The sequence below is a fragment of the Sarcophilus harrisii genome, chromosome 3 (genome assembly GCF_902635505.1).
Source record: "Sarcophilus harrisii chromosome 3, mSarHar1.11, whole genome shotgun sequence".
In the NCBI taxonomy this organism is placed as follows: Eukaryota; Metazoa; Chordata; class Mammalia; order Dasyuromorphia; family Dasyuridae; genus Sarcophilus; species Sarcophilus harrisii.
This window is the reverse complement of record NC_045428.1, coordinates 594,624,458-594,764,880: the sequence shown is the minus strand read 5'-3', so window position 1 is coordinate 594,764,880 and position 140,423 is coordinate 594,624,458. Positions and strand designations below refer to the sequence as shown.

Genomic DNA, 140,423 nt, shown 5'->3' with positions numbered 1-140,423 from the left:
GGGGAAAGATCATGGGGGTAAGTGGTCGGGGGTCAGAGGCAAGAAAAGTTCGGAATGTAGAGTTCAGGGTCAGAGGTTAGGACTCGGGGATGGAAGAGGTCAGAATTGGGGGGTCAGTGTACTAGTTTGGGGGAGGGTCAGAGGTGAGGGGCCACGGGCAGGGGAGGTGGGAGTTTGGAGGTTAGGGGGAGGGTGACAGGGAGCCCAAGGGGAAAAAGGGAGGGGCCTTGGGCCACCCCCTCCCCCACAGGCGGCCCTTCCCCCCCCCTCCCTCCCGGACCCAAGAGGGGAGGGTCCCCCCCCGCCACGCCGCCCCCACCCTTGCCCGGCCCGCCCCACTTCCTCTCCCGGTCCAGCAGTGCCCCGCGGGGCGGGCCTTGAGCGGGGCAGTTAGGGGGCAAGCCGGCGCAAAACAGGTCCAGGCCCCAGGCACGATGCCGCCCCCACCTGTTCCACCCCCATCTCCCTTGGGGGTGGGGCCTCGGCTAAGTTACGCCGTTCTTTCTTTCCCGACTCTTGGCCTTCTTCCTTTTGCACTGATTGGCCCAGAGGGAGGCCCTCCCCCCTCCTGAGAAAGAGGGGAGGGAGGGGCCTGACCCAGCAGTGGAGACGAGGGCGGAGGCCCCCCCTGGGGTCCCAAGGGACCTTTTCGAGGGAGCGGCCCTGGGGAGGGCACAGAGCACGGAGCCTCTGCTTCCTACTCCTGAAACGGGCCTTGGAGACCACCCTCGCCCCCCAGGCTGGGGTTTATTGCACACGCCAGGCCTCCGCTTGAAGGACCCCCGGAAAGGGCAGAACACCGGGTGTCAAATGAGCCACGCCCGCCCCGCCCCCCCGGACCGCCCGGTGAGCCGGCCAAGAAACCTGTAACCTTGGCACCTCAGCCTTTGCCAATGAGGGGGGCTGTAACACTTGCCGCACCTCAGCCTTTGCCAATGAGGGGGGCTGTAACACTTGCGGTGCACCTCAGCCTTTGCCAATGAGGGAGCCTGTAACTCTTGCCGCACCTCAGCCTTTGCCAATGAGGGGGGCTGTAACTCTTGCCGCACCTCAGCCTTTGCCAATGAGGGAGCCTGTAACACTTGCGGCGCCTCAGCCTTTGCCAATGAGGGAGGCGCTAACACTTGCGGCGCCTCAGCCTTTGCCAATGAGGGAGCCTGTAACACTTGCGGCGCCTCGGCGAAGGCTGACACGTGCTCTGGGGCAAGGCCTTCCTGCCCCAGCCTCGGATCACACTGGGGTCCTCACTATCTGCGCCTTCTGTCCGAAGCGCGGGAAGCCGAGGGTACCCGCCGGGCAGGGCTGCCTGGGAGGGTGTGGCGCTGGGCATCTCACAGAAGGTGGCGGGGGTTGGGCTTGGCATCTGCCAAATCGCGGCCCAGTGGTTTCTTTCTTTAACTAAAGTCTTTTATTTTCCACGCAAAACCTCGTGTTCCAGATTTTTCGCCTCCCTTCCCCCTCCTCCCTCCCCTGGACCGCAAGTCATTCAATATTTATTGAACATGTGCCGTTCTATGCGTATTTCCACAGTTATGCTGCGCAAGGAAAATCAGATCAAAAAGGGAAAAAATGAGAAGAAAACAAAAGGCAAGCAAAAGCAACAAATAGAGTGAACTAGCACGTTGTGATGCACGTTCAGCCCCATAATCCTCTCTGAGTGCGGGTGCTCTCTCCACCACAAGTCTACTGGAATTGACCCGAATCCTATGTTGTTGAAGAGTCCCGCCCATCGGAATTGATCATCACGTAATCTTGCCCTTGTCCTGTACAATGATCTCCCGGTTCTGCTCGCTTCCCTCAGCATTAGTTCATGTCAGTCTCTCCAGCCTCCCTGAAATCATCCTGTTAATTGTTTCTTATGCAACAATATTCCATAGCATTCATAGGCCGTAACTTATTTGGCCATTCTCCAGCTGATGGGCATCCGCTCAGTTCCCAGTTTCTCGCCACCATAAAAGGGCTGCCACAGACATTTGTGCACACGTGGGTCCTTTCCCTCCTTTAAGATCTCTTTGGGATACAAGCCCAGTAGAGACACTGCTTGTCCAAATATCCAGATGCCATCTAGCCAGCTGTCATCTTCTTTATCCATGAGAGCATGGATATGCTTTTCCTTTATATCCCAAGGTTTGGTACAGTGCCCAGCACATAGTGGGTGCTTAATAGAGTCTAGTTGACTGACTTAGTTTTAGCTCATTGTTCACTTTCAGAATCTGTCCCAGATTCTGGGCATTGAGGAACCTGCTCTACGGGTCATCTGGGTACACTCTCTTCTTCTTCACCCTCTTAATTTTTCTTGTGTGAATAAGGAGGCTGAACTTCCCGAGTGAAAATGAATCTTGAGTAGAAATCATTGGGCTGTTGGCCGGGCTGGACGCAATTAGCACAAATGGATTCTAATACTCATTGAGGAAGCCCCTCTGTGCCAGGTGCTGTCCAAGGTGCTGAGATACAAAGACAAACATTGTTCAGTCTTTGCCCTCATAGAGCTTCCAGTCTATCGGGGATTATCCTCTCGCCTCTAAGCTCTGACCAAGAATGAAGTTGGCTGCAAATACCTTTGGAATACTTTGCAAATACTTCCCCATTCTATACTGTGTTTCACATTAATCATCAAAAGGTCATAGAACAGAATTATCTAAGTGCTTGGGTCTTACCCACAATCATGTGTGATTTGAACATTTGGGCATGGAAAGCCATGAACGCAGCATTTTGCTCTACCATTTTTATTGTTCAGTTCCATTAGTCATGTCTGACTCTCTGTGACCTCAATTGGGGGAAGGGAAGGGAAGGCCAAAGATACTGGAATGATTTGCCATTTCCTTCTCTAGGTTATTTTACAGAAGAGGAAACTGAGGCAAACAAGGTGAAGTGACTTACCCAGGATCACACAGCTAGGAAGTATCTGAGGCCAGTTTTGAACTCAGGTTCTCCTGACTCCTATCCTCTGTGCCACCCGGATGTCTCTTGCTCTTCTATATCCAGTGTTTTTCCTTAGTCAACAAACAGTATATAGAACAGCAGTCTTTACAGCTTTCAGAGTGTCATATGATCATAATTATGTGGGTCCGCTATAGAGTAGTTTGTGAAAACCTGCCTGTTCCCTTTTCATGCCCTATCAGTACACGTAGATTATTCTCCTACAGAAGTGAGGAAGGAGCAACGTGGGCCATCAATTCCTGAGATTTTCTCAGTGACCTTTCTGGGAGAAACAACATTTGTAATCTGGGGGGGGGGGGGATCCTTCTGTTTCCGATAGCTTCAGATTTAATCCTTCAACACTCTCAAAATTGTGCTGCCTCCAGGGTGGAGTTTGTGTGGTTTGTTCCAGCTGTCCTTGCTGGCAGGGGACCACTGCCCATCCCCCTCTCCAATGCATGACATCCCTCCTCCAGTATCACAGTTGAAGGAATAGACCCAGGCCCCGTCTATAACGAGACTTTGTGGCTAAGAAGTGTTTTAACGGTGAGAACTGTATTTCAGTGTAATTGGTTTCCTATATAATTCAATGTACTTAACATATTTTAAAATATGATTGTGGTGTAGTGAGTATGTTCACTCAAGGTTTTCAGACCATCTCTTCTCTAATGCCATTCCTGGAGGCCCCATCAGTCTTGTCTCCTTCCTTCACCTCCCCCCCCCCCCCCCCGTTTGGGGACCCCCCCCCCCCCACTTTTAGGAGCCAGTGAGTAGTATGTTATCTCTTCTTACCTGTAGATTTATGTGAATGTCTTCAAGTATTTGAAGGTCTATATATGAGATTAGATTATCTATTATTATGAATAATAACATAAATGAAATATTAATTAGTATCAAATGAGATCATTTATGTACAGTACTTTGCTCCTGTTCATTTCTAGGTTGGACTTAAGATAAGAGAGTCTGGAGACTGTGATATAGGAACAGGATGGAAGGAGATCTGGTTATTTCCTCCCAGGAGTGAGAGTGGGCAGGGAGAACACTTCAGAGGAGCATCCTGGGAGAGGGACTGGCTCAATCCTGAGGTGGGTTGGGTGGTCGTTGGGAGGACGGCAGATGTAGGAGGAGGTATAGAAGAGGGACAGCAGTTCCAGAACACAGTCCCTTTTTGACTGTGGCCTCAGAGCCAAGTTGCTCAAGGGGAAGGCAGAATTGAATGATAGAGGCTAGCTAGTTGAGTAGCTTCCGGGACAGACGCCAAGGCCTGAGGTGAGAGAGCCAGAAGACCTGGGCACATGTCATTCTCCCTTCTTCCCCTCCTCCATTCTCTGTCCACCTTTGCAGGTCAGGCCATCGAAGCATTGAGTATTCTCCTCTGTCACAACTCAGGGGTATCATGGTCAGCGGAGGGGTCAAAGGATCTTACTCTGGCCTTCTACTCCACTCTCTGAATGCTTCTGCCTTTTCCCTACCTATTTATGTCCTCTCTATCCTTCAGGGCCTGCCAGAAGGTGAGCCACTTCCTACGGGCAACTCCCTTGGATGTTCCAATCTCCAGGGCAGTTTCCACTCTGACCCTAGATGCCCCTTCCTTGAGATCTGAGCACACGACTGGTCAGTCAGCATTTTTCCCTACCTTCCCAATCAAACTTGGGACTCCCGGAGAGCAGCGTTCAGCTCATTCTAAAAAAAAAAAAAAAAAAACATGCCCTGTTGTGTACTATGTGTTGGATCCTGTGTTTGGGGGTACAGGAGGTTACAGCTGTGGATGACATTGGTTTCTGCCTTTCCTGGTAATAATCTACTTACAGGGCTGCTTGTGTTACAGTGGATTGAGTGCTGACTTGAGTTCAAATTCTGCCTCAGACACTCACTGTTGAGTCACCCATAGCTTAATCTGTAAAGTGTGGATAATCACAGCACCTACCTCCCAGGGCTATTGTGAGAATCAAATGAGATAGGATATGGAAAGCTCTGTGTAAATCCCAGCCATTTTTATTGTTTCTGTTGTTCAGATGTTGACTAACATCACGACCCCTATGGGGTTTTCTTGGCAGAGATACTGGAGTGGTTGGCCATTTCCTTCTCTAGCTTATTTTACAGATGAAGAAACTGAAGTTCACATATTTGTCTGGTCACACAGCCAGTAAGGGTCTGAGGCTGGACTGGAAGGCAGGCCTTCCTGCCTTCAGGCCCACGATGTTCTTCACTGTACCACCTAACTGCTCTGCTTTTATTAGATGAAGGAATAAGAACCGGAACCAGAGAACCCCAATATTAGGCATGATGGGAGAACCTGCTGTGGTTCCGAGGAACAAAAGGTCAAGTGTATTTGAGTGAAAAGAGGACTTAACTGGAGGTTGAGGGGTCTGGATCCTAGTCCTATTTTTGCCAAGTCAAACCTTGGCTAAGACCTGTCTCCATGCAATGGTTTCCTCAGCTGTGAAATGAGGGGAGCAGGGTTAAATGAGATTGTCCGTATGGACCCTGACAATTGTCTCCTCATCACCCTTACCCCCACCCTTTTTAGGGGTCAAGGAAAGTCCCATCCAGGAGGCAGACTTTGAACTGGGCCTTGGATGACGGGTGGTATTTGGACAGTTGACTGTGGAGGGGAGATGGAAACGAGGGGAATCCCAGGTTGGGAGAATCTCTCAGAGCAAAGATATGGAGGTAGGAAACCACTTTTACACACAGAGATCAAGGAGTCGGAGCCCCCAGATACCCTTTCCCTTCCTTCTCCTCTCTCCCGTGTGTACGATGGCCTCCATTGATCTTAATCAATGGTGTCCAGTGCCCAGAGGAGGAAGAGCAGCGCTTGAAACAGTTATTATCTCTTCCTTTCAGTGTTCTTCCCGATAGACATGGGTGGGTTGGGTCCTCCTGCTATGAAACTATAAATATCAGGTATATTATATATTATGCCATTCAAATATACCCATATATACATATAGATGTGTATGTGGGATGCATTACATATATGTGAGTGTACATGTGTGTAATATATTCGCTGATCAACCACTGTGTATCTACCTACCCTGCTAGCCAAGGGGAGGTGGAAAAAGAAGAGAAGAAATGCTGATCATGTAAATGGAATCACAGGCTTTTTTTTTTTTTTTTTTTAGCTATAATTTCACCGGTGTGACTCCCAGTGGAAACGTGCCTTTTCCCTTTGTAGAATAGCTCTCCCTCTGCCTGGCAGTCCTGGAGTACCATGATTGTCTCAGCCGATGTGTGCCAGAATTGGGATTTCCAGCCAGGTCTCCCTGACTCTGAGGCTGCATCTCCACTTGTTTTGCTGTTCTTGGTTGGTAACGTCCAGAGCCTAGTGTCTTGGACCAAGCTCTGCCACTGACTCTTCTGTCTTGATCCCAGGCAAATCTCTGCCCTTCCTTCAGCATGCTCCTCTATAAAATGAGGGGATGGGGGGCATGAGAGGGGAGTTTTAGCAAATGGAGAGAATCTTGGGATTCCCAGTCTTGTCATGGGTTCCCTTCTTCCTGTATGTTATAATGTGTCTATATCACTGACACTTTGTAGCTGTGTAAAGGTAAATCATTGAATTGAAGCAGCTAGGGGGTACCCAGATAGAGTGCTGGGTCTGGAAGTTGGGGAGAACCACTAAACATTTATTATTAAATATCTATAACGTGCCAAGCACTGTGTTAAGCACAAGATACAATTTTCCTGCCCTCAACAAGCTTATACTCTAAATGTTCCAAGTTCAAATCTAGCTTCAGATCTTACCACACAAAGTCATCTAAGCTCTGCATGCCTCCATTTTCTCATCTATAAAATAGGTATATTAATAAGTTGTCTAATATTTAACATATTTTAGATTACTTGCCACTTAGGGACGGGGTTGGGGGGAAGCAGGGGGAAATTTGGAACACAAGGTTTTGTAAGGGTCATCGTTGAACAATTATCCATTTATATGTTTTGAAAATAAAAAATTTTAATAATAATAACAATAAAAAAACAAGCTGTCTACCTCATCAGGCTGTTTCTAGAAAAGTGTTTTGTAATGATAAGAGATATAATAGGACTCCGACATTGATCTGATTGCAGGTGTGAAATTCCCTTGCCCACGGAATTGAAAAGGATTGAGCAACAGAGGAAGGAAAGCTGCTACAGAGAAATGCTGAGGGAAGAAGGGCTACCTACAAGAAGGGCTTTGGGGCCTTCATGGGGTGCTGCCGTGGATTTGTACTAGCACACCACCCAATCCCCCAGGGCCTTCCCAGTCCCAGAAATAGCAGCTTTGGGCCGGTGTGTTTCTGGATCAAGCAAAGTTCTTGGATCATGTGGGAGCTAATTACAACTCTACAAGCCTCTGTCAACATTGAGTCTGTGCCAGGGATTGTGCTACATAATGGGGAAGGAAAACAAGAATGGAGTAATCCCTGCTCTCCAGGAGCTTATATGTTGTTGGGAGAAACAACAGACCCATAGATAAGTAAATAGCATGTTTTTGCACTCAGGGCTCCTCCCTACCATATAGAGAGATATGATTCACTGAGTGAATAATCCAGCCAAGAGGTTTGAATTAAAGGAGATAATCTCTGCCGCTCCTGAGCCAGGACTCCCCTTTCCTTACTGCAGTGCTCTCACCGACCACTAGGTGGGGACCAATTTTACAAACGCATGTGCTGCCATTTCAGTGCTCCCGAGTTTTTATGTGAACCTCTTGCTATCTGGGGTCTCCCTGGTTCTACATGAAATGAGCTCTCCTATGTAGCAGTCTCAGAGCCCTCCCCCCCGCACTGCAGATCTTCCACTCTCTCAGGTCCCTTCTTACTGCATCCAGATCATTGATAATACAGATGGCTATTTATAGAATAAAGTAGAAAGAAGCTAGGCACATTTGTCCCGACTAGAAATAGTTGTCACAGAGGAGCTCCCTCTCCTAATCCTTCCCCTTGTCCTCTCCCAGATATTTGGATGAGGATGGGAGGAAGAGGGAAGTTCCGATTGCCCCTTCACCTTGGAATAGTACAGGACTTCTTAAACTTTTCCCACTTCTCAACCTCTTTTCAACCAAGAAATTTTGTATGACTCTGGATATATAGGAACATAAAATAGGAATACGAATCAAACATTTGCTGATAATCATAATTTTGTGATCACTGCATTTACTACATGACCCTATGTTGAGTCTCAGCCTGTAGTTTAAGAAGTTTTGGGCTAGTGGAGAAGGACATTCACTCCCTACTTCATGGGTTAAAAAGGAGAAGCAGGGAATTTAGTTCACCTGCCAGCTCACCAGGCTTCGGGAAACAGGAATCCTACTGGCACCTTGTTGACAGCAGACACTGGGTAGCACATTGTTTGGGGTTCCGATCCTTGTTGCCCCTGTTGGCTGGGCCCTGCCTGCATCCGTCTTGCTCACAACATCCAAAGTTCTGAGCCTTCCGTCCTGGCCTCCACTGATGCTATCCAGAAGTTCCAGTTGCAAAATCCAAGAAGAAAGAAGTAAAAATCAGCACAAAGTACAGGAGTATCCTCTCTATGGCTCTCTGCCCCAGAAAGTACTTGAAGAAGAGCCCTTTCAGGGTCCTCTCTATTTTGGAAAAGGTAGAAGTAATTTCATTTCCTGTAGAAAGTCTCATGATTTCTATTCTATTTAGATAAAGAGTTCTGATGTCTTTATGATTTGTAGAAAAAAGTCATCGAGTAATGAACATAGATAGGTAAAATGGCCGAGGATAAGCATTGAACTGTAAATTCAAAGACAGAGACTAGTTATCTCTTTTTACCAGTGTCGTAAATTGAAGCCAAATGTTGAGGCACTTAGCCAATGATCTCCCTCCATGGGCTATTTCAGGATCTCTACAGAGATAAAGTATTGAGGGAGGCAGTAGGCCGTGCTTATATGGTGTAATTTTGAAATAGGTAGACACTAATACTCAGTTATTACTAATAACTACTAATAATTACTATTGCTAATAACTCACTTAGATGTGAACTTTTTTGTAACAGAAAATTCCCACTCTTGTACCATTTTAATATCCACAACAGCAATAATAATGATCATTACTAGCTGTGCCTACCTGTCTGATTTTCAATGAATCTTCTGAGATTATGCTCGTACAGTTGCCTTCTCGGTATTTTGGGGTGTTATTCTTCTAACAATTAACTTTTTTTCTTTGCAGAAATGTTTCTTTTTTATTCTGATTTTAATAGGCATCTATAAACATGCATATTTCAATATGCAAAGAGAAGCATAAAAAGGTGTAGTTCATAATTATGAACTTCTCTTATCTACAGTTTTCAACAATTAATTTTGACATATAAGGTAGTGTTACGGTGGAGGATTGGAGGCAGTAAGACCTGAATCGGAACACTAATTCAGACACTTATAGCTGTGTGACCTTGGATAAGCCACTTTATTGCTGTCTGCTTCAGGTTTTTCATCTGTAAAATGGGGATAATAATAGCATCTGTTTCCTAGAGTCGTTGTGAGGATCAATTAAAGTGCTTTGCAAGCCGTAAAGTGCTATGTAATTGCTAGTTATTATTATTTTTATAAATAATGGAAGACCTAAGGTGCAAGCCTGGAGAGGCAACTTAATTCTGTCTTTAACTCTACCACAGGCTTTTCAACGTAACTTTCTGAAAATCGTTCAATCATTTCGATGGTCTCCTTATCTGCCAAATGAGGATAATGTTGCTATTGTCTCTCCTCATCCCTATATTGAGGATTGGGAGAAACATACATTTATTTTATTCTATAGAGAAAGGCTATTTCCCAAATACAATGTTCAAATGTTTTAAAATATTTTTTAAGATGAAGAATAGGGATTTTGTGGCTAGGAAGGCCCTGTGGGAAAGGGTTAACCACCTGGACTAAGCCTTGAAGGGAGCCAGGACTACCAAAGATGTGAATGAGGAGTAAGAACATTTTGAGGATGGGGATGGCTTGGATCCACAGGCAAGAAAGCAAAGATCCTTTATGGGGAATAGTCCTACTTGTGGGGAAGAGGCTAGCTTGACCAGGATGCAGAATATGACACAGAGAATAATAGAAAATATGCTTGGAAAGATTGATTGGAAGCAGACCGGGAAGGGTTTTAAGTGCTGAATGAGCATTCGTTTATTTTCATTTTATTATTTGTTTATATTATATGTCATTATATTAATAAGTAATCATTGACATATAATTAAGAAAATGAAATATGCTTTATGTATTCATATTTGTTATTACTTTAATATTAGATTGTTTCATAGGAGACAGTAAGGAGCCACTGAAACTTCTTTAGAGGGGAAAGCCAAAGGATGAGATCTGTTTTTAGAAATGTCACTTGGATACCTCTATGGAGGATGGAGCAGAGAGGGGACTAGGAAGCTATTGCAATGATCCAGGTGAGAGGTGATGAAGGCCTGAATTGTGGGATAAGTAGGTTGGAGGGAAGGGTAGGTCATCAGCATTTATAATACAGAACCTGCCGCATGCGAGGCACTATACTGTGTTTTTTACAAATATCTCATTTGATCCTCACAACAATCCTGGGAGGTGGGTGCTATTATTACCCCCATTTTACAGAGGAGAAAACTGAGGTAGACTTGAGTCAAGTGAGTGGAATCACCCAGCTATTAAGTGTCTTCTTGATTCCAGGCCCACCAGCTGCCTAAAAGGAAACAGATGTGAGATGTTAGAAATTGGTTAGAATTTATTAACTATCTAGTATGTGCCAGGCACGGTGCTAAGTGCTTAGGGATAGAAAGAAAGGCCAAAAATTAAAAAGTCACCACTCCCAAGGACTGGTGTTCCAAAGTGGGAGATGACATACAAATATTTATGTGTAAACAAGATCTACCTCGTCTTCATTGGAGATAATCAACAGAGGGAAACTACTAGCACTAGGAGATCAGTAAAGGAGAGAGAACAGTGTTATGGAAACTACTGTTATGGAGCAGCAGAAGGTATCCCCAGGAAGGGTGGTCACTAAGTTGTATCAGAGGCTTCAAGAGGCTCAAGGATGAGGGCTGAAAAAAGCTGTGACAACCAAGAGACTGTTGAGGTGGAAGCAGATCTCCCTCGCCTCCCACCACTTCTTTACCAAAGGTAAAGAAAGCATTGAAAAATCCTAGTCTGAAGTCTTTGGACTGATCTGAAAGAAAAGGTTTACTGCTCTTTTATCAGTTCCAAAACAATGTCATGCTCTCCTTATCAGCCCAGGAAAAGGCTCCTCCCAGAAGCAATTAGAGAGATTGGACAAGGGCAAAGGGCTTTGCATGGATCCACCAAGGAGCAGTACCTTCTTTCCCCAATCCCTGAAGGGATTAGGTTAAGGAATTCCCTGATTCCTTCAGTTAATGGAAGTATCTCTTGCGTTCACCTTTGACCATCTAGAAAGGAAAATCCATATGAGTGGTGATTAAAGATGCACTGAATGATTTTAGGAAAATGATTCTCCAAGGGTGTGCCCAAAGTTCTATTGTTCTCTATGTTAAAGCTGGTAAAGCAAATGGTTACTTTTACTAATCGGAGGGCATTGACTAAGTGAGAATTTTATCTCGTTGTGGATTTTGTCTATTGTCTGGGAAGGCCCTGAAATGGCTTGGGGCAGAGAGAGATTGGAGTGCTGGAGTAAATTTGCCTTTGATTCCCTCATTCTCTCTGGATAAATGTTCACATTTGAACATGTCTCTCTCTCCTGGTTCTACTGTCACTTTCTATCAGTTCACCTAAGTCTTTCCACTCTGTTGTGGTTCTATTTACTTCAATCCAGATCGTTTTGGATAAACTTTAAAATTCTTCATATTAGTCATTTCCTACAGCACAGTAATGTTCTACAATAATATTATAACTTCTCCTCCCAATTCCCAGATCAAAGAGCATGTATTTTGTCTCTAGTTCTCCGGTAGCACCAAAGTGCTGCTATGAATATTTTGATGTACTTGAGACTGTTGAGGTCTAGATTTGGGGACCTAAATGAAATTAGGATTTAGTTGAGGTCTAGTGGCAGGTTTGGGGTACAGGAAGTCAAGCAAAGATCCCCTGCAACCCCCTTGGATTCGGCGCAAGGATAAGGCGGTAAATGAGGTCTAGTAGCTGCGTGAATTCCCAATAAAAGCATTTATTGGTCCAAGAGCTAGATAAAGAGGTTTATTATTGTATTTGAAAGTAAGGAGATAGGTGAAGGTAGAGATAAGGAGGGCATTGGACAGAGGGTCCAGTGGACAGAGGGTCCTCACATGGCTAGCATGTTTGGAATCTCTGCCAAGAGGGGTTCCTGGCGTGGCCCTTTTATAACAGGAGACTTAGCTTGAGGGGCTTTTGGGTGTAGCCCCAAAGTTGGCTCAGATCTGGATGGGGCTGGGACAGGTCTGGATCTTCTATTGGAATTCAAAGGAACTAGGATTTGTGAGTTAAAGGGTAATTTATATTATTAACTACTAGGGGATGGGAATCTAGAAAGGAATCTTTCCCACTTCAAGACTTTAATTCTGTTGTAAGCTTCTGTCTGTGTGGGGTCTTTGAATCTGTGGATCAATTACTGTACTCTTCTTAAAGTAAGCCATAAGATGCCTGGCTCTAATACCTTATACAGGATAAGAATATGTATCAATCAATCAATGACTTTAGACTAATTGCAAAAAGTCTTTGAAAACCATCAGATGGATTGGAGTAACAAAGTATGTTCAGACTGGCTAGAGAAAAATGGTCATAATCTGTGAGTTATTTATAAATACTGAGGAATCCCTTGGGAAGTGGGGCTGAGAAAGAGTCTTGCCCTGAGCCAAAGGTTCCCCCCACCTTGGTCAGAGGAAGACCTTGTGAGACTGGAAAGCCCTGAAGAATGTTAGACTTTTCATCTTCCCACAGTGGACCTGGCACTGTCTTTTTAGAACAGATGACTCGAAGCAATCTTTCATATGATTGTTGATAGTTTGAATTTCTTCTTTTGAGAATTGATTTTGCATATCCTTTGAACATTTATTCAGTGGAAATTATTATTGTATGTTTATGTTAATTTCCTATATATAAATATATGATATATAGAGATAGATATGAGATGCTCATTTGAGATACTTGAAGAAAAGGGGGGGACCTCCACTGCCTCAATATACAATTTACCTTTTTAATTCCATTTTTAATGGAATTTAATTTAATTTTTTCAGGCATATACATTTTAGTAAATATATTTGAAATTATATGTGTCTTTTGTGATCTCCTTTACTTTTTGTTTGCCTAAGAATTCTCTCCCTAGTCATAAGTGTGAAATATAGCTGATCTCCTTCTCTTCAAATAGTTCATTTTGAAGTTACATATTCGTTTTGAGCTTATTCTGTCATATAGTTTAAGATGATGGTTATAGCATTCCTGAATGCAAATAGAAAACTGAAAACACGGAGGCTTATTCCTTTCAACATGGTGAGTCAACAAAGTACAAAAAAGGAGGCATCAGTTGCTGGCTGGGTTCTGATTTAATCTAGAGATGAAGTGGAATATTGCTCAATATCAAAACATGAAATTTGCTATCTATATACAACTCATAGTCCCCATCCCACAGGAATCTTCTGCTCTCTCGGGTCATTTCCTACTTTGTTCATAGATTCACAGTCTTAAAATATTATGATCACATTGCTTATTGTATATAGAGCAAAATACAAGAGGAAACTAGATCAAACACTTCTATAAGAAGATAGTTACCATCAACTACCTACCTTCCCTAGGAGATCGCTGATAGTACAGTGGATAGAGCCTGGAGTTGAGAAGATCTGAAATCTGAAAGAAGATGTAGGAATCTGACTACATGAGTGACCCAGAGAAAAGTCCATGGAAATACCAAAACCTTGGGCTTCCAGATTTGTCAACCACCTTAGGAGGAACCTTGAAAAAGGAAGCTGATTGTACAGATTTTGGTACCCTTGGGGAGGGATGGGGCAGCCTGAAGAGTGCCAGGGAGTCTTCTGGAATGTTGAGCTGGGCTACAGATGCACCCGGTGTTTCACTAGGAATTGACTTCAAGTTCCGGCTGACAAGTGAGCTTAGGGGACATGGATGATGGGAAGAGAAGTTTCCTTTGTTCTGTAACTCTGATCTCAAAGGGGATACTGGGAAGTACTTCTCAACAAAAGTCTTTAGATCTTCTCTTTTATGCATTTCAGAGCCAAGGATTAAAATATAGAAAAGGTGTGGGAGGGGACTTTTGGCTGTGGTCACCCTCCCTTCTCAGATCTAGTGCAATCACATCTGTCATCATTTTCCAATTACAATTAGAATGTTTTAGTCTAAATGATAATTGAGTGGATTTGGGGGTGAGGGTAAGATGAGGAGGAAGAAGTTAGCATCTGATAAAGGGGGATGCAGTTAGCTCACTCTGTGATTTGTGAGTTATTACTGGAGTAAATATAGTCCTGGAAAAGGACTCAAAAAGAACATTTCGAATCACTAGAGCAGTCTTATACATGAAAAAGAATGAAGAACTCTGTAGCCCAAGGAGGATATAAGTATTCCCATATGCCCAGTTGTATGAAATCAACAAAGCTTAAGTTTTGAGTGCCACCTGGTGGCTTGACCAGTTATAGGGCCTCCAGCCCATTTTTCTCTTGTGTACAACTTCATTTTTGTTCTAGTTAGAAGAAACTTATTATTATTATTATTATTTTGGAGGTGGGTGATATGGTATGTCAGAAGTTTCCCACAGGATTAGAGCAACTCTGTATGAATAAGGGAAGAATTTAGAACCAAAGAAAATATAGACAGCATGACAAAATAGAAACTAGATAAATTTAATTACATAAAATTAAGAAGTTTTTACATAAACAAAATCAATGCGATCAAAGTTCAAAGGAAAGAAGAAAACTGCAAAAAAAAAAAATTTGCAATGAGTATCTCTGATAAAGGCCTAATGTATCAAACATATAGAAAACTGGGTTGAATTTATAAAAAAAAAATATATTCCCCAATTGATAAATGATTAAAGGATATAAACAGAAAGTTTTTAGATGAACAAATCAAACTTATCTATCATTATATGAAAAAATACTCTTAATCACTATTGAGTAGAAAAGCACAAATTAAAACAACTTTGAAGTACCATCCCATACCTATCAGAGTAACTAATATTAAAAAAAAAAAAAAAAGGAAAAATGTTGAAAGAATGTGGGAAAAGTGGGACACTAATGCATTGTTGATGGAGTTGTGAACCATTCTGAAGAGCATTTTGGAATTATGTCCAAAGTGATGTGCATATCCTTTGATCCACCAATATCACTTCTAAGTCTATATCCCAAGGATATTAAAAAAAAAAGGGGAGAAATGACTTATTTGTATAAAAATATTTACAGCAGCTCTTTTTTTTTGTGATGGCCAAGGATTGGAAATCAAAGGGCTATCCATCAATTGGGATACAATTTGTTTAGTTGTGGTATATGACTGTGATGAGATATTATTGTTCTATAAGAAATGACAAGCAAGATTCTTTCAGAAAAACCTGGAAAGACTTCCAAGAACTGATGCAAAGTGAACAGAACCAGAAGAATATTATACACGGTAACTGTGATATTGTACGATGAAGAATTGTGAATGACAACTATTTTCAGTAGTACAATGATCGAAGACAATCCCAAAGGAGCTCCAGAGCAAAAGCTGATATTGTTTGAATACAAACTGAAGCATACTAACTGTACCCCCTCCTCCCAAAAACCCAACTGGTTGGTGAGTTGCTTGGGCGTCCACACTGTTCTGTTTGGACAACATTCCCTTTTCTTTCTTATCAGTTTTGGAGTTAGTAGATTATTTAAATTGGTCAGTTTAGAACTATTGGGATTGTGTTAAGAGTTTTTTTCTTTCTTTTTTTTTGTTTTAATGTTTTATTGATTTTTAAAAAATTGTCTTTTTCTTCCCAAGAACTCCTGTTGAAACAAAGAAAAAAAACAATTGAACACAACTTAGCATAGTAGTATGTCTGAGTACACACCCAAATTTCCATGCCCCGGTCTTAGGTCTTTCTACAAAGAGGAAGGAAGCATGTTCTGTCATTCTTGATAGTAGTTTGGTGTTTCCATGCCCATGGTCCTGTGTCTCTCTACCAAGAGAAAGGACGCGTGTTCCATCATTCCCAGTCAGAAAGTGGTCATTCAGGTAATTCAGCTGGGAGGGTATGTCTCAGGGAAAGAGCTCTGTCCTGGAGTCAGAGGATCTGAATTCAAATCCCACCTCTGACACTTAATATCGGAGGGACCAATGGGCAAGTCACCTGACCAATTGGCGCCTCAGTTTCTTTACCTGTAAAATGAAGGAACCAGACTGTCTGTCAGTGGTCTGTGATGTCTCTCCCAGCTTTCGGGCAATGAGCTATCTTATTTTCTGGTGGTCACTTAAAAGAGTTAGGGTCACTCCCCCATGCAGAGGAGTTTTGCTGCTTCCACCCAGGGAGTTTTCCTGTTTTCAGGAGCCCCTGGCTGTTACCTGGGCACTGGAGGGGGATAAACAGGTGGCCATCAATTCAAAGCAAGTGCCAGAAGCGTGGTCCAGGGCATTACTCAGGGTGTGATCCCAGCACTGGCCACAAGGTGGTGCTCTAAGCTGCTCTTCCAAACCAGACTTCTTCCAAAGTCAGGATCCCACAGAGGGGGCAATTCTGAACTTGGCCTGAGAAGTGCTCCCTGACCCCCATCCCCACCCCCTCCCCCGCACCCGCTTGGGTTCTCCCAGAAGCACCTTGGGGCGTAACATTTAAAACCACCACAATGGCAGACATTTAGAGAGGATTCCATGTTTTTTCCCGGGGTCTCCTGACATGGTAGTGGAGAGAGGGCAGGACTAAGTCTGGAAGACACAGGCCCAAAGCTACCTCTGACACTTATTTATCAGCTATGGGACCATGGGCTAGACTTCAAGCCTCAGTTTTCTTATCTGTAAAAATCTGAAGTTGGCCCCAATAGGGGCCCCCCCAAAGGGCTTTCCAGCTCTAAATCCAAGATCTTATAATCCTCACAGTAGTCTCGTAAGGGCTGTTATTATCTCCATTTTATGGCGGAGGAAACAAGCCTGAGAGAGAGATGAGGTAACTGGCCCACGATTCTCCGTGCTACATTTTAGGGAAGCTTTATTGACAAACTGGAATGAGATCAGATAAGGGTGAGTCAGTGAATCAACATTTGCTAAGCTCTTATTATGTGCCAAGCAAGCACTGGCTAATGGGGAAGGCAGCATGCGAAGGGCTGTGTACAAGCAAGCCAGAAACAGGATGAATTGGAAACAATCAGCCAGAGGCCTGGAAGCTGAGCCACACAAGAAGCCATTGTTCGCCCTGGGGAGTTGGAGAAACTCCTGTACGTTCTGGTATCACCTTAGAAAGGAGAGAAAAAAACAAAACAAAACAAAACGAAAAAACTATCATTTTGTTAAGGTTTGTAGCAAGGAAGCAGACCTGGGAGCAACGGGGGACGTTTTTGTTGTTGACGAGTTGTTTCGGTCGTGTCATGATGACCCCATCCGGGGTTTTCTTGGCAGAGACACTAGAGGCCGGTTTTGAGCTCAGGGACATGGGATTTCCTTGACTCTAGTCCTAGTACTCTATGCATCATGGTGCCACCTAGTGGCCGTGGCTGTAAGTTGCAGAGAGGTGACTTTTAGATTGGTTGGTGGGAGAAACTTCCTAAACCTGGTTGCTGCCCACAAAGAAAACTGGGATGACCCAGGGGCCCGAGGAAAAGGGGCGTCCCCACCATCGGAGGTTTTAAATCACAGGGTGAATAGGTACTTCTCAGGATGGTAGAAGGGACTTTTAATCAGATTTGGCCGCCCTCGATGGTCCTTCTCATCTCTGAAAATCCATTTTAAAGTATGGTAGCTCTGACATCTTTTGTTCTAAGGTTCCTCCCAGTTCTGACATCCTCTGTTCTAAAGGCCCTCTCAGATCTGACATCCCCTGTTCTTTTTTATTTTTTTATTATAATAACTTTTTATTGACAGAATCCATGCCAGGGTAATTTTTTTTACAACATTATCCCTTGTACTCACTTCTGTTCCGATTTTTCCCTCCCACCCTCCACCCCCTTCCCTAGATGGCAAGCAGTCCTATACGTGTTGAATATGTCGTAGTATATCCTAGATACACTATATGTGTGCAGAACCAAACAGTTCTCTTGTTGCACAGGGAGAATTGGATTCAGAAAGTAAAAATAACCGGGGAAGGAAAACAAAAATGCAAACAGTTTGCATGCATTTCCCAGTGTTCTTTCTTTGGGTGTAGCTGCTTCTGTCCATCATTGATCAATTGAAACTGAATTAGGTCTCTTTGTCAAAGAAATCTACTTCCATCAGATTACATCTTCATACAGTATCGTTGTTGAAGTATATAATGATCTCCTGGTTCTGCTCATTTCACTCAGCATCAGTTCATGTAAGTTTCTCCAAGCCTCTCTGTATTCATACTGCTGGTCAAACAGAACAATAATATTCCATAACATTCATATACCACAATTTACCCAACCATTCTCCAATTGATGGGCATCCACTCAGTTTCCAGTTTCTGGCCACTACAAACACGGCTGCCACAAACATTTTGGCACATACAGGTCCCTTTCCCTTCTTTAGTATCTCCTTGGGATATAAGCCCAGTAGAGACACTGCTGGGTCAAAGGGTATGCACAGTTTGATAACTTTTTGGGCATAATTCCAGACTGCTCTCCAGAATGGTTGGATTCGTTCACAACTCCACTAACAATGCATCAATGTCCCAGTTTTCCCGCATCCCCTCCAACAATCATCATTATTTTTTCCTGTCATCTTAGCCAATCTGACAGGTGTGTAGTGGTATCTCAGAGTTCTCTTAATTTGCATTTCTCTGATTAATAATGATTTGGAACACTCTTTCATGTGAGTGGTAATAGTTTCAATTTCATCATCTGAAAATTGTCTGTTCATATCCTTTGACCATTTGACATTCCCTGTTCTAAGGCCCCTCCCACCTCTGACACCCCCTGTTCTAAGGCCCCTCCCAGCTCTGACATTCCCTGTTCTAAGGTTCCTCCCAGCTCTGATATTCTTTGTTTTCTCCATTTTACAGAGAAGGAAAATGAGAATGATCTTAATGATTTCCTTTAAAGAGATGAAGGACTTTCGGGGTAGAAGGATCGGTGTGGGCTAGTGGGAGGAGACTTGTAGAATAAGTGAGGAGGCTCTGGTTTGGTTCCCTTGCCTGGCAGAATGAGCCAGGGTTTTGCTGGGTGAATCAGCGGGTCACATGACCTGTAAGAACCCTTGCAGCTGAGACACAGAGCAATTAAAACATGGACCTGGAGGTTTTGAGAAGAATCTTTTTTTTTTTTTTTTTTTTTTTTTTTTTAATAGCTTTTTATTTACAAGACACATGCATGGGTAATTTTTCAGCATTGACAATTGCAAGACCTTTTGTTCCAATTTTTCCCCTCCTTCCCCCCACCCCCTCCCCCAGATGGCAGGTTGACCAATACATGTTAAAAATGTTAGAGTATAAGTTAAATACAATATATGTATACATGTCCACACAGTTATTTTGAGAATCTAACTTTAAAAAAAAGGTAATTTGTCATTTGAATTTGATGAACTATCATTTATCATTTGTACCAGTGCAAATTTGTGCCTTACAGATCTATAAGGGGCTAATGTAAGCATTAAATAATGCATGTAGAAGCACACTATCTGTATCTATATTTAGATCTTTTATATCTCCCCAAATCCACTCTTGCCATCTTGATGGCCCCCTCTTCCAGACACTTCCAAAGGCCCTTTTCTAGGGACTTAATCCATGTAGCTTCAGAACTCCCACCCTGGGACAAAGCTGTCCCGATTGGGGAGGGAGTTCCCATAACCCACTAGACCTGTCCAACTCATCCCAGACCAGGTCATGCTCAGTTATACATTCAGCTATCTACCCTGGCCATATTTTTTTTTTTTTTCATATTTCAAGAAATCTTTAAGAGATGCCACTATTTCTTTTCTTTCCTTTTTACAATTTTTAAAGCTTTTTATTTTCAAAACATCTGCATGGATAATTTTTCAACTTTGATCCTTGCTTAACCTTGTGTTTTAGATTTTCTTCTCCTTCCCCTCCCCCCTCCACTAGATGGCAAACAATCCAATATGTTATACATGTTAAAATATATGTTACATCCAAACATATAAACATATTTGTACAATTCTCTCGCTGCACAAGAAAAATCAGATTAAAAAAAAAGACAGTAAATTAGTAAGAAAACAAAATGCAAGTGAACTACAACAAAAAAGTGAGAATGTTGGGTTGTGATCCACACTCATTTCCCACAGGCCTCTTTCTGGGGTAGATGGCTCTCTTCCTCACTAAACAATTGGAACTGGTTTGAATCACCTCATTATTGAAGATCCACGTCTGTCAGAATTGATTATTGTATAATCTTGTTGTTACCTTGTACAATGATTTCCTGGTTCTGTTCATTTCACTCAGCATTGGTTCCTGTAAGTCTCTCCTGGATTCTCTGAAATCATCTGCTGGTTGTTTATAGATTTTATATTCTATAGAACAATAATATTCCATAGCATTCATAGACCATAACTTATTCAGCCCTTCCCTAACTGATGGGCATCCACTCATTTTCCAGTTTCTGGCCACTACAAACAGGGCTGCCACAAACATTTTTGCATATATGGATCCCCTTTCCCGCCTTTAAGATATCTTTGGGATATAAGCCCAGTAGTATCACTGCTGGGCCAAAGGATATGCACAGTTTGATAACTTTTAAAACATAGTTCCAAATCACTCTCCAGAATGGCTGGATCCCTTCACAGTTCCACCAACAATGTATCAGTGTCCCACTTTTCCCACATCCCCTCCAACATTTGTCATTATTTTTTCCTGTCATCTTAGTCAATCTGACAGGTATGTAGTGGTATCTCAGAGTTTTCTTACTTTGCATTTCTCTGATCAATAGTGATTTAGAGCATCTTTTCATGTGATTAGAAATGGTTTTAATTTCTTGGTCTAAAAATTCTTCATATCTTTTGACTATCAATTGGAGAATGGCTTGAATTCTTATAAATTTGAGACAATGTACCATAAATGAATCCTTAAATATAAAGTTGATTTCCCATTTTATTCCTTCCCTTCTGATCTTGGCTGCAGTAGTTTTGTTTGTACAATGACTTTTTCATTTAATATAATCAAAATTATCTATTTGGCATTCAATAAGGTACTCAAGTTTCTTTGGCCACAAATTCCTTCCTTCTCCACAGATCTGACAGATAGACTATCCTTTGTTCATCTAATTTGTTTATAATCTCATTCTTTATGTCTAAATCATGAACCCATTTAGATCTTATCTTGGTATGTGGTATTAGGTGTGGGTCTGTGCTTTATTTTCTGCCATACTAGTTTCCAATTTTCCCAGCAGTTTTTGTCAAATAGTGAATTCTTATCCCCCAAACTGGGGTCTTTGGGTTTGTCAAACACTAGATTGCTATAGTCATTGACTATTTTGTCCTGTGAACCTAACCTATTCCACTGATTGACTAGTCTATTTCTTAGGCTGGCCATATTTGTGCCAGCTATTCTGTGATCTCCCTTTCATGCCACACCAGCCCTCTCTTCTTCTGGGAACCATCACCAAATCAAAGTTGATGGCATTAATAAGACTCATCCTCATCAACTACTTATTAGCTGTACTACAGTGGGCAAATCACTTAACATTGTTCATCTCAATTTCTTCATTTATAAAATGAGCAGGAGGAAATGACAAACCACATTAGTATCTTTGCCAAGAAAACTCCAAATGGGGGCAGGAAGGATTGGGCAGCACATTATGCCAGGCCCTTTATAAATATTGTTGCATTTGATCGTCAAAACAATTCTGTTGTCATTGCTCTAATATTACAGTTGAAGAAATTGAGGCAAATAGAAATAAAGTGAATTGACTGGGATCACATAGCAAATATGTTTTTTTTTAATAATAGCTTTTTCTTTTCAAAATACATGCAAAGACAGTTTTCAACATTCACTTTTGCAAAATCTTGTGTTCCAATTTTTTCTCCCTCCCTTGCCCCATCCCCTTTACCAAAACAGCAAGTGATCCAATACATGTTAAACATGTGCAGTTGTTCTGTATGCATTTCCATAAGACCATGCTGTACAAGAAAGACCAGATCAAATAGGGAAAAAAAAGTTAAAAAGAAAAAAAAAAACAAGCAAACAACAACAAAGATGAAAATACTATGTTGTGAACCACACTCAGTCCCCACAGTCTCTCTCTGGAGGCAGATGGCTCTCTCCATCCCAAGTCCACTGGAACTGGCCTGACTCACCCCATTATGAAAAGAGCCACATCCATCACAGTTGATCATCACATAATCTTCTGGGTTGCCGTGTGCAATGTTCTTTTGGTTTTACTTGCTTCACTCGGCATCAGTTCATGTAAGTCTCTTCAGGTCTCTTTGAAATCCTCCTGCTGGTCATTTCTTACAGAAAAATAATATTCCATAACATTCACGTACCATAATTTATTCATCCATTCCCCAATTGATAGGCATCTACTCAATTTCCAGTTCCTTGCCACTACAAAAAGGGCTACTGCAAATATTTTTGCACATATGGATCCTTTCCTCTCCTTTATGCTTTCTTTGGGATACAAGCTCAATAGAGACACTGCTGGATCAAAGGGTATGCACAGTTTGATAGCCCTTTGGGCATAGTTCCAAATTACTCTCCAGAATGGTTGGATCAGTTCACAACTCCCCCAATAATGTATTAGTATCCCAGGTTTCCCACATACTCTCCAATATTTATCATTATCTTTTCCTATCATCTTAGCCAATCTGGGGGTATGTAGTGGTACCTCAGAGTTGTCTTACTTTGTATTTTTCTAATCAATAGCTGTAAAGGGTTGAAACTCTAAATAGTGCACTGGAATCAGACAACCGTGCACTTAAGGCTAATTACTGATTGGACAATACTCTATTAGCATATGCTTGGAAAAATGGCCCTTCCCACTATTCTGTGCTGGCTCGATCTTTTAGTGTATACAATAATCATAGGAGGCATTAGAGGGTGGAGTGTGACAAGCCAGACTCACTTTGCAGCAGGACCAGGAGAAGGGACATTGACGGAGAGCTTTTGGCAGTTTCATCCATCTCCTTCACTTCTCCCCCTTAAAGACCAAGGATTTTTGTCTATTCTGACTCTGGCTGACCCCAAAGCCTCCAGGGAGCTAGCCCACACTTTACAAATAGTGATTTAGAGCATTTTTTTCATATAACTAGAAATGCCTTAAATTTCTTCTTCTGAAAATTGTCTGTCCAGATTCTTTGAATATACATTTCTCAAGGATAGGTTTGAACTGAAATCTTGCTGATCCCAGGCTCAATCCCCTAAGCCACCAGAGGTCTCCAACTCAAAGAGACTTTGTACTATGGGTATCTGAGCCATCTTAGGGAACCACACTAAGAAAGCTGTGTTGTTTTTAGTACATGGCGTGAGTGAACCTTCTTTGTGTTTGTGCAATGTGCTGTATGTCCATAAGCATCATGCTTTTTGCTCCCGCCGTTCCCCAGATGTGGTAGTCTCTGTTTTGTGGATCTTTTTGTTCTGCCTATTCTACTTCTCTTTTAGGATGGTCCAGCTTGATTCTAGTCTTTTCCTTGACTATTTTAGCCTACCTCAGGCTCTTCTTTCTGTTTTAGCTATGATTTTTTTCCAGTCATTTTTGAACTTAGTCTCTCCCACTAAGTGCCTAATAAAAATTTTGTCTTGTCTTCCAAACTGGCACAGTCTTATCCCAATAAATTTCTTTTGGAACAAAGTTAAACTCTTACTTCATATTATAGACTAGATTTTGCAAAATTACAGAACAAAAGCAGATGAGTCCCAGACAACAGTATTGTGCCCAAACATTGTCTAGTTCCTATAAAAGACTTATATTTGTATTTCTGAGTAATCTTTATTTCTTATATTTCCATAATATTTAATGTATTCCTCCCCCTCCCTGAGAGTCACTCCATATAATAAATGATATTTTTTTGAAAAGGAAAAACAAAGTCAACACGATTGATATATTGAAAAGGTCCCAAAATATACAATGAGTTACTCTTATAGATCTCTGAGCTTCACGAAGCTGACATATATTGGGCAGTGTCTTTTTTATATTCTTTCATTTAAATCCCAATGAATCTTTATCAATTTGTTACATTTGATTTTTTTTTTGTTTGTTTTTACTAGAAACTTAAATTGTAAATGCCAAAAGTAAACCAGAGAATTTAATACCTGGGATAGAAGGTGATCCATGGAGGAAGAAGCTTCAAAAAGGACAAGAACCATGAGGATGGCCTTTGGAGAACATCGGTAACATTGGAGAGAGCCTTTTCTCCTATATGATGGGGTTCTCGGATAAGTACCGAGAAAATGGAGACATCTTTCTCAAAGAACTTAGCCACAAGGGAAAGAGAGATGATAGGATGATCGTCAGTAGAAACGATAATGTCAAGTGAGGGATTTTTAGGATTGGGGGAGGCTCCAGTGTGTCTCTACGCGGTAGGGAAGGGCCAGTGGATTGGAAGAAATAGATGAGGGAAAGTGTGGAGTCCATTGGCTGGGGAGATGGGACGAAGGATGAATGTCAAGGAGTTGCCCTTAGCCAGGAGTGGGGCTCACTTCTTTGCTTGAGACCAGAGTGAAGGTGGAGGTGGAAGGGGATGATGTCTCCCAGGAAGCCAGAGGGGATAAGGGACTTGTTCAGAGTGATAAGTAATTACCAGGAGGTCACCCCATGAGAAAGGAGAGGCCCTCAGGAGGTCAAGGGATTGTCCAGGTCACCATTGAGAGCAGAGCTCGGGTGAGTGTGTCTTGTTATTCTAAGCCCAGTGTTCCTTCTACCATCCCATGAACAAGTGTTTATCATATGCTATTGTGGGCATACATGGTGCTAGATTGGCTGAGGAAGATGCAGAAAATGAAGATTTTGATTAAGTCTCCTGACCTCTGAAAGTGCTCATAGTCTCACAGGGAAGCTAGCTGATAGTCAACAAGTCTTTGATTATGTGATGATCAACTGTGAGAGACTTGGGTCTTTTCTGTTTTTTGATTTTTTTTTCCCCCTGGGAAACAATTGGGGTTAAGTGACTTGCCCAAGGTCACACAGCCAGGAAGTGTTAAATGTCTGAGGCCAAATCTGAACTCAGGTCCTCCTGATCCATTTTTGCTTTTTATGTTTTTTGTTTGTCTATTTGTTTGTTTGTTCTTTTTTGACTTGGCTCTTTTCAACAACAAAACAATTCCAATAGACTTATGATGGACTCCAGAGAGAGAACTATGGAGACTGAATAGTATTTTCACCAATTTTTTTTTGGCTGTTCCCCCCCCCCCCCCCCCCCCGCCACACACACACACACACATACACACATTTTGATCTGATTTTTTTTCTTGCACAGCCTGATGATGGAAACATGTTTAGAAAGACTGCCCTTGTTCCACCTATATCAGATTGCTGGCTAGGGTGGAAGGAGGAAGGAGGGAGGGGACATTTGGAACACAAGGTTTTGCAAAGGTGAATGCGGAAGATGATCTTTGCATGTATTTGGAAAAGAAGCTATTACAAAAAAAAAAAAAAAAAAAAAAAAAGGCTTTAGATAACTGGATGAGTCACTTTTTGTAAGAGGCTTATTTCCAGGGCTTACCTGAGCCATTGCCAGTAGAGGGAGATGGGAAAGAGGTGGCCGGGGAAGAGTGCTTTGGCCTGGAAAGTAATAAGCCACAGGGGAGTCAACTGACACATGCCCCTTCCAGAATGCCGTTGTTTTTGTTCGGTTGTTTTTTATTTGTTTATGATTCTTTCATGATCCCATTTGGGGTTTTCTTGGCAGAGATACTGTAGAAGGCTTTGAAATTTCCTTCTCCAGCTCATTTTACAGATGAGGAAACTGAGGCAAACAGGGTGAAATGACTTGTTCAGGGTCACGCAGCTAGGAAGAATCTCAGCTGCATTGAACTCAGGACTTCCTGACTCCACCACATTTGCTCAATATCCTAGGGCATCCACTAGCTTTCTTCCTTGTACATTATGGAAGGTTGGGAGACAATGCATTGGAAGTAAGAACTTTCACGATCAGGAACAGCTTTCTAAGCCGCCAGTCTGTTCTCTGCCTGCGTGACCTTCCTGCCATCCATCTCCTGTGGCAAACTCCTAATAACAGTTAATAACAAAAGCCAGCATTTATGTAGCACCTAAGGTTTGTAGCGCTTCACAAATAGGAGCTCTGCTGGCTTCCAAGTGCCCCGGAGTTTGCGTGGTGGGCTCCCAGCGCTCCCTTTCCAGGTAGCCTCGGCCCATGATCTGTGGGCAGGCAGGCTCTGCGGTGCCCGGACTGCGGTCCCTCTGCTCTGAGGTGCCACTGCTCCGCCATTCTCCTCCGCTGGTTACCTGAGGACTTCTCTCCTCTTCTCAGGGTCTTCATCCTTGTCGTGCCCACTGTGGTTCCGTCCTGGCACTCGCTCCCTCTGTCTCTGTCTTCCTCCCCTTTTCTCTAATTCGTTCTCTCTCTTTTCTCTTTCTCTTCTTTCTCTCATTCCGTCTCTCCGACTCCTCTCCTATTTCCTCTTTCTCTTACTGTTTCTCTCTCTCTCTCTCTCTCTCTCTCTCTCTCTCTCTCTCTCTCTCTGTGTGTGTGTGTGTGTCTCTGTCTCTCTCACTCTCTCCTTTATTATCTTACTTGATGATCTCATCAGCTCCCATGAGTTTAGCCAAATTATGATCTCTATGGAGATAGTTCCCAGATCTATAATCTAGCCATCCCTGGACTCTCCCCTAAGATAGCCCCGAATCAGCAACTGCCGACTTTGGACGACTCACACTGGCTGCCGCCTGGGTATTTCAAACTCTTCATGTCCAAAAGGGAACTTAATATCTTTGTTCCATCCCGACTGCCATCTTCTATCTCCCCTATCATTGCTAAGGAAGGCGCCATCCTCCAATAGCCTTGCCACTTAGGCACCCTTAAGCCACATATCTAACCCATCAACACCATTTCCCTTTCCCGGTACATTTCATCTAGGTCCCCTTGACTCTGTTCTCATGGCCACCTCCCAGTTCGGGTCCTTACCACCTTACTTCTAGATTATAACTCTAGACTTCAGATTGCTGGTCTCCCTGCCTCAAGTCTCTCCACCTCAATCCATCATTTTCCTAAAAGGTCAATCCATGTTACCTCTCCCACTCAGAACATCTTCAGGACCAAATATAAAGTCCTCCATTAGGTTCTGATAGCCTTCCCGACCAGGTCCCTTCTACCTTTCCCATGTCCTTAGATTTTACACCTCTCCAAGCCTTCTATGATCTAGCTATCTGACCAACTGGCCATTCTTCCCATGTGACCTTCATCTCCCACCTCCTTGACTTTGCACTGCCTGTGCTCCCACGGTTGATAGGCTTTCCATCCTTCTTGCTGCCTCTTGGTTTCCATGGATTCCCTCAGGACTCAGTTCCAATTCCATCTCCAGCAGGAGGTCTTTCCACTCTGTGTCTCTATACATGTGACACACTCTCCACTGATTAACACTTGTGTCCCTGGCTATGCTCCCTAGTGCTGACCGTGCCTTCTCTCACACCTCCCGTCCCCCACTGCCCACACCATATTCTGATCAATACAGAAAGAGTCCAGATACTCCTCTCCCCACTCATTCCCAGTCTCTCTCTTTACCTCCTTCCCTCAGTGAAGATTCCTCCTTTAAAAGTCACGTCAACAGTTCCTAAGCAATCCAAATCACGGTGGCTACTTTCTACTGGCCCCCAGGTTGTTCTTCTTTTCTCCAGGACTTCTGCACTGGCTCATCATCTCCCTTCCTCAACTCTTACCCTTAGAATCCACACAGACCCTCCCTCAAAATCCTCGGCCTCACAATTGCTTGGGCTTCTCATGTTCCATGCTCTATTCTGTCATTCCAGGTCAGTCCCACACACGAGTCCGACATGCAAGGGTTACACACAAAAGAGTCACACACACAAGGGTCACATGCTAGATCTTATCTAAGTTTCATTCATCTTCAATGGGACCCCCGATCCTTCTGCTCCTTAGGACCGGGGTGGGGAATCATTTGCTCAGGAGATAATGAGCTGAAAGCTACATATAACAACCTCCCACTGAGTTCCATAAGTTCATGATTTGATGTGGTCCTTGAACCATGTTCTAGATTTCCAAATGGCCCTTGGCAGAAAAAAATTTCCAACTCTGCCTTAGGACTGCCCTCAAGCTGTTACTTCTGTTTCTACTCCTCTGTACTTTGCTAAGTGGTATAATGAATGGAGTTCCAGGCTTCAAATCAGGAGGACCTAAGTTCTAATAACAATCTCAGACATTTGCTACTACTCCTGGGCAAGTTACCTGACCTCAGTTTTCCCAGTTTTAAAATGGGAATCATAATATCACCTCTCTCACAGGGTGGTGAAGAGGTTCCAATGAGATGATGCTTGTAAAGTGCTTACCACAGTGCCATGCACACAGTAGGTACTAAATAAATGCTTGTTTCCTTACCAGTCACATAGTAGGCACTAAATAAATGCTTTTTTCCTTCTTAATTTTCTCTTATCCATTGATTCTTTCCCTCCTATATTCAAACATAATCAAGTTTTCTCCATCCTTAAAAACCTTCACTGGGTCCTACTATTGCCTTAGATTTCGCTTCCCTTTCTCAGCCACATTTCTTGTTCACACCTGCTTTCTACTTTCTATACCTTTCTACACCTACACTCTTTTCTCTAACTCTTAGTCTATTTTCTGACCTCATCACTCGACTGAAATAGTTCTAAAATTATCAATGGCCTCTGGGTTCTCATCCAACGTGTCTGCTGTGGTGATCACTCTCTCCTGGACAGTCTCAACTCTTCTTTTCTTGACAGTTCCTTCTCTTTTAACTGTACTTTTCATCCTTTCTCTTCCTTATCATCTGTATCAAGTGCCCGAACAGCGGCTGTTTCCCAGGGTTCTAGGCTCTGTTTTTCTTTCTGTGCATTCCCTCTCTTGGTGACCTTGTCTGTTTTCCATGGGTTTAACGATCAGCTCTATTAAGCTGGCATATTTATTGGACATTTCAAACTGGGTGTCCCAGAGACATCTCAAACTCTCATTATTTCCCCTTCCTCCTCCCAAATGCACCACGGTCCCCTAAGTCTCCAGTCTTATTCTCTCTCTACGCGGTCAATCAGTAGCCTAATCTTGCTGTTTCTGCCTCCATAAAAATCTCTCTCATCCACGCCGGAATTAGTTCTACCAACTCCCAGAGCCCATTGTTAAATTTTCCGTGTGAGCCTTTACAGCTTGGGAATCAGCTAATCCTACAAATTAGAATTTGACTTGTTCTTTTGGTGATGGAACAGTGTTTTTTTTTTCTTTTCTTTTTTTAAGTGAGGAGGAAGCCATAAAAGTGTAGACAAAATCAGAAATTTATCTTGCTTATTTTTTTGGAAGAGGCGAGCTGGTTGTTAAATAGCAGCGCATCCCTGTAGCCAGCCCCTCCCCCCCCCGCCCCCCCCCCCCGGCCTCACCCCCCTCGAGTTCCCCTCTTTTGCTAAGGCGCAGCTCAAGGCGCCATCTTTTGCCCGGAGCCTTTCCCGCCCGGCTTCCACACCCTCCTTCCCAAGCGTTGTATCTGTCCGTTAGCCACATGCCCACGTTGGCAAGCATTTCTTGTTCCAGCTGCTCGCACTTTCGCCCGCTTTTGTCCATCGGAAGGAAAGCTTCTTGGTGGTTGTTTTGTTGTTGGCAGTTGTATCCAGGCGCCCAGGTCAGTGCCTGGCACACAGCAAGCGCCTAATAAATGTTTGTTGCCCGTGTGCTAGAATAAAGTCGCCAGTCCTCTAAGAACGAAAACACCGACACTATCAGAGACACCGACTCGCGTCCCGCACACACTGACACAGACACTTCCAGTTCTACGCATGTGCGAAGGAGGGGGCGGAGCTGCAGCGCTCGGGAGGCGGGGCCGGCGCGGTCCTCCAGGGCCCCTCTGGCCGCCCCGCTCTCGCTGCTTCCCCGGCTCCGGGGCCGTTCTGTCCCGCTCCTCCGGCGTCTCGCTGGTCGTCGTCGGGTCGGTTTGGCTCCGGGAGGAGGCGGTGAGTGCGCGCGCCGGCTACGGGGGCCCGCGGGGGACCTGCCCCCGCCCTGCCCCCACCCGGCCCGGCCCGATCGCCCGGCAGCTTCTAGAGGGCTCCGGGGCCTGCGGGGCTCGAGGCCGCCCCCTTTTCTGCAGGGGACCTTTCCTCCGCTCCGGGGGACCCTCCCCACTCTGTGGGAGACCCTTCCCCATTTAGGGGCCCCCTCACGTACTGGGCATTCTTTCCATCCACAAGGGACCTTCCTGCATCTGCAGGAGACCCTCCCCCTTTCAGAGGTGTCCCGGACCCTCCATGGGAGATCCCCAGGAGCCTCCCCCCTCCCCAGGAGAGGCCCCTCTCGGAGAAGTCCCTGTCCCCCAGCTTCGGGGGCTGCCCTGGTTCCCAGGGGACGTAAGAAGTCCCCCATAGCTCTGGGGTCCCTTTCCCGTTTCTGGGAGTGCTTCCCGTCCGGCCTGCGCCTCCCCAGTAAGGGACCCTCGCTGTCCCCTCCCCCGGGGTCCCAGGGACGGCTGGACACTTGGGAGAGAGGAGGCTCCCCAAGCTGGGGGGGGAGGAGACCCCCTGCTCTTGGGGCCCCCCTTCCATAAAGGGGCCACTGAGCACCCCAAAGGGGGCCGGATCTCAGGAAGCTGGCGCTGGCTGGGGGGAGGGTCCTTCAGCAGAGGGGAACGACCATGGGGGAGGTTATAGAAGGGACTTCTTGGCATGGAGCCAGCATTTATAGAGCCCCTACTGGGTGCTGGGCACCATGGGAGCAAACTGAGGCTCCCAGAGTCCCCCAGGTAACATCTGTCTGCGGCTGGACCAGAACTCGGGTCCTCTTGGCTCCCGGCACAGAGGGGTGAAGGGTGAGGCAGCTCCGGGGCCGCTGGGCAGGGCTGCTGCTTTGGGGGTGCGCAGGGGGTCAGCCCTCTCCACAGTCCCTCCATCCCCCCACGTGGAAAGCGGCCTCTGCTGTGGAGCCCTTCAGTGGCGTCCAGCTCACCGGGACCCCTTACGGAGGCCGGCAGGGTCACTCCCCCAGGGAGTGTCCGAGGCCGCGCTGAGACTGGCCAGAGAAGGCTCCGCAGCTCCGGGCCCTGCCGAGGCAGCCATTGTAGGGGCCCTTCTGGCCAGTGTTGGCCACCATCTTGTCCCCCCCTGGGAAATCTTCCTCCCCCCCTCCCCCCCCCTCCCCCGTGGGGTGGCCTCTGGTAACAGACTCCCCGAAGACCCGGTACCTCCCAGAGGGCCGTCCTTTGTACTCTGCCCTGGGCACACAATGGGCACTTAACAAGTGCCCTCCCTGCAGAGTGCTGAGAGTGAGGAGTGGGCCCCTCCCTCTCTGGGGTAGCCCTGTGCCTCAGGGAGATTTTCTGGACACTCCCACCCCAAATAGACCTGTTTAAGACTCCTCCTCCGGTCCCGCTCTTGGGGTCGGTCCGAAGGCGCTCCTGGGAGGAGGACCTCACGATGTTTTTACAGTTGGGGAAACTGAGGCAAGCGGATGCTCTACTGGTCAGCCAGTAGAGGTGTCCGAGGCCGCATCGGTCTCAGCTCCACACTCCGGCGCCCCGGCTGCTCCCAAAGGCTCCAGCGGCCCGTTATTTGGGGGCAGGCTAACGTGGCCTCGGGGCCTGCCTGGGCTCCTCCTGCTGTGGTCTCCTTGCTCAGGCTGGAGGAGGAGGAAGGGCTGGTAGAAGGGGGCTCCCGGGGGGGTGGGGGCCGGACGGAGAGCCAGCGCGGAGGGGTCCCGCCCCCGGGAGGCTCAGAGAGGGGCCCTGCTGCCGCCGGGGCTCACCCGTCCTGTCTCCCCACCCAGGCCTGATGCTCGCGGGGCCCCTCCTCTGAGTGCCCACCGCCCTCAGGGCCCGGCCATGGCCTCCGCCCGGGGCCATGGCCCCCCGGCGCTGCTGGTGCTGGTGGCGGCCCTGCTGGGGCCCCGGGCCCCCCAGGCGCAGGCCGGTGACTGCAAGGGCCAGAGGCAGGTGCTGCGGGAGGCCCCGGGCTACGTGTCCGACGGGGCGGGAAATTACAGCGTCAATGGCAACTGCGAGTGGCTCATCGAGGGTGAGGAAGGGCTGAGGCTGGGCGGAGGGGGCCCGGGTCTGGGGGGGAGGGGGAAAGACGGGTTCTGGGGGGCCGAGAGTGAGCCCCGCCTGTGCTCCCAGCCCCCAGCCCCCAACACCGCATCCTCCTGGACTTCCTGTTCCTGGACACCGAGTGCACCTACGACTACCTCTTTGTGTACGACGGGGACTCGCCCCGGGGCCCCCTGCTAGCCAGCCTCAGCGGCAGCACCCGGCCCCCGCGCATCGAGGCCGCCTCAGGCAAGGTGGGGCTCCGCCCTTCTCCCCGCCCCCGGCCGGCCTCTTCTCCTCCCGGGCCCGCCCCCGCCGCCTCTTCTCCCATGCCGAGCCCCCTCCCTCACCTGGACCCCCTCCCCTCCCTGGTCCCCCTCCCTGCCCTGTCCTCCTCCCTCACCCTGTTCCCCTCCCCTGCCAGCCTCTCCCGTGCACTCTGGCTCTTCTCCCCGCAGATGCTGCTCCATCTCTTCTCCGATGCCAACTACAACCTGCTGGGCTTCAATGCCTCGTTCTCCTTCTCTCTGTGCCCCGGTGGCTGTTCGGGCCGGGGCCTGTGCGAGCCCTCGGGCCAGTGCGCCTGCGAGCCGGGCTGGGGAGGCCCTGGCTGCACCCGCCAGGACTGCTCCTCGTACTGCCGCGAGCACGGCACCTGTGCCTCGGTGAGGAGCTTCCCGTCTCTCTGGCCTCCGGCCGCGGAGTCGGACCCGGGCCCGGCTGTGCCGTTTGACCCTCAGCTGCCGTGGCCTCTGACTTGGCGTCTCTCCACAGGAGGCGGGCCCCTGCCGCTGTGAGCCCGGCTTCCTGGGCCGCGCCTGCGACCTGCGGCTGTGGGAGAACCAGGGGGCAGGCTGGTGGCACAACGTGAGCGCCGAGGATGCCGCCTTCCCGGCCCGCATCGGGGCGGCCGGCGCCTTCCTCTCGCCTCCGGGGCTGCTCGCGGTCTTTGGAGGTGCGGCGGGGTTTGGGGAGCGCGGTCGGTCGGGGGCAGGGGAGGGGGGTGCTCGGCCTGCCCCCAACCCGGCCTCCTGCCCATGTCCCCTCCAGGTCAGGACCTGAACTCGGCCCTGGGCGACCTCGTTCTGTACAACTTCTCCGCCAACGCCTGGGAGCGGTGGGACCTCAGCCCCGGCCCGGTGAGGATCCCGAGGGGTGCCCCCTGCCCAAGTCCACCAAGCTGGCATGGGTCCCCCCCCATGTGATGGGGGGTGCCCCCACTCTCTCCTGCAGTCTGTCTCTGTGCCAACTTGCCTCTGCCCCTGTGGTCTCTCTTCCCCTCTGCCCTACCCCCCATTTCTGAGGCTGGCCCTTGTCTCTCCCCAGGCTGCCCGTCATTCCCACGTGGCCGTGGCCTGGGCTGGCTCCCTAGTGCTCATGGGGGGAGAGCTGGCCGACGGCTCTCTGACCAGTGACGTGTGGGCCTTCAGCCCCCGGGCTGGGGGCCACTGGGAGCTGCTGGCCCCCCCTTCCTCAGGGCCCCCAGGGCCCCCAGGCCTGGCTGGACATGCTGCCGCCCTGGTGGACGACTCCTGGCTCTACGTCTTTGGGGGCCGTACCCAGCACGACCTCTTCTCTTCGGGCCTCTTCCGCTTCCGCCTAGAGGGCCCTGGGGGGGGCCGGGGCCACTGGGAAGAAGTGTGGCCGGCAGGCGGCCGGCCCCCCGCCGCCACAGGCCATTCCATGATCTTCCACCCGCCATCCCGGGCCCTGCTCGTCTATGGGGGCCACAGGCCTTCCACGGCCAGGTGAGTGCTCGGGGCAGCGCCCCTTCTCCCACCTTCTCAGCCCTTTGGACGTCTGCTGGAGACCCCCGCTTGTCCTGTCTTCCCCCTCTAGGTTCTCCGTACGAGTGAACTCCACCGAGCTCTTCCACGTGGACCTGCGGGTGTGGACCTCCCTGCGCGGCCGGGACGGTCAGCGGGGGCCCCGGGAGCGGGCCTTCCACACAGCCAGTGTCCTTGGCAACTACATGGTGGTCTATGGTGAGGGCATCCCCAGCTCCCAGCTTCTGGCCCTGTGGCTGGCCTGGGTGCTTCCCCGTGACTGTCCCCCTCACTTCTCCAGCCTAGTCCCCTCCAGGTGTGCCTGCCCCTCCCCTACCTCCTCCAGGTGTGCCTGCCCCCCTTCCAGGTGTGCCTGCCCCTGGGGGGGGCAGGTGTGCTTCCCTCCAGGTGTGCCGCCCCCCCTTCCTCCTAGGAGTACCTCATCCCTCCTTCATTTGCAGGTGGCAACGTGCACACTCACTACCAGGAGGAGAAGTGCTACGAGGACGGCATCTTCTTCTACCATCTTGGCTGCCACCAGTGGGTGTCTGGAGCTGAGCTGGCCCCTCCTGGGACCCCCGAAGGTAGCAGGTTCTGCCCGCGGCCTCTCCATGCTCAGGCCCTCGTGTTCCCGAGAAGCCCCTGCTCCGCCCAGCGCTTGGGGCCTGCCCTTAGAGAGCCCTGGGGCTCAGAGACGCCCCAGGCCCGAGGGGCAGCCCCTGACTCCACCCTCCTCCCCTGTTCCCCCAGGCCGGGCGGCACCCCCAGGGGGCCGGTACTCCCACGTGGCGGCTGTGCTGGGGGGCAGCGTCCTGCTGGTGGCCGGTGGGTACAGCGGGCGGCCCCGAGGGGATCTCATGGCCTACAAGGTGCCCCCCTTCGTGTTCCAGGCGCCAGCCCCTGATGTGAGCTCCTGTGGGGGAGGGAGAAGGGGTCGGGGAGGGGGAGATGGTCGTAGAAACTAGTGCTGGGGCATCTTAGGTTGGTCGGGGGAGGGAAGCCTTGGCCAGGAAAGAGCCAGAGCCCGGCCAAGTCATGGGTGGTTGGAGCCCCAGGGAGGGGGGCCTGTGGGGTGGGACAGAGGTCAGGTTCAAGGTCACAGGGAATGGTAGGGGCTGTGGCTAAGTCATGGGACTGGGGCTGTGGGGCAATGTTGGGGGTGCAGGCCCAAGGCTTAGCCCTGCGCTTCGCTCCCTCTCCGACCCCCACCCTCAGTACCACCTGGACTACTGCTCCATGTATACGGAACACAGCGTCTGTGCCAGGGACCCGGAGTGCAGCTGGTGCCAAGGAGCCTGCCAGGCCGCCCCGCCCCCGGGGAGCCCCCCTGGAGCCGTGAGTGACCCTGACGCCCCGTTCTGTGACCCCTGTCTTGTGTGCCCAGAGCCCCGCGCCTCCCCTGACACGCCCCCCTTTCCTTCTCTGCAGTGCCCAGCAGCTGGCTGCCTGGGTCTGGCCCGCCTTCTGGGTGACTGCCAGGCCTGCCTGGCCTTCAGCGCCGCCGTCCCTCCGCCTCGTGGGCCTGGCGCCCTGGGCTGGTGCGTCCACAACGAGAGCTGCCTCCCCCGGCCTGGTGAGTGGCGAGTGCAGCCGTCACGGCTCTGGAGAGCTCGCCCTCTGCTGGGCCGCAGTGTCCTGGGCTCTGAGAGGTGGAGTGAGGGGAGGAAGGCAGGCCAGGGTCAGGGGGGCTGGGGTCAGGGGGGCTGGGGTCAGGTCAGATAGAGGGAGGGAGTGGGAGGACCCGCTGACCGTCTACCCCTGGTTTGTCTTCTTCTTCCCTTAGAGCAGGCCCGATGCCGAGGGGAGCAGATTTCGGGCACCGTGGGCTGGTGGGGGGCAGCCCCCGTCTTTGTCACGACTCTCGACGCCTGTGTTACCCAGAGTTTCCTGCCCGGCCTGCACCTGCTCACCTTCCAGCAGCCCCCCAACGCCTCCCAGCCCGACAAGGTCAGGGGCCCCAGTGGGGGTGGGGGGCTGGCTCTGTGCAGCCCAGGACCTTGAGGCTGCTTCCTGCCAGGGATAAGGGAGCAGATCCCCTGGGGCCTGCTGAGGGCCTCTGGGCTTGGGGGGGAGAGGGCACCGGGGGGGGGGGGGGGGGGGGGGCCCTTTGGGGTGGGAGGGGAAAACCCCCCTTGGGCCCCCCCCCCCCCTGGGCCCCGGGGGGGGGGGGCCCCCGGGGGCCGGGGGCCGGGGCAGGGGGGGGGGCCGAAGGGGGGGGGGGCCCCGGGCCGGGCCCCCCGGGTTTTTTCCCCTTTTTCCCCGGGGCCCCCCGGGGAAGGGCCCCCCCCTTTTTCCCCCCGGCCTTTTCCCCCCCCTTTGGGCCCGGGCCCCCCCGGCCCCCCCCCCCCCCCCCCGGGCCCCCCCCCCGGGGGGGCCCCGGGGGGGCCCCGGCCGGTGGGGCCCAGGCCCCCGGGGGCTTTAAGGGGGGGCCCCCCGGGGGCTTGGGGGGGGTTGGGGGGGAAGGGGGGGGGGCCCCCCCCCCCGGGGTTTTTGGGGGGGGGCCCCCCAACCGCCCCCGGGGCCTTTTCCCCCGGGGCCCATCCCCCTTTTTGGGGGGGGCCGGGGGGGGGGGCCCCCCCCCCGGGGGTTTTCCCAGGCCCACCCCCCCCCCCTTGGGGGCCCCCCCGGGGGGCCCCCGGCAGGGGCCCCGGGGGGGGGGGGGGGGGGGGGGGGTTTGGCCCCCCTTTGGGGTCCCCGGGGGGGGGGGCCCAGGGGGGGGGGGCCCTTTCCCCCCCCCGGGCCCCAAGGGCCCTCCCCCCCCCCCCGGGCCCTCCCAAACCCGGGAAACCCTTTTTTTAAGGGGGTTTCCGGGGGGGGGGGGGGCTTGTTTGGGGGGGGGGCCCCGGGTTTGGGCCGGCCCGGAACCCGGGCCCAAAGCCCCTTTGGGGGGGGGGAAAAGGGCCCGGGGGGGGCCGGGGGGGGGCTTGGGGGGAGGGGGGGGGGGGGGCCGGGGGCCCCCTTTTCCCGCCCCGGCCCCGGGGGGGGGGGGCCGGGGGTTTTGGGGGGGAAAATCCCCCTTCCAAGGGGCCCCCCCCCCCCGGGCCCCCCCCGGGGGTGGGGGCCCCCCCCCCGGGTTTTTGGGGGAAAGGGGGGGGGGGGGGGGGGCCCGGGGGTTTGGAGGGGGGGGCCCCCCCCGGGGGGCCCAAGCCCCCCCGGGGGGGCCCGGGGGGGCCCCGGGGGCCCCCCCCGGGGGGATTTTGGGGGGGGCCCCCCCGGGGTTTGGGGGGGGGGCCGGGGGGGGGCCCCCCCTTCCCGACCCCCGGGGGGGGGGGGGGGCCCGGGGGGCCCCCCCCCCGGGGCCCCCCCGGGCCTTCCCCGGGGTTTCCCCCCCCCCGGGGGGGCCCCTCCGGGGGGCCCCGGGGGGAAAACCCGGGGTTGGGGAAAGGAAAGGGGGGGGGGAAAGGGGGGAAAATGGGGGGGGCCCCCGGGGAAAACCCCCGGGGGTCCCCCGGGGGTTTTTTTCCCCTTTCCCCAACCCGGGGGGTGGGGGGGGGGCCTGGGGAAAAGGGGTTTTCCCCCCAAAACCGGAAGGGGGCCGGAAAAAAAACCCCTTCCCCCCCCCCCTTCCCTTCCCAAATTTTCCCTTTCCCCAGGAAAGGCCCCAAAAAAAAAAAAACCCCCAAAACCCCCAAAAAAAAAACCCCCCCCCCCCAAAAAAAACCCGGGAAAAAAAAACCCCCCTCCCGAAAAAAATTTTAAAAAAACCCCAAAAAAGGGCCCCCAAACCCGGCCCCTTTTAAAAAATTAACCCCCCCAAACCCCCCAAAAAAACCCCAAAAAACCCCCCTTTTAAAAACCCCCCCCAAACCCCCTTTCCCCCAAAAAAAACCCCCCCCCCCCCTTTTAAAAAAAAAGGGAAAAGGTGGGCCCCCTTTCCCCCCCCCCCCCCAAAACCCCACCCCCCCCCCCACGGGCCCCCAAAATTTCCCCTTTTCCCCCCCCCTTTCCCCAAAACCCCGGGGAAACCCAAAAGGGGGAAAAAAACCCCCACCCTTTTGGGGGGGGCCCCCCTTTGGGTAAAAAGGGGGAAAAAACCCCCCCGGGTTCCTTTGGGGGGGCCAGGAAAGGAAAAAAAAGGGGGGGGAAAAAAACCCCCAAACCCCCTATTTCCTCCCCCCCCTTTTTTCCCCTTCCCCTTCTCCCCCCCCCCCCCCCGGCCCCCTTTGGGCCCAAAACCCCCCCCAAAATTCCCCGGGAAAAAAACCCCCTAAAAGGGCCCCCCCCAAAAAAGGGCCCCAAAAAAAAGGGGGGGAACCCCCCCCCCCCCCACCCCCCAACCCCTCACCCCCCCCCTTTTTTTCCCCCCCAAAACCCAAAGAACCCCCCCAAAAAAAAGGGCCCCCCCCCTTTTTTCCCCCCCAAAACCCCCCCCTTTTAAAAAGGGAAATAAAAAAGCCCCAAACCCGGGGGCCCCCCCCCCCGGGGGGGGCCCCCTTTAAAATTGGGGGGGTTTTGGGGCCCCCCCCCCTCCCCAAAAACCCCAAAAGGGGGAAAAACCCCCCAAAAAAACCCCCCCAAACCCCCCCAAAAAAAAAAACCCCCCCCCCCCCTCCCCCTCCCCCCAAAAAAAACCCCCCTTAAAGGAAAACCAACCCGGCCCCCCCGGCCCCCTTTTCCCCCCAAACCCCCCGGGGGCCCTGGGGCCCCCAAACCAAACCCCCCAATTTTTGAAAAAAACCCCCCCCCGGGCCCAAAACCCCCCCCCCCCAAAACCTTTAAACCCCCTCTTCCCCCCAAAAACCGGGGAAAAAAAACCCCAAAAAAAGGTAAATTTCCCCAAACCCCCCCGGGGGGGGGAAAAAAAAAACCCCCCAAAAAAAAAAAAAAAAAAAAAAGGCCCCAAATTTTGGAAAAAAAAAACCCCCCCCAAAAAACCCCCCCAAAACCCCCAAAAAAAATTTTTGGCCCCCTTTTAAAAAAAAGGGGGAAAAACCCCATTTCCCCCCCCCACCCCCCGCCCCCCCCCCCCCCCCCCCCTCATTTCCCCCGGGGGGGTCCCCCCCCCAATTTTAAAAAACCCCCCCCCAAATTTAAAGTGGAAAAAACCCCCCCCCGGCCAAACCCCCCCCCACCTCCCAAACCCCTTTAAAATTTAAAAAACCCCCCCAAAAAGGGGGCCCCCCCCCCACCCCTCCAACCCCGGGCCCCTAAAACCGCCCCAAATCCCCCCCACAAGGGCCCACCCTTTTTCCCCCCCCCCCCCAAAACCCCAAGCAAAACCCTTAAAAAAAAAAACCCCCTTTTTTTAAAAAAAAGGGGCCCAAAAAAAGAAAAAAAAAAAAAAAAAAAAAACAAAAAAGAAACCAAAAAAAAGGGGGGGGAAAAAATTTAAAAAAAAAAAAAAAAGGTTTAAAAAAAAAAAAAGGGGGGGGGAAAAAAAAAAAGGAAAATTCCCAAAAAATTAAAAAAAAAACCCGGGAAAAAGGGGGGGAAAAAAACCCCCCCCCCCCCCTTTTTCCAAAGGGGAAAAACCCCACCAACCCCTGGGGTCCCCCCAAAACCCCCCAAAAACCCCCCCCCCCCCCAAAAAAAAATTTTTTTTCCCCCCCCCCCCCCTTCCCCCCCCCACCCCCCCAATTTCCCCAAACCCCCACCCAAACCCCAAACCCCAAAAAAATAAAAACCCCCAAAAACCCCCCCCCCCCCCCCAATCCCCAAAAATTTTTTTGGGGTAAAAACCCCCCTTGGGAAACCCCCCCCCCGGGGCCTTTAAAACCCCCCCAAAGGCCCAACCAAAATTTAAACCCCCCCAGGGAAACCCCCAAAGGGCCCCCCGGGCCCCCCCCCCCCCCAAAAAACCCCCCCCCTTTTTTTTTTTTCCCTGCCCCCCCCCTTTCCCACCCCTTTTTTGGGGGCCAAGGGGAACCCCCCCCAAAACCCCCCGGGGCCCTGGGGGGGAAGGGCCCGGGCCCCGGCCCCCCTTTCCCCCCCCGGGGCCCCTTTAAAGGGGCCCCCTTTTTCCGGGTTTCCCGGGGTCCCCCCGGAGATGGGGGCCCGGGGGCCGGGAGCTGCCCGGCTCCCCAGGAATGTGTCCCAGAGGAAGCCGGAGGGGCCGGGGTCGGCCGCTGCCGCTGCCCCCCAGGCTGGGCCGGCCCCGCCTGCACCCTCGCCCTGTGCCCCGGGAACTGCTCGGCCCACATCGCAGGGGGCATCTGCAACCAGGTAGGAGCGGGCCGGGCCCCGGGCGCTCAGGGAGGGGGCTGTCTGCTGCTGACCCTCGATTTCTTCTTCGTGTCCTCAGAGCCTGGGATTGTGCGTGTGCTTTGAAGGCTTCGGGGGAGCGGACTGCGCCACGCATCTGGATGGGGGGCGGCTGGTCTGGGAGACGCTCCTGGATAGCCGGCTCTCTGCTGTGAGTCCCGTCCTGGGGACCGGCCCTGACCTGAGGGGAGACCTCAGCACCCCCTTCTCTCTTCCAGGGGGTCCCAGGGCCTCTCCCCCCCAGATCCCATCCCACTGTCTCTAGGGAAGGCTCTTACTCCCCGTGGAATAAGGCTGCAAGCGTAGACTGACCCTTCCTGCCCGGAGGGCTCGGACGTATCGGTGTGGGGATGCTCACTGGTGGCTCCTGCTGAAGATGAGACAGAGATAGTCAGAGACAGGGGGTGAGAGAGACAGAGACAGAGAGAGAGAGACAGAGACAGAGAGAAAAACAGAGAGACAGAGACAGACAGAGACACAGGAGAGAGAGACAGAGACAGAGAGAGACAGAGACAGAGAGAGAAAAACAGAGAGACAGAGAGACAGCCAGAGACAGAGAGAGAGAGAGACATCAGACAGAGGTGGAGACACAGACGGACAGGGAGATGGACCACTGCCCGCCCCCGGGGAGAACTCTGTCTTCCTTTCCTGAGGGCCTGGCTTCTGAGGCCCTGCCAGGTCAGGAGGGCCAAGCTTGGCCTTTCCCCCATCTCTGCCCTCCCTTCCTCCCCCTCCCCACACCCGTACAGGTCGAGCACGGTCATATTCCCCTCCACATGCTTGCACACACATGTGCACTCCCCCCCAGGCCCACCCTGAGCCCTCTTGTCTCCCTGTAGGATACGGCGAGTCGCTTCCTGCACCGTCTGGGCCACACCATGGTGGAGGGGCCTGACTCTACCCTGTGGATGTTCGGGGGTCTGGGCCTGCCCCAGGGGCTGTTGGGAAACCTGTACAGGTGAGGGTGGTCTGGCGGGGGGGAGGGGGAGTTTGCTCCCGTCCGGCTGAGGGCTGACCGGGGCTGCGGCTTCCACAGGTACTCGGTGGGGGAACGGCGCTGGACCCAGATGCTGGCTGGTTTCGGGAGGGATGGGGGGCCCGGGCCTGCTCCCCCTTTCCCACGGCCCGGGCCCCCGGCCCCGCTGGCCGGGGCCATGCCCGCGGGGGCTCACGGCAGCGGGGGTTGCCCGGGACTTCTGGGTCCTCAACCTCACCACCTTGCAGTGGCGCCAGGAGGAATTGGAAGGCCACCCCCCCTTGGTCCCTGATGTGCCCCCTTTTCCCGACCCTTTCTTGTCCCCCCCAGAAGGGGTCCTCCCATCCCCAACTCCTCCCCACTCTCCCGTTCCCGACTCCTCCCCGCTCTCTCGTCCCCAGTCTCTACCCCGGGTCTCCCCGAGCCATGGGGCTCCCTCCCTCGTGCTCCCGACTGCAGCCCCTCCCCTGCAGCCCGTCTCTGTGCTCTTACCAGACCCCTGAGGCCCCGCTTCTCCGGTGGCTGGCCCAGCTGACCCTCCCGGGCAGGCCTTTCTCTGCTGCCTGGGGGGGATTTGGCCCGAGAATGGTTTCAACCAGCAGCTCCTGGAGGTTCAGCCCAGCGGGCCGGGCTGGCCAGCCCCGGGGACGCCCACTGGTGAGGACGGGGAGCCTGGGGCCGGGACCCCTCGGCCCCTAGGGCCCCTCCACAGCCCCCTCCGGGTTCCTCCTCTTCCCCCCAGGCCTTTACGGTCCACCGGGGTTCATCACGAGGGCCACAGACTCACTGTATGTTTGGCGGCCTTCCATTCCGCCGAACTGGCTGCCCCATCCCCGGAGCTTTACTCCCTGCACTGCCCTGACCGCACCTGGAGCCTGCTGGCCCCTTCCCAGGGGGCAAAGGTCAGGGTCACTGGGCCCCCCTGGGAGGCAGAGGATGGGGGGAGGGTCAGAATAAGGTAGCTGAGCCCCCCAGGGAGGTAGAAGCTGCCTTGGGCCAGCCAGGTGAGCTCAGGGGCTTCTGGGAAGAGGAAGGGACTCATAGCTTGGCTCTTAGAGGCAGGGGAGGCTTGATGGGGGGCATCCAGATATGGGCCTGTCAGCTGGTGTTGGGGGGCAATCAGGTTGCTTCAGCGAGCAGGTGGGGAGCCTCCTAAGGGAAGGGTTTGGAGGAAGGAGGGCTTGGCCAGAAGCCTTCCTAAGCCTTGAGTAAGGGGGACGTCCGGGGCCTGGGCTGTGGGGCCCCTTCCGGCTGTGACTCTGCCCTTCCCCAGCCCAGGCCCCGACTCTTCCATGCGGCCGCCCTGCTTGGGGACACCATGGTGGTCCTGGGGGGTCGCTCAGAGCCAGACGAGTTCAGCAGTGACGTCCTGTTGTACCAGGTCAACTGCAACGCGTGGCTGCTGCCCAACCTGACCCGTGAGTGGCAGAGCCTGTGGGGGAGGGGGCGGAGGGCCCCCATCCCTGTTTGCTTCTGGGCCCCCCCATCCCTGTCTGCCTCTGGGCTCCCCCCGTCCCTGTCTGCCTCTGGCCCCTTGTCTGTGTCTCTGGCCCCCCTTCCCCACCCCGTCCCTGTCTGCCTCTGGGCCCCTTGTCTGTATCTCTGGGCCCCCTCCCCCCCCGTCCCTGTCTGCCTCCGGGCCCCCTCTCTGTGTCTCTGGTCTCCCCCCTGTCCCTTTCTGCCTCCAGGCTCCCTGTGTCCCCGGGCCCCCCCATCCCTGTTTGCCTCCAGGGCCCCCATCCCTGTCTGCCTCTGGGCTCCCCCCATCCCTGTCTGCCTCTGGCCCCCTCTCTGTGTCTCTGGTCTCCCCCCTGTCCCTTTCTGCCTCCAGGCTCCCTGTGTTCCCCCTCCCCCAATCCCTGTCTGCCTCTGGGCCTCTCCATGTGCCCCTCGGTCTTTGCTTCTTGCCTTAGCCCTGGACAGCGTCCCCATGGTTCCCTGTCCCCAGGCCTTGCTAGCTCTTGGTTTCCCTTTGGCCCTGGCCCATAGGTCCCCGGTTCTGTCTCGGTCCCTTTCCCTGGCTCCAGTTTCTCCTTCTGTTCCATGAGCCTCTTTCTCTGTCTTGGCCCCTGCAGGTCCGGCCTCCGTGGGCCCCCCGATGGAGGGAGTCAGTGGCCCACGCTGTGGCGGCCGTGGGGGGCCGAGTCTACATCTCTGGGGGTTTTGGGGGGGTGGCCCTTGGGCGGCTGCTGTCCCTGAGCTTGCCCTCGGACCCCTGCCACCTGGTGCACTCCCCCGAGGCCTGCAATGGCTCAGGTGCCTGCAGCTGGTGCCACGGAGCGTGCCTGTCAGGAGACCAGGCTCACAGGTGCCCGGGGAGCTGGGCTGGGGCTGGAGGGGCGCTGATGGGTTGGCTTCCTCCCTTTGCCCTCTCTGTGCCCTCCCTGTGCCCTCTCTGTGCCCTCCCAGCAGCTCTGGCATAGAGGGGGGAGGATGTGCTGCGTGGGGTCCCGGGTCCCCTGGCCTCACACGCTGTCTGCCCCTCGCCCCCAGGCTGGGCTGTAGCAGCCCCTCGTGCTCCCCCATGCCCCGTACGTCTGAGGAGTGTCGTCGCCTGCGCACCTGCAGCGAGTGCCTCGCCCGCCACCCCCGCACCCTGAGGCTGGGGGAAGGGGAGGAGGTGAGCTGTGGGGGGGGGCAAGGGAGGTTCCCTCCCCTGCTCTGAGCCCTCCACGCCATGGGCCGGGGTCCCGGGGCCCCAAGTCTGGTTCTTAGGTCTCCCGGGGTGGGGCCCCATGTCCCCCTGAGGGCTGGAGAACCCGTGACCCAGAGCCCCAGACTTGACCCTTGGAGGGTCCGCAGCAGGGGCCACAAAGTCAAAGGGGCCCGGGTCCATCCTCCCGCCAGGCCGCCCCGCCACGCTGTAAGTGGTGCACCAACTGTCCCGAGGGCGCCTGCATCGGCCGCAACGGCTCCTGCACCTCGGAGAACGACTGCCGCATCAACCAGCGCGAGGTGTTCTGGGCCGGCAACTGCTCTGAGGCCGCGTGCGGGGCGGCCGACTGCGAGCAATGCACGCAGGAGGGCAAGTGCATGTGGACGCGGCAGTTCAAGCGCACTGGTGAGTGCCCGGGGACCCCCGTGGGGGCCGCCCCAGGGGCCGGCCGGGGAGCCGGGCCGGCCTCCCAGCTCTGGCCCTCCTTTCCCAGGGGAGACCCGCCGCATCCTCTCGGTGCAGCCCACCTACGACTGGACCTGCTTCAGCCACTCCCTGCTCAACGTGTCGCCCATGCCTGTGGAGTCCTCGCCCCCCATGCCCTGCCCAACGCCCTGCCACCGGCTCCCCAACTGCTCCTCCTGCCTCGACTCCAAGGGAGCGGACGGGGGCTGGCAGCACTGTGTCTGGAGCAGCAGCCTCCAGCAGGTGTGGGCCGGGGACCGCAGAGGGGGTGGGCAGTGCAGGAGAGAAGGTTGTGGGTCCCAGAGGGGAGTGGGCAGTGCAGGACAGAAGGGCGGGGATCCCAGAGGGGGTGGGCAGTGCAGGAGAGAGGGGTGGGGGTCCCAGAGGGGAGTGGTTAGTGCAGGACGGGGGGGTGGGGGTCCCAGAGGGGGTGGGCAGTGCAGGAGAGGGGGGTGGGGGTCTTGGGTGGGCAGGAGCTTTTTTGAACGCTCCAGCTCTGACTCCTCTCTGCCACCCCCTCTCTTCCTCCATGTCTCTGTGGCTGCCCCTCTGCCTCCCACCACTCTGGCCTTCCCACCCCCTGCAGTGTCTGAGCCCGTCTTTTCTACCTCTGCGCTGCCTGGCAGGGGGCTGTGGGCGTCTGCTGCGAGGGGCAGAGAGCTGCTCCCTGGGCTGCGGCAATGCCCCTCAATGCGCCCTCTGCCTTCGACGCCCGCACTGCGGCTGGTGTGCCAGGGGAGACCCCGGCCAAGACGGGGCAGGCCTGTGTATGGAGGGGGGCCTCAGCGGGCCCCGGAATGGTGAGAGCAGGGGCGTCGGGCGGGGCTGGCGGCGGTGGTGAGAGCCGGGGGAGGGGGAGCAAGTTCTGGGTTCTAATGCGGGCCCCACTTACTTCTGGGCCCGTGAACAAGTGTCTGCCCCTCTTGGAGCTCCCAGGTCTGTGGGCCGGGCACGGGGGCCTTGGGGGGTTGGGCTCGGTCTCCAAGCACCCTTGGCTCGGACTTGGCGAGGGCAGCGGTCAGGATGGGTCAGGACAGGAAAGGAGAGGAGGCCAGGAGCAGAGAGGGAGGGCGGCGAGGGAGGAGTGAGGGAGGAGCAAGGGAGGAGCGAGGGAGGAGGGCCGGCATCATCTCCTTCCCCTGCCCCTTCGCCTACAGGCCTGACGTGTGGGCACGGAGATCCCGGGGCTACCTGGGCCTTCCTGTCTTGTCCTCCCGAGAACGAGTGTGTCAATGGGCACCACGACTGTAACGAGACCCAGAACTGTCACGACCGGCCTCATGGCTATGAGTGCACCTGCAAGACCGGATACACCATGGACCAGTGCGGATGGGGGGGCGATACATGGGCCGGGGTGGGGGGTACAGGGGACCGAGGGATACCCCAGATCAGCGAGAAGGGGAAGGGGATGGGGGGACACAGGCATACTGTGGGCGGAAGGTACACCATGAATCGTGGGGGGCGGGGGCTGGGAGGCGGGCCGGGCTGGGCTTTTGACCCTCGGCCCTTTCTCTCTGGGCAGCGTGCGGGGCCAGTGCCGCCCAGTCTGCGCCCAGGGCTGCGTGAACGGCTCCTGCGTGGAGCCCGACCACTGCCTCTGCCACTTCGGGTTCGTCGGCCGTAACTGTTCGACTGAGTGTCGTTGCAACAGGCACAGCAACTGCGACGGTGTGGGGGCCCGGGACCGCTGCCTCGAGTGTCACAACAACACTGCGGTGAGGACCCCCAGCCTTGTTCCTGCTCCTGGCTCTCATCCCCAGCCTTTATCCCGAGCGGCCTGTGTCCTGGGCCTTCGCCGCCCTGGGCCTTCGCCGTCCTGGGCCTTTGGGCCTTCGCCGTCCTGGGCCTTCGCCGTACGGGGCCGTCCCTTGCCCCCATCGCTGCCTTTCCTGACTTCTTCATCCCCCCTCCCTTCCTGTCTTCTCGGTAGTCCTTCCCCCCTCCCCCCAGCCCGTGGCCTGTATGTTAGCCTGTGCGCAACACTGGGCTAGGATATGGATACATTGTAACAGTTGTCACCACATGGTTATGCTACAATGTTACACACAGTCAGGTAACACACAGTCATGTAACATTGTAACAGCAGGAGCCCTTTCTGTAGCTCTGTAGGGCTTGCGGTGGCAAGAAGAGCAGAAGGCGTCTGGGAGGTGTGTCAGGAGGAGTTCATGGGAAATGAGACCGCTCTCAGCTGAGAGATTTGAGGGATGGGGGAGCCATGGAGGTTTGGAAGAGCCGCTGGGGCGAGTGGGAGAGGGAGGGATTGCCACTGTGGGCCGTTTCTCTGGTTTCTTCAGCTTGGTTCAGTAGCCCGTGAGTAGGAGTGAGGCAGTGATGGATAGTGGGAGGTGTCCAAGACTGGGGCTTGGCAAAGCATGATGGCGTATGGAAACGAAGTGTCGACTTCAGCTGGTTCACCCGGGGCAAGATGAGGAAGGAGGAAAGCTAGCTCCTAGTTGGTGCGTGGGAAAGAACGGAGGACTGGAGAGATTGGACATCAGAGGACCAAGAACAGTTTAGGGGACATGAGGCAAGGGAAAGGCGAAATGATAAATGGCTGGGATCAGATAAGGGAACTTCAGAATTAACAGCGCTGGAATAGAACACTTGGGGTGGAACATGAGCTCGAGACCGTGTGTGCAGTTGGGGTGGATTGTCCAACAGAGGGAGTCATGGGACGGGACGTAAAAAGGGGACTTTAAGTGTCAGAAAAACTGACAGAGCATGTAGTGGGAGACGAAAGTCAACAGTGGAGCAGTTAAGTCAAAAAGAAGAGGGCAGAGAAAAGGCTGCCAGATTGCTTCTGGGATTTAAAATGGTTTTCTGTGTCCTCCCCTTGGGATAAAATCAATGGCCCCCTAGACCAAATGTGCCGGGTCAAGCCCATTCCCCAAACCTCGGCCTCGTTCTGCATTCGAGTGTGAGCCACTTGGCGGCCCCTGTCATCGTGCCGAAGACCGCCAGGTTTGGCCACTAGGAGGCTATGATTGCAGATGGTTGGAAAGTGAGAAGGGGAAAGGAAGGGAATAAGTGTAGACAGCTTTTTCTGGGCGTTTGAGACATTGAAATGACTTACAGGACAATAGCTCAAATATGGTAGTGAGGGCTTGGGCATGTGTAAGTGGCCAGAAGCTAGGGAGAAGTTGAAGGTTATGGAGAAAGGGAAGGCAGGTATGTTGAAGGATTCAGTGTGATGGAGAAGATGGCAGGGGATCTAGTGAAAGTAGGGGGTGCCAGAGCAGCTGGAGCTGACCCTCAAAAGCCGTTGTTAACTTGTCAGGATGAGCCTTTGGATCTTGGAAACCGGCAAATGCTGTGTTGTCGATTGTCTGGGACAGGAGTGCCACGGGTCGCCCAGGGCCCACGAAACCTTTGACCCTGCCCCGGCAGCCACAGGCGAGGCTGAGCCTAAGCTCGGTACAAGCCGCCCCGGCTTTGCGTGGCCTGTGAATGATGTCATAAATACTCACGTGGCTCTTGCAGGAAAAAGGTTCCCCAGCCTGCTCTGGATGTGAGAGGTGACGGGAAAAGTGCGAATGGCGCAGATTGTATTTATGTCTATCTGTCAGAGACACAGTTTGCTTTTTGTGGAAAGGCACTTGTTAGTCATTTACCAGCAGGCCCTGGGATGAAAGGCACATGTGGAGGATTGTTCTGGGCCAGGAGAAGGGGGAAAGGAGGAGAGCGTGGGAGATGATTGAAAAGGGAAAGGTGTCTGTAGCCTCCAGAGGGCTTTTAGCCAGGAGGGAGGGGAGAAATGTGGGTGCTTGAGGAGGTGAGGGAGGAGATGTGGGTGCCTGAGGAGGTGAAGGGAGAGGAGGTGAGGGGAGAGGAGGTGAGGGAAGAGGAGGTGAGGGGAGAGGCGATGTGGGTGCCAGAGGAGGGGAAAGGAGGTGTGGGATAGTTTGTGGGAAGCACTAATAAGGACTTGGGGAGGGAGGAATGAAGGGACCTGCCTTTGGTGGGGGCCCAGGTGATGCAGGAGTTGTGAATTTAGACAGCACATTTGGTCCTAAGGCCATTGTCCCTCACCATGGAGGACAAAGATCCGGGAGTGACACGACCCATCAAGAGGCCACCCAGAGCTGGGATTTGAACCCAGACCCAGGTGCTGCCCACCTCTGACTTGCTTTTGAACTTGTTCCTCTTGGCCCCAGAAGGCAGGCCTGAGGAGAGGGGAGTCCTGGGAGGCAGAATTAGCCTCGATGGAAAATCAGAGCTGCTTAGGGTTCATCAGGTAGTGATCTCCCTGTCCCTGGAGGTCTTCAAGCAGAGGCTTCGTGACCACTTTGGCATGTCATAGAATCAGAGGGTGTCAGAGTTGGGGGTCCTCAGTCTCCACATGGTCCAGCCCAGACCCTGAAGAAAGTCCTCTGCAATGTCCCCAAGCAGCACTCTGAAGACTTCCAATGGGGATGGATCCAGGCAGGGAACAGTGCGTCAGGCTGCCTGAGTTCAAATCCAGCCTCAGACACTGAGAGCTGTGTGACCCTGGGCAAGTCACTTGACCCCTGTTTGCCTCAGTCTCCTCATCTGTAAAACAGGAATAATAATAGCTCCTGTTTCCCTGGGTGGTGGTGACATAAACGCTCGTTGTCGTTGCTGCCCCTCAGAGCGGCACGTTCCACTTAGGGGCCACTCCTGTCATTCGGGTGGTTTTTCCCTGATGCTGTCTCCCAGTCTCTGTGCCCCTCCTCACTTGGTGCCCTCCCTTTTGTCTCAAACCATCCAAGAGAGCCGTGTCTCGCTCCCTGCCCACAGCCTGGGCTCTAGAAGCTGCGGCCCCCGCTTACCTCTCCCGGACACGCTCCCCCCACCCCTCCCGATTCAGCCTGAGACACCGGGAGCATGTGGCCGCTGTTCTGTTGTCCAGCCCACTCAGAGAGAGCGGGAAAACACCCACCCTTATTTCGGGGGGGGGGGGTCTTTGAAACAAACCGTCGACAGCTCTTGTCCTATATTTTGAAGATGATTTTAAACAAAAACCAGCCCAAGTTTAGAACTTGAGTCTGACATTGTTCCCTTGTCTTGTATCTCACGTGGCCCATTCTTGTGGCCAGGGAAGATGCAGCTCCCTCTGCCTCGCTGCCCCGCCACATGCCGTGATTTCTGCCGATTTGAGAAGCGTGCACGTCCTGGCAGCCCCCAGGGCCTGAACAGCTCCCTCCCATCTCCCCCATGTGGCTCCTCAGGTGTCTCAGTCCTGATTGTTCCGTTTCAGACCCACTTGTTTAAAAGTAAGACTGCCCCGTAGCGCGGAGACCTTGGGCGGCTGCTCTCCTGCAGCGGGAGCCGGTATCGTGCCCCCGTTTGTTCCCCTGGTGACCCGGGAAACAGAGGAAATGGCATCAGCCTGGCTTGACCTGTTCTCGATGCCGCCGTGATGACTCGCAGCGATCGCTGCTCACAAACCGCCCCTTTGCCAGCGGGGCCCGGGATTGCATCAGAAGTCGGACACGCTAACCTGTTGTTGGCAGACTTGGCTTCCCCATTGGGATTGCCCTTATTGGTTTTGTGGGACCCCTCCCGTCCATTATCTGGGATCTGGCAGATCTCACCGAGAGCAGCTTAGCAATCTTCTCTGCCAGTTCTTTAATAGTAAATAATAATTATGATGCCGGTTTGCAATCAGCTCGCAGAGCACCCTGTGATAACATTATCTCGTAGAGGTGTGGACGCTTGGCTGTCCAGACGCAGAAACGTGAAGCCCCGGAGGCAGCCGTCTGCCAGGATGGGAGTTCCCCCTCCCCCTGACCACATCATCCCGGCTGATGCTCCTATGGGATGTTCTTCCACTCCCTGGCCGTCCTGGTTCCTGTCTGCTGCCTGTTTTCCCCTTTCTAGGTGTTTTCTAAATTGCGGCACTTAGGAAAGAACACCGAACCCTAAGCATGGTCTGACCAGGGCCTAAGGGAGGGACATCCTTGCCTCCCTGCTCCTGGCCGCCATTCTTCACGCCCCCCGCCTTTTCTCTTTTTCCTGTTGCGTCACCGAGTCAGGGTCTGAGTCCTCCCCTAGCACAATTGCCTGGGCCCCATCTGGCAGCGGCTGGAGGCCCTGACAGCGACCCCTGCCCACAGGGTCCCCACTGCGAACGTTGTCGGCCACTATTCGTGGGCTCCGCCTTGGGAGGTGGGACCTGCCGCCCCTGCCGAGCTTTCTGCAGAGGGAACAGTGACATCTGCGTCTCAGAAAAGGAGCTGGAAATGGCCCGGGATGACCCGGAGACCTATTCCCTGGATCCTGAGGAGGTAAGTGGCCTGGGCAGGGAGGTTGGGCTAAGGGAGGAGGCAGAGGCTCCTGAGAGGGAGTGGGGGGAGGCAGAGGCTCCTGAGGTTCCTGATGTGGGGGGAAGCAGAGGCTCCTGAGAGGGAGTCGGGGGAGGCAGTGGGCTCTGGAGTCTGGGTCTCAGAGTCTCTGTCTGTCACCAGATTGAGAAATGGGTGTCCGAGGGGCCGAGCGAGGACGAGGCCGTGTGCGTGAACTGTCAGAACAACAGCTACGGGGACAAGTGCCAGCGCTGCCTGGAAGGGTATTTTCTCCTGGATGGCCGGTGCACCAAGTGAGTGCCGCCCTCTGGCCGCAGCCTTCCGGGGGGCCCAGTCCTGGGCTGCTGGGGCGACGGATGGCTCCCGTGGGGCGGCATCTCCCTCATGGGCCTGTCTGTGCCCCCAGGTGCCAGTGTAACGGCCACGCGGATACCTGTAATGAGGATGGCACGGGCTGCCCCTGCCAGAATAACACGGAGACAGGCACCTGCCAAGGGAGCTCCCCCAACGACCGCCGGGACTGCTACAAGTACCAGGTGGGGATGGGGGAGCCCGGAGGCAGCTGCACACGGGGGGTGGAGTGGAGGGTGGAGGCTGATCTGTGCCGGGGGGCTTAGGCCGAAGGGAGGAGAGGTGGCAAGAACCTCCCGGGAGCTGGGCCATCTGAAGTGGGGGCCCGAGATGGACAGAGTTGGGGAGCAGAAGGTGTTGGGTTGACAGCGCCTCTGATTGTGAGAAGGAAGAGCTCTCTGAGGTGGGGGTGGGGCTGGGGGCAGGGGGAGGTCCAGCCGGCCGAGGCCTTGGATGCCGGGCACGGGGGGACGTTTGCCTCTCCGGCCCCACAGTGCGCCAAGTGCCGCGAGTCATTCCATGGGAGCCCCCTCGGGGGCCAGCAGTGTTACCGACTGATCTCGGTGGAGCAGGAGTGCTGCCTGGACCCCACCTCACAGACCAACTGTTTCCACGAGCCCAAGCGCCGGGCCCTGGGCCCCGGGCGGACCGTGCTTTTCGGGGTCCAGCCGAAATTCACCAATGTGGACATCCGCCTGACGCTGGACGTGACCTTTGGCGCCGTCGACCTCTATGTCTCCACGTCCTACGACACCTTTGTGGTGCGTGTGGATCCGGACACCGGGGTCCACTCTGTACACATCCAGCCCCCTCCGCCGGCCCCTCCGCCCGTGGCCGCGGAGGCCGGGCTGCGGGCAGGAGAAGCAGGCGCTGGGGGGCCGGGGCCGCCCCCCGAGCCCCGGGTGCGGGAGGTGCGTCCCCGGGGGCTCATCACCTATGTGACGGTGATGGAGCCTGCGGCGGTGCTGGTGGTGCGCGGGGTGCGGGACCGGCTGGTCATCACCTACCCCCACGAGCAGCACGCCCTCAAGTCGAGCCGCTTCTACTTGCTCCTACTGGGCGTCGGGGACCCCTCGGCGCCCGGCGCCAACGGCTCCGCGGACTCCCAGGGCCTGCTCTTCTTCCGCCAAGACCAGGCGCACATCGACCTCTTCGTCTTCTTCTCTGTCTTCTTCTCCTGCTTCTTCCTCTTCCTGTCCCTCTGCGTTCTGCTCTGGAAGGCCAAGCAGGCCCTGGATCAGCGGCGGGAGCAGCGGCGGCACCTGCAGGAGATGACCAAGATGGCCAGCCGTCCTTTCGCCAAGGTCACGGTCTGCTTCCCGCCCGAGCCGGCCGTCACCGTCCCCTGGAAGACGAGCGGCATGGGCCTCCCCGCCCCCGCCTTCCGCCGTTCGGAGCCTTTCCTGGCCCCGCTGCTGCTGACCGGGGGCGGGGGGCCGTGGGGCGCCGGCAGTGGGGGCTGCTGCCCTGTGGCGCTGCGGGCCGGGCCCATCACCCTGGAGCCCACCGAGGACGGCATGGCCGGCGTGGCCACGCTCCTGCTGCAGCTGCCCGGTGGCATCTACACCCCTAACCGGGCTTGCCTGGGCTCGGCCCTGGTCACCCTGCGGCACCGGCTGCAGGAGTACTGTGGAGGGGGCGCCGGCCCCGGGGCCAGCGGGCACGGCGCAGGGGGTGGCAGGAAGGGACTGCTGACTCACGACAACCTCACCAGCATGTCGCTCTGAGGGCCTGGGGGTGGAGAGGGCCGCCCATTCCTGGTCCCTGCCCCTCCGCCCCCCACACTCCCAAGCCACCCCTCGCCTCAGAGTCCCCCATGGGGCCAGGCTCTCAGACTCTGCCTTTTCCGGACCCCCAGCGGGCTCATCTGGTTGGGAGATGCCCTCCCCGTGGCCCCTCTTTTGGGCCTTGGACCGTGCCCGTATTTGGCCTCTCCGTGGAATTGTTCCCCCTGGGCTCTGGGCCAGGTTTCTTCTCTCAAGGCAGCCCCCCTCCTGTCCCCTCCCCTCAAGCCCCTCCCCTCTGGGCCTGGAGCCCCTCGTCCACAGATAGTGTGGACTCCAGAGCCGTGGTCTCCCCAGAGACCCCCCGGGCGACCGCTTCCTGACACTGGACTGCCTCGACTTTCTTAGGAGTCCCTTGGCTTCCTGGATGTCGCAGTATTTCAGGTGTGGACACGTAGTCCAGCTTGTACCCGAAGCCCCCGTGCCCCGCGGTGCGGGGAACCTCACTACCTCCTGAGGCAGGCCGTTCCAGGTGGAGGCTGCCCTCGCCGCTGGCAGGATTTTCCTGAAGTCAGGCCTCAGTTCACCCCTTTGTGTCTCCACCCGTTGCTCCCAGCCTGCTCTGGTTCAGAGGGACCAGTCTTGTCCTCCTCTTGCATGGCAGCCCTTCAGCTACATCAGCACTCGTGTGTGTCCCCTGCACTGTGGTCATCTCCAAGGCAGCCCCACGCCACCCGCTCGGCCCCCGAGTCCCACATCCCGGGCGGTCTCCCGGAGCTCTTCCCTTTAGGGCTGGAAAAGCCGGGGGGCCCCTGGTCACAGTGCCGACTCCCACTGGGCTTGGCGGCCCAATGCCCTCCACTCACTTGCGGTGTCTCTGAAACCCAAGGTCAGCCACCTGAAGCCTTTGGGGCTGCCTCCGTCAGCAGTGAAAGATCCCTCCCTCTTGCTCTCGGGGTTCCATGAGGGTCGACCATGCTTTTACCCAAGTCATCACTGAGAATTCAGCCCGGGACTGCAGCTCTCCGGGGTCAGAAGCCCACATCTCTGGGGGGAAGCAGCTTCTTCGGCCGCCACTCCTGGCTGGATTCCCAGCCAGCCAACCCGCTTCTTCCCCAGGGGGACCTTCTGATCTGGGGATGGGTCAGCGACAGGAATCCCCTGTCCCCAGTGGTTTTGGCTCAGAGGCCAGATGGCTGATTATTGGCAATGTGAGAGGGAATTGCTTGATAGCCTTGGAAGCCCCTTCCATGATCAATAACCCTTTCAGCCTGCCCCCACCCCCTCAGCGGCCCAAGTAGCAGCCAAGGTGGCGCTTGTAAAGCACTTAGCTCAGTGCCTGGCACGTAGTAGGTGCTGCAGAAATGCTGCCGCCGTCTCTTTCCAACCAATGACATCGATGAAATCCAGACCCTCTCCCGATCGGTAGCGAAGCATCTCGGTCCCTGGTTCTTTAACTCGGGACTCTACTTTTCTCCCCCAAGTCCCCCTGGGGTTTTCCTTCCTATTCATCCCCCCTCCTGTTTCAGAACCCCTCAGCCTTCCCCTCCAGGGCTTTGGAGGCCGTTTCCTCTAGCTTGCTGCCTGCTCCTGTTCCTCCCGAGTCAGAGGACCTGGGCGGCCTCTTGTGGGTAGGGAGGTGGTCGCTGCCTGTTGTGTATGGGAGGAGGAAACCTAAAATTGCCAAATAAAACATTGCCAGGGGACTCAGTTGTCCGGTTGCTGCATGGAGAAATGGGAAAGAATCCGGCTGCTGTGGTGGGCGGTCTGGCCCCAAGCTAACCCCCTGTGAGGGCTTCTCCCGCAGCCCTTCCAGGGGTCCCATGATGACCCTGGGGTCCCCAGTCCCTCAGACCCCACCGTTGTCTTTCGGATTCGCGCTCGTGGTTTTCTGTCTATAATATGGGGTGTGGGGAAGGGAGGGCCGGGACCCGTCTGCCAACCGCTCTGGCGGCCCATTGGCCAAGTTTGTGTGTGTCTCTGGGAGAGAAGGGCCTTCCCTCGGTCCCTTCGAGAACAAAGGACTGATGACAACAGCGTAAGGGGGTAGGGCACAGTTCCAGCATCCAAGGGTGTCCCCACCTTTCCTAATCGGAACACAGAACTTCCCTCCCTGCCTCTGAGGGCATATGAGACATAGGTTTGGGCCCTTCAATTACAGACTGGGCTGGGTCCAGAAGGAGAGGGTGGGGGAACCAGTCAGATCAGAGTCAGACCCAGGGTCTCCCTCCCAGGAGCCCTTAAACACCCAACGGAGGGACCTTCAAACTTGGCCCCGGTGAAACCCAGACTAGGGAGAGAGGGGCACTAGGACTGAGCCCGGGCATCTGGGCGAGTGGGGTGCCCAGGGCTCCTCCCTCCTGTTACTCAAGTGTCTTCCTGCATCACTGAATGAGGAAATAAGCAAACATTAAGCGCCTGCTGAGTCCCCTATGTGAATTACATTTTCAATTTATATTTGGGGAGACTGAGGCAGGCAGTAGTACAGTGATGCTGGGTTTGAGCTCTGTCTGCTTCCCAATGAGTGTGCACTCTCCACCCAGTCACCCTGCTGCTGTTACCTGATACTGTCAGGGAGCTTCAAAAAGACTTGTAGGAGCATAGATTTGAGACCTGGAAGGTGCTGAGGGACTAGTCTAGTCCAACTCCCTCCTTTTAGCAATGAGGAAACAGCCCATTAAGGAAGAGACTCCAACCCCCCAAAAAAAGTCCCCACTGGTTATCTGATCCATACAGTGAGAGCGGTTTTGTGGTGGAAGCTCCACTGGTGTCTGATTTCCCAGCATCCTCGTGGAGTGCAGGTATGGCGGCCCTACTTTACAGCGCAGGAGGTTGAGACTCAGAGGGGTGGGTGTCCGCCTGTTGCTGCTGGGAGCCGGACCGGCTTTCCCAACTCCCCTCTGGAGCTCCGGCACCCTCTGCCAGTGGCTCCTTTCTGCTCAGAGGGGCTTTCTTACGCTCAGATTGGGGGGGGGGGCAGGGCTGAATGTCCAGTAGTGTTCCAGCAGGGACCTGGGAGGCATCCCTTGTGACGCCCCTGCCCTCACGCTCACGCACAATCCTGCCTGGGTGGGATGGCTCAGTCCTCTCCGCCATCCCTCCCTCAGAAAGCACTTGGGAGTGGACCGGGCCACAAGAACACGTGAGGGGCCAAATACAAGGTGCCCCCTTGGGCTGAGGGTCTAGATCCTGGAACCACAACTGCACCAGGTGTCACCCGTGGCTCAGAGGGTCCCCACTGAGAGTGGGTGTCCCGCTTGACTCAAGCCCCGTTAGAGCATCACAGCAAGGGCTCCCCTGACATCCTCCTACACGAACTATCTGGGTACATGGGGAGCCTTCCATGCTTTAAAAACTCATTCCATGGGGCAGCTAGGTGGGGAAGTGGCTAGAGCCCAGTCCCTGAGTCAGGAGTTCAAATCTGGCCTCAGACACTTAACACTTCCTGGCTGCGTGGCCCTGGGCAAGTCACTTAACCCCAAGTGCTTAGGGAAAAAAAAATCATTTAACCATTCCCTATGGGTCTCATTTAACATCCCAGCAACCCTCAGGCTACACCTGAGAAAATGGCAGCGAACAGAGGTTGTGGCAACCCTTAAGTGTGAGTATGAGTGAGTTAGAACTCGAACCCAGATCTCCCAGACTTTAATTGGCTGGGGAGGGTCCGAGCCCCAGTAGTACAAGGACAGGGGAAGGTACCGGAGATGATTTAGCCTGGAGAAGAGAAGGCTCAGGGAGACAGCGTATTCAAGTATTGCAAGGCTGTGCTTTGCGGGGGTAAGGGGGAGGGGGTTGGGGGGGGGGCGCAAGCTTGTTCTCCGGTCACTGAGAGCAGGAGAGAGCTGTTCCAAATAGTAGAACGGGCGTCCGCAGCTGGGGCGCCGGCCGCTCTTGAGGGTCCTCGAGCCAAAGCCCGCGTCACCCAGCGCGCAGGGGCCGGAGGGAGTTCTTGCGGACGCCGAGGCCGGCCCGGCCCGCGGGGTCCGAGCCCTGCCCTCGGAGCCCGGCGTCCTCTCGGAGGGGGGCAGAAACCTGCTCTCCCTCCCCCCCCCCCCCCAGCCTCGGCCCCCGGCCTCGCTTCCAGGCTTAGCCCGGCCCCGCCCCGCCTGCCACGTGCGGCCCCTCCCATTTCCCAGACCACTCGGACTCGCTTTGGTTTTCCGATTTTATTGGGGGAGGGGCGGGGGGGGGGGGAGCGGGGGTCGGAAGGCCCGAGTGGGCGAGCTGGGGCGGGCGCTCACTGTCTGATCTTCAGCTCCCGGGCCATCTGGCAGAGCGCGCAGGGCAGGCAGAAAGTGAGCGAAGCCCAGTCGTTTCCAACGGAGCCCTGCGGACGGAAGGGAGAGGGGTTAGGGGGGATGGAGGGCGGTAACGGCCCCCTTCCTTTGGGGTCCGGGCCCCCCTCCCTGGGGCCCCCCCTCCCCCCCCTCCAGGTCCCCCACCCCCTTTGGAGCGCCCCCATGCCGGTGCAAGGGGTGGGGGCCCCCCCCCGGGTTGGGTCGGAGGCCCCCCGGGTCCCCCCCTCTCCCCCTCCCCCCACCCTCTCCCCCCCTCCCTCCTTTCCTTCCTTTTCCCCCCCGTTTTTGGCGAAAGCCCGGAAAAAAAGCCCCTGACCGGAAAACCCTGAATTTTGAGATCCTTCCCGGGAAAGGGAAAATTTGGTTGACTTGGGCTTAGGGGAGGGCTGCAGGTGGGGCTGCGGGCGCTGGGGGTCCCCAGGGCTTCAGGGGCAGGGCCAGGGCTGCTGGGGCTTGCGGGGCGGCTGGGGCGCCTCACCAGGGGGCTGCTGAGAGCAAGGGGAGACCAGCTGGGGGTGTTGGCTTTGGGGCTGGCTTCCTCCCTCCCCCCCCTTTTCCCCCCTCTGGAAGGGAAAGAAGGAAGGGCCGGAGGAGTCGCAGGAGCCGCGCCTCCTCGGGAGCCGGGGCCCTCCGATTTGGGCCACCCGGCGGGGCTGGGGTGTCTGGGACGCACGGGGGTCTCCCTCCCCCTCCCAGGCTCCGGCTTTCTGCAGCTGGGGAGCGCGGGTGCACATCTGGACAGCCGGCGCCTCTTTCACAGCCGCATCCCATCTGCCGGCCTTCCCCGCGGGCGGGCTCCGGGGGACCTCTCCCTCCCAGTAGGCAGGACGGGAGTGGGGGGAGTGGGGGCTTCCTCTTGCACATCTGGGGTCAGGGGGCGTCTTGCGCATCGGGGCCGAGGGCCACATCTGGGACAGGGAGGGAGCGGGCGTTCCTCCTCCACATCTGGGGGCGGGCTGCACGTCTGGGGGGCCCGGGCCGGCTTCTCGGCTGTGTCCGCGCGACCCCGGGGAGGGGGAGGGGAGGGGAAGCCGAGCGGCCGGGGCTCTCTCAGCGGAGCGCACCTTTGCCCTTCACGTTGTCGTGCATCTCGAACTGCATCCTCGCGGACTGGGCGCGGGTCAAGGCGGAGAAGAGGCCGGTTCCGGAGGCGCCTGGAGCCTAGGAGGAGTGGGGGTGGGGAGGGGCGGGGGGCTCTGGAGTGAGGGGCGGCGGAGTGTGGCGAGCGAGGGGGACGCTGGGGAGGGAGAGAGATCCCGGCTCAGCGCCCCCGCCGCCCTCGCCCGCTTCCTCCGGGAAGCTCTCGGTAGCGAGATTCATCCCTCGGGGCCGAGAATCTCCATCCCCGTCCCCGCGCCTCCAGATCGAGAGGACAGATTCGGAGGCGGAGGAAGCGCAGAGGGCAGAGCCATCCGAATGGCCGGCGCCGGGGAGAAGCGCGGGCGCTCGGCAAGAAAAAGCCCGAGACAAGCCCGGTTCGGCCCGAGACCCGGAGAGCTGCGATTTCGCAGCCTTCGGAGCTCCAGGTCGGGAGGCTGCAGGTGGCCCGAGGTGGAGGCCAGCCTCCCCAGGAGGCCTCCTTGGACTAGCCGGAGACTGAGCCCTTTGCCACACCCACGTGGCCTCGGGGCCTCCACCGGTACATCGAGGCAGAGTAGCAGAAAGACCCCGGAGAGCAAAAGGAAAGAAGGTACCTGGAGATGAGGGAGAGACAGAGACACCGAGACAGGGAGAGACAGAGACACCGAGACAGGGAGAGACAGAGACACCGAGACAGGGAGAGACAGAGACACCAAGACAGAGAGAGAGCGAGCCAGAAAGCCCACGAGCCGGGCAGCCGAGAGATGGGAGCCTTCAGAGCCAAGGGGGGCGCAAAGCTGCCCCTGGAAAGCCCGGATGGCCCGGACAGCCGGGGCTCACTGAGGGAGGGAGCCGACAGAAAGTGGGGGAGAGAGCAGAGGAGCCGGGGCTGCCCGGCCTGGGGGGCTTCCTTCCTACCTGGGCAGCAGTGGGCGGCGGGGCTCTCGGCTTTCTTCTGATCTCCTCACTGGTACCTGGTCTGGCTGGGCGAGCCTCCCGAGCGTCTTTAATGGGAGGCCACAGGGGGGGCGGGCTGGGCAAAGGGCCAGAGGGGAGTCCCTTCCCCCCCCTCCGGGCCCCCAAGCCAGCTCATGGGGGGAGCCCCAGCGCAGGGATGGGGATCCCTGGGCTGAGGGACAGAGACTGGCTTTGGAAGCAAGCCAGGATCCGTGCAGAGATGGGGAGACTGAGGCACACAAGGACAGGAGATGGGGGAGGAGAGGAGGGAGGACAGAACCTGACAGAGGAACCCTTAGATGCAAAAGGGTTTTCCTTTCCACAGTCAAGTCTGTGGTGGACATCATATTAGCTCCATTTTACAGATGAGGCAGATGGAGGTTTTTAGAACTCATAGGTAGCTGACCAGGGTCGTGAATCCTGTTCTTCTGAGGCTCAGTTCTGTCCCCACTGATTCTCCAAAGAGATGCAAGGACAGATACAAGGGAGGAGAGGACACAGCTTGAAACTGAACCTGAAATTTGCTGTGTGACAGAGAGAGAGAGCATGTCCTTTTTTCTCCTCGGGCCTCAGTTTCCCCATATGAAAATGAGGGACTTGAACACAATGATTTCCCAGGTCCCCTCGACTGAAATCTTATGGTTCTAAGAGGCAATGAAATGTACAGAGACTGAGATGGAGGAAGATACAGAAGAGAGAAAAACAGACACACAGAGAGATGTCAGAAAGAAAAAGAGAAAGAGCAAAAAGAGAGAGGAGGAGGATGAAGAGAAGAAGAAGAAAAGGAAGGAGAAGAAGAAGGAGGAGGAGGAGGAGGAGAGAAAAGAAGAAAGAAGAAAAAGAAAAGAAGAAAAGAAAGAACAAAAAGAGAAGAAAGAATAAAAAGAAAAGGAAGAAGAGAAAAGAAGGAAGAAAAAAGAAAGAAGAAAAAGAAAAGAAGAAAAGAAAAGAAGGAAGAAGAAAAGAAAGAAGAAAAAGAAAAGAAAAGAAGGAAGAAGAAAAGAAAGAAGAAAAAGAAAAGAAGGAAGAAGAAAAGAAAGGAAAAAGAAAAGAAGGAAGAGAAAGAAAGGAAGAAAAGAAAGAAGAAAAAGAAAAGAAAGAAAGAAAAGAAAAGTGTGGGACGGGCAAGGAGAAACAGAAACAAGAAGGGGAGGGATGGAATAAACATTTATATGTGCTGGGCGCTGTGCTAAGCTATTTGACAAGTATTATTTCATTTGACCTGCAACACTTCTAGGAAGTGAATGTTATTATTATCCCCATTTTACAGTTAAGGAAACTGAGGCAGAGAGAAGGTGAGTGCTTGGCTTAGGGTCACACGACTCCTAAGTGCCTGAGGTTGACTCTGGCCTCAGGCCTCCTGGATTCCATGCCCAGAGCTCTGTGGCTGCCGGGGCCAGACTTTTCGAGTTTCTGACCGAGAAGAGGAGAAGCAGGGACAGTAAGAGGGAGGAGGGGGGCCGGGGCCAGGGGTGGGGGCTGGGTTTTTGCCCCCCTGGCCCCTCCCACCCACGGCTGGGGGACAGTGGCGGTGGCCGGGGGTCACCCCCGGGCGGGCTGAGGGGACGACCCCAAAGACGCACTGGCCCCCCAGGGCAAACCCAAGGCGGAGCCGGAGAGCGGCAGCAGGCCCGAGGGCCACCCCCACCTCCGCCGGGAGGGACGGGGGGTGACTCAGTGGGGAAGCAGGCAGGGCTGGGGAGGCCCTGGGGGCCACCCCTTGGCTGGACCACCGGAAAGTGGGGAGTCGCCCGTTGGGGAGAAGGTGCTGTCACCCGGCAGGCGGGCTCGGGCAGGGATGGGGTGATGTCCCGGGCTTAGGTGGGGCAGGCTCTTCTCAGGAACCCAGGCATCCAGAACCTCCGGCCCCACCCCTTCGGCCCAGCATCCTGATCTCCACATCTCTGGGTAACTTTGAGCCGCCCATCGCTTCCCAGAGTTGTGAGCATCAGGTGAGATAATTATAAATGGCTTAGCCCGGTGCTTGGCACACAGTAGGTGCTTAATAAATGCACCTTCCTCCCTGTATGTGTCCCTTAAGTGTTAATCCGAGATGTGAATCTATGAGTTTCTCTGTCTCTTGGAGATCAAAAGACTTAGTTTAACACCCTCGTATAGAAAGGGAAACTGAGGTACGAGCCTCCCAGCCTCTGGACTTTTGCTCTCCCACCCATCCCCCTCTAGGCCTGCCTTTGGGATCACGTCTTCTGGGCAGCCGGGATGGGGAAAGAGCCGGGAGTGAGGCAACCGGAGCCTGGCCCCTGCTTGGTCCCCCCACCCCACGTACCCCCGGGGCACCAATTAGCTGGCTCAGGCTGGTGAGGAAACTGAGACTGCCCCAGCGTTGAGGTGGCCGGGGGAAGGCGAAAACTCGGGCCGGAAGGGGTCCGGGGCTGGGGTCCCAGGCTGGGGGGGGCTCCCCAGTCACCCCCTCCCACACTCATCCAAAGACCCAAAGGGCTCCAATGGGACGGGAGGCCAGGCCCGGAGCCCTGGTCCCTGTTTGCCGGGGACGGGAGGCTGGCTGCCTGGGTTGCCCAATGCAGGTTACTTCAGGATGGCTCTCCCCGGAAAACCGGTCGAGCCAAGCAGACAGGCTGGGGACAGGCAGGGTGGCTCAGTAGCCCCTTCCCAAACCGGCTGCCGCTTCCTGGCTCCACCCAGGACAGGGAATGGGAGACATCCGGGTGTGCCCCAAGGCCGTGCTGGGCCTTGGGTGTGGGGTCTGTGTGTGTCATCGTGAGCCTCTGCGGCAGGGTGGGTGCACAGTGCACAGTGGGGCGGCACACGGTGGGGAGGCGCACAGTGGGGCTGCGCCTCCCGGAGCTGGGACTATTTCTGCCCCGTCTCCACCTCCTGTGGCTCACACAGGCACCCAGCAGGTGGCCCATGAGTGCTCATCCGTTAATCGATGGTTATAGATGGGATGTCTCGGGTTTCTGCAACCTGTGCGTGAGTGTCTCACTGTGAAGATCTGCTGCATCCACGGGTCGCCGCGAGTGGATTTTTGCCTCCGGGATCCCGGGTCTCAGATCCTTGCTCTGCAAGTTATCACTGAGTGCTCTTGAACAGGTCACTTCCCGATGGGCCTCAGTTTCCCATTGGTGCAAATGAAGAGATCGCCTCGGGCCTTTCACCAGATCCTTTCTAGCTCTGATATTGGCTTGGGGAGGGGGGGAGGGGCAGTTGCGGAGTGGCAGGGGGCCCCTCTCAGTGCACGGATTTCCCATGGTGACTCTTGTGTGTCTCTGGGTGGGGGGTTAGTGACCTCTATATTCTGCGGTAACAAGGGCAGTGTGCTGCAACTGGGAGTGGCGTTGGAGGCCCCTTCTAATTCTACTAAAACCCCTTCTCATCCAATAGAATAAGCATTTATTAAGCTCCCACTAGGTGACAGATTCGGTTCTGGGCTGTCGTCAGTCTTTTGGGAACATCCAATTTGCAAACCCATTTGGGTTTTCTTGGCAAAGATACTGGGGGGAGGGATTTGTCATTTCCTTCTCCAGCTCATTTTCCCAGCGGGGTGTCGGTGACTTGTGCAGGGTCACATGCTAGTAAATTCAGAGGTTGGATTTGAACTCCTCTCCCTGACTCTGTGTGCTGTGCTAGGATAGGGGGCTGTAAAACCCAGATTTCCCTCCTCTCAGGAAGCTAATCTTCTCCTGGGGGGCGGGGGAGAAGGTCCACAGCATAATGACATGTGGGGAGGGCACAGCTCCTGGAGAAGGGGGCCTGGGCTGAGCCTTGAAGGAAAGGAAGGGTTAGTAGAGACAGAAGCGAGGAGGGAAGGCGTCGGGTACCGAGTCGTTGTCTTTCTCCCTCCCTCTGTTTCTGTCTCTCTCTTTTCTCCCTCCCTCCCCTTCATTCTGTCTCTGTGAGTGTGAAGGACTCCTCCTCCCTTGTCCTGGAGATGGCCCCTGGGAGTCACTCTTTCTTAGCCTCAGTTTCTCCCTAATGAGGATGACTGGATGGGTGGAGTTGGGAAGGAGGGAGGCACCCAGAGAAACCACGATGGGGGTGAAAGGGAGGCCAGATGAGGGAATTGTAGAGCAGAACACGCCCATCACACACACACACACACACACACACACACACACACACCCCATCATACACAACCACACACACACAGCATCATACACAATCACACACACACACACACACACACACACACACACACACACACACAATCTGTCTCAGGCTCAGAAAGGGAGACCCCCATGCAGTGCAAAAGAGCCCGGGGTTGGCATTCGGCCCAATGCATCTGCCCCTGGCCCGCTGGGGTGCGCTTCTGGATCCTCGGTTTCCCACCTCTAAAATAGGAGCTGAACTTAGACCCTGAATTGTCCCTGACCATACAGAAAGAGGAGGAGGCTGAGACAGAAATGGAGGGATCAAAACAGGCAGACACAGGGCAGATACAGGAAGGGATAGGAAAGCCCCCAAGTCTATCCCCCACTTTTGTTTATGCCCCCACTCCCTAACACTACTCCCCACTTTTATTTATGCCCCTCTATCCCCCACCTTTATTTGTCCCCCACTCCTAACTCTATCCCCCCACTTTTATTTATCTCCCCCACCCCTAACTCTATCCCCCACTTTTACTTATGCCCCACCCCTAACTATTTCCCAATTTTATTTATCTCCCCCACCCCTATTCCCCACTTTTATTTATCTCCCTCACCCCTAACTCTATCTCCCACTTTTATTTATGTCCCCACCCCTAACTATCCCTTTTTATCTCCCCCCCTAACTCTATCCCTTTTTTTCCCCCCCCAATCACCCCCCCCCCCCTTTCCCCCAAAACTTAAAGGGGAAGGGGAGGTGGAAAAATTAAAACCCCAAAAATTTTCCCCCACACCCCTTACCACCCACACCAAAAACCACCCCCCTTTACACCCCCACCCCCTAAAATCAACCCAAACCCACACCCCCCCCCCCATTGGGAAGGGGCGAAAAACCCAAGGGGCGCCCAAGGGCCCCCCCCTTCCCCTGGGGTGGGCTCAAACCCCGGTCCCCTCAAAAAACCAAAAATTAAATCCCGGCCCCAAAAAGCCCTCGTTTGGTGACGGCCCGGGCCCAAAAACCATCCCAAAATGGGAGTTTCCCCTTCCCCAAATTGCCCCTTAAATCCCCCTTTGGCCCTAATTTTGGGAACCCAACCCTTCCCTTTTTTTCCCCAAAACCCTTTTAAACCCCCACCTTATTCCCCTTTTTCCCCTTTTTCCCCCTTTTTTCCCCCCCCACTTTTTCCTCCTTCCCCAAATTCCCCACCTTCCCCGGGGGGCCCCTCCTCCCTTCCTCCCTCCACCAACCCCCACCCCCCCCCCATTCCCTCCCCCCCAGCCCCCCAAAGGCAGCCCCAAAGAAGGGGGTAACCCCGGGTTTAATGCGGGGATTTTTGACCTGGGGCCCCCCGGGCCTTAAAAGTGTGGGCCGGGCCCGGCGGTTTCAGGGGGGCTGGGTGTTTCCCGTTTTTTAAAAAACGGGGGCCAGGGAAAGGGAGGGTTTGGGGTTTTCCCTTCGGGGTGTGAAGGGGGTGGGGGCCGGACCCAAATGGCCCCTTTTTTTCCCCCCGGGTGGAATTTTGGGAATTTTTTCCCGTGGAAAGGAAGGGGTTTTGGGGTTTCGGTGTTTTTCTCCCCTTTATTTAAATGATTTCCCAAATTTTGGGTTGGGGAACCCCTTTGGAAAGGTGGGGGAAAGGGGTTTAAGAAGGTGGGGTTTTTGGAGTTTGGCCCCCCCTTTTTAGGGGGTGCCCGCCCCCCCCCCTTTTTTTGGGGAATTGGGGCGGGAAAGGTTCCCGGGGGGGGGAACCCTTTTATTTGGGTTTTTTCGGGTTTCCGCCAAAGGTGGGGGGGGGGGGAAATTTGGTTTTGGGGGGGGGGCAAATGGGGGGCGGGAGGGGGGGGCTAAGGAAAACAAAGGGGGGGGGGGGGGGCCCTTTTTAGGGGGGGGGCCAGGGAGTGGGGGGGTGGGGTAGGGGGGGGAAAAAAGGGGGGAGGGGGGGGGGGAGGTGGGGGGGGGAGGGTTTGGGGCGGGGGGAGGGGGGGAGGGGGGGGGGTTTTTGGGGGTGGGGTGGGCCCGGGCCGGCCGAGGCTGGAAGGTGGGGAGGTTAAGGGGGGGGCCCCCGGCCCGGGGGGGGCCCTTGGGAAGGGTTTGGGGTGGGGAGGGGCGGGAGACAGGGGTGGGAAGAGGGGGAGAGGGGCGGGGGGGGGGAGGGGGAAGTGAAGAGGGGAAGGGGAATGGGGGAAAAGGGAGGGGGGGGGGGAGGGGGGGGGGGGTGGGGAGCAGAATGGTGGAAAAAGGAGGAGAAGGGAAGGGAAAACCAAGGGAGGGGAAGAGAGGGGGAGTTGTTTTATTTCCCCAGTTAATCTTTATAAAGGGGGATTTTTTTTTTAAGCCCCGCCCTAATGGATGTCCCCCCTGGGGCCCCGGGCCAGATTTGACGGGGAGGGTTGGAAATGGGTGTGGGTGGGAGGGGAAGGGGTTTTGATAGGGGAGGTTGAGGGGGAAGGTTGGCCCGGCTGAGGGGGGAAGGCCGGGAAGGGGGAGGCCAGGCGGGTCCCGCTTTCCCCGGCCTTCTAGTTCCTTCCGGTTTCTTGTCCGGGGGGAGGGGGAAAAACCATCCCGGGGGGAGTTAGGGGTGTGCCTAGGAGGAAAGGGGGTGGGAACCCCCCCTAGGGTCCCGGAGGGCGTTTTTTGGGATTCCTTGGAGAGTGGGTCCCCAGGGCGGGCCGCCCGGCGCATGGTCTCTGGAAGGAAGGAGGGAGGGAGTGAGCTCCTGCTCTGATCCTCCTCCTCCACGGCCCGCGGACCCCCACTCATTGGCGGACCTGATGGTGCCGCTCAAAGCTGCAGCTCAGGCCAGGGCACAGCCACCTGCCACTGCACAGGACTCCCGGCTCAGGGGCCGTGGAACTCTGGCCCACCCAGTGACTTCAGGCCGGCCGTTTCTCTCTGTTCTCTCATCTCCAACCGAGGGGCTGGCCTCTAGGCCATCTGGGTCCTCTGAGTGCTGGGGTGCAGCCACCGGCTTCGGCCAGCCCCTCCTCTTGCCTTGCTGGGTGCTGTCCTCCTCTTTCCAGCCCCAGTGGCCCCTGGTCCCACTGTCCTCTCCATCAGACCCCCAGGCTCGGACCCGGGACCTCTCCTTCCCCATCCAACCCACCCCTTCTCTCTGCACCACCAGTCCCAGTCCCTTCCCTCCCCTCTCTGACTTCTTGCTCATCATCTCCACCACCTTCTTGGGCTGCCAGATCCCCAACTCCTCACAGCTGTCTCGGAAGACCTGAATTCAAATTCAGGCTCTGACGACTTTCTAGTTTTCTGTGCATGTCATTTAGCCACAAACCTTGAAATACTAGAAACTAGAACTTTGGATCCCCCCTTCCCCCACCTCCAGGGCTCCCCCTGCCATCTTGGAGGAAGGATAGGTTTGAGACCTTCCTCCCCCTCCTGGGCCACAGGGAATCCCAGGATTGAAGCAGTGGAAAGTTTCTCTTGGCCATCGAGCCCAGAATCCTCTGGGGTTCCCCACATGTCATCCAGCCAGTGCGCGGGAGGCTCACTCCTGCTGTCCCCCCTCCCCCATTTCACTTTGGGACAGCTTTCTCCTCACACCACATCACACGTGACTAGTTCTACCCCCACTGCCCAGCCATGAACAGTTCTCATCCTACTTCCACTGGGCGGGTGGTCCTGCAAATACGGGGATTCTGCCAGAGCACTCCCCAAGCACCCTGGGAAGTTTATGCGCTGCCCCATTTTCCAGGTGAGGAAACTGAGCCTGATGTGTATGTGTGGGAAAGGAGTCACCTGGGTGACCAGAACCCAGGCTTACTTGGCCCAACACTCAAGGACTCCAGCTCCCGGGGGAGCTTTTAACCTCTCCCTTCATCAGGGACCCCTCCCCATCCAGGCCTAAGAAACATGAAGATCAGAACTCCTAGTGCCCAGTGTCCCAGCAGGGGACGCCCACGTTCTCTCGGGAGGACTAGACAGGGCGCCCACTGTGGCCTCGCAAATACGGAGCGGATCCCAGAGTCCTGCCCCAGGCTCCCGGGGACCCCGGCCCGCCGAGCCCCGGCCTCACCTGTCACTGACGGGGGGCCGTCGATGCCCCGCCGGCCCCCGAGCTCCAGGAAGGTGTTGAGCCAGGAAGAGGCCCCCAGGCGCAGGTCGCGGAGCAGCAAGGCCGTGTCCCTCTTCACCAGCCCCATCACGCCCAGGGCCTGCTGCTCTTGGTCTTCCTGGGCCTCGGGCTCTACGCCTGTGGTTAGTGGGGAGGAAGAAGGGTTCCTTCGGTCCTCCTCCTTCCCCTCTGGGTGGTCCCGTACTCATCCTGCGGAGGTCGTGCCCTCCATCCGCCCACAGCTATGCTCTCCTCGGGGGTCCTGTCCACCAGCCCCCACCCTTCTGGCCCCCCGGGCCCCAGCCTCACCGGCGTAAGCACTGAGGCACTTGGAGAGGACGCTGAGCGGCAGCAGGGGGTCCATGAGACTCATGAGGCGCGAAGGCGAGGCCGAGGCCTGCAGCATGGTGGCTGGGTAGGCAGCCATGATGCCGTCAGGCAGCCTCACACCGTAGGCCGCTGCCCGCAGGGATACAGTGAAGCAGAGGTTGCCGCCGGCGCTGTCCCCAGCCAGGCACACCCGCTCCCCTGTCGAGCCTGGGAGAGGCAAGAGCCTGCCATCACCGCCCTGCCCGGGAAGCCGAGGGAGGGGCCGGGGCATTCTGGGGGGAGCCGAGAGCCCTTGGGAAACCTGGATCCACACCCTGTCCCTTCTGTCCTCTCAACTCTACAGTGAGAGGCCTGGGCCAGCGGCAGCCAGTCTGAACCGGGGAGACCCTGAAAGAGGTGGCCAGTGCCCAGAGGCTGAATTTTGGGGGTGTCAGAGTCAGGGCAGAAGGTGGATGAAGTTCAGAGGTCAGAGGTGGCACTTCTTCACGAGGGTAGTGGGGTCGGGAGGTGGGCGTCCTGGGGGACACTGGCTGGGCGGGACAGCCTCCGGGGAGGGCAGGGTTGGGGCAGCTCACCCAGGAGGCGACAGTTTTTGAGAGCCCAGCAGTAGGCGTAGAAGCACTCCTCCAGGGCCCGGGGGAAGGGGGCTTCGGGGGCCAGGGAGTAGTCGATGGAGAGGATGGGGACCCCCAGCTCCTGGGCCCAGCTCTTGAGGTAGGGCTCATGGGACTTGGAGGTCTGTGCCACGAAGCCACCGCCGTGAATGTGAATGACCAGGGACTTGGAGCGCGGCGCGTGGTGGGTGCGGGGCCGCAGCTCCAGGTTCCGGGGGCCCTCGGCCCGAGCCAGGATGTTCAGTTCCTCGCTGTCCTTGGGGGAGGGGGGACAAAGGGAAGGTGGATCTTTCTTTCACCCTCGCTCCCACCGTCCCCATTGAGATCTTGGCCTCAGGCCTGCCCCTGCCCCTGCGTCCCCCAGGCACCGCCCCCTGCCCCAGCTTAGCCTCCCCCCATCTCTGGGGGGGGCATTAGAGAGGGAAGAGAAAGGGGCCCTTGGGGGGAAACACAGGAAAGGGGGGCTGAGGGATGAGGCCGAAGGACAAGGGCGGGCAGGGAAGGAACACAGAAGCCCAGGGCTCCCTGGGAGAAGAGACCGAGGGGGCTGGAGGAGGACATGGATGGGCCTGGAGCCAGGTGGGGGGGGCGGGGTGGGAGGGCGGCCAAGGGCCGGGGGTGCCCGCACCTGGCCCTCGCGGAGATCGTAAGAGATGAGCCGCACCAGCACCGGACCCGGGCCCGTGTGGGCCACCGGGGGTGAGATGGTGACGTTGAGCTGGGGGTTGCTGGCCAAGGGTATCTCGAAGGGGTGCGGGGGCAAGCTGAGGGCCCGGCACACCCGCACCGTGGCCGACACCATGTTGGCCAGAGACTGCGGAGACAGGGAGGAGGGTGGGGGGGGGGGGGATGAGTCAGGAGCAGAGCTGGCCGCCCCCCCCCCCCCCCCCCCCCCCACCTCCTGGACTTTGACGACAGGGATGGCGTCCAGAGGTCCGGGTTCTAGGCCGCACTCTGCTGCCAGTCACTGTCCCAGTCCCTCCTCATAACGAAAAAAGAAGAAAAGTCCCTGAACGTGGGGGTGGGGAGGGAAGGTCTGAGGCGGAGGGGTGAAAAGTCACCCAAGCTTTGGGGCGAGGGAGGGGCCGGAGACTGCTGGGGGAGAGCCCGAGGTTCCGCCCCATTGGGGGCCCGGAGAGTTCTCGCCCGATGGTCTGAACAAAAGCTTCTGGGGACAGGGACAGAGGCTGAAGGATAAGGGGAGCAAAGGGGAGTTAATATTAGAACATCAGCTGGGAGGGGCCTTAGAACCTGACGTCAGGGCTGAAGGGACTTTAGAAGAGAGACCTTAGATTATCTTGTTCCCACCTCTCATGTTTCCATATTACACATGGGGGAGAAATGCCCAAGGCCCCAGGGCCCCCTCCCCACTGGGGCCTGCCTCACCCTCCCCTCCCCACTGTGGTCCTCCTCCCCCTCTCTTCCCCCTCCCCCCTCCCCCCAGCCCGGCTGCACTCACCGACAGGACCTCGATTTCTGTCACGTTCCAGAAGGCCTTCCAGAAGTGCACGTCCAGATTCTGTGTGATCCGCTCAAACTCCGCCCCCCGCAGCTCCGGGTCGATGGCAAAGCGGCCCCCGGTGAAGAGGGAGCTGGCGGCCACACCTGGGAAAGGTGGGGGGGGGGCTCAGGGAGGGCCCCAGGGGCCCGGCCCCTGCCCTCTAGTGCCCAGCACTTACCATGGGTGGGCCCGGCTCCCTCAGTGCAGCTTAGGTTGGGGGGAGGGGAGGGGACAAGAGGGGAGAGAGCGGTGAGCAGAGGGAGACGAGGGGGCCTGGGTGGGGGCCACGGGAGCTCTGGGGGCACTCACCGATCCCTGACTCGTTGCGTTTGTAGTGTTCCCCAAAGGAGACCAGCCCGATGGAGATGGTCTGCAGGAAAGGCCGGATGGCCGGAGTGAACTGGGGGGAGATAGACAAAGGGAGTTACAGCTGACCATGGGGGGGGGGGGGGCGAGGAGGCACTGAGGGCCCGAGGGAGCCAGGGGGCTCCAGGCCCTGAGAGCCAGTCCTGCCCCCCGAGGCGCATCCCCGGTGCCGGCCCAGGGAAAGCGAAGGCGGGGGGAAGGTGGCTCCGTGGATCCGGGGACCCGCGATGGGAGCCCCGGCCACGATCCTGTTTGGTCCCAGAGGGAATAGGGAGCCATGGAGTTATGGAGAGTCGGAGCCGACATCTGACAACAGTGTGGAAGATGTCTTTGACAACAGCAGGGGAAGTGACCCTGATCGGGGTGGGGAGGTGAGGGCCGGGATCCCCGAATTTGAATGCTGCCCTTGACAGACCCTGGCTGGCCCAAGTCCCCAGCTTTGAGCGTGCCGGCCTTGTGTCCTCTGAGGCCGGCTGAGGCGGGGCTGCCCCCGGGACCCGAAGCTGGTGTGAGGGGGACAGGGGACTGCCCCAGAAGACCCCGTGCTTGGGAGAGGGCAGCGCCCACTGCTGATGAATACCTTTGGTTCGAGTCTCACCTTGGGCCCTGACTAGCTGAGCCAATCACTGACCCCTCTGTGCCTCAGTTTCTTCATCTGTAAAATGGGGATCATAATAGCGCCCAGCACCCAGGGTTATGAGGATGAAATGCGGTCCTAGTTGTAGAAAGTACCTAGCACACGCCTGGCACTCGGTGCTTTACAAAGTCCCATGGCCAAGAAAGCCCCCCCCCCCCCCAGGCTGAAGGTCACTCCTGGCTGTTGGGGCTCCAGGGGAGAGTGCCCGCCCCCTGCCCAGACATTGGGCAGCTCTGTCCGCTGGGGAGGAGCAAGCTTTGGGGAGCAGCGAGCTTTGGCAGCCGCTTTGGGCACCCCGGGGGGGGGGGTGCGCATCCAGCTTCTCCATAATTATCCTTCTGGGAAAAGCTAACGCTCGCTGGCGAACCACACTCCTGAGACTGGGAGAAACTGTCAGGATGGGGTGCGAGCTGCGATCCCTGTCAGGGAGGCCCCACTCTCCAGGACCCCCGGGGGCGTCCGGCTCATTCCACAGAGGACGACACCGAGACCAGCATGGTGAGGTGTCCTGCCCATGGTCCCGCGGCTGTCAGTCTGAGGCTCTCTGACCTCGGGTCGTCCTGCCTGGCACGCCCTGCACTGTGCCCCCCGCCCCCTCGGGGACCGGGCCCTCGTCCTGGCTGTTGCCCAGGCGGGCACCGGCTTCAGTCGCTGGGAGAAGCCCCATGGGCTCCTGGAGCCGGTCCTGCTTCGGGGCCTCTCGGGTGCCCCGCCATGCCTCGGTCTCCCTGGCGTTCGTGCCGGGGCCGCTTTGTTCCCTGCTGAGGCCGGCAGGCCCATGAGGAGTGCAGCTGTTGCTCAGGGGCCTCCTGTGTCCTGTAGGGGGGTCGGTCTGGCAGTGGCTTCTCTGGCCAGGTGCCCCCCGTACCCCAGAAAGCTCTTCCTCCAGGCCTCTGAGGACCCTCCATCCCCCCTTCCCCCCGGTCTGGCAGTGGCTTCTCTGGCCAGGTGCCCCCCGTACCCCAGAAAGCTCTTCCTCCAGGCCTCTGAGGACCCTCCATCCCCCCTTCCTCCCGGGCCCCCAGGCCCCTTCTCCAACTTCTCATTTCACATATTGTCTGTTTCAACACTGGGTGCACGTGATAACACCTCGATGCAGGCCCCTTGAGGCCCCGGAACCGGGGTTTGCACACACAACCCGCAGCACGGGGGGGAGGGAGCCTCCTGCATTCAGGGCTGCCCCCTCTGAGAGGCCTGTTTCCTCATGGACGAGGGGGCTGCACACAACAGGCTCAGGCCTGGAGGGGGAACTTGGTCCAGAGGACTCCTGCAGGAGGAAATTCCTTCTCCCAGAGCAGGTCGGCACCTCCCTGGGAGAGCCTCTGGGCTGGTGTGGGACAGGGCGGGACCTTAACCAGGGTCCTCGGGCACAGTGCCAGTTGCTGCTGTGGGTGGGGCTCTCATCTCTCCAGAGAGCCGGGGCGGGGGGAGGGCGAGAGCGAGGAGGGACTTAGAGGCGGAGAGATGGGGAGACCCAGAGCCGGTGGCTGCAGGCCCAGGGGCCAGTGGGGCTGGTGGGGCCAGGGGCTTGTCTCCTTGTGCTGACCCTCCTCCCCCCGGGCTGCTACAGGCCCAGACGAGCCACCCACTCAGAGGTTCTGGCCCAGTGGGAGAAAGGTCAGCGGGCCTGCCAGGGGATTCCTGGGGAGGGGGGCTGGCGCTCTGAAGAAGGCCTGGACCCCAAGGTCAGAGCTGGGTGTTTATGGGCTCAGGGGCCGTTCTGTGCATGTGCAGAGCGCTCGGTAAACATCTGCTGATTTATGATGATTCTCGGTGGGGGGAGGACGGAGGACAAGGACCTGCCCCAGAGCCCACAGAACGGGCTGGCACCTCCTCCTCCGAAGGCCCCACGGGTAAGCGTGCTCCTCCTGGGACATCCCCGGAGGTCGTGGCCATGGGCACTGGCCCCAAGGGGCCGAGGGCGCCGGAGAGATTCCCAAGGGGCAGGGCAGTGTGGGAAACAGCTTCAAGGTTTTTCCCTGCCTAGCCGTGTGCCCACAGGGAGGCCGGGCCCCTCCCCCAGCCTCCGCTGCCTCCTATATGTGGATTCTTGCACTTCCCCTTCTGAGGCCCCCATTCTCTGGTCTGGGTCCCGGGGTCCCCCGCACTGAGCGTCTCCCATCGGCCCCACGGGGAGAAGGCTTCAGACAAGGGGTGTCCTGCCCAGCTTCCCCAAAGACGGGCCCGCCCCTCCCCGCGGCCCCGGGCCCTCACCTGGAAGCCCAAGCACCGGCCGTAGAAGCAGCCCTTGTGCAGCGTGCCATACTCTCTGAGGAAGTCGGCGCTGAGCCCCCCGTCGCCCTCGAAGAAGAGGCCGCCGGGCCGGTTGGCGGCCAGCAGGCGCTGGGCGTAGTAGGCCAGGGCACGCAGCTGCGTCAGGGCCGCCAGGTAGGCCTCCAGCTCGGCCAGGTTGTGGCTGGCACGGAAGAAGATGCTCTTGCGGCTGCCGGCCACGTAGCGGGCCTTGTGGAGCAGGTGGGCGAGGCAGCAGCGCGCCGTGTGCACCAGGCTGCGGTAGCCATTGGCCGGCGTCTCGGGGTCCAGGTCAAAGAGGTGGGCTACGCCCAGCAGCTGGCCCAGCGCCGGCTCCAGCCCCATGGCCTGCTCCCGGATCCCGGTGAAGGCAACCGCAAGGCGGCGAGCCGTCTCCCCGGGGCCCTGGCTGGCAAAGTAGGTGGCGTTGTCCTCCGCGAGCACCACCAGCGACTGTGTCATGGCTCTCAGGTCCATGCCATGGGTCAGGCGGGAGGCTGCAGAGGGAGACAGGGGTGGTGGCTGGGGGAGGACCGAGTCCTCAGGCTGCCCTCCCTCAGCACCAGGGACCCACTCCAGGGCTCTAGCCCCCCTACCAGCCCTCTCTTCTCCCTTCTGTACCCCAAGTGCCATCCCTTGATGCCTCGGGGCCCTGCCTGCAGCTCTCCAGAAGGCTCCTCTCTCCTCAATGCCCCCCATGCACCTGGACACTAGCCACCCAGGCTTCTAGTGCCCTGCCTACAATGCTGCCCATGCTGCGGGCATTGACTTCCCAGGCTTTTGGTGCCCAGCCTACAGTGCTCCCCGTGCCCGTGGGCATCGGCCTCCCAGGTGTTTGGTATCCAGCTCTCCCAGAGCCTACAGGCTCCCCGTGCCCCCGGGCATTGGCCTCCCAGGCTTCTGGTGTCCAGCCTACAGTGCTCCCTGTGCCCGTGGGCATCGGCCTCCCAGGTGTCTGGTATCCAGCTCTCCCAGAGCCTACAGGCTCCCCGTGCCCCCAGGCATTGGCCTCCCAGGCTTCTGGTGTCCAGCCTACAGTGCTCCCTGTGCCCGTGGGCATCGGCCTCCCAGGTGTCTGGTATCCAGCTCTCCCAGAGTCTACAGGCTCCCCATGCCCCCGGGGCATTGGCCTCCCAGGCTTCTAGGGCCCAGCTCTCCCCGAGGGCCAGGCCTGGCTGCCTGTCCCTGTGCCTCCAGCCTCCCCCTTCCCAGGGCTCGGGTGATCCAGTTTCTAGGTCTCCCTCCTCGGCATCTGGTTTCTGGTTACTCCCCTCTGGGTCCTAAGTGTCCGACTCCAGCTGCCCCCCCAGGCTCAGCCTCAGGCCCAGCCCCCGTCCTTTCCTCTAGCGTCCCCCAAACCATGGCCAAGCCCCCGCCTCTCCCTTCCCGGTCCGCCACTCACCCATTTTCCTTTCCCTTATTATCCCCAGCATCTCCCAGGCCAAATCCAGGCTCCAGGGCAGCTGTCTCTTACTGCCTGCCCACAGAGCTCCCTGACCTATAAAGGCCAGGGGGAGGGGACAGCCTGTCCCCTTCCCCACCCACCACCAGACCACGCCCCGGCCACGCCCCCTCCTCCAGCAGCAGATTTTGACTTGGGCTAAGCACCTGATATCAACAAATCTCCAAGGCTCCCCTCCCAGGATCCAGTGGGAAATCCTCTGGGTGCCCCCAGCCCCCTCACTTCCTCCCCCCTTCTCCAGCCTCCGGGCCTTTTCCTAGGCAGTCCCTCTCCTCATCCTTCCCTTGTTAAAAGCCACCTCCTACAGGAAGCCCCTCCCTGTCCTCCCCAAGCCTAGGGGACAGTGGCCAGCCTGGGTCTTGTTTGGCCCTTGCCTTCCACATCAGACAGGGAGCTCCTCGGTAGCAGGCACCGAATTTTGCCTTTTGTGACCCTGGCGCGTGGCAGGGATCTGTTGCCCCCCTTTCTATCTTGCCCTTGCTCTGCCCCTCAGGGACCCGTGCCCCCCATGTCTGTCCTGCCCCGGCCCCCAGAACCCAGGCATCCTTCCCTGTCCTATAAGCCTGGGATTTCATGGTGGGGGGAAGAGGGAGGTGTTACACTGCAGGCTGCACCCCTACCTGGTTAACGGTCTAGTTCCCCCCTGAGAACGCCGAGAACCCTGGCTCCTGCCCTTCAGGAAGAACCAGCCACCTGCCCCAGGGCCTCCACCTGCTATAATGGATCGGGGGTTTCCAGCTAGAAACAACCTCACAGATCTCCTCCAAACCCCCTTCATTTGACAGAAAACGAGTCACCAGTGCAAGAACACTAAGAAGTGGATGCTTGTTGGTGACAGCACCAGGAGCCAAGAAGATCAGTCACGTTGGAGGGACTGGGATGATCACCCCGACTTTCCAGAGGGGCCACCACGGTCTAAGGGGTGACTAACAGAGGGCTATTCAGGCCGAGCTGGGGCCCGCCCCCCACTGCCTGGCACTGGGTGACCCGGCCAGGGGGTGTCTCTCTCTCTCTCTCCTCAGCCCCAGGCTTCAAGAACAAAAGCTGATTAGCAGCAGGCCCTTCGGAGCCAGAGTTGGGGGCGGGGGCAGGAAGGCACGAGGGCCCAGGTCCCATGGGGTGGCTGGCCAGGCGCAGACCTGTTTGGTGACTCCTGGGGAGCTGGGGGCTGCCAGGGACAGAGACTGGGTTAGAGGGAATGAAGAGCAGAGGCTGCCGGGGGTCAGGGAATGTGCCCACTAGACAACTGGGCCAGAGGGCACCCAGTACTAGAACAAGGGGCTGATGGGAATGGGCAGGAGCAAAGCTGGGTCAGAGGTACCAAGACTGAGATACAGACAAGGAACAGGGACAGGGGGTGTGAGCAGGGAGCTGGGGTGCTCTGCCTTCTTTCTGTGTGGCCCTGGCCAAGTCACTTAACTTCAGGCCCCCAAAGAGAGGGTTGAACAGGATGACCTCTCATTTTCCTTCCATTGCTAAATAGATGCTTTATGAGGGAAGGCAGGGAGGGGGACTGAGGGTAAAATCGGGGCCAGACAAGGCTGAGCCCCCAGTGGGCATCGAAGATGGGAGGTGGGATAAGCCAAGATCCCAGAAGGTCCAGCTTGTCCTTTGCCCCGTAAAGAAATGGATGAGGCCTGACCCAGCTTCTAAGACTTTGTCCTGAGGATAGCCTGGGCGGGTCGGGACTGGGCCAGGCTTCTGATCCAGGCTGTCCCAGAAGGGTTAGGTGGGGGCAAGGAGTCTAAGAGGACTAAGGGGAAGGCCAACAGCCAAAAAGGTCTCCTGGGGGATCAAATGTGCAAGAAGTCAGAAAACAAGGATTTCCTGGTAAGAACAGGGAGGGAAAGGTGAAGGAGGGCCAGTGAGCTGCGGGAGGGAGCCGGATGGTGCTTGGCTTGGGGCCTGTGTGAGGCTGGGGCCAGACGCAGAGCCAGTTATCCCTGTGTGGGAGCCTGCTTCTGTATCGCCCTGAAGCACGAGTTCTCAGAGAAGTCGGCCAGTAGAATATGGACGCGGTGCCTGTTGTGTGAGCTCCAAGAACGCGTGTGTAGAGGCCTGTGGTCCTGGGGCCCTGGGTCTGAACTCAGAAGGTACCATCCCAAGGCTCAGGAGAGAGGGTGTGTGGGCCCAGGTCAGGCTGCCGCTCAGGAGAAAGTGCAGGGGCCGCTGTCAGGGAAGGTGACTCCCACCCACCCCTTGCTGAATAATTGGTGTGGAAAGCTAAGATATGGTCCTCAAGGCGGGGCCCAGCCAGGGAAAGGCCTCCAACAGATTCTTTAGTATCATCTCCCAGCGTTCCAGGGAGGGCACGGTTTGTGTCTCAGGCTGCCAGGGGGTTGGGGGGGCATCACCCGTGGGTAGTCATCTGCTCTTTTCTGAGGCACCCCCCGTGCTGGGGCGGGGATGTGGCCCAATAAGGCTACTGCTTGTTGCCCCAAGGCGGGCTCTTTGGATTGGAAGGGATCGCCTTTAAGGGCCCCCACTGCTGAATGGGGCCCCAGAAAGTGGGCAGGTGGGGTGGGGATGGGGCCCCAGAAGGGGCAGGGGCTTGCTGCCCTAAGCCACGTTCCCAGGACGACGCCCCCCTTCAGGTACCCGGGTCCATCCCTAGAGAACCTGCTCCAGGCCACCCTTCCCAACAACGGCTCCCCTTTTGCGCAGGGAGATGAGGAGAGGAGGCGCCCGGGGGGCCCCCCAGCTCTCGGGACCCCAAGGCCGTTGGGCCTGAGCAGTCTCTGCGGGCCGGGCCACATTCTCCGGGCGGGGGAGGCTGCATCACTCGGTCCCTCCTAGGTTGGGTTTCTTGGAGGCGCCCCCCCCCCTTTCTCCTGCCGCATGCATGAGTCACTCCGCCCCAAGCCTCCTCGGGTGCGTGTGGGGCGCCCCCAACTGGGAAGCGAGGAGGCAGCTCCCCCTGGGGTGGCCGGTCAGTTCGCTCTCCTTCCCCAGGGGCGTCCTCGGGACATCTCCGCAAAACATATTTCCCAGAGGTCGGTAAACAAGAGAATTAGGAGGCCCTGGATTTGGAGGCAAACCCCGCTCCCTACACGATCCTGGGCAAGTCACAACTTCCCCGTTCCTCGGCTTCCCTTTCTGCACAATGGGCCAGACTAGGTGGTCTCCGGGGCCTTCCCATCTGCGCCTACGGGCCCGGAGCCGACCGCAGCCTCGGTTTTTACCGAGGTTCCCCGCAGCCCCGGGGGGCCGGCGCGCAAGGCCATTTTCCGGAGCCCCCAGACGTCAAGGACCACGCCCCCCCGCCCCGGCTCCGGGAACGCCCCCGGACACACGGTGGCGACCTCCCCTCCACGCTCCCGCTCTCCGCGGCACCTTCCGTCCGTCCCATCTCCCGCTTCTCAGCCCCTCCCCCCATCCCACCGCCGCCCCCCCCCCACTCCGCACGGCACGTCCCCCCTCTCACATGGTACGTGCCGGGGGGAGGGGTCGCGTGCGCGGCGACTCCGGACGGCGCGCTCTTTCCCGCCAGTGACAGAGGACCCTCCGGCGGGCCGGCGCGCCGCATTACGGGCCGACTCTCCCCCACTCGAACCCACGCCAGCGCCGCTCCGTCTCACCTTTGGCCCGGCCCCGCCGCCATCGCCGGCGTCTCCGGCTGCCCGCTCCCTCCTTGGTCCCGGAGACCCTGTCTCCCCCCGCCGGCTCCATCGAACTCGGCCGTTCCCCGCGGCCGGACCAATCCCCTCGCCGCGCCACGGCCCGGCCCTTGCCCCTCCGACCAATCGGCGCCGAGGCTGGCAGCCGGGGCCCCGCCCACAAGGGCTTTTAAAGGGTCGCGGGGGCGGAAGCCGAGGGGACGGCCTTGCGCGACCCCCTCCTCCCTTCTCCCGCCCCCTGCGCCCTCTCCTGACCCGGGAGCAGGGGCGGGGCTCGGGCCGAGGTGTCCCTCCTCTCCTCCTCACCCCCATCCTTTCCTATCAGTGGCTCCTTCCTCAAGCCGGAGGGAGGCTGAAGCACTGCGCAGGCGCGCTTCCCTAGAACGGGGCGGGGGGCGGGGGCGGGGGCGGGACAACCTCCGTCTTCCTGGAGAGCCAGAGGTGGGGCTGGTATTCTCTCCTTACCCACTTCGGCCCTCCCGTGGCTTGCGCATGCGCGCCTTTTGTCTCGTGCCTTCGAGGATCGGGTATCGCGCCTGCGCCTGGGTGGCACGTGATCTCGCTTTCCAAAGGGCCCGGAAAAGGCGGGAAAAGAGAGGCGAGCACGAGGCCTCCTTAACCTAACTCGGGGCTGGGGTGACTGGGCCCAGTACCACACTCAGCACGTAGGGGGCGTTCCCTAGTGGTTGCGGCCTTTAGTGTGGGCGCGGCTTGGGGGCCCATTCTCCCCTCCCCCCAGCACCCCCATTCTAGGAGGGCTCCATGCGCCAGAGGGGGCTCGCCCTGAGCCCACAGGAGCCGCCTCTGCCTCTGGGCTGCATTACGGGCCGTCCGCAGGAGAGCGGGATTTCCCCCCTCCATTCTGGGCCCCCCCAGCACCGGACCCAGGATCTGCGATGGGGGCGCTCCCCAGGGGCACTGGGCCCACATACCAGCAGGGGAGTCTAGGCCCGGGACCGGTCCCACCGCGGCCCCGCCCCACGTCCTCACCCCGAGGAAGGGGCTGCATCTGAAGGACCCAGGCCTGGGTCCCCTAATGGGCCTGGGTCCTTCAGGCCCATCCAGTGCCCAACAGTTGTCCCCAAAGCATCATTAGGGGACGCGGCCTTTCTTTCCCACACAGACCACAGGCTCACGCAGAGCTGGGGGTGAAAGGCCCTCAGAGGAGAGCGTCGGGGCCAGCCCGGCCGGTGAAACGCGAGGCAGAAGCGGGGGGGAGCCCGGAGTCGCGGAGCCTCTGACGTTGGGGGGCTGCCCTCCTTTCTCCCTCCCCCATTCCTGCCAAGCCAGGGCCGGTACTCACCCCCATCCCTGTGAACACTCTGATGGATGTGCAGCTTCCCGTCATGGCCCAGGATGCCCTCTGCGGCCGACATCACCTTGTGGGGGAGATAGTGGTGGCCCGAAGGGAACTCCTCCTTGGCCCTGCTCCCCAGGCCTTCGCTTTCCCTCTCTGCTGCCGGGGGCTGCCCCGGGGGGGGCTGGGACAGGGCGCCCTTCTCCGAGCCGGCTTCTTGCTGGGCCCAGGCGGGCTGCTGCTGCTGCGGGGCTTCCTCCTGGGAGGCGGATCTCTGCCACAAGGGATAGACCTGCGCTGGGATCGCAGGCCCTTGCTCCGAGGTCGCGTCCTGCTTCGGCTTAAGGGCCGGGTGCCCGGTGGGCTTCAAGTCGGGTCTCGGCGGTGCCGGAGGCTCGCTCTTGAAGGCGGCTTCGGGCTGGGCTATGGTTACTTCTTCAGCCGTGGCTCTGAGCTGGGACGTGGGTCCTTTCTCAGAGATGGAGCCCTGATGAAATCCCGGCTCGGAGGCCGAGTCCTGCAGGCACTTAAGTTCCAGGTGCATCATGGACCTGTGTTGGAAGGTGTGAATGTGGGGTGGCGTGAGGCAGGTGCCTCTCTCCAAGGCAGATTCTGGCAGGGAGGGAGATCCCGGCTGGAACGTGGGCTTTTGTTCCGAGGCAGGTCCCAGCGGAGCGAGGGGGGGCTGCTCAGGGGCGCGTTGTCCCAGCTTTGATAAAGGGGGCTGCTCAGGAACATGTGGTCCCGGCAGTGCTGGAGTAGTCTCCTCGGGGGCATGTTGTCCCAGCTTTGATAAAGGGGGCTGCTCAGAAGCACATGGTCCCAGCTTTGATAAAGGGGGCTGCTCAGGAGCTTGTGAGCCCGGCTGTGTCACAGGGGTCTGCTCAGGAGCGTGTGGTTCCAGCTGTGCTACAGGGGTCTGCTCAGGAGCAGGGGGTTCTAGCTGTGTTACAGGGGTCTCTTCAGGAGCAGGGGGTTCTAGCTGTGCTACAGGGGTCTCCTCAGGAACAGGGGGTTCTAGCTGTGCTACAGGGGTCTCCTCAGGAACAGGGGGTTCCAGCTGTGCTGCAGGGGTCTGCTCAGGAGCAGAGGGTTCCAGTTGTGCTGCAGGGGTCTGCTCAGGAGCAGAGGGTTCCAGTTGTGCTGCAGGGGTCTCCTCAGGAGCATGTGGTTCCTGCTGTGCTACAGGGATCTCTTCAGGAGTCTGCTCAGGAGCATGGGGTCCCAGCTGTTCTATAGGGGTCTGCTCAGGAGCATGGGGTCCCAGCTCTGCTACAGGGATCTGTTCAGGAGTCTGCTCAGGAGCGTGTGGTCCCAGCTGTCCTGTGGGGATCTGCTCAGGAGCATGGGGTTGTGCTACAGGGATCTGCTCAGGAGCATGGGGTTCCAGCTGTGCTGTGGGGATTTGCTCAGGAGCATGGGGTTCTAGCTGTGCTACAGGGATCTGCTCAGGAGCATGGAGTCCCAGCTGGGTCACAAGGATCTGCTCAGGAACATGGAGTCCCAGCTGGATCATGGAGATCTGCTCTGGAGCATGGAATCCCAGCTGGGTCATGGGGATCTGCTCAGGAGCATGGGGTTCCAGATGTGCTGTGGGGGTCTGCTCAGTGGCAGATTCCACCTGTGCTATTGGTGTCTGCTCAGATGCTGAGCTCTGCTCGTCTACGGGTTCATTCTCAGTGGCAGGTTCCTGCTCCAGTGAGGTTTCCTGCTGAGATTCAGGGTCCTGTGCGGAGGCAGGTCCCTGCTGCGGCTTAGGTCCTTGTTCAGGGGCGGGTCCCTGCTGTGGTCCGGGGTCCTGCTCCCCTGATGTTGCGGGAGACCTCGTCGGCCCAGCTTCCATCCCTCTGACCCCCGGGTCCCCCCCTCACAGCTCTCTCACTGGCTCTTCATGTCCATTTGTCGCCTTGATTTCCATGCTTTCTTTCATCCTGGCATCTCCGATCCCCTGCGGGAGCCTGGCTGGTGTGTGTGTGGAACACTTGGCCCCTTCTGCTGTGCCCAGTGATGCCGCCTCTGTCCTTTCCCCTGGGGTGAGGAGAGGAGGGGCCAGGGCCTCTGGCTCTCCCCTGGGCAGGGAGGGGCTGGGCCTCTTGTGTCATAGACAGGCCCCGCCCCTTCACCCATTCAGGGGACGCTGTCCCCTCCCTCAAGGCGGGCATCCCCACTTGGTCCTCTGCTTTTTAGGATCTACCAGACAGGCTCCTGGGCCTGGGAGCCGAGGCCTTTCTTTTGGGGAGGAGCAGTGGATATTTGAGGAGAGGGGGGGCAGTCCCAGAGAGAGGAGGACCTTCGGACAGCCCCTCTGCCCAGGGTGCCGGCTTCTGCCTTGCCTCCGGAGCTCCCACTTTCTCCTGCCGCCCCCCTCCCTCTCGGTTGCTGTTGGACTGCAGGGTTGAGAGCTGGCAGGCACCTGCCCATCGAACAACACAGAAACTGAGGCCGCGTGGGACAAAGCCGTTTTGCCGGCCTCACCCGGTAAGTGGCTGAAGGGGGGGGGTGATGATCTCTCATTTTCTAAGCGTCCGACCCACTAGTGGGGACCCTCCCCTTCTTTGCCTATTCTCCAGCCTCCGGGCAGCTTTGGCCCTTCCCGAGGCTTCTGATGGGAGCGCTGACTGGGGAGCACTGGCTGGGAAGGGTGACGTGGCTGCTTCCATCTGCTGCCCGAGTCACCGCAGTCTTCCCTCGCCCACCCTGCCTGGCTTTCCCATTTGCACGAGGACAGCTCTGCTCCCCAGGTGTCGCCTCGGTCGGGGTCATCTTCAGTGTCCCTGACCTCCCACAGCCATCACGGGCCAGGACTGACCATGGATGAAGTCCCTTCCACCAGACCTTTGGCATTAGGGCCTGCCTCTCTGTGCCCTTAGCCATGGCCTAATCCCAGGGTCTTCCTGCTTCCGGCCTTCCCCTGCCCTTCACTGCTGTGCCTCGTGGAAAGAGCTTTGTGGTCCTGAAGGTGCCACACAAAACGGGCACTTTAATTAGGACATTTGGAGCGAGCCTGCGATTTTACTGGTGCCAGAAAATCCTGGGGGATAAGGTCCCTACTAATTCAGATCAGCTCCCGCTGGGCCCTGGGAGGAGAGGAAATGCTTGACTCCAGGGCACCCAGTCAGGGCCTGGCAGAAGAGCTGGGAGCCCCGGCTCCGCAGCAGACGCTCCCCCCCGCACTGGCTCGTGCCCTCTCTTGCCCCATGGCAACCCCCATCCCCCGACGCCGGAGAATCAGTGATTTCTCATTTATTCCCCTGCAGTGCTCTCCCAAGGCTCCATCCTTCAGAAAACCCAGGCCATCCCTCCCTATCTCTGGGCCCCAGCTGCTTCTGGGCTAGTCATCCCTCAGGCCCCCCAGCTCTGATGTCTGGAGGAGGGCTGGGGCAGGGGTCTTAGGACTAAGTCGGGGCTTCAAGGGCCTTGGGGTCTGAATCCAACCACTTCAACTGGCAAAGTGTTTCCATCTTTATTGAAGAGCCCCGGGGGCTGCTGGGGTGGCCAAGGTTGGCGTCTGAGGCAGGTTTCCCAGGAGACCAGCGACTGTCGGGACCGATGCTTCCTCTAGGACCTGGGAAAGGGCGGGCGAGAGCCAGAGGAGAGGTTAGGTGCTTTCTCCTGCAGGGAGCCGGCCGAATCAAAGAGAATAGGGCTTACCTGGGCAGGGGACCTGGCTCCTACAGGGGCAGGAGGATGCTCTGCAGCTGGCATTGCTTCAGAAACTGGAAGCAGCTTTGTCTCCAGTGCTTCTGGTGCCCTAGGCCCAGAAGGGTACGAGGTTAGCCTTGTGCCCCTGAGCCCAAGGCCGGTCTGAGGCTTGGAGGGATGGGGCAGGGCTGGATGCCCCAGATCAGAGAAGAAAACTGGCCTCCCAAGGGAAGTGAGCCATCCCAGGGCGCAGGACTCGGGGCCTCTCGCAGCAAGGCCACGTGCCCCCTTCTGTCCTCTGGCTTCTTTTCTTCATAGGCCAGGGAGGCTCTTTCCACCTTGTGTTCCTTTGAGCTCTCACGTTCTTATTTCAGCTCTCCCAAAGACCCATGAGTCTTTGGGTGTGGGTATCCCCTCCACTGAGGCAGAGAGCCCCTCCTTCACTACCTTACTAGGTGGTTTAAACTGCTCGCTCTGGCATTCAGGGCCCACTGCGATCTCCCTGAAGCCTGCCTCCCAGCTCCATCATCCCCCTGCCCTTCCTGGGCATCTGGTGGCTCAGTGGACAGGGCGCTGGGTCCAGAGTCAGGAAGAGCCTCGGACGTGACTGGGTGAGCCCCGACCCGGTCAGCCTCTGTCTGCCTCAGTTTCTTTCGCCAGAAACCAGCATTGACAGTAACACCCCCTACTGGGGCAGTTGTGAGACAACATTTGTTTTAACAAAGAGAAAGCATTGGGGGTATTGCCCGCCGCTCTTCCCTCCCACTCAGACTCTGGCTGAGTCTCCATCTTGTTCTTGCCCGCCTTGCCCAGGGCACCCTCCCCTCGCGGCCGTCCTTCTGCCCCCTTCACGAAGGCCTTGTCGCCAGTCTTGGGTCTCAGCTCGGCCCCACCTGGGACATCCCCTGTGGCATCTTTATTTGTGTCCCTGCCATCAGGAGCCACCTCAGCCTGGGGGCAAGGTTTGGGGCATTCTTCTTTGCTTAAGGCATTACATACAGCAGGCACTTAATAAATGAATCAGCAGCTCATCACCTCCACCAGGCTGGTCTTCTATGACCTCTGCACCAAGTGACAGCAGTCACAGAGCCTCACGGGCCTGGACCCGAGCCTTCCAGCTGGGAATGTCGGATGGACTTGTCCCGCCCCTGCGCCAGGCCCCCGGAGAGTCCAGGGTCACCCGATGGGTGGAAGGGGCTTCGGCCAAGGTCCAGCATGTGGGCACTCCCTCAGGGCCCCCAGCGGCCTCCACGGCTCCATTGGTGGGAGCCGGGGAGGGACCCCGAGGAGCTGGCACCGGGTCAGGGCGCCGGCCTCTCCAGAGGGGCCTCAGGGGCTTTGTGAGGAGGAAAGCTTAAGGCTGTCCATCCGGAAATGAGTTTGGGCAGATCCCAGCCGAGGTTGGCCAGGTCCTTCGGCTGGTTTGACTCGGAATCTCTCGCGCTTCTCCGCCCTGTGACAGAGGCTGGGGGATTACTCTCCTGACGTTACAAGGAGGAAGCAACTGCCCAGGATGGTCACATGTCCTGGCAGGGCCACAACTGGGACTCGGTCAGAGCCCGTGGTCCCTGCAGCTCGGTGGAGCCCCTCTGTCGCCAGCATCACGCCTTCCAAAAAGAGAACTTCCTTCCCAAAGGCTCAGAATGATGAGCCTTTTGACAGAGGAGGAAACTGAGGCTCAGAACAGTCAGAGAGACTGGGTATTTCAGAGTCAGGAGTGTGTGACAATGCCAGACATTCAGGTGTCCTGCCTCCCCACAAGGTGAGGATGCAAAGTTGGCGTCTGTCACCCCCGCCGCCTCACTTCTGGGACATGGGCTGGATGGGGCCTGGGTGGTATTGGGAGGAGGAAGCGTTTGGGGTCAAAGGCCCCACCACAGCCCGGCCATTGACTTGGCTGTGATCTGTGATGAACCGCTTTGCTGGGACGAAGGAGAGACTGGGGGCTCTGGAGCTCTGAGCTCTGCGTCGGTGCTAAACAGATCTTCTGTCTTGGGCTCAGATTTCCTCTCCTTCCCTCCCTCCCAAATGACCCTGTTTTACTTAGATCAGCGCCTCCTCCGGCATTTACCTGGTTTTTTCCATTTGTGCTTGGGGCGGACACATGGGCAGTGGCTTGCAGGTGACTTGGCTACTTGTAGCTTCCTTCTTTCATGAATTTTCTGGAAGACATCTGAAATACCCCCATTCCCCAGGTCAGGACCCTCAGACTCAGCGTAAGGGGAGCTGGTGAAAAGATCCTGAGACTTAGAGCTGGAAGGGGCCCCAGGAACCATCCAAACCACTGCCCATTTTACAGATGAGGAAACTGAGGCCCACAGAGAGGCCCAAGTTTACTATGGGCACAATGTGTCCATGCACATTGATGTGGGATTGAGGAGTACAGCTGGAAGGATCTTCGGCGATTGTCCAGTTTTTTCTCGCGGCCACCCCAGCCACAAGACAGCAGGGGATCTTCTTCACTGGCTGCCGCCCTCCTCCCCCCCCCCCCACTTCCTGGAATACTCTCCTAATAACTCTTTGAATCCCCCTAATTCCAGGGCCTTCTCTCCATTGTCTATTTGGATTTGCTCCCATGGGGCAGGTTTGTGTGGGGTGTTTACATGGTGCCTCCCCGCTTAGGTTGGAAGCTTTTGGAGAGCCCCAGGGCTTAGCACCAGAAGGCGCTTAATAAATGCTTGCCGATTTGAATAACTGAGCAGAAGTCAGTGGAGGCATCAGCTTCACCATTTTGTGGTGAAGGAGCCAAGAAGGGGCCAGGGCTGGCACCTTGGACCTCTGTGCTCTTACAGCGCGGTTTCCAAGGATCCATTGAAAGGAGGGGCATTTCACCTGCTGGAGAGACAGCTGGGGGGGTTTCTGTGCCATTTCTGGTGACTTAATGAGCCACCAGAAGATGACCCCATTTTCGCCATTAGGTTCTTTAAAATTCTTAAATGGACATCGCAGAGACCTTGTGCTTCCACCAGTCTAGTTAAAGTTCAGCAAATAGGCCCTAAGCAGCTGATAGGCCAGGCCTTGAACTAGCCTCCACCGATGATACTAAGTACAAAATGGCGCCTCAGAGAACTTGCACTCTGATAGGGGAGGGAGACGCGGCTATGGCGGGCTGTGGTGGGCAGGAGGCCCCAAGGTGAACTACTCAGAAATGTAGGGGAGACCCTGCTGCGGGGAGGCGGCACCTGGGCCGGCCTTGGAGGAAAGAGAGGATGGTGGTGGCCCGGGATGGGGGGCGATGCTTTCCTGACCTCCTGGAGGGGCAGGCCACCTGAAGCCTGGAAGGCTGAGTTTGAGTTGGCACCGCAGCCAGGTCTGGTTAGAATGCAGTACGGGGGAGAGCGTGGAATGAAATGATGCCGGAAAGGAGTCAAGTACTTGGCAAAGGAGCTTCTTCCCCTGTGGCCAGGGGCCCTTGAAGGCTTTTGTGCAGGGGAGTAATGGGGACAAGTGAATTAGGACCATGTGGGGAACTGGGCAGTCTGGGAGCCCCGGTCAGAGGTCAAGTGTGTGACTGTTCCTATGGCCTGGGCCTGAGGGGCTGCCTAGATAGTGACCCCCCCACCTTGATACTGTCTGCCTCGCGTGGGGTGGGCCGCCCTGCTCCCCTTTCATTGCTTGCCTTGGAGCCAATAATCAAACTGACCACGCGGCTTCTGGAAATGCCGTGTTAATGGCCTGTCCCACTGGTCCCTTTCCTGGCCACCATTCTTCAATGAGGGGGGGTATCTTCCTGTTGGGGGGAGGGGAAGGGAAGAAACTTGTATACAGCCCCTACTGTGGGCCAGGCACTGTGCTAAGCACTTCAGAAATGGGCTCTCATTTGTTCCTTGAGACAACCTGAGAGGTGGGTGATGTTATTTTCATTTAGACATTTTACAGTAAGTAAGCCAAGTCAGACAGAGGGAAGTGACTTGCCTCGGATCACACAGCTAGGGTAAGGATCTGAGGCTGGCCTTGAACTTGGGTCGGCCTGACTCCAGGCTCTTTGGACCATGATCCTGAGCTGCTGTTTCAGGGCCCGCTCTTTGGAGATGCTTGTGACTAACTGCTTTCATCTGTCTCCCTGGAGTTTCTGACTTCCTGACCCAGCTTTCACACAGCCCCCCGTGTCCTTATTCATGGGTCTCCCCTTAACCCCTGCTCAGAAGCCGGGCGGGGTTCCCCGATCCCTGTGGAGACACCTCAGCTAAGCACTTGGGGCCACGACCTGCCTTTCTGGCCTTTGCGCCCCTAGTGCCGAACCGCATACCTGGCATTGATCGTGTTTTCCCATTCCTGCCTTCCTTCCCAATGGGCTGTAATTTGGGCTCTTTGAACCCCCAGGACATGACCCGGAGAAGCTATGGAGAGGACCTTCCTCCCTTCCCCCTCAAGCCTCTGCCTGACAAGCTTGGCTCTCCCCAAGTGTAGGTGGATAGACCTTAGCTGGTATCTCCCCGCCCAAGGTCTTCTGGGTGATCAGCGCTGTTGGGGGTGTTGTTAAGGTGATCCCGATGCAGGTATATCGGGGCCATATGTTCGCCCGAGATCCTTTCCAACTGAGACTCCACAATTCTTTGTACTGGCAGAACCACATGGAAGGGGGGGCGTTGGCAGCCAGGGGAAGTCCCTACATCCCTCTGGGCACCCGTTCTCCCAGCCTCATTTGAAGGGTTATTCCTTCTCGCTCTAGTAGCTAGAATTTAGAACTGGAAGGATTAGTATTTAGAATGAGAACTTTAGGTTCTGTGATGCTGTGGGTATTGCCCAAGTGGGCCTCCAGCACTGCCTGAGACTCCACTCCTGAGGAAAGAGGAAGCGTGAGCCTCCGACCCAATTGCATTAGTGGGAGGAAGGAGGAAAGGGTGTCAATGGGGTAGCATCTCTCTCCCTCCCAGGACCTAGATGAGGGAAGGGCCAGGATGAAGATCTAGAGGCAGTTACTGACCTTCGCACCGGCACAGCTGCCTTCTGCCCTGGGGATGCCTCCATGCATGCAGCTTGTGGTGCCTCTGGCCTCCAGCTGCCTCTGTGGGAAGGAAGCCAGCCACTTTTCAGGGCATTTGGTAGAACCCTAGAAAATATACTTGCTTTGGCTGTGGAACGTTCAAATGTGGCCCCATCTAGCTGTGTGATAAGGGCAAGCTAATCCACTTTATTAAGCCAACAGTCTCCCCATCCATAAAATGGAAATAGTACATGTAGCCTTGTATCATAACCCAAGCATGAGGCATTTTGTGGTGCTACAACTCTCTCTCTCTCTCTCTCTCTCTCTCTCTCTCTCTCTCTCTCTCTCTCTCCTCTCCCTCCTCTCCTCTCTCTCTCTCCTCTCTCTCCTCTCCTCTCCTCTCTCTCCTCTCCTCTCCTCTCCTCTCCTCTCCTCTCTCTCTGTCTCTCTCTCTCTTTCTCCTTTCTCTCTCTCTCTCTCTGTCTCTCTCTCTCTTCTCTCACTCTCTCTCTGTCCCTCTCTCCCTCCCTCCTTCCCCCCCCGTCTCCCCCGTGTCTCCCCCACCCTGTGTCTCCCCCCCCCCCCGTTTCTTGCTGTCTCTGTCTCTGTGTCTCTCTCCCCCTTATATAACTTGGTGGGTAACCAGCCCAATGATCCTCGCTTGAAACTGATCCTGGAGATATGGAAGCTGATATTGGGCCAAATCCCTCAACAGAGCAGCAGAAAGAAAGGTCAGAAACGAAGAAAATCTGCCTTTCTGGCTAGTGGCACAGACTTCAACTTGCCATTCAAAGCCCTAGGGCTTTGTTCCTTGGAGCCAGGCCAGTACTGGCACAATGGGTGACCACTGCTTGGGGGCAGAGTAGCAGAGCTGTTCTGTCAGATGGGCCTCTGAGCTCCCTTCCCAGCTCTCTTGGCCATGAGTCCAGTCCTTTTTCTAGCACCTTTCAGACAGATAGAATAACTTTGATGATTTCAGCCAACTCTGTTCCCCTTTCTGAGGCCTGCTTTTCCTAGTCAGATGAGGAAGGGAGACTTAATATCGTAGGGCTCAAGTTTATCCCATATAATCTCACCGAGTCTGCTTTGGCAAGACGATCCTTTTATAGCTTACTAATTGCTTCCTGATCCCATTCTCCATAGTGGGTCTTGTAACCCAGTTTCCAACCGGCCTTAAATTGGTCACGGGGGACTCCACTTCCCTCAGCCTCTCAGAAGCTCATCTCATACTTCACTTAAAAAAGGGGGATCATCGAATGTGAGAGGCTCGGCTACTCTCACCAAGACACCAATCCAGGATAATTCCAAAGGACCCAGGGTGAAAAATGCTCTCCACCTCTTCAGCAAAAATACATACTGAAACATATTTTTTAAGACTTTAATTTGTCTTTTTTTGGGTCTATTTTCATTTGCAACGTGACTAATATGGAAATGTTTTGCCTGATTTACATGTATCATAGTGCTTATCTTCTCAAGGGCTGGAAAGGGAGGGAGGGAGCTAATGTGGGACTTGAAATTTGAAAAACCATTGTTAAAATTAAGTTGGGGAAAATTTAACTAAATAAAAATACATTAGAATAAAAAAAATAAGAAAATTAAGGCCATTCTGTTCCTGCCTTCCAGAAACCAAGAGCTTCCCTTCTTACGTTTCTGAGGCACCTTCTACCTCTACCTCTTCCTTCACCCTTGTCTCACCCATGATTTGTGTTCTAGTCAAGGCAGGCCCTTCTCCCTGCCCAATTGAGGCCGTTCCATTCTGTCTTCAGCAACAGGTCATCCCTTCTGTGCTCCTCATTCTCATTGATCTTCAATCTCTTCATCTATTGGCTGCTTCTCTGTTGCCTACAGTTGGCCCATGTCTCCCTCATCCTCAGAAAAACCCTTCCTTGATCTGTTTATCTCCCCATACTATCACCCTTTCTCGCCTCCCAAAACTTCTTGGAAAGGTTGTCTATTATCTGTGCTTCCGCTTCCTTTCCTCACTTCTTAACTCTGCAGTCTCACTTCCAATTTCATCATTCTACTGAAAGTGCTTTCTCAGGGTAGCTAGGGGATGCAGTGGGTAGAGCAGGGACTCTTGAGTCAGAAAGTCCTGAATTTAGATCCAGCTTCAAACACTTGACATTAACTGTGTGATCCTGGGCAAGTATATTTTCTCACCCCCAAATGCTCTCTCCAAAGTCATCAACTGAGAAATCTCTTTAAATGTGAACCTCATTTTGCCTGGTCTCTGCAGCCTTTTGTCAGTCACTTTTTTGGGGGGGAGGGCGCTATTCTCTTCCTCTAGATTTTCATGACACTGTTTCTAAATAATCTTGTTTGATGTTAATGTATTTTTTGAAATAAAAAATCAATAGTACTGATGAATATATTGAAAAGGGCTGAAAATGTGTGCAATGTATAATGGTCCCATTGACATTTTAAACTCAACAGATCTAAAACCAAAGTCATCTGTCTCCTCTTCCCGACTTCCCTATTGATATCAAAGGCACCGTTATCTTCCCGCCTTTCTCCCGCCAACTCTAACCATTGTCCTGTTCTGTCATTTCTATCTCAAATATGCCTCTTTCTCTATTCTGACAGTACCGCACGTTGGCACAGGCCTCATTACATTACACCTGGATTATTGCAAAAGCCTGTTGGTGCCTCTCCTTGCTTCATCTTTCTCTGTTCCATTCAGCTGCCCAAGAGATTTTCCATATCTGCCCCCCTACTCATTAATTTCCAATCACTCCCAGATCCTCTGCTGTTCAAAGCCTTTCACCACCTAGCTCCCTTCTACCTTTCCAGTCTCCCTAATACCTTATGCTTTCTACATGTTCTATGATCCAGTAACACAGGCCTTCTGGCTGTTCCTCATGGCCCCAGGTTCTAGTCTGTCTGACATTGTGTGACATTGGATAAGAAATCTTGACTTTTTAATGTGAGAGCTGGGAGAAAACCTGGAATTTAGAACGTGGTGTGTCTGAACTGGGAGACACCTTAGAACACCACGTCCAAACTGGAACGGAACAGAGAATGTGGGATGTCAGAGCCAGGAGGGACTTTAGATATTATTTACTGTAACCCCTTTATAGGTGAGAAAGCTTGTTAATATGGATGGATCAAAAATGTCTTTTCCAAACTTTGTAGATGGTCACTGGCAGAACCTGAGGGAAGGCCTCACTGCCTCCGGTCTGGGATGTTTTCCCACTTTAGAACTCAAATTGCCTCTGCCTTCTAACCCCTGAACAGAGTTCCCCCTGCCCCACAGCCACTTCCTCAGCAAACTTCCTCGCAACTTTTTAGAGCAGAAAGTCAAATTCAAATAGAAATGACCCCTTGCACATGCATGTTAACTTGGAAAACCACAAATTAACATTACATTTGTTTCATACATTGTCTCTGTTTATTTTGGTAAAACATTTCCCAAGGATATTTTAATCTGATTGGACCCACGCTTCAATTTTGGCTCTTCTGAGTTGGAGAGTTTCTGAATTTCCTTCAAGCTCTGCCTTTCTGTGATTCAGTTAAGAAAAAGTTTTAAAAATCTGATCTGATCACCATTCATTCTGAATATTGTACTTGAGAATCAGGAGGCCTGGCTCTCTCCCTGATTGTGCTACAAACTGTGTGACCATTAATAGGTCATCGTACATTTGTGAGGAGCTTGAACTAAAACCATTTTCTGCTTCATACTATAGGGCACAAATATTTTTCTGAATGAAGAAGATCTGCTTGAAAGGACACTGGACTTAGACTCAAATAAGAAGCCACTGAGGTACTGTGGCCAAGTGGAAGGTTCAGCCAAAGTCTTGCAGACTCTCCAAAACTGGGTTATTGCACTTCTCAGCCTGGGGCATCCCTTTAGGAGTAGAAAAGAGGATGTCTCTTTGCCTTCTTACCCCACAAAGAGGCAATAGTCAAGGGATGGGATGACCTCTTCCTTAATCAAAATAGAGACCTTCATGGGTTTTAGATAAAGAAATAGGCTCAGAAGAGAGATAGCAAATGAGCTGTGTAAGTTAACAATATTAGAATATAAAGCCTAGACTTTTAGAGCTATAAGGGATATTAGCAATCGCATCTACGTCCCCCTACTTTTCTCCTATGTGCATTCTGCAGGAGAAGAAAATGAGTCAGTGAGAACAAATTTTGCACAAGGGCACAGTCCTAGTTAGTGGCTTAGGCATCAGGACTGGGGGGGGCCTCCCCTGCCTTGTGCTAAATACATTCCTCTTTTCACTTTACCCCGTCTTTCTTCGCAAAACAAGGAATGGCAGGGCCTCTTCAGCTTTAGAGAACACCTTGTCTCGTCCCTTAGTTTTCTAATGAAATAACAGGCCCAGAGACAGGGGAATGGAAATGACCAATTTCAAGAGTGGACTCAAGGTGAAAACCAAGACTGGTTGAGTCCCAGTTCTGTCCCCGAGCCAAGCCCAAACCAGGAAAAGCTGGTAGCTGGTAGTGTGCTCTGTGAGGCTGGAGCCCTTGAGAGGAGCTTGGCCTGAACAGTAAATCCTACGGAGGATTGGGCTCCCTGGTTTCTAGAAAACAAGTACAGCCGATCCTGTAACCCACTGTCTAGAAATTTAGAGCCCCCCACCTCAATCTTGATGGTGCCTCCTGTTTCTAATTGTGGGGGATCCAGAAACTTCTTACTCCCTCAATGGAAAACTGGATTGATTTACCTGGATCGGAGCTGAAGGAGGTAATGGACAGTAGCAGCAGTAAGAACAGCAGCAGGAAGGAGAGGACTGGGGTTCTCATGTTGGTGCTGGTCCCACTGTCTTGGCTCTTGCTGTGGGAATCGGGTCCCAGTTGGCTGGGAAGCTGGCCCTGATGTGGGTTAACGGGTGTGGTGGCCTGCTCTTTAATCCTAGGCAGGTCCTCCCATTGGAGGAGAAGGTAGCTTGGAAGGTGGTATGAAGCTGCTATTCAGGTTACAGGTGAGACCGTGTGCTTTACAGGAATCTAAGAGTCAAAAGTAATTAAACAAAAGAAAGAAAAACAACTCTGAGAGTTCAGATTAGTGAGTGATAGCTTGGCAACAGCCCCAGGTCCCTCAGAGAGACCGCTCTCCACCTCTTGTGGACTGAACTTTTGGCTTCCAGTCTCCATTTCATTCTTGTGGTGGAAGACTTTCTCTAGCTGGACCGCCAACAAAGGGACAGGTGGAGAGGAGACTTGGCAGAGGGGGAAGACATGGCACCTGTTCCCCGCCCGTGCCCCCTTCAAAGGGAAGTAATCCTCGGCGAGAGCCAGAGGGATGATGGCCTAATGTGTTTTGCTGCTCTGTTGGTACTTCAGACCTGCCATGTCTAAATGGGGCACATCTTTGCACCTCAACTCACTTCCCCAAACCTCCTTATTCCGGCAGTGGTTTCTACCGTCAACTGAGTGGCTCAAACTTCCAAGTCATTAAAGGGAAATGGGGCCCTGAACTTGGAAGCTAGAAAATCTGGTTTCAAATCCTATCCCAGATACTAGCCAACTGTATGACTGGGCCGGGGTGATCATTTAACCTCTCTGGGCCTCAGTTTCCCCATCTGTAAGAATAAAAGGTTGAACTTGATGGTCTTCATGGACTCATTAAGCTACATCTATGATCTATGGTCCTAAACATTCTCTCTCCTCACCCACACGAATTCAGTCAGTTGCCAAATTTTGCCATCCTTACCTTTATGTTTCTTAAATCCCTCTCATTTCTATTTACATGCTCATTGCCCTGAGTTTCTCATCATCTCTCGCCTGGACTGTTACAGCTATTCCAGCTGCCTACTTCAAGTTTCTTCCTTCAAAAACTCTTCCACAGAGGTGTCACTATCACCTCCTTCAGACACAGGCCAGTCCATTCGTACCAGATGCCAGATGTCATTCCCCTACTCAAGAACCTTCAGTGGTTCCCCATTACCTCTGGGATAAAATCTGAAATCTGTGACCTATCATGTGAGGCCCTTTGTAGGCCTTCTCCAATCTACCCCTTAGGCCTTATTTGTCATGAAACTCTTCCTTTTCATAGACTTAATGCTACAGCCCAATTGGCTTACCAAATTTAATCTTCAGCCTGGCCATTCCACCTCCTGCCCCCTTGTGTTGGCTGCTGGCAACGTCCTTCCTCCGCATCTCTGCTTCTCAAAGTTTTGAAAATCTTCCATCAGAGTTCAAGCCATCTCTTTCAGTTATTAGTGTTATTTTTTTTTTTTTTATTTTTTACTTATTAAATTTACTTTAGTAAAGTAAATTAAATTTACTTATTTTTGTGTGAGGGCTTGGTCAGAGGTTATCAGTGGAGGGTGAGGTGTTTGGCCTGGGCTGCTGTGGATCAATTTGTTGAAACAAATTGGTTGGTTGGACTGTAGAAATCACCCCTTTGTGCAGATATAAACATGGAGTCACATGAAGAGCTAACCTTTTCCCCTTTCCTCCTTTTATGAAAAAAACATTGTGGAGCAGCAGATCTCTAGTCTGCAGTCCAGGAATGAGGACGGCTGGGAACCTGTTCCATCCCCATCCTGGTAGCCGATAATGGTTGATTTAGAACTGTGGCAAATGGCAATCTCTGCCCCCTTCCTCCCTCAGCCCCAGAGGGGAGCTTTCTGGGTGGGGGTTGGGCTGGATAGGTTTTCTAGAGAATTTTTAAATCCCTGAGTAGTGCTAGCTTCCTGGTATTGTCCAAGAGCATCCAGGAAGGGGGAGTTCCCAGGAAGGATCAGTTTATTTGGATCACATACACACCCTTCTCCACCCACAGTAGGTCAATAAGGGTCATTTCTCTGCTCAAAAAGTTTCTGGGGCTCTCTCATTTCTGTTGGGCATTTAAAGCCATTCATTTTTAAAAGCTGGGCATTGCTATGCCTCCAGCCTGTCTCATGGGCTACCTTACTCCTCACACACTGTGTGCAGGGGTTCTTTATCTTTTTGGGTTCTGGACCCCTTTGGGAATCAGTCTGGTGAAATCTATGGACACACTCTCAGAACCTCGTCTTTAAATTCATAAGTTCCCAAGGAAACGAACAAACATGGAAAATATAAAACATGTTTTTAGATCCAGTTGAGATTGTTTGCTCTGCAATTTGGAACTATGCTCAAAAAGTTGTCAAACTGTGCATACCTTTTGATCCAGCAGTGTTACCACTGGGCTTATACCCCAAAGAGATACTAAAGAAGGGAAAGGGACCTGTATGTGCCAAAATGTTTGTGGCAGCCCTGTTTGGAGTGGCCAGAAACTGGAAACCGAGTGGATGCCCATCAACTGGAGAATGGCTGAATAAATTGTGGTATATGAATGTTATGGAATATTATTGCCCTGTAAGAAATGACCAGCTGGATGAATACAGAGAGGCTTGGAGAGACTTACATGAACTGATGCTGAGTGAAATGAGCAGGACCAGGAGATCATTATACACTTCAACAACGATACTGTATAAGGATGCATTCTGATGGAAGTGGATTTCTTTGACAAAGAGAAGATCTAACTCAGTTTCAATTGATCAATGATGGACAGAAGCAGCTACACCCAAAGAAAGAACACTGGGAAATGAATGTAAACTGTTTGCATTTTTGTTTTTCTTCCCGGGTTATTTTTACCTTCTGAATCCATTTCTTCCTGTGCAACAAGAGAACTGTATGGTTCTGCACACATATGTTGTATCTAGGATATACGGTGACATATTTAACAGGTATAAGACTGCCTGCCCTCTAGGGGAGGGGTTGGAGGGAGGGAAAGGTAAAGCCAGAACAGAAGTGAGTACAAGGGATAATGTTGTAAAAAATTACCCATACATATGTTCTGTCAATAAAAAGCTACAATTAAAAAAAAGAGAGAGATTGCTTGCTCTGCATTGTCTGCAAAAGTGCCCACTTGAGGCTCTCTCCATGTGACTACACCAGACTCTTCACAGGCTGTCCCATGCACTTCACAGATGCCTCTTGGAATCTCAGCTCCCTTTAACACCACACCCATCAAGAGACCTTTGCTGGTAGTTAGTGCTGCCTCCCAGCCCTCCAGCTGTGTATTTCTTATTGTAGTGCAGCCTCCTGGTCCTCCAGGTATGTATTTCCTATTGAAGTGGAGCCTCCTAGTTCTCCAGCTGTGTATTTCCTATTGAAATGAAGCCTCCTAATCCTCCAGCAGTGTATTTCCTGTTGCCCATTCTGCTTTCACGGTGAGTGTGTATCCCCTAGGAGAATGTGAGGTCTTTGTGTGGGGGACTGGATCACTTTTGCATCTGTGCCTCAGGTCCTTGGCAAGTACAAAGCATTTAATGAATGCTAATTAATCGAGGAGCTCTAAGAGACTCAGCTGCCATGTGTGAGCATCTGGCTTCTGCTCTTGCCATGAATCATTTGGACAATGCAGGCCTCATGGGAAGGGAGTTACCTCTTTAGGAACTCAGCAGTAGTCTAAGGCTTGGGTTCCTGGGAGTAAAGTGGGGCTCACAAGCATCTGAGGAGTTTGCCCCTTCAGCAGCCTTTCTGACAAGAATTTGAACAATAATGTGGGTTGCCGTGAGTCTGGGGGCTTGTGTGGGTCTGGGGAGGAAATAGGATTCATTGGAGAGGAATTGATTTGATTGTCTGTAAACTTTGCAGTCTTTTAAAGGTCTTCTGCCTAAATTAAGGATTATCTTCTTATCTGCCCAAAATTTAGGACTCTCTTAGTCACATCTGTGGAAACTTAAAGTACATGTCACCTCTCTGGGGTTCCTTATTCCATCTCTCACTCCCACTAGCAAAGCAGGTCCCCAAGGGCAGCTGGCTATAGATTCTAGGTATACTTATCCCGTTTCCCAGTCTCCCTGTTCAGCCAGGTTCCCAGAACAAAGTTATCCCCTGAGGAGTTGGGCTATCTTCCTAAGGCCTTGGGCTCATCCCCCATTCTGATACATTTTCTCTCAAAATAATTGTCAATGGTTAGCAATGAGTTTTTTAGCCAATGACTTCTACAATTTGCTTTTACAAAAGGAAACACATTCCTACATTACATGTCAACTCGAGGATCCTTTATTCTAACTCCACTCTTTCTGGCAAGTTGAGTTTCCCGGAACAAGGAGCAATCTTATAGGGGTACTAGGGCTTCTTAGAGACCAGTTCTATTGCCCACACTCTCTTAGTTCAGGTGCAATTTGGGAATGAAATGAGGCACTCATAAGTCATTGAACATTTACAAAGGGAAGTTTACCCAATTAAACACACATGCAGTAAGAACACACTGGCACAGGTTCTTTGGCTGCGCCCCCCCCCCCCACTCCTCACTTGTGTTCTTACGGAAATGTGTCAGTCAATAGGTCATGGAAACTCACAGGGTCTTAGAGGTATCAATCTCAGATGAAATTGGGGGTCACTAAAATATACATAAAGATCCCTGTGGGCTGCATAATGACTTAGAAAACCACATATTTTATTACATTTTTATTTTTAAAATATTTCCCAATTACATTTTTAATTTTACCTTTACCCACTCACTGATCCATTGAGAAGGCAGTGATATCCATTATACACATGAAGTCATGTTAAACATATTTCCACATTAGCCATGTTGCAGGGTGGGAGGGCCGGGAGGAGGGGAAACCAAATAAATAAATAAATAAATAAAGGAAATGAAAAAAATATGCTCCATCCTGCATTTGGAGTTTATTTTTCTCTCTGGAGGTGGAGAGCATTTTCCATACTGAAATCTTTGGAATCATCTTGAATCACTGTATCCACCAGAGTAGCCAAGTTTTTCCCAGTTGGTCATAGTTTCGATATTGTTGTTACTGTGTATAATGTTCTCCTGGTTCTGCTCACTTCCCTCTAAAATGACTGTTAAAAGCAAATGGAATCCTAGTTACATTTTACTCTGCTTCAGGCTGACCCTTCCATGGTGAGGGGCTGGATATTTTTCAAGCCCTTAAATGATGGCTGTGTTAGAGAAGCGGAAGCCATCCAATCCCTGGGGCAGCTTTTATTTTATTTTATTTTTTGTTTTGTTTTGGGTTAAAGCCTCTATATATTGGGGTGGGATTGGGAGGGAGAAGGGCAGAGGAAAGAAACTGTATAAGGGTGATGCTGGGCCTATCACACTCAAGGACTTGGAGATCTCTTCAATGCTATTGGTTTGGGCTCCCATTCTAGAGAATTCTCCATTACCAATAATTAGGATTATTCAACCAATGAACTAACAGAAAATCAATGAGCATTTACCCAGGAATATTTACAGAAACCAAGTCTCTGGGGATGGATAAGATTTAGAGAGACTAAAGCTCAGTGAGAAATTAAGGGCTTGCAAGTTAGAACCTAAGGGATTTTAGAACACAAATAAAATATGTTGTAGCTGGAAGGAGCCCCTCAGAGTTTGCGATATCCTTAATACTTAGAATATTGAATGTCGGAGCTGGAGGGGCCTTTTGGACAGGTATTACCAGAGCTGGAAGGGACCCTACAAATCTTATTATCTGATTTGTTCATTTTGTGGAGATTCAAAAGGAGACCCCAAAAGGTTGGGGTCATAGACCAATGTTGGGAGGTGTCTCAAAAAAATTTGCAGACTTGAACCCATCTTCAAGTCAAAGGACAAAGTTTATTGTAATTGTTACTCCAATTGAAGCAGGCTAAGTTCCAAAAGCATTTAGCAAAGAATGAGGAGAAAGAAGATAAATTTATAGGATAAAGTTAGAGTTACTTATATGTTTGAGGGGTGGTCTGTTCACTATTGTCCCAGGAACTTGATTATCACTGACTAGCAGATTATCTGACAGTCAACAATGTTTGTATATCTATCCTAAGGACAGAAAATTTTAGAATCATTGACAGATTATTACAACAATAGCACTTTAAGGTCCCCTGACCTTAGGATCACTGCTATAATTCCCTTAGAAGTTGTATCCCCTTCATTCTCCTCTCAAACAGTTTGAACCCCAAATTCATTTGGGATAAAAGGATGAAGGTCACATCTTCCAGAGCTGCTTCAAGCTGAGAAGGGTCACAGAGCTGGTCCTACCTACTCCAGATTGAGGGAGACACATGAGTTGAAGCAGCATCCAGGGAGTGCTGAGTGTCACAGTCAGCTAATGGTTATTCAAGTTGAAAAATTAGTTAGAAGCTCATATTTTGGAGTCTGGAGGAAACAAATCTCATGAGTAGGTTAAAATGCAGGGCCAAATATGAGCCAAAAAAAATTAAAAATGGAGTTGTTTATGGAGATTACTAGGGACAGTAACCAGGATCTCCACCCAGAGGAAGACTTGGGGGGAAAGACAAGGCTCTCATGAATGTCTCTCATCCAGATAGCTTTTCCTAGGGTAAATACCAAAGAACATTTTGTCCAAATCATTGCTTTTGTTTCCTAAAAGGCGTAGGGTCAATGGATGGAATAGTGGCCTTATACACAGTGAAAGGAGTGCTCAGGTGTCCTAGGGTGTAAACACCATAATTTATTTTTTTATTTTTTTTATTTTTTTATTTAATAGCCTTTTATTTACAGGATATATGCATGGGTAACTTTACATCATTAACAATTGCCAAACCTCTTGTTCCAATTTTTCACCTCTTACCCCCCACCCCCTCCCCCAGATGGCAGGATGACCAGTAGATGTTAAGTACATTAAAATATAAATTAGATACACAATAAGTATACAAAACACCATAATTTTAAAAAGCCATTCAGCATTGAGTGGAGAGGATGACATGCAGAGTAAGACAATAATTTTTTTCAGAGATTATAATCTCTTTCAGCAGAAACCTCTGAGCCTTTTCAGTCTTACAAGGGAAGATTTTTATCCAATTAGTAAGGGTGTCAACAAAAACCAAAAGCAGTTTGAAGCCCTGCAAGGTAGCATATGTGTAAAATCTGTCTGCCAGTCCTCCCCTAAATATATAACCCTCCTCTAGATGGGCTTCAGAATGGGGGGAAGTTTAAAAGCCTTTTCAGGATTTACTTGGGCACAAACTGGGCAGTCCTGACGGACCTGTTTAATTGTTTTTCCCAGCTTGTGACCAGTGAAAAAAGGTTTCACAAGGGATTAGAGAACATCCCCCCAGTAGCTTGGCATAAGAACAAAGAAAAGTTTCTACTGACTGACCTCTGGGAGTAGAAGTTGTTTGAAACCACCTAGAAGGAGAAAGGATGTACCCCCTTTCTTTAGCAAGGGCTTGTTCCTGAGATCTATACAAGATAATGTAGAAGCTGGGGAGTTGAAAAATTAGATGCCATGGTCAGGGACAAATAGGCAGCAGTTTGGGCACTTTCCCTTGGCCTGAAGTGAATCTCCCCTCTGGTACCCTTTACAAAACAAAACAAAACATACAAGAAGCTCTTTAGGTAGAATTTCCCCTGCATACTTAATGGGGGATTTTTTTTTTTTTTTTTTTTTTTTTTTTACTGTCAAAAGTCCCCCTTCTTTCCATATAGTCCCATGAGCATTAAAAACAGAAAAGGCATATTTGGAGTCAGTATAGCTGTTCACTCTTATTTCCTTCCCCAATTCTAAAGTTCTGGTGAGGGCAAAAATGTTCTGAACCTGGTGGGGGAGTTAGAACCTCCAATGGTTGGCTTAGAATGACCTTAGAGGTTTCCTCAATTAGAAGGGCAATGGCAACCACTGCTCTAAGGCTGGAAAGTCACCCCAAAGACATCAAATTTCTTTGAGAAGCCTACAAATTCCAGCCATGCCCAGGAAAATACACAGTTATTTCTTGGAGTCAGGTTTAGGGTGTGATAAGATTATCTGCTTCCTCTCTGCTGGGAACAAATGGGAGGTGGGAGTTAATTCAGGGCCCAAGTACTGAATTATCAGCAATGTGGGGCCTTTAGACAAAGAAACTATCCCACCGGGAGTTGAGAAAGTTAAGGGGTTTTGTGGCTGCAGCCAGAAAAGCCTTTAAAGTTGGGTTGCAGATCAAGATATCATTTATATACTGGATAGTCAGTGCTTGTCCAAATATGTGTGAGAAGCCCTGAGATGGAACTGTGCATGTTAATTGGTGGGGGTTACTTTTCCTTCAAAGGCAAAAAGAAATTGTGAGTCTTTTTATAATGATTCAGAAAAAAGCATCTTTAAGATCTAAAGTAGAAAACCATTGTGTCCCCTGGGATACTTCTACAAACCACTTTCTCTGATTATAGAAATTTGCTATAAGAGAAAAAAAAGCAAGGACAGGATTATATTAGCATTGACAACCAACCATGCAGTAACAATCCCACCTCAAAGGCAGGCTCAGGAATAAGCAGGTGGTTCAGAAAGATACAGAATTGGGAAACTGAGTCAGAAGAAGCCCACCTTAAGCAGAGGCTAAGGCTGTCTTCCCAGCTCTTGCCCAGATAAGATGTTCACCTATGACAGTTCAAGAAAGCATCCCTCTGAGTAACTTATGGCATTTATCTCAAATGGTGGGTTACTGACTTAATGATCCATCAGGCCATCATACCTAATTTAAAAACTCAAAAGAACATCAGTTACAATCCCAAGAGATTTTATATCTAATAGCAAATTCTACTAATTACAGCTTAGGGATAAATACGTTATTTTAAAAAGTTTACCAGGACTTATACACATAGGAGATTTTGTTTAACATGTTTTATTTGTTTAAATTCATCATGGCGCAAAGGATCAATCATTAAACAAATTTATAGATTATTAGTAAACACAATTCTTATTTAGGAACTATACATCCTAAACAGGGTCATTTCTCATGGTTGATAACCTTGCTTACCCTGATAGTTTCAAGAAAACTGGCAAACTTACAAATTAAGCAGAGTTGACCCCAGGAAAGGAGCTGATCTTGCTGTTGCCCAACCCAAGTATTCTTAGTATTTTCATGGGCTGTGCTGTTTGCCACCTCTCCCTACTCTGGGAAAGGGAAAAAAGGTGCTGCACACCATCATACTTCAAGGTGAACTTAATCCCTCTTGTTCCGTATACAAAAATTACCTATTTGAGGTTTAACATGATGACAATAATTCCAAATAACTAACAATTTTAGAATTTTCCTAATAGCCAAATAGTCTTAGCTGTGATTTCCTCTTAATTTTCTAGCAAAGGTAAAAATTCCTAATTCCCTAAATTACATTTACAAAACATTAAAAAAGGAGTTTAGCAAGGCTAAAAAACCTTTCCACCTTCTTTTAGTTCAGCTTATTCTGTCCCCACATTGTTGCAGCTCTGGAAGTTCTCAGGGAGGATTTCTATTCCCTTAACTAAGTTTCCCTTTTGTTTTAGGGAGAAAAGAAGACAATTCTTAAAACTGAGTTGGAGAAATTTAAAAATTGACTTAATTTTACTTAATGAGATTCTAATTCTAATTAAGTGTTCCGAACAAAGTGAATTTTTATTTGGTTATTTTCCAATTCATAGAAACCATTTCTCTTTTGTGAGCTAGGAAAGGGTTAAGGTGCCAGTTTTTACTGATAGGGCCCTCAGAAGTCTAACTCTTGATAACTCAAAAGCAAGCTGTTTGTTGCCAGAGTTTTTAAAGTAGCAGTGAACTAGTGAACTGTTTTTGTATTCTCCTAAAGTTTCCAAACTCTTAAATCTTCTGTTAACACTATCAGTGCAAATGATTACAATTTACATATCCCTTTAGTGGGCTCATTTAAAACTGCTTTTACTATCATATCTCAAATAACACATTTCACTGATGTGGATATATTTTCTTTCTCTCCTTCTCATCCTTTCACATATGTATCTCTGCTGCAGTAAGGAGGGAAGGAGGAAAAAGAAAGAGACTCTTTCCTTTATGCACTATCCTCCTAATCCCGGGGAGACCTTAATTTAGTTGAATTTGCTTAATTTAAACACACACACATTTATCTCAACACTGACTTTGTATGTTGGTTACATCTTAAAAAAACCCATATAAAGTTATCACTAGGAAGCAATCATATCCAATAAAGCAGTTAACATTCATATAATATTTGTTGTATGCTAAGCACCTTTGCAATCATGTGATCTTCCCAATAGCAATCATTATTTCTCTTTACAAATCAGAAAACTGGGCAAGATAAAATAATGTGCTATAAATTGCATAGCTAATACATATCTACAATTGAAACAGAGAATAGCAGGCTTACCAAATGCAGAGTCTGACTGATTTTCTCACCTCACAGTGCCATGCTGGGTGCTGCCAGAGATACCTGGATTCTTCCCAAGTAGTTGCTAGACAGAAGCTGCTGAGGGCTGGGGTGATTGGTGCCAGGATCTCCCTTTGCTTTCAAAGTTTCAGGTGCCAGCGATGAGGGGATGCTGATCATAGGGCCTGATCCCCCACTCCATTCCCACTCTCCCAAGATGAGTGGAGGAGGTATTTGGGCAAGATTGGGATCACCACGACTATTGCTGCTTCCCCTATTTCTATAGATGAGGCAGAATTTGAATTTCCCTAGAGTTCTTTAGCATCCTCCTTTCCTAATCTGATGAGAGGGGTTAAGAGAGGGAGTTGGGCTATTTTTATCTTGTTAGCAATTCCCACCACTAAGGTACACACAGAACTCTAGGGAGTAGAGTGGACTAAATGATTAAGGTTGTGGAGACAGTCCCTTAATACCTTCTGGGGTGCTTTCCCAATGGAGCAGGAGGGGACTCCACACAAGATACGAGTCGAGGAAGAATTAGCAAAAAGTTGCTCTTTACTTAATTTTTTTTTCTTTTTCCCTCCCTTCTTTCAGAATGGGGTAAATTCTGGAATTATCAATGTCTTAGGAATTTTTTTTTTTTTGGGCAATCTTAAAATGATTAATTTCCAAACTCCTTAATCATTGCTCCCAAAACTTTGAGAATCTGCTAAGAAGTCATTTTTAGCAGTTCTATATTTTTAATTAGCTAATTTTATTTATATAGCCCCCAGTTTGGCCAGAACTGCGGTCCACAGGAAAAAGTCAGGTTTTTTTCCCTTTTAAAATGGGAGTCAAGGATGTTAAGAAATCTTTCTCAGCATTCTAACTACAGCATAGAAGTTTTTCCTTACTGGCTGCATTTTAAATCTTTTCAGGTAACAGAGAACAGACATGACATAGACTTTCATTCATTCATTCATTCATTTACAAAGCATATACATGGGTAATTTTTCCAACATTGACCCTTGCAAAACCTTTTGTTCCCAATTTTCCCCTTCTCCCCCCACCCCCTTCCCTAATTGGCAGGTAGTCCAATATATGTTAAATATGTTGAAATATGTATTAAATCCAATATATGTATACATATTTATAGAGTTATCTTGCTGCACAAGAAAAATCGGATCAAGAAGGAAGGAAAAGAAAAACCGAAAAAGAAAATAAAATGCAAGTAAATAACAGAAAGAGTAACAATGCTATGTTGTGTTCCACACTATCTGTGTTCCCATGGTTCTTTCTCTGGGACACAAGACATTCTGCACAAAGGTGCAGCCACAAAAATAACATGAAAGAGGATTGTCCTATTTTTGCCAAAAGCCATCCTATAGCACTTTGTCTTCTCTGTCATCCCAGAGAAGGTAGAAAGATGGCAAAACTTCCCTAGGAACTTTGCCAAAAATTGCAAGAATTTCCAAGTCTCCCTAATCAAGGAAAATTGGCTGAGTGTGGAACTCAAGATGACTCAGACAAGCCTTCTCTCAGTTGTTTGGGTTATCTCAGTTATAGGATTGAGGGAGAAAAGAATGGGGGGTTTATCTTGACAAGGAGTGGATGAAGCCAAGGGAGGCCAGACCCTCCTGGTATTCAGCACCAAATGTTGAGATTCAAAAGGAGACCCCAAAAGGTTGGGGTCGCAGACTCATATTTCAAGGTTATTTCAAAAGAATTTGCAGACTTGAACCCATCTCCAAGTGAAGGCAAAAGTTATTGTAAGTGTAACGTCCATTGAAGTGGGCGAAGTTCCAAAAGAAAGAGGAGAAAGAAGATAAATTTATTTTATGGCTTACAGGTAGGTTGGATGGGTGATCTATTCACTGTTGTCTCAGGAACTTGGGTATCACTGACCAGCAAATTATATATGACAGTCAGCAATGTTTGTAGGATTATCCTGAGGCTCCAAGACTTTAGGCTCATTGACAGATAATTAGAACAAAAGCACTTAGGTCAGGGTGAGGAGGGGAGCCCCAAAGTTTTCTCTCATTCTCTCTCTCAAACTTTGTGGGGAAAGCTTGGAAAATTCCCTCAGAGAAGCTCTCCTCTGAGAGACCTGCCCTAGGGAATCAAGATAAAGTGGTTTCATTCTGTTATCTGGGTGGGACTAGTTGAGTTCAGGACCACTCCTACTTAGCCTGAGCTGGAGATCCAGCTTTCTATCCAACCCTTTTGAGTTGGAGATTAGTCCAGGGACACTCATTCAAATGGAAAATTTCTATTCAATTCCAAAAATCTCTGTTTGATTCCAACTCAAACTGCCCCCAGCCTCCAGTCAAAGTTTCAATTATAAAAAGAGGCAACTTGGGGCTCATTCCTTGCAGAGGACCTAATCATTCCAAGGAACTTCTCTCTCCTTGGAATAGCTGCCACCCTCTGCCTGCTGAAAAGACATTCTCCTTCAGTGTTACTCTCTCTTTATCTCTCTCACCTATTTCCTTAACAGGACCCTCCTCCTTTTTACCTCTCTGTCGGGATTTCTCTGCTAGAGCTTTACTTCTCTGTTGGGACCCTGCCACTGAGAAAGTCAGCCTGTAAAAGCTGACTTCTCAGTTCTAATAATAAACTTCTTTTGCCAGTTTAACTTTTCGGGTTCGTAATTCATTTACAAAGGACCTGCGCTGACCAGAATGGGGTTCCCACAACTCCCTGCCCTGTGCCAAACCTCATCAAGGATACTTTAGGATTACTGCTTTATTTAAGCAGTACCTCCTTCAATCTGATAGATGAAGAGACTGAAGTTGGGAAAGGTAGGACTGCTCCAAGAGCTGGATTATTGGTGAGTTCGTCCCTGTCCATCTCTACATGACCCCCTACACTATGGCTTGCTAAACCCTTCTATCCATTGTCTCTCCAAGTCTAGAGGAAAGGTTATTTCTTTCTTCCCATAGGACCTGAAAGGAATGATAGGAGTATTATCTAGCTTTGCCCCTGGGGCCAAGGGAGAGGCTTCTGGAGAACTGTTACTGTAAGAGGAAAGAGCTATTGATAGTAGTCTTTGTTTGTAGAACTAGTCAAGACATGCAAGCTTTCCAGTGTGAATGTGGTGCTGTGAGGGAAGTGGCAGAAGGTGCCCATATGGTAATATTTTATAATCATGTCATCTTACAAGAGTTAAATATAAACTATTCCTCAGCTATTCCCCAGCCTTGCTCTGGCCTCCAAGATTGGGTAAGAAAGGGAGGGTCTACCCGCAGGGAATGAGAAGGATTGAACCAAAAGGTCTGGCTTCTTTTGTGAAGCTTCCAAAACTGATCTTTCTTGGAATTAAGTCTGGGCAAAGGGGGGAAAAAGAAAAGTGACTTGTTTTTTACAGATTAAATGAAGGGAATGAGTCACACACTTAAAAACTTTCCCTGCCCTTCTAGTTTCTAAATATTTCCTTCCTTGAAGAAACTTTTCTGGCAATCAACAAATATTTATTGAGTTCCTACGAAGTGCAAAGCACTGCCAGATACTTGGGGGAGGAGAAAGGGGAGAGATGTAGCAGGGAAATGTTCAGATACATTGAGAAAAATTCTAGACTGGGGTTCAAAAGTCCTGCCTCTAATTTACAGCTTTCTTCTTCAGCCTCAGTTTCCTCATCTGTGTGAAAGAAATCACACTAAAAATTAACGTTAATAATGTACTCTATGAATAGGCTCAGGTCTTTCATAATTTTATTTACTACGTAGCTAAGGCATTTCATGTTTGGAAAGGGATATCTAAGGTGTTTAGTTTCTGCCTTGTAACATGAATGTCCTCAAGACAATTTGAGATAACATTTATAGGAATATTGAACAAGATCATGAAATGTTGAAATACAATTTAGGATTAACATTTCCACATGATCACCATACAGTTCTTTCCTGCGACACTGCCCCTTAAGAGTCTTTTTGGGGGTTCAACAGCTTAAACTTGAATTTCCAGAAACAGAAATAATAAGAGAATAACATTCTCATAGAGAGAAGCTGCTGAGCCAGTGATTGTCCCCAGTGGGCAATGGAGTCAGTGTCTCTAGGGTGGTGGGAAGGCAGTGATCCCATCTGGACAAGAAGTAGATTTGATTATCAGCCTTACTCAGTTTTAAACGAGGAAGGTCTCCATTTTTGTTCTTCTTACTTTCCTAAAGGCAAATGTCTGAGAAGTTTTAGGCTGACAAAAGAGTATTTCTTCATCTTTTTAGAAAAACTAAAAAAGCTTTTTAATATGCTTCTACATGTATAAAACGAGAAGATTGAATTAAATAGTCTCTGAGAACCTTTCTAGGTTGACCAATCTGTGATTTTAAAAATTGCAGGTTTTTAGACAGTTTTGGCCAGTAAGGAGCCTGATAATTGGTAATAGGGGGAGTAGGGGTGCAAAGGTAGGGGTTGCCAGTGATGTATACATAGGGCATGCTGGTAAGTGTTTAAGAACTGACTCATTGAATAAAAGATATGCAGTGTGCATTTTTAGTTTAACCTACAGTATTGCCATTTTCTCCATCACCTTCTTAAGTCTAGACAAACAACAAAACAATAAATCAAATCCTGATTTATAACTCACACTAATTTATCAATCAATGCTCAGACTGAAAAATTAACAGTCCGTTCTCCTGAGCCAGGATATGTCCAGCAAATCACTGTATATCCCCTTTAAAAACCCAAAGTGAATAATAGAAGTTGTTATTTGTTAAATATAAAGATAGTTAGGTGATGCTGAAGTAGATAGAATGCTGGACCTAGAATCCAAACTTAAAACACTTACTACTGGGTGGCCCTGGGCAAGTCACTTAAACCTGTTTGTTTCGTTTCCTTATTTGTAAAATGACCTGGAGAAGGAAATGCCAACCACTGAAGTATCTCTGCCAAGAAAATCCCAAATGTGGCTACGAAGAGTCAGATATGTCTGAATAACAACATATGGTAAATGTCAGTTGAATATTTTCCTATAGAATTATTCACCATTGTCCTAATAGTGTAAATTGTTATCTTTTTACAGATGAGAAAATGGAGGTTCAGAGATGTAAGTGTTGGTTCCTCATTAAAAGGAAAATGTTGGCTCCTTGAGAGTAGAGATCATTTCATTCTTGTATTTGTAAATGTTTAACATCATCCTGCTAGTAGATGTCTTAAAAATGCTTGCTCTGATATGTTGATTAGGCAGAGATAAGTGTCAGAGCTAGAATGTGGACTTTGGTCTCCCGAATCCAAGTCCAGCACCCTTTCCATTATACTACAAGCTATGAGGTGCCAGGGCAGGAATTGATTGCTATGAACTGAGTGACCAGGGAATGGAGTCTGAGGAGGTGGGGCTTGTTCTGGGCTTTGAAGGATAGGTATGATTCAGAGAAGATTATTTAGGAAATCTGGGGGAATTTCCAGGATCGAAGGACCTCAGAGAAATCTAGGATCCAAGAGGTTATCCAGCCTTGCTTGGAAAATCCTAGTAAGTAGAATCCAGTGTCACCCGAAGCAGATGGTTCTGTTATAATATGTGTTTTGAATTTGTTCCAACACGACTGATACCTTTTGAGGATAACTAGATCCTGCAAGACTTTTTCCTTGAGAAACACTGAGAATGCAGAAGATGCTTCACAAGAATGATAATAATAAAAATAATAAGTAATCTTTCTGGCACCCATGTCTACATGCAAATTTCAGATCTTTGTCAAATGTAACAGGTTTTATTTATTGGATATCTTTTGGTGCGATAGGAGATATGAATGAAAAAGGGCTGCTCTGCACCCCCTTCAACTCTCCCCTCCCCTCCACCTTATAGCAGTCCCAAACCTGGCCAAGCCAAACAAGTCTAACCTCTTTTCCACATGCCAGCCTACAAATATGTGAAGATATATAACTTCAGATACTTAAAATGGAATCTTGACACTTTTTTTTAAACCTCCTTTATGTTGTTCAATCATTTTTCAGTTGAATCTGATTCTTTGTGACTCTTTTTTGGAGGTTTTCTTTACAAAGATACTGGAATCATTTGCTATCTCCTTTTCCAGCTCATTTTACAAATGAGGAAACTTAGGCAAACAGAGTACTAAAGTGAGTCACCCATGGTCACAGGTAGGAAGTATCTGAGGCTGGATTTGAACTAAGGGAAATGAGTTTCCTGACTCCAGGCCTGGTCTTCTATTCACTGCAGTGCCCCCTAGCTGCCTCTGTAACCTTGGACAAATCCTCTGTACATTTTTGATCATCTATAAAAGGAAGTGGTCAGCCTAGGCAGTCCCTGAGATCCCTTTAATTCTGTCATCTTACTTATCTGTACTTTGGATAGAAAACTCTCAGCTTCTCTCCTGAACCCCAGGATTCACAATGGCCAGAAGCCCGAAAAAACCCCCTTCCCTGGTGTCATTGTCAGAAGCCTCTGGAATGATCCTTTCTTGCTTCAAGTCTCCTTTCCTTTAGTCCATTCTGTACTTGGGTACCTTAAACACCTTCCACACAGGTACCAGATACTGTAATATTCTTAAGGCATGAGTCTGACTGTTTCACTCCCTTGCTCCTGAGTCTTCAGTGATTTCCAATTCAATTCAAGTCAACCAGCATTTAGAGCAGCTAGGTGCTCTAGCTTTCTGGGATCTGTTATTCAAAATATCTACTTACTTAATAGTGAAAAAATGTCGTATTATACCATTGCTTTCTTGCTTTTTTCATGTTTCCCAAATTCTTCATTTAATTCCTCCTTTTAAACAATAGTTTTTAGTTTCAAATTCCTTGCAAAGTTTTCAGCATTCCCCCTTGCAAACCTTGTATTCCAATTTCCCCCCTCTCTTCCCTTCATCCCCTCCCCTAAATGACAAGTAATCCAATCAGTTAAACATGAGAAATTCTGCTATACATGTTTCCACATTTATGCTGCACAAGAAAAGTCAAATCAAAAAGGGAAAGAATAAGAAAGAAAACAAAATGCAAACAAACAACAAAAAGAGCAAAATTACTCTCTTGTGATCCACATCTAGTCCCCACACTCCTCTCTCTGAGTACAGATGGTTATCTTCATCACAAAACTATTGAAACTGGCCTGAATCATCTCACTGTGTGTAGTGGTACCTCAGAGTTGTCTTTATTTGCATTTCTCTGATCAATAATGATTTGGAGCATCTTTTCATATGACTAGAAATTGTTTCAGTTACATCATCTGAAAATTGTCTGTTCATATCCTTTGATGTTTTATCAATTGGAGAATGGCTTGAATTCTTATAAGTTTCTTACAAATTTGAGTCAATTCTTTATATATTTTAGAAATGAGATCTTTATCAAAACCCTTGAATGTAAATGCTTTCTCTCAGTTTATTGCTTCCCTTCTGATTTGTCTTCATTAGTTTTGTTTGTACAAAATCTTTTTAACTTAATATAATCAAAATTATCCATTTTGCATTCCATAATGTACTCCAATTCTTCTTTGGCCACAAATTTCTTCCTTCTCCACAGATCTGAGAGGCAGATTATCCTTTGTTCTTCTAATTTGCTTATAATAAATATCACGATATATAACTCATGAACCCATTTTGTTTTTTATTGAAGTTTTTTTATTTTCAAAACACATGCAAGAATAATTTTTCAACATTGACCCTTGAAAAACCTTGTGTTCCCATTTTCTCCCCCTACTCCCCATCCCTCTCTTAGATGGCATATAATCCAATATATGTTAAATCCAATATGACTATATTGTATAAATGTGTACATTTTATACATGTATAAATATGTATACAGTTATCTTGATGCACAAGAAAAATCAAATCAAGAAGTGAAAAAATGAGAAAGAAAATAAAATTCAAATAAACAACAACAAAAAGAGTGAAAATATTATGTTGTGATCCACCCTCAGTTTCCATGGTCCTCTTTCTGGGTGTAGATGGCACTCTCCATCATAAGTCTATTGGAACTGGCCTCAATCACCTCATTGTTGAAAAGAGACACATCCATCAGAATTGATCATCGCATAATCTTGTTATTGCCATATATCCTGGTTTTGCTCATTTCACTCAGCATCAGTTCCTGTAAGTCTCTGCAGGCCTTTCTGAAATCATTCTGCTGGTTGTTTCTCACAGAACAATAATATTCCACAACATTCATATGCCATAACTTATTTAGTCATTCTGCAATTGATGGACATCCACTCAGTTTCCACTTTCCTGCCACTACAAAAAGGGCTGCTACAGACATTTTTGCACATGTGGGTCTGTGGTGGCCATCTTTAAGAGCTCAAAGCATATGAGCCCTTTGATCTCAGAGGTGAGATGAATAAGGTGGGAGACACATAGAGTGTGAAAAGAGCTCTAGTTTATTATGTCATACAGCCTTGTTGACATACATTTTTGCAAGCGTGATCAGAGCATGAACAGTAGGCAATCCCCAATCATCATTCAGAGGAGCAGCTCGTGGGCTTTGCATATGCATGGTATCTGCCAGTGGGAGAGAGTGGATCCAGCAATTCAGCAGCTCACTCACAGGCGAGAGGTCCTGTTCAGGCATCCCTGATATAGCCACTGGCTGGGACTCTCCAGCTCACTCATTCCCATGATCACAAATCAATGCTCCTTGCTCAACAAGGGCATTTCTGCAAGGTGGCAGAAAACTTACTGTGCACCAAAGGTCAAGATGGCCTCGGCACTTCCTCTCAGCAGAGTCTCATACCCTAGCAATTCCCCTTTTTATCTTTTAGATAAAAAGTCCTTTCTTGAGCTGCAACCTCTGAAAGGATGGTGAAGAAAGATCTATAGAAGCATCCTAATATTACAGGGCAACAACAAAGCAATAACAACATAACAATACACAGCCACCCATGATCCTAATTTTAACCACCATGAAGAGGTATTATCAAACCAACATAAGATTTTTTCAGCAGTTTTATCTGAATTCAAATTTTTATGAGAAGCTTTCTCTATGTCAGGTGCTAGTTTATATAAACTTTCTATCTCACCTTCAATTGTGTTATTGAGAAATAAACCATTCAAATGCCTCTTGATATTGTCCCAATCTTAATCTTGACCTGGATGATGATACAGCAGACCTTTGTATCTGTAGTCACATTGTAATTGAGCCTGGAGTTTCAGTAATTTTAATTCTGCTCCTATTACCAATGATACTTCCTTTAAATCTTTTATCATCTGATACAATTGTTCATCTTAGCCTGTCGGGCAAAATCCACTGAGCCATTCCCAGCTAGTTCCTCTCTCTCTCTAGCTTGTACTATACTGTTTTGTACATTAGATATGGACATTGCAAGAGAGACTGAAGAAGCTTTAAGTGAAACCAACATAGTGATACCTAATATGATACAGCTGATACATCTCTTTTTTCTACTTATGGTATGGAACATATGATCAGACTTAGTAAGATATCATTTCTCATTTTTTGACAGGAAGCTTTAATACAGGAGCTCTAGTGATCACAAACACAGTCTGATTTTCAATTTCAGTATCCAAGCAATCACTAGCTGTACAATTCCAACAAGTAACACTGTAAAATCTAATGTTTCTTTGGTAACAGTGACAGTCTCCCATGAATGCATATTTCCCTCCCAGACAGGCTTTAGTGTAGAACTGGTATTCAATTTTCGTGCCATTTGTCCAAGAACCAGAACCCAAGGTGTTTTTCCATGTGCCAAACTGCAGGCCCAATTTTTGAGTGACCAGAATGTGTCCCATGGGGTCTTGTGCTTTCTAAGGGGCCAGCCTGATGACCCCTTTATGTAGACACACTGCTGTAACCCTCCCACATGCATGAGCGTGTCCCTATGACAGTACATCCCCTGTATTCCCAGCATGTGTGTCACATGATACCCCATTCCCCCATAAGACAATCCTAGGCCATGGTGGGTCCATAACTCACTTTTTGGCCTCTGTTTCCAGTCCTGATTGTGTATAACACAAACCCACATATATAGAAAATATCTTACTAGTGGTCTTGGCGGGGCATATCTCCTCTTCCTGTTGGACAGTCACCTCTTCTTCCTTCTCTTCCTCTTCAGTGCTATGGACAACTTTGAGATGTCTGGTGGAGATCCACTGCTGAAGGTTTTCTCCTGTGGAGATACAAGCATATTCTGGCCCCCACATTAGAACCCTATAGGATCCCTCCCATCCTTTAGGACCCTTTTTCATTACCATGATCTCATTCTTAGGGGGCCTTGTTAATGAAGATGGGGTGTTATCTTTGAGTGATTCTCTGTCTATGTTCACCAAAGAATATTTCATAGCTGGACTTAAGTCATTTGAATCACATTTTAAGTAATTTATTGTGTACACTGCTTTATCTATATCTTTCTGAGTGCCCCTATCTCCATCTCCCTCTTTTTGTTTTTTGATAAATATCTTGAGGGTCTGATTAGTCTTTCCTTTCTCTCCTTTGAGATCTCTTTGGGATATAAACCCTTTAGGAACATTTCAAGATCAAAGGGTAGGCACAGTTTGATAACTCTTTGGACATAGTTCCAAATTGCTCTCCAGAATGGTTGCATCCAATGATCTCATTTTGACCTTATCTTGGTATATAGTGTTAGGTGTGAGTCAGTGCCTACTTTTTGCCATACTAATTTCCAATTTTCCCAACAATTTTTGTCAAATAGTGAATTCTTATCCCAGAAGCTGAGGAATCACCTCATTATTGAAAAGAGCCATTTCCATCAGAATAAATCATCATATAATCTTGTTGTTGCTGTGTTCAATGATCTCCTGGTTCTAGTCACTTCACAACATCAATCATGTAAATTTTTCCAGGCCTTTCTGATATTATCCTGTTAATTGTTTTTTACAGAGCAATAATATTCCATAACATTAATATAATGTATTCAGCCATTCCCCCAACTTATGGGCAGTCACTCAGTTTCCAGTTCCTTGCCATTATAAAAAGAGCTACCATATTTTTGCACATGTGGGTCCTTTCTCCTTTTTATGGTCTCTTTGGGATGGGATCCTTTGAAGAAGGAGGAATTTTAATTGTTACTTAAAGGAAAGCCAGGGTATCCAGGAGACAGATAAGAAGAGAGAATTTCAGGCATGGGGACAACCAGGTTTTATCGGCTTGTCCTGGAATGGCCAAGAAGCTAATGTTATTGTATCTCAGGGTTCACTGAGAGGAGGAAAATGTGAGAAGACTGGAAAGGTAGGGGGAGGCAAGGTGATGCAGGTCTTTAAAAGCCAAACAGAGGATCTTGTAATTGATCCTAGAGAGGATAGAGAGCTACTGGAGTTTATTGAGTAGGTGGATGGAAGGTTAGACTTATGCTTTGGGACAATCACTTTGATAGCTGAGTAGAGGATGGATTGAAGTGGGGGAAGACTTGGGACAGGCTGCTTTCTGCTCCCAGCAGCTATTGCAGTTATCTAGGGGTGAGGTGATGAGAGTCTGGACCAGGGTGGGAGCAATGTCAGAGGAGAGAAGGAAGCATCCATGAGGGGTGTTACAAAGGGAGAATAATTGCTAGGACTTGACAACTGAAGGGGTTTGAAAGGGGAGAGAGACTGAGGAGTCAAGGATAACACTTAGATTGGGAACTTAGGTGCCTGGGAGAGTGGGTAGTGCCTTTGGCAGTAAAAAGGAAATTAGGATGAAGAGAGGGTTGGGGGGGGGGGAAGAAAGAGGGGAAGATAATGAGTTAAGTTATGGACAGGTGGAAGATCAGATATCTATGGGACATAAAGTTCAGGTGTTTAGTAAGTAGATGAAAATGTGAGACTAAAAGTCAGCAGAGATATTGGGGCTTGAGAAATCTGAGAATGGGCTGCACAAAGATAATTAAATCTATGGGAGTCGGTTAGATCACTAAGCAAAAGCTAGAAGGAGATGAAAATAGGCTCTAAAACAAAATCTTGAGGGACAATTGTGATTTGTTGTCATGATCTCGAAGAATATCAAGCAAAAAAACAAAAAGAATGAGAAGAAGGGGTCAGGCATGTAGGAGAAGCAGGAGGAAGAGAAAGGAGAAGAGGGTGCTGGACAGCATCAAAGCTGCCCAGAGCTCAAGAAGGGTGAGAGTTTGAGAAAAGACCATTGGACTTGGCAATTAAGGGAGGTCTTGGCAATTAAAGGAGAGAGTTGAGGCTGAATGATGAAGTCAGAAACCAGGCTGCAGAGAGTTTAAAGAGAGAGTGAGGAAAGGAAGAGGAGGCACTTCTCAGGAGCTTAGTCTCAAAAGGGAATAAATGCAAACTCTTCTGTTTGTCATTTAAAGCCCCTCACAGCCTGACTCCAGCCTACCATTCCAAGTTTGATTCATATTTCCCCTTCATATCCTCTCAGTTTGAGCAAAATTAGCTTTTTTTTTGTTCCCTTGGTCTCCCACCTGTCTGCCTCCACAGGATCTGCCTCCTATTTTTTTTTTCCTTGCTGAGACAATTAGGGTTAAGTGACTTGCCCAGTCAGCCCTCTTTGTAGTGGCCAGAGACTGGAAACTGAGTGGACGTCCATCAATTGGAGAATGGCTGAATAAATTGTGGTATATGAATATCATGGAATATTATTGTTTGGTAAGAAATGACCAACAGGATGATTTCAGAAAGGCCTGGGGAGACTTACACGAACTGATGTTGAGTGAAATGAGCAGGGCCAGGAGATCATTATATACTTCAACAACAATACTATATGATGATCAATTCTGATGGACCTGGTCTTCTTCAGCAATGAGATCAACCAAATCAGTTCCAATGGAGCAGTAATGAACTGAACCAGCTATGCCCAGTGAAAGAACTATGGGAGATGACTAAGAACCATTACATTGAATTCTCAATTCCTATGTTTTTGCCTGCCTGCATTTTGGATTTCCTTCACAGGCTAATAGTACAATATTTCAGAGTCCGATTCTTTTTGTACAGCAAAATAATGGTTTGGTCATGTATACTTATTTTGTATTTAATTTATACTTTAATATATTTAACATCTACTGGTCATCCTGCCATCGAGGGGAGGAGGTGGGGGGAAGGAGGGGAAAAATTGGAACAAAAGGTTTGGCAATTGTCAATGTTGTAAAATTACCCATACATATAACTTGTAAATAAAAAGCTATGAAAAAAAAAGTGACTTGCCTAGGGTCATACAGCTAGCAAGTATTAAATGTCGAGACTAGATTTGAATTCAGGTCCTCCTGACTTCAGGGCTGGTGCTCTATCCACTGCGCCACCTACCTGCCCACACACGATCTGCCTCCCATGGGTGGGACGATCTCATTCTCACCTACTCTCAGCATCTTTGGCCTCTTTCAAGGTTCAGCCCACATGCCACCTCAATTAGTCAGTCATAATAGCATAGAGTTAGAACTAGGAAGAGACCTTTGATATCATCTAGTGACTTTTGTGTTTTGTGGATGAGCAAACCGAGGTCCAGAGATAAAGGAATCCTATTCCTAAGGTCAGTTCAGTTGTAAACGACAGAGCCAGAACGAGCATTTAATTATTTAGGTAGGTTTTTTTGGGAAGTTACAAAACTACATTTGTTTTTCCTACAAAATCGGGCAGCTGTACTGCATCAATAAAACTGGATGGTGTCCACAGGATCAGGCAAGCAAAAATCACTACATGATTATTTATATGATACACAGCAGGATTAAGAAATCAGCTACTTTATAGCACCATCACAGGTACAGTCACAAACAACTCTACCTGTATCTTGAAATTGGAAAGTGTTTCCTCTAACAGCCTGAAAAGTTACAAGGCATTACAATCCGAAACAAAGTCTCAGGTTATTTCAAAAGCCCCAGAGGAAAACAGTAACATTTGGAATTATTACCTATAAAGTGATTTGAGTAGGCGAATGGGGGAGCATGGGGGCCGAGAACTGTGGAAATTATCAAGGGCTTATTGAGGCAGGTGACGGCTGAGCTAAGCCCTGAAGTGAATGATGAATTTCAGGAGATAAGTGTAATGTTCGGGCTGGCTTTCTGGAGGTCCTTCGGACAGGCCTTGGTTTTAGCAGGATGGACACCATGAGAATGGTCAGGGATAAAGTCTAGAGTCTTTATTCTGGCCCAATCTTGATCTTTATTGGGGGGATGCAGGAGGCAGGAGAGTCACCAGGAAGATGGTCAAAAATGGAATGTCCCATTTCTAGTTCTTCTCAGCCCTTAAATATCCTATTACAATGACATCATTACAGGATACTGAATATGTGTGAACTAGAGAACTATTACATCACCATACAAAGTACCAAGTACTAGAGAACCAATATCTCATCAATTCCATGAGTTAACACCTTGTTGTAAGTATCCTTGTTTCAAGTATACTTTCCCAAAGTTCTGGCCCTCAACAGATAAGTGTGAAGTGGGAGCATTCTAGGCATGGGGGACGGTCAGTGCAAAATTATGAAACTGGGAGATGGAATTTCATGTCCAGGAAATGTCAAATAGACTGGTTGGACTGGAGTAATATGATATCAGTCTGATGCTTAAAGCCCTGTGAATAATTTTTAATCTTTGGCATAAATATATTCTTACCAGCCCTTATTAGGTGCTCTCCTTCCTTTCCCAAACACCTGTTTTGCCCATATTTTAAATCAAAGTCTAGGACAGTGGTGTAAAACTCCCTGTGAGTCAGATTTTATCCTAGGAAACTACAAATTAATGTTACCTATGTCATATTATAATTTTACTTTGTTAAGTGTTTCCCAATTAGATTTTAATCTGGTTCTATTCCTGAGAGTTTGACATCCCGTGAGTCTAGGATTCCAAAATCCCATCTTCAGATACCATCATCTCAACTAGCTATTAATTTTTCATATCTATCTTTCTGTTTTGGATCTCTTGTCTTTGATGGGCAACAGTGATCATCACCTCCCTCGTGCCCTTAAGGTCTTGCTCATGATTTCATTATCTTTTGTAATGCTTTCTGAATTCCTTCCAGCAGTATCATATTTTTTGTCCAAGTGTGCTACCAGGAATAGGGATTAGTCATCAGATTTGACAAGTCTTAGAAGCTCGAATGCTTCAGGGCCTCCTCCTTGTTATTGTAAGGTTGACAAAAAGCTGCTTAGTATCCTTAGGCTGAGTCACCAACCGTCTCCACATAGCTCTCCTTCCTTCATGGCTGAGTTCATACCTGAAAGTATCTTTGGGAATTCTTAATTCTTGGGGAGACAAAGAGCTGCTGATGCCCAGAGGGCCCAGCTCCTTCCTCTTTATTGCTGTGACTTGCCTTTAAGGACTCAATAGTCCTTCTTCCATCTTCCTTTCACGTTTTTCTACCACCTAGCCTTCAACTGCAGAGGACTAGACATAGGATTTCAATTGAGGAGAGATCCTAGAAACCATTGTTATCTTACAGATACTTCTTCCTCTGTAAGATAATAATGGTTTCTAAGCTGAGACCAGAGAGCACTTATCCAAGATTACAAAGGTAATAACAGAGTCAGAATTTAAACTTGGGAAACCCTGATGGTTAAAGTGTCTTTGATGTGGCACTATGGGGTTCTGATTCAGCCACTTATTAATCAGTTCATTAAAAGTATTTATTTAACAACCTTTTCTAAAAAAAAAAAAAAAACAGTTAGTATTAGATAGTTTAATGGACCTCTGGGATATTGGTTCTTGGCCTTCCTTAAAACGGGACAGAGGGATGGGGTGTGGGGATGGGGAGAAAACACAATGGGTGGGAACTTGAGGCAATGGCAGGGAAAAGATGCTCCTAGATCTTCAGGGGTGATGTAGAAAGCATGGGCTGGAAGGAGTGGGCCAGAGTCAACCTTATTACATTTACAAAATAGGATTCTAGTAGGGAAAGTGTTTTGTATTTTTTAAAGGACCAGAAGAATTTTCATTCTGTCCTTTTCCAATCATGTCTGACCCCATTTGAGATTTCCTTACTAGAGGTAACTGGAGTGGTTTGCTCTTTCCTTCTCTAATTCATTTTACAGATGAAAAACCTGAGGTAAACAGGGTTAAGTGACTTGCCTAGGTCACTCTGCTAGGAAGCGTCTGAGGTCAGATTTGAACTCAGGAAGAGGAGTCTTCCAGATTATATGTCTGTAATGAATACTTCTAGTACAATGATATTTCCATTACACCAGGAACTCTTTTTTTTTTTAAATTGAGATTTTTATTTATTTCATTAGATATTTCCCAATTACATATAAACTTTTAAAAACAAATCATTTTAAAGAATTTTGAATTTTAAATTCTCTTCTTGTCTCTGATACCTCTCTTCCTCCCTTAAGAAGGTAAGCAAAGGTGGTTATTTGTCCTTTGTTCCAGAAGAGGACCGGGACATTAGGAAGGTGATGCCGTGACATGCAAGTAAGTTGGACTGAAATGAGGGAGGGCTGCACAAGGTCACCTGTCTCACTCTCCCCTCTAGAACCATCTGGGTCCAATGGTCAGATATAGATCTAGAACAACTGGCAAATAATTTGATTTAAATTATAATTGGGATGTCATGTCATACTTATTTCTGCATTAGTCATGTTACAAAAGAAAACATAAACAAAATAAAACAAAAAAAATAAATGTAATAAAAAAACAAGTATGTTTTGCTCTATATTCAGAGTTCACCATTTCTCTTTCTGGAGGTAGATAGCATTTTGTTTTTATCCTGGATCTTTTGGAATTGTCTTGATACATTGTCTTGATCAGAGTAGTGAGTCTTTCACTGTTGACCATCATTGTTACAATATTGCTTTATTATATACAATGTTCTCTTGGCTCTGCTCATTTCACTTTGTCATATAATTGTTCTCAGGTTTTTTCTGAGAGCATCCTGCTCATCATTTCTTAAACCACAATCATATGCTACAGTTTGTTTTCTAATTGATGGGCAGCCCTCAATTTCCAGTTCTATGCCATCACAAAAAGCCACTACAAATATTTTTGTACAAATAGGTCCTTTTCCTTTTCTTTCAGTTTTTTAGGATACAGACTTCGTAGTGATATTACTAAATCAGAAGGTATACACAATTTTATAATCCTTTGGATATAATTCCAAATTGGTCTCCAGAATGGTTGGACTGGCTCCCAACTATACCAACAGTGCATTAGTGTCCCCATTTGTTCCCATCCTCTCCAGCATTTATCATTTTCCTTTTCTGCCATCTTAGCGAATTTGCTGTGTGAGGAACCAGGAGTTCTTAACCTTTTTAATGTTCTAGACCCTTTTGGTAGTCAGTCTGGTGAATTCTAGGAACTGCTCACAGTATTGCTTTTAAATACATAAAACAAGACACAGTATTACAAAAGAAACCATTATATTGAAATAAAGATATATATATAATATAAAATATAAAAAAAGAAAATAAAAAAGAAATATATATATAAAGATATATATATATATATATATATATATATATATATATATATATAAAGATATATATATATATATATATATATATATATGAAGATATATATATATATAAAGTTTTTTCCCCTACCCAAATTAGCAGATGCCCTGTAATCTCTTGCCCATCCTGCCCCAAGGTTTCAGCTGCTCTCTGTGTTATAAAGCCGTCTTCTGTAATGCAGACCTTCCATCTTTGGAAATTCCTCTCTGAAGGGTGTGGGTGTGGCTTTGGACTTGACCTGGTGATTTGCGTCTCCACAAAGTAGAATCCTATGCCACGTCTTGCCACAGGGAGGCAGATTTACCTCACTAGTATTTTGTGTTGCTGGCATCAATACAGAACCAAAGGCTTTCTTGAGCTTTAGGAGAGGCTTGCAGCTGAGCATAGTGAAGTCAAGTCACTAGATATGTCTCTCGTTCTTTTCTTTGTCTTTGCCTCTTAAAGTGAAAAGGAGCTTATTTTGAATCTTGGGGTAGTGTGTGTGTGTGTGTGTGTGTGTGTGTGTGTGTGTAGGTAAAGATTATAGACTGGGTAACTGGGCAGGCCACTGTTTGAGTGCCAAATGTGTACTTGCCAAAAAGACTATTTTACAAAGAACTCACACAAGGCAAACACTCACATGGTGGTCAAAAAAAGCAATACAAAGATACTCTCAAGTCCTTCCGTAAGAACTTTAGAATTGATTGCATGACATGGAAGACTGGCACAGAACCACCCAGTATGGCGTGCCCTCATCAGAGAAAATGCTGTGCTCTAAAGGCAAAGAAGAATTGAATTAACTCAGAAGAAACATAAGATGTTCAAAGTTAGAGTCCATCCCAAATGTTCACAGGGACTATTTGTGTTCCACCTGAGGCAGAGCATTCCAAGTTCGAACTGGTCAGATGACCCACAGTGGGTCACACTGTAATCCAGCTCAGATGTAGTGATGTCATTTTGGACTCTTCAAAAATGAAAGATAACAACCAGAGATTATAGATCAGGAGACATTAGACCTGGATGATTCTGAGAGTATGGACATACCAGATGTGGAACATATCATGGAACAAGGAAATACTGGAATCTAGATCTAGAAGGAGCCTTGGAAGATGATGTCCTGGAACTGGAAAGAACAGTTAGTGTTAGGAAGGACCTCGGAACAAACAATGTTAGAGCTGGAAAGGGTCTTTATTTTGTCTACCTTAAGAGACTATAATTAATAGTTTCCTTTTTCAAATGAGGAATACATCCCAGAGAGGGAAAGAAGATGGGACTTGTTCAGAGTCACATAGTAAATAACAATCTCCTGGTTTTCCAGTGCAAAATCAGTACTTGAACCTTGTTCTCTCTATTCATAGTCTGTTATCCTTTCTATTTCCTTGCAGTTAGGGGCACATTTAAATTTTACTTCCTCAAAAAATTTGGTAGAGTTTTGTCCTGTCAACAGTTCCCTATGCCTAGGAATGCCTTTGTTACCATCCTGGCTCATTTATTACTTTATTTCTTCAGTCAGCAAGTTAGTTGACCATGTTCTCTTTTCCCCTCTCTGCTGCAAACTGACTGAGTGACTCTGGAGAATGTAGGTTGTTTTCTAGGTCTCATTTTCCTAATTTATGGTGGGATTAAGGATGTGGGATTAAATGAGCCGAATTCTTTTCATCCATGACATTCTTGCATCGGAAAGCAACGAAACAGTTCTCTAATGAATATTGATGCAAAAAGCTTTAAATAAAATATTAGAAGACATTAGCAATCTATCACAAAGCCTATTTGTAGTAGTCACTATTATGGAACGGATTTATACCAGGCATGCCGGGCTGGTTCAAGTATTAGAACAATTATAAGCATAATGGACCATATTAATGATAAAACCAATAAAAATCATATTATCTCAATGGGGCAGAAAAAACTTGTGGTAAAATACAACATCCATTCCTATTAAAAAAATACTAGAAAGCATAGAAATAAATGCATGCTTTCTTTAAAATGACAAGGAGTATCTATCTAAAACCAAGAGTAAGCGTTATCTATAATGGGGATAGTAGAAGTCTTTCCAATAAAATCAAGAGAGAAACAAGGATGTGTCCATTATAGCCATTACTATTCAATATTTTTTGCTAAACATAATAGCTATAACAATAAGATAAGAAAAAGAAATTAAAGGAATAAGCATAGGCAAAGAAGAAACAAAACCATCACTTTTTGCAGATGTAATGTTTACTTAGAGAATGGTTTGCTAGAATCAACTAAAAAACTAATTGAAACAATTAACTTCAGCAAAGTTCACTTCTCCTTGCCCAACACTGAGCTAGCTCTGGCACTGTGTGTCTCAGTTTCATTATCACCAGCATAAGTGCCTACGATCCCACCATGACGAGCCCTGAGAAGGTCAAAGAAAATTTTTTATGAAGGCACATAGATAAGCTCAAAATGCTTACATGACAAACTTAAAGTTTACATTTTGAGCAAATTAGGGGAACCTGGAAGAAATTACCTTTCAGATCTGTGGATAGAGTTCATGACCAAATAAGAGAGAGAGGTTCATGGGTGGTAAAAATGAATAATTCTGATGACATAAAATTAAAAAGATTTTGTATAATAATAATAAATATTTATATAGTTGGTTAGATGCGTAGTGCCTCCATGGTCTGGAAAAACCAACATAAAATATTTGACTTTCCTTTTTGTATCAGAGAAGAAATTTGTATTATGGGGTATTTATTGTATGTTATTGTAAAAGCTGGGTTAACTATTTGGTCATAGGCTCTGTGTCAGCTGCTGGCCTTCGGTTGTCATGCGCGGCTTCCACAAAACTCCCCTAAAATTCCCATTTAATTTCTCATGCCAGCCTGCAAAATATCAAAATCTTAATGGAGAAAGTCATGATGTGAAAGAGATAACTGTATAGCACTTATATTCCAGGCATGATATCAAATCTTACAATTATTATCCCATTTGATCCTCACAACAACCCTGGGAAGTATATACTATTATTACAGATAAGGAAACTGAGGCAAATTGAGATTTAGGTGACTAGCCCAAAGTCACATAACTAGTAAGTGTCTGAGGCCAGACTTGAATTCAGGTCTTCCTAATGCCACTGTGACACAAAACCAATGTACTTTAAGAAAAGCAAGAAAATTGGGAGGTGGGAATCTTGGCAACCAGTTTCCCTTCCAAAACTCTCGTTTATAAGATATATAGGAATATGAGACAAATTTACAAGAATGAGAGCCATTCTTCAATTTATAGTCAAGGCATATGTGATAGGTAGTTTTTTAAAGAAATCCGAGCTATCAATAGACATGAAAAAAAAATTTAAATCACTAATGTGAAAAAAAATGCTTGAAATCATTAATAATTGCTATTGTGGGCTGTTTCTGACTTTTCATGATCTCATTTGGGGTTTTCTTGGTAAGGACACTGTAGTGGTTTGCCATTTTCTTCTCTGGCTCATTTTCCAGATGAGGAAACTGAGGCAAATAGGGTTAAATGATTTGCCCCCAGTCATACTGCTAACAATTGAGGCTAGATTTGAAGCCTGACTCCAGCTCCATGTTCTAGTGGTATCAATCACCTAGCTGTCTTCACTAATAATTAGAGATATATAAAGTAAAAAACACATACCCACCACATGGGCTAAGATAACAACAACAACAAAAGGAAAATTACAAATTGCTGGAGGGGGACATGGGAAAATAGATATACCCATACACTGTTGGTAGAGCTATGGCTTATTTCAATCATCATGAAAACCAATTTGGAACTAAACCAAAAAAAATTGATTAAATCTGACCCAATTACTCCCCAAAGAGGAAAAGGACCCACATGCTCAAAAATATTTATAGCAGTTTTGTTTGTGGCACTGGTTGGGTTTGAGTGACCCCATAGTTTCCAGTTTTGCTTGTTTTCCTGGTAGGAGTCAGCCTGTCATTTGGGGGAGGCATCATGTACTCTGATTCCCTCTCTTTGTCCTTTGTATTAAATGCTGCTAGTCAGCATATAGTCACATGTACTTTCATCCCATCTTCTTCATTCCCTATTGTGTTACAGTGGGGGAGGAACTGTGATGCGATGGCCCATGCCCTTTTGGGAATGTTTCCCTATCAGAATTTTCTTTCTTTTATTAAGAAAAGCTGACTTCTAAAAGCAGCACGGGAAATTGTCAACTGACTGGGCACATTGCATTGGCCTTGTTTGCTAGAATAAACAGCTCAATTTTTTTTTTTTTTTTTTTTAGTTTGCTGGATTCATTGGCCTTGTTTGCTAGAATAAACAGCTCATTTTTTTTTTTTTTTTTTTTAGTTTGCTGGATTCATTAGGGTGAAACCCTAACTGGGATTTTCTTTCTTTCTTTTTATTCTTCTCAATATTATTTTATTTTTCCAGATACACATAAAGATAAGATTTTGTACATTTTTATGTTCCAATTTTTTCTCCCTCCCTTTACCTTCCTCCTCCCCAAGACAGCAAACAATCTGATATAACGTATATATGTACAAACCTTTAAGCATATCTTAAGCGTATTTGTCACATTGTACAAGAAAAATAAAATAAAAAAAAAGCAAACAAGCAAACAAACAGGTGAAAAGGAGCATTCAGTCTCCATAATTCTTTTTCTGGATTGGCACTTTCTATTCCATGTCTATTGGAGCTGCATTGCTGAGAAGAGTTAAATCCATCACAATTGGTAATCATGTAATCTGGTTACTGTGTAGAGTGTCCTCCTGGTTCTACTCACTTCACTCAGCATCAGTTTGTGAAAGTCTTTCCAGACTTTTGAAATCAGCCTGTTCATTCTTTCTTTCTTTCTTTCTTTCTTTCTTTCTTTCTTTCTTTCTTTCTTTCTTTCTTTCTTTCTTTCTTTCCTTCCTTCCTTCCTTCCTTCCTTCGTTCTTTTCTTTCTTTCTTTCTTTCTTTCTTTCTTTCTTTCTTTCTTTCTTTCTTTCTTTCTTTCTTTCTTTCTTTCTTTCTTTCCTTCCTTCCTTCCTTCCTTCCTTCCTTCCTTCCTTCCTTCCTTCCTTCCTTCCTTCCTTCCTTCGTTCTTTTCTTTCTTTCTTTCTTTCTTTCTTTCTTTCTTTCTTTCTTTCTTTCTTTCACTGAGGCAATTGGAGTTAAGTGACTTGCCCCAGGTCACACAGCTAGGAAATGCTAAATGTCTGAAGCCAGATTTGAACTCAGGTCCACCTGACTTCAGGGCTGGTGCTCTGTTCATCATTTCTTTCTTTTTTTAAATTATTATTATTATTATAGTAACTTTTTATTGACAGAATCCATGCCAGGGTAATTTTTTTTACAACATTATCCCTTGCACTCACTTCTGTTCCGATTTTCCCTCCACCCTCCACCCCCCCCTAGATGGCAAGCAGTCCTATATATGTTGAATATGTCCTAGTATATCCTAGATACAATGTATGTGTGCAGATCCAAACAGTTTTCTTATTGCACGGGGAGAATTGGATTCAGAAGGTAGAAATAACCCAGGAAGAAAAACAAAAATGCAAACAGTTTACATTCATTTCCCAGTGTTTTTTCTTTGGGTGTAGCTGCTTCTGTCCATCATTGATTAATTGAAACTGAATTAGGTCTCTTTGTCAAAGAAATCCACTTCCATTAGATTACATCTTCATACAGTATCGTTGTTGACGTATATAATGATCTCTTGGTTCTGCTCATTTCACTTAGCGTCAGTTCATGTAATTCTCTCCAATCCTCTCTGTATTCATCCTGCTGGTCATTTCTTACAGAACAATAATATTCCATAACATTCATATACCACAATTTACCCAACCATTCTCCAGTTGATGGGCATCTACTCAGTTTCCAGCTTCTAGCCACTACAAAGAGGGCTGCCACAAACATTTTGGCACATACTGGTTCCTTTCCCTTCTTTAGTATGTTCATCATTTCTTATAGAACACTATGATTGAAGGGGAAAGTGAGGTAGGTGACCAAAGCACAGCCCTCCTTCACTTAAATTCAATTAAGGATTTATTGTCATAGCATCATTTCCCTGATGTCACAGTCCTTTTCGAGAACAAAGGCCAATCAACAATAAGCTCTGTGAAAACAATAACATTCCATTACATTAATATACAATAACTTATTCAGCCATTTCCCTAAGTGATGAACATCTACTCAACTACAAAAAAGAGCTGCTGTAAACATTTTTGTACATGTGGGTCCTTTCCCCTCTTTTATGATCTTTTTGGAATACAGACCCGGTAGTGATATTACTGCATCAAAGGATGTGCACAGTTTTATAATGCCTGGGGCATAATTCCAAATTGCTCATCCACCCACAATGCATTAGTGTCCTGGTTTTTCTGTATCCTCTCCAACATTTATGAGATTTTCTTTCAACAAAATGGAATGTCATTATGCTGTAAGAAATGGTGAAGGGAGTGGTGTCAGAAAAACCTGGGAAGATGGATATGAAATGATGCAAAGTGAGGAGATCCAGGAAAATAATTTCTATAATAACACCAATATTGTAAAGATAAACAACAATTGTTAACTGATCATTACAAAGATCCACCCCAATTCCAGAAGACTCATGATAAAACATGGTACCCACCTCCAGGTAGAGAATCGATACATTCAAGAGTACAGATTTTCTTTTTTTTTCTTTCATTTTCTTTATTTTTGTTGTTAATTCAGTTATGTTTGACCCTGTGATCCCATCTGGGGTTTTCTTGGCAAAGATACTGGAGTGGTTTGATATTTCCTTCTCCAGCACATTTTGTGGAGAAGGAAACTCAGGCAAACAGAGGTAAAGTGAATTGCCCAGAGTCCTATAGCTAGTGTCTTAAGGTCAGATTTGAATGTGGTCTTTTTGAATCCAGACTGGGTGCTTCATCCATAATGTCACTTAGCTGCCCCAGTTTTTTTTTTTTTTTAAAGACACGACTAACTAGTGGAATTTATTTTGCATTACTATACACATTTGTAATGGGAAAAAATTGGAATTGAAAAGTACAAAATAAAATTAAAAAACAGAAAGCAGTGTAGCTTTGTAGAAAGACTTGGACTTGAAGTCAGGAAAATAGAATCATAGATTTGGAGATACAATGAACCTTGTTGTTGTTCAGTCATGTCCTTCATGAGTACATTTGGGGTTTTCTTGGCAAAGATAATGGAGTGGTTTGCCATTTCCTTCTCTAGCCCATTTTTATTGTTGTTCAGTTATTTCAGTCATATCTGGCTCTTCATGATCCCATTTGTTCAGTTATTTCAATCATATCTGGCTCTTCACGATCCCATTTTCTTGGCAAGAATACTGGAACCGTTTGCCATTGTCTTTTCTAGCTCATTTTACAGATGAGACGAAATGAGTGACAATGTGACTTGCCCAGTTAATAAGTGTCTGAGGCTGGATTTGAATTTAGTAGGATGAGTCTTCCTGACTTCAAGCTTAGCATTCTGTCTACTGTGCCAATTCTCTGCCCTGTTTACCTTAGTTTCCTCATCTGTAAAATCAACAGGAAATGGCAAAACCATTCTAGTATCTGCCAAGGAAACTCCAAATGAGGTCAGGAGGAATCTGACACCCCTGAAAAGACTGACCACACATATGTACAAACACAGAATCCCTCTAAAACTACATAGAAAACCCAAGGATCTGACCAGTTCAAAGAGGTCATGCCCCAATATCCCATCTGATAAAGCAGAGATAGCCCCCTACAAATCCTAATTGATTTACTCACAGATAGTTTTTTTTTGGGGGGGGAATAAAATATAAACAATTAAGGTAGCAAGGATACATTTTTTCCCCCCTTGTAACAGTTTAAACATCCATTGAAGTACCTTTTCTTGGGCCCTACCCAGAAGTTAATAGAACTGCTCAGTATCGACACTGAACACTGAACATGTCCTTTGTAAAACTGTGAAGCATACATATCCATTTCTTAGGCATGGTGTGTGTCATTAATAAACTGTAGTTTCCCTGTTTGCCTTTATCCCATGCAAGTTTATTTGGACAGCAGCTGCTAGCTAGGACCCAGAACATTCATTTTACCAGATCAAATAAGATAATGCATGTAAAGTGTTTCATGCTCAATAGTTCACTATAAATGCCAGCTATTATTATGGTGAAATCATTCCCTAGGGCTTTCTGGAGGAAGTCCAGACTTGCTAGCTTGACCCTACCCAGCCTCTACCATCAAAATTCTCTCCTTTGCCCAGGACCTGGGAACTATTTTAGGATTCCACAAATGCAATTGTACTGCAGCTACTTCCCCTCCAGGAGGGTCTTCCTGATTCCCTGTCCCCGTCTTAACGATTCCTCTCTTTTCTGTCAGTGGAGACAGAATTCTAGACACCGGGCTCCCATTAATCCAGTCTATTACCATTACTAATAAACTAGCCTTTATATACCACTCTAATGTTGGCAAAGCAATATTATCATCTGCTCCTCACAATAAGCCCTGGGGCTAGGTACCCTTACAATCCCTATCTTACAGAGATCTTTGGCAAGTGTTTTGGGCACTTAGATGGTGCCTTAAGGGATAGAGTGCCAGGCCTGGAGTCAGGAAAACTTATCTTCCAGGGTTCAGATCCACACAGACACTTACTAGCTGTATGACCACGAGTAAGTCACTTAACTCTATTTGCCTCAGTTTCCTTATCTGTAAAATGAGTTCGATAAGGAAATGGCAAACTGCTCCAGTATCTTTGCCAAGAAAACCCCAAATGGGTCAAGAAAAGCAGAACTTGACTGAAAATCGAACTAAACAAGTATTTTAATGTATCTAAAGAAATATTGGCCAACTCCAAGCCCGCAGGGCTTACGCTAGGTGACTGTATTTGCACATGAAAGGTAAAAATTTGGAATGAAGGCTTCATTCCTTTTTGATGATGTAAGGAGATTGAACTAAATGATTTTGAAGATCCTTTGATTGGGGAAGGACACTCCAGTCTCTGGATCTTGTCTCATTTGCTGGGTACTTCTTGATCATTTGAAGTCTGTCTGAACCAGCAGAACCAATGACCTCAATGTCTTCCTTGGGCAGAGGGCCATCCTACCTCTCCTAAGTATTGGAGACATAGGAGTCCCTTAAGGGATTAAAGGGGATCCAGAAACCTCTTTTTAACCTTAAATCAGAAAGAGGCTTGGCTAGGAGGGATTGCCAAGATAAAATAAGTGAAAACTTTAAGTCACTAAGTAGCAATCTGTGTTACAGGGAGTTTTGAGTTGTTGTGAGGGACGACTTTCTAGTTACTGCATTTAAAGAGCTTGAGTTTCTTGTCTGGCTTTATTCAAAAAGAAATGGAAAGGTCTATTCTTTCTCTTCCTGGAAAGGCAGGATCTCAGCCAAGGAGTCCCCATTGATGCCCAGAAGGTGGCAGCAGAGGGACATTGGAGCAGCCTTGCCTTAACATGACTTCCTGTAAACCAACGTTTTTCTTAATATTATTTTATTTTTCCAACTACAGATAAAGATAACTTTTAACATTCATTTGATAAGATTTTGAGTTCCAAATTTTCTCTCCCTTTTTTCCTTACCTCCTCCCTCCCAAGAGAGCAAGCAATCTGATACAGATCAGCCAACATTTATGAAGGACACACTCTGTACCAGGTCCCATGCTCAAAGATCCTAGGAGAGGGAGCTCAGGAAAGGATCCCTGTGAGAAGGAGCAGATCTGCAGCAGCATTGGAGTCCCCACTGCACCCTGCAAACAGATAAAAAGCACACACAGAAGTGTGCTTCGCTGGGATACTTACCCAGAACTTATTTTTCTCATTTAGGGGGGATGCATTTGTGGAAAGTGGCAATTAGATGGCACCATAGTGGATAGAGCACCAGAGTGGATCTGGAGTCAGAAAGACTCATCTTCCTAAGTTCAAATCTGACTCAGACACTTACTAGCTATGTGATCTGGCAAGTAACATAGTCTTTAGTCACCTTAATTCATTGGAGAAGGAAATGATCAACCATTTCAGTACCTTGCCAAGAAGACCCCATGGATGGCATTGGCAAGCTGTGATCCATGGGGTCATGAAGAATCTGGACTGATTGAATGCTTGAATATATTTGTAGTAGAATATACCCTACATTTTTCTTTTGGGGGGGTGGAGAAATGTATTTTCTGTCTTTATTACACATCTTTGAGCTTTTGCTGTCCTTTGGATAATTAGACATATTGGTGCAGACCCCTGAGCTTTCTTTTGAGTAGTGAAGCCCACCTCTCCCATCCTGGTTCTTTGAACCTCGGTATTTTATTTGTGTTTCCTATGTGCAAGTAGGGTGACGCTTTCTTCAATAGATTTTGGGTAAAGCACGCAGAGATCTTAGTACCACTGGCCTGTTCAGAGCACACTTGATTGTGTTCAGTCTTGCACACCATAGATTTGGGATGGCTCTCACTGACAGGTGGAGAGCTTTTAGAGGAAGGGAGGACAACCAGAACAGAGAAGACATTCATTTCACATGAAGATCACTAAAAGTGATCCGGGATGTTTTAGATTGGAGAAACAAAAATTTGGGAGAGCTATAATAACTCTCTTTAAGCATTGGGATGGTGTGCATTTGGAAGAGGAATTAGATTTAAATTTTTTAGCCTCAAAGAGTAAAAAGAAGATCAGTGAGTAGAAATTGCAGATAGATTTGTGTGATATAAAGGCAAACTTCCTTTTTCTGACACTGGTGCCCCAACTGAGATCCTCGGTTTGGATGGCTCCAGTTTTGATGTAAAACCTGTATCACAATATTAATTATCCCACACAGGCATTTGATTAGCTGGGTGCAAAATCTGATTTGCCCACCAAGTGATGCTTTACTTGAGTCAACAACTGAACCTTTCTTGGAGATTGTTTTCCTAAGAAACTTTTGTGTTCTTGTTGACCACGAGAAGATACCGAAGCCTCTAGTATGTGGACTACTACTCAAACCCAAGAGGTGGCAGGGTCTACATTTGTGCTAAATGACTTAGATTAACCTTTGCTGATCAGGTCTGAAACGAATCTAGGGAATTAAACAGAATATTGCCCAAAATATTAAAATATGAAAATTTTGTTCACCTGTTTGGGATCCCATCTCTCAGTTCACTGTCCATTCCAGTTACAGATTCAGATTTGTTCTGTGATCACATAGTTTATAGACAATGTAGAACAAAGATTTTTTTTAAAAAAGGAACTAGACGATATACATCTGTAAGGAAGAATCTCCCTTGAGCCATCTCCGGGGTGAATAGCCCCCAGATTGAATTCTAATACATCCAAGAAAAAGCCTGACCATGCTCACTCTTAGTTTGTGAGAATAGTATCTGCTTCCCGGATCAAGGACTAAAAACAAAGAGAGTTGGAGAAGATGGTGAGAGGAATCAATTTTCCTTATCAGTAGTTCAGTGGGAATGACATGATCACATCTGTATTTAAGGAAAACCATTTGGGTAGCTGTGAATAGGATTGTTGAGATGATCAATTAGGAAGCCATTGTAGTAGTCTAGGGGAGAGTTGATGAAGCAGGGTGGCTGTGTGAGTGAAGAGAAGGGGTCAAATGTGATGCTGTTGTGGAGTAGAGGTGAGAAGAATTAATTGGTTACATGGGGTGAGAGAGAGTGAGTAGTCCAGGTTGATGCTGAGGTTTTGAACCTGGGTGGTTTGGAGGAACCACTTAACAGGGGAATTTGGAAGAGGGGAAGCTTTCAGTGCTGGTGTTGGGGAATAGGATGAATTGTTTTTTGGACATACAATTTAAATATATTGTTGAAGATCAGAAGAAAGTTTAGGAGAAATACTGAAGCTATTTCTGTAGATTTAGGTGTCATCTGCATGATAATTAAACCTATAAGAACTGAAGAATGGTCTCATCTGGAGAAATTATAAAGAGAAACTGCTCAGAAGGAAACTTGGGGGTTAAGGGGTGTCATGATTATGAGGAGCTCAGGAGTCTTCAGGTTTCTAACCAATACTGGGTGAGATTTCTCAGCTTCTCTAGGTGTTCCAGTCACCTGTTACTCTCTCTACTTCTCTTTGCACCCCCAGCTTAGCAAGATTAGCACGTAGAAAGCAGGAAATGAAGCAAGGATGTTAAGGATTGACTTCTAACCCTTCTACTTCTTGGGTTTTTGTCCCAGAGTACACATGGGAGGGAAGGAATAATCATTTATATGGTACCTATCACATACCAGGCAGTGTGCTAAGGGCTTTCTTTTTTACACAAATATTATCTCACTTGTCCCTCATAATAGTTTTGTGAGGTAAATGCTATTGCTGTTTAGTCATTTTTCAGTCGGGTCCAACTCATTGTGGGATTTTCTTGGCAAAGACACTAGAGTTGTAATATGTCAACAGTATGTTCGTTTCACTTGCTTAACTTTTTATTACATAGCAGGGTTGGGGTAGAAATACATAGAGAAATGCTCTTTAAAAAAAGAATAAGATTCTAGAGTTGTTTTCCATTTCTTTCTCTAGTTCATTTTAGGCAGCCAGGGTTGAATGATTTGTTCAGGGTCTCACAGCTAGTAAGTGAATGAGACCAGCTTTGAACTCAAGAAGATGAGTCTTCCTGACTCCAGGTTGTTGCTCGGTGTACTAAGGTGCTCCCTAGATGCCCTCTGAGTGCCCTATTTTATAGCTGGGGAAACTGTGGCAAACAAAAGTTGCTTTTTACCTAGGGCCACAGAGTTAGTCAATGTCTGAAGTTGGATTTGAACTCAGGGCCTGCCAGTAAGCTATCAACATCATTAGTAAGTGTCTGAAGTTGGAGCTAAATTCAGGTCCTCTTAGTAGTCCATTGAGCACATCATCAGTTGCCTGACACTCATGGGACCTGAGAGCAGACGTGTCCTCTTCCCATCCTAGGGAGAATCTGTTCAATTTCACTTCCCGGCGTGTCTCTTAAAATATGTCTCCCTTTGTGGAACACTTTCTTGGGCCCTGGGGCCCAAGTGTTTTTTTTTTTTTTTTTGTTTTTTTTTAAAGGCTGATTCAGAAGTCCTGGCTACATAGCTGTTAGAGAGCTAGGGCTGCTGCTGAAGATTGTGGTCTCCCCCACTTCTGAATTTTTGTCAGTATTGAAGGGGATTAGCTAGCCTCATTCATTAAGGATTGGCTTTGTCAGATGGACAAAACCTGTTGGGGCGAGCTACGGTCAGTCTAAGGGGACTTGGAGGATCAGTGTAAAGTTACATTCTGTGTAAAAAAAATCCCCTAAGTAAGTCTAGGTTTAGGGACACCTGGCTAGACAAGTTCTGGGGATCTTAGTAGACTGTAAGCTTAGTATGAATCAACAATGCTGCCTGGTGGTTGACAGGTCCCTTGACTTAATAGAAGTCTAGTGTCAGAACGAGAGAGAGATCTACTCTCCTCCGCCCCTGCTAGATTTTACCTGAAGGATGTTGTCCAATTCTTGTCCCCATATTTTAGCAGTGCCAGGCACTGGAGTGGATGGAAGCCTGCAGGAGGAGCAGCAGAATGTGGATCTGAGAACTGATTCAGTTACTTGTTGCCTGTGTGCTGCTGGGAAAATCAGTTACTGTCCTTGTCTTCCTCTGTAAAATGATGAGTTTGGGTCTCTGTGATCTCTATTCCTTCTTGTAGTTTTTTTAATCCTGTGTAGAGTTAGCAGGAACATATATTGGGAAAGGTGTCAGCCTTTCAGAACTGGGAGAGTGCTGGAAGCGTGGCTCTAGGAGGGCAGCAGCATTCAAGATGGGTGAATCTCGACACTGATCAAGGATTCACTGTGTTAAGTAACCGCCCAGTGTAGTTGGAAGAAATACACACTTTAGACCCTGCTTGTGGCTCAGATAGACTGGATAGAGGAGAGCCTGGGGAGAGGGAGACCAATGGTCCTTCCTTCTAAGGAGCTTGGGGATGAGTGGGAAGGACTTGGTGTCTTTCTTAAAATGTTTTTAAGATTTTAAGTCTTGAAGGATGGAAGGAAGGCAATCTTTCTAACAATCAGAAGTGATTGAAAAGAAAATAAATTGCTTTGGGATGTGATAATAACTCTTTAAAAAATTATTATTATTGCTTTTTATTGACAAAACATACACATGGGTAATTTTTCAGCATTGGCAATCGCAAAACCCTCTGTTCCAACTTTTCCCCTCCTCCCCCCTCCTCCCCTCCCCAAGATGGCAGGTAATCCAATACATGTTAAATATGTTAAAGTATATGTTAAATCATATATATATATATATATATATATACATACATATTTATACAGTTATCTGTTATACAGGAAAAATCAGATCTAGGAAGAAAGAAAAAAAATCTGAGAAGGAAAACAAGAATATAATCAAACAATAACAGAAAGAGTGAAATACTATGTTGTGGTTCATACTCATTTCCCAGAGTTCTCTCTCTGGGTGTAGCTGATTCTCTTCATTACTGAACAATTGGAACTGGTTGAATCATCTCATTGTTGAAGAGAACCACAATGTGATAATAACTCTTGCCATTTTCCTAGCACTTGAAGGTTTACAATGTCACTTCCACACTTCAATCCTGTGAACAGAGACAGTAGCACAAGGCTCATTGTCTCCATCTTCCTGATGAGACCACTGAGGCCCAGGGAGTTGCCCACAGTCCTGTGCATAGAAGCAGAGCCAGGATCCCATGCTGGGTCTCCTAACTCAAGGTCTGCTCCTCTTTTTGCCATCACATCCAGGTAACAAGGTCTCCAAGCAGAGGTCAGATGCTTTTGTGGTCAATTTCTGGATGACCAGGGCTTTTGGAGAGCAGATTTCTGTTCAGCCCTCATTGGATTAGATGACTTTTGGGGTTCCTTTTGATTACCAGAATCTTTAGTTTTAAAAAATGTGTTTCTCAATTTGTGTGACAACACCATGAAGGGGAAGGAGTTGATGAAATCCATGTGTGATAGCTGTAAAGGGACCTTCCTGAGGAAGTTGGGTACCATATCATGATTACCTCAGGATTTCAGGGTAAGGGTGGGTTTCCGACATTAGAAATTTAGAGGTCAGGGAGGCATCTCTTGAGAATGTTGATTTTCTGAAGGAAATGGGAAGCCATGTTGTGCTGTATTTTAGTTTATCAAATATTTATGAAGCACCTGTTTTATTGGAGGTCCTGTGGTAGATGAACATAGAACAAAAAGATGAAAAATGACAATTCCTGTTGGGCTTTAGAAAGATTATAGTCGATAATCTTCCAACTGTATCCAGAAATAAGGAGCCTGGGACAAGGGAGAATGTGATAGGGACAGAGAAGAAACCCCAAGGGACACTTAGATTTATAGAGAAAGAGGACACTTGAGCCCTGATGTGTGTGACTTGTGTTTAAGAGAAGACTTCTGAGTTGGCCCTAGAAGAGGAACCAGTTCTAAGCTTAAGGGTGGGAAGCAGCATGAAAAAAAGATCATCAGATCAACAAGCAATCATTTGGTGATTACACATGTCTGGCTGGTACTGTGCTAGTTGCTGGGGAAACAAGGACCAAAACAGCTTATCTTCTGTATTTTAAGCAAATGATGTATCTGCGTGTGAGTTTGCAGAAAAACAATAAAAAGTGAGTGAAAGGCAATTTTGGGGAGAATGAACTAGTAGTGATGCAGATCAGTGGGGGGGGGGCAGAGCGCAAAGGGATAAAATCCAGTTGGATGGGAATTTCATAAAAGGGATACATGAAAACTTGACAGAAAGGTTGGGGCTAGATTAGGGGCCTTCAGCTCCAAAGTAGGAAGGTGAAACTTAATTCACCTCCCATTTCACCTCCACATTTTAGCAGTACCAGGCAGGAAACACTGGAGTGGAGAAGAAGCCTGCAGGAGGAGCAGCAGAATGTGGATCTGAGTCCTGATTCAGTTACTTGTTGCCTGTGTGATGTTGGGAAAATCGGTTACTGTCCTTGTCTTCTTCTGTAAAATGATGAGTTTGGGTCTCTGGCTGACCAGAACTGGGAGAGGCTACATCAAAGGGTGACATAATCAGAAGAATAACAGTGAATAAGGAAGATTCATCTTGTCAGTGGTGGGAAGGAGGGATTGGAGAACTAAATTTGAGGCAGTTAACCCATTCAGGAAAAGAGAGGAAGGTCTTATCAGGGTAATCCAGTGATCCCATGATCACTGCTCCTATTGGAGCTGTGGTCAGAAGTGAGATCCATCCCCATTTATGGGGAAGCACGAACCCCTTATTGGATATCCCTGGTTCATTCTAGCGCAAGGCCCATAAGATCTTCCCCAATGAGGGAAATTTAGAGCCCTTCTTCTGTTTATGGTGGCAAAAGTTTTATGGCCTATGTGTTTATATCCCAGCAGAGTCAAGAACATTTACCTAAGTCTGGAGAGAGAATAGATTGAAGCAGGCTGGTATGGAAAGGGCTTTGGACCAGAGGTCAGGGAGTGTGTATTTCAGTCACTTCACCCCTCTGGCCTTGGTTCTCTATCAGAAAATGAAGGTGTTAAAAGATAGTTTTAATATTTCTTTAATATTCCATGAGGTCATCCAACCGTAGATTTTGGAGATGATTTCTAAGGTCTTTTCTATCTAACCTTTGGTGACGTCCATGGTCTTGTCCAACTCCCTTTTCTCCATGGTGGATCGCTGCCAAAGACAGATGTCCCAGTGCTAATGTCTTCCCTCTGAGATCACCTTCCATTTATCACAACTCTTTGGACACAGCTGTTTGAGCCATCTTTTCAGTCGGAGGCCACCAGCTGACTCGTTCTGGCTCTCCTCAGCCTTTGACTGTGTTACAGAGTGGTCTCCTCACAGGTCTCCCCATCCAATCCATTTTACCTACAGCTGTCAGAGAGATCTTCCCGCTCCACCACCTCCATCAGGCTGCCGGGAGGCCTCCAGGATCAAGTGCAGACGCCTCTGTTAGGAATTCCACCCCTGCAGCTTATTATACATGGTCCCCATCATGTTGTATATTCCAGACTGGTTCCCCTGTTCCCCAGATTTGACTTTTAGGCCTCAAGTTCTGGGTGACTCAGGGCTTTCTCCCGTACCTAGAGGGCCTCTCTCCTACGTGAGACCCCTTCTGACCTCCTGGATTCTGGTGCCCCTAGAAATGCGTGAGAAGCTTTTCCCAAGCTTCCTTAATGTGAATGCCTTGCTCTGAGATCAGCCTCCGCTGTTCCTGTGTGGATCTTGTTCGGATATTGTTCCCCAACCCTCCTTAGACTGGGAACTCCTTGAAAGCAGGAAATATTCATATTTTCACTTTTCTTTGCATCTCTAGCATGGTGCTTGGCACTTAGTAGGTGCTTGATAAATGTTTGCTGACTCTGTACACATAGAAATGACTCACATTTACATCATGCCTACTATGTGCCAGGCACTGCTAAGCTCTACAATGATTATCTTCTTGGATCCTCACAACAACCCTGTACGATCGGTGCTCTTATGAATTCCCTTTTACAGATGGGAAACTGATATAACTAGGGGTTAATTAATTTGTCCAGGGTCACACAGCCAGTATATGTCTGATGTGGATTGGTACGCAGAACTTCCTGACTAGGTGCGGTGCTCTGTGCCCCGTGATGCCCCAATTGCTTTTCTATATATTTTATATATCTGTATACATGTTGTCACCCACATTAGAATGAAAGCTCCTCCGCATGAGGATTGTTTCTTTCTTTCTTTTATTTATATTTCAAAATTAAAATTTAAAATTTTAAAAAAAATTTCAAAATTAAATACAAAATGAGAAAAGAAAAAACAAAATATTGCTATGTACACTGCAGCACATAAGAGAGGATTCAATACAAAAGAATAAATTTCCATTTCTAGAAAACCTCTTTCCTTCTTTTTTTTCCTTTCTCTGTACCTTCTTTTGGGAAATATCACCCTTCCTCAATCTCTTTAACTCTGCTTACTGAGGCTGAGTGTTCAACTTCCAAATCCTATGTCTTTTAGTTCATCTTCTGATCTCCCATAATGCTTGCCAAGTCATTACCCTTCTCTGTGACTTCCTTCCCTCATCCATAAAATGAGGAAGTTGAAACAAGTTTGGGTTTTTTTTCCCAGCTTAAAAAGAATGCATGCAAATTTATATGATAGTTATATTGTTAATATCTGCTAATTAAGAAAGGACAGAATAGGGCTAAAGACCAGATTTGTGGTTTTATTATATAAGTAACTCCTGAGTAAGAAAATCCCCTCTGTCAAAGCAGCCCTGCAGCTTTTCTGCACATTAGTCTTTGTGAGTCATTTGGAATAGTGAGAAATGGACAGATTTGTCCATAGTTTCATTTCTTAACTTTGAAGTTTGGAGAAAATAATGTCCAAAATAACTATGAATTCAGCCTTTAAGTTTATTCCTTCCTCTTTCACTGGTTCACTTCATGGTGTCAGAATTGTGGGTGAACTATGACCTTCATTCTCTAGACATGACAGAAAAGAATGTTCAATCAGGGGGAAAAAAAGACTGAGTCAGTCTGGTTAGTTTCAAAGATCAAGTCTATTCTGGGTTATGCAGCTAATCAAAGGAGGGGATCCTCACCACTGGGAGGGGATGCCGAGTGCTTCCATGTTAGGTGATCCCTTCCATGGACATGGCTGACATGAATTAGTCGGAGAGAGGCTTTTGCTTATTTCTGAGTCATTACTTAGGGGTCCTTGGTCCACGGTTGAGGAACCCCCCTAGATCGTGTGGTTTTTCCAGCTTTAGCTTTCTGTTGCTTTTTTGAGACACACTAGAGCAGTCCCTGATTTGGAGCCCCAAGTTCTACATTCAATCCCAGCTGCTGTAAGAGGGCTGCTCTGTGCCATTGGACATCTCATTTAAGCCATATATATTTATTTTTAAAGTTGAGTGACCTTAGTTAGGGTGCAGAAAGGGAAGAGACCTCATTTAGTCCAGCCCTCCCATTATACAGATGACAAAACCAAGTTCAGAGACAAGGGGCCAATTAGTAGTCAGGGCTGGGATTGTACTCTGGCCCCAAACACGGTGATGTCCACTATACCAGGAGACTGCATTGCATTTTGTAAGTCTTGAAGAGGGGATTCACCTCTTTGCCTTTTTCCTTTTCTCTAAAATGGGCATTTTAGAGCACTTGCCTCCCAAGGCTGTGGTGAAGATAAAATGAAAGATTATATTTGCAAAGCTTTTCCACAAACCTTATAGAAATGCTGGCTACTACTATTATTAGCATATTCTTCTTATTGTTAACAATAATTGTTGCTCAACAAATATATCTCAACCAGAGATATATTCTTTTTTCCTCCTGGGCTGTGATACCTAGTGGGGAGTACTTCCTGTGTGGAAAATCCCTCCTCTATTGCAGGTGAACAATTCATTTATAAATTATGTTTTTAGAGACTGGGAGACCTGCCTGGGATCACATAGTTAGTCAATATATCAGAGGCGAGACTTGAATTCAGATATTGCTGACTCCAAGGCTAGGCCTTTTATCTAGTATGCCATATTGCCTTTCAAGAGATGTATGGCAAACATGATTATTTTTGTTATTAAGGTAAGGTAATTGAGGCTGTGCAAGGTTGAGTGACTTGTCTGTGACTGTGTGGCTAGTACAAAGTATGGAGGTTAGTTTTGAATTTGGTCTCTGTCCCCAATTGATAAATGGTTAAAGTCTATAAACAGATAATTTTCAGATGATGGAATCAAAGCCATCTATAGTCATATGAAAAATGCTCTAAATCATTAGAGCAATACAAATTAAAACAACTCTGAGGTACCACTTCACATCTCCCAGATTGTCTAAGATAACAGGAAGGGATAATGATAAATGTTGGAGGGGATGTGGAAAAACTGAGATACTAATACATTGTTGGTGGAGTTGTGAATGGATCCCACCATTCTAGAGAACAATCTGGAATTATGCTCAAAAGGCAATAAAACTGTGCATACCCTCTGATGCATCAATGCCTTTCCTGGGTCTGTATCCCAAGGAAATCATAAAGGAGGGTAAAGGACCCAAATGTGCAAAAATGTTTGTAGCAGCTCTTTTTGTGATGGCAAAGAATTAGAAAATGAGTAGATGCCCATCAGTGGGAGAATGGCTGAATAAGTTAAGGTATATGAAAATAATGGAATATCATTGTTCTATAAAAATGATGAATAAGGTGATTATAAAAAGGCCTGGAAAGATTTACATAAACGGATGCTGAGCAAAGCAAGCAGAACCAAGAATACATTGTATGCACTAATAGCAAGATTGTGCAATGATCAACTGTGAAAGACTTGGTTCTTCTCCGCACGCAGTTTGGTGATCTAAGGCAATCCCCATAGACTGTGTGACCGAAAACTCCATCTGCAGCCAGAAAGAGAACTATGGAGACTGAATGTAAATCAACACATGCTGTATTCACTTTTTTTCTGTTCTTTTTCTCCTCTTCTGCTTTTTCCCCTTTGCTTTGATTTTTCTTTCCCAACATGCCTCGTGAAGAAATTATAACTGTATAACCAGAAAAATAAAACAATTACTTTAAAAAAGAGAGCAAGAACTTGGCCTCTGGACCCCAAGTCTGGTACTTTTCCCATACTTCCCTCTCCTGGGTGGAAGTCATCCTAAAGAAAGCTTGAATGGTTGGTTACATTTTGAAGGAAATGAATCATCTTGACGTTTCCTAGAAGCTGAGGTGGGGATGGTGGAGAAGAGTGGGACCAGGTAGGAGGAAACCGGAGACTGCCTGACTTTCAGGAAAG

General features: G+C 50.3%; 4 protein-coding genes across 4 annotated transcripts in view; 1 reads left to right on the top strand and 3 right to left on the bottom strand.

Annotated features, from left to right (window-relative positions):
- Window positions 1–209, bottom strand: part of LOC100930520 (transmembrane protein 145) — an 8,664-nt gene extending 8,455 nt beyond the window's left edge. The window contains exon 1 of the mRNA XM_031963248.1: window positions 1–209. This exon is cut by the window's left edge and continues 914 nt beyond it. The gene's annotated coding sequence lies outside the window, so the exon portion shown is untranslated.
- Window positions 210–29,820: 29,611 nt separating this feature from the next.
- MEGF8 (multiple EGF like domains 8) lies at window positions 29,821–54,153 on the top strand. Its single transcript, XM_031961672.1, is given in 34 exon segments — window positions 29,821–29,979; window positions 31,784–32,031; window positions 32,133–32,296; window positions 32,501–32,707; window positions 32,817–32,997; window positions 33,093–33,181; window positions 33,369–33,790; window positions 33,882–34,027; window positions 34,270–34,392; window positions 34,559–34,713; window positions 35,024–35,143; window positions 35,237–35,381; window positions 35,592–35,795; window positions 39,795–39,970; window positions 40,050–40,160; window positions 40,849–40,967; window positions 41,046–41,171; window positions 41,173–41,320; window positions 41,534–41,642; window positions 41,728–41,781; window positions 41,784–41,887; window positions 42,259–42,403; window positions 43,061–43,089; window positions 43,091–43,293; window positions 43,479–43,605; window positions 43,833–44,046; window positions 44,135–44,349; window positions 44,693–44,906; window positions 45,264–45,429; window positions 45,629–45,821; window positions 50,184–50,354; window positions 50,535–50,665; window positions 50,779–50,908; window positions 51,218–54,153. Coding segments are annotated over 33 exon segments (6,267 nt in total). The 5' UTR covers window positions 29,821–29,979; window positions 31,784–31,838; the 3' UTR covers window positions 52,451–54,153.
- A 7,181-nt stretch (window positions 54,154–61,334) lies between these two features.
- LIPE (lipase E, hormone sensitive type) lies at window positions 61,335–81,044 on the bottom strand. The gene is made up of 10 exons (XM_031961671.1): window positions 78,997–81,044; window positions 72,576–73,111; window positions 69,668–69,758; window positions 69,317–69,462; window positions 68,486–68,671; window positions 67,819–68,113; window positions 67,223–67,450; window positions 66,875–67,051; window positions 65,342–65,534; window positions 61,335–61,638 (listed from the first exon to the last, which is right to left on the bottom strand). The coding sequence occupies exons 1-10, from the start codon at window positions 80,831–80,833 to the stop codon at window positions 61,335–61,337; spliced, it is 3,993 nt and encodes a 1,330-aa protein (XP_031817531.1). The 5' UTR covers window positions 80,834–81,044.
- Window positions 81,045–82,437: 1,393 nt separating this feature from the next.
- CXCL17 (C-X-C motif chemokine ligand 17) lies at window positions 82,438–92,809 on the bottom strand. Its single transcript, XM_031963247.1, has 5 exons — window positions 92,230–92,809; window positions 87,560–87,640; window positions 84,704–84,805; window positions 82,642–82,741; window positions 82,438–82,555 (listed from the first exon to the last, which is right to left on the bottom strand). Exons 1-4 carry the CDS (start codon window positions 92,306–92,308, stop codon window positions 82,662–82,664), a joined length of 342 nt encoding a protein of 113 aa, XP_031819107.1. The 5' UTR covers window positions 92,309–92,809; the 3' UTR covers window positions 82,438–82,555; window positions 82,642–82,661.
- Window positions 92,810–140,423: the final 47,614 nt, after the last annotated feature.

What these genes read in the sequence shown, in the direction of transcription:
- LIPE (XM_031961671.1), bottom strand. Translation starts at nt 80,833, where the DNA reads ATGGAAGCTGGGCCGACGAGGTCTCCCGCAACATCAGGGGAGCAGGAC. An exon ending in ACGCAACGAGTCAGGGATCG is followed by an intron (nt 69,463 to 69,667) that starts GTGAGTGCCCCC and finishes CACCTTTCCCAG; the next exon opens with GTGTGGCCGCCAGCTCCCTC. An exon ending in CAAAAACTGTCGCCTCCTGG is followed by an intron (nt 67,451 to 67,818) that starts GTGAGCTGCCCC and finishes TGCCTCTCCCAG; the next exon opens with GCTCGACAGGGGAGCGGGTG.
- CXCL17 (XM_031963247.1), bottom strand. Translation starts at nt 92,308, where the DNA reads ATGAGAACCCCAGTCCTCTCCTTCCTGCTGCTGTTCTTACTGCTGCTA. An exon ending in CTCCTTCAGCTCCGATCCAG is followed by an intron (nt 87,641 to 92,229) that starts GTAAATCAATCC and finishes TCCTTCCCACAG; the next exon opens with AGGCAGCTGGAGGCCAGAGG. An exon ending in GCACAAATGGAAAAAACCAG is followed by an intron (nt 82,742 to 84,703) that starts GTAAATGCCGGA and finishes TTCTGGGCCTAG; the next exon opens with GGCACCAGAAGCACTGGAGA.